General features: G+C 28.5%; 13 protein-coding genes, 3 long non-coding RNA genes and 1 other non-coding gene across 25 annotated transcripts; 8 read left to right on the top strand and 9 right to left on the bottom strand.

The window, feature by feature from the left end:
* Positions 1-1,821: 1,821 nt before the first annotated feature.
* On the bottom strand, positions 1,822-15,785 carry LOC113794348 (uncharacterized). The gene is made up of 5 exons (XM_075821360.1): positions 14,326-15,785; positions 10,671-11,003; positions 4,200-4,626; positions 3,396-4,127; positions 1,822-3,290 (listed from the first exon to the last, which is right to left on the bottom strand). The coding sequence occupies exons 1-5, from the start codon at positions 15,610-15,612 to the stop codon at positions 2,389-2,391; spliced, it is 3,681 nt and encodes a 1,226-aa protein (XP_075677475.1). The 5' UTR covers positions 15,613-15,785; the 3' UTR covers positions 1,822-2,388.
* Positions 15,786-33,369: 17,584 nt separating this feature from the next.
* Positions 33,370-33,475, top strand: TRNAR-CCU (transfer RNA arginine (anticodon CCU)). Its single transcript has 2 exons — positions 33,370-33,406; positions 33,440-33,475. It is a non-coding gene; the product is annotated as a tRNA-Arg (tRNA).
* Positions 33,476-33,637: 162 nt separating this feature from the next.
* On the bottom strand, positions 33,638-40,561 carry rdgB (retinal degeneration B). Of its 2 annotated transcripts, none has more exons than XM_027344462.2 (10): positions 40,068-40,561; positions 38,228-38,369; positions 37,828-38,161; positions 37,501-37,743; positions 36,981-37,433; positions 35,700-36,908; positions 35,464-35,634; positions 35,261-35,404; positions 34,209-35,206; positions 33,638-34,132 (listed from the first exon to the last, which is right to left on the bottom strand). In XM_027344462.2, the coding sequence occupies exons 2-10, from the start codon at positions 38,303-38,305 to the stop codon at positions 33,845-33,847; spliced, it is 3,918 nt and encodes a 1,305-aa protein (XP_027200263.2). In that variant the 5' UTR covers positions 38,306-38,369; positions 40,068-40,561; the 3' UTR covers positions 33,638-33,844. The 2 variants fall into 2 exon arrangements, with proteins under 2 accessions (XP_027200263.2, XP_075677517.1); XM_075821402.1 differs by lacking the exon at positions 40,068-40,561 and adding an exon at positions 38,370-38,487 and having other exon boundaries at positions 38,228-38,307.
* A 3,057-nt stretch (positions 40,562-43,618) lies between these two features.
* On the top strand, positions 43,619-55,849 carry ec (ubiquitin specific peptidase echinus). 2 transcript variants are annotated; one of them, XM_075821412.1, is made up of 7 exons: positions 43,619-44,498; positions 50,462-50,554; positions 50,797-50,931; positions 51,347-51,463; positions 51,725-51,997; positions 52,145-52,297; positions 52,381-55,849. In XM_075821412.1, exons 1-7 carry the CDS (start codon positions 44,172-44,174, stop codon positions 55,711-55,713), a joined length of 4,431 nt encoding a protein of 1,476 aa, XP_075677527.1. In that variant the 5' UTR covers positions 43,619-44,171; the 3' UTR covers positions 55,714-55,849. The 2 variants fall into 2 exon arrangements, with proteins under 2 accessions (XP_075677527.1, XP_075677528.1); XM_075821413.1 differs by lacking the exon at positions 43,619-44,498 and adding an exon at positions 49,312-49,330 and having other exon boundaries at positions 52,381-55,848.
* A 211-nt stretch (positions 55,850-56,060) lies between these two features.
* Positions 56,061-56,543, top strand: LOC142645378 (uncharacterized). Its single transcript, XR_012846524.1, has 2 exons — positions 56,061-56,205; positions 56,283-56,543. It is a non-coding gene; the product is annotated as an uncharacterized LOC142645378 (long non-coding RNA).
* A 374-nt stretch (positions 56,544-56,917) lies between these two features.
* LOC142645379 (uncharacterized) lies at positions 56,918-57,665 on the bottom strand. The gene is made up of 2 exons (XR_012846525.1): positions 57,397-57,665; positions 56,918-57,337 (listed from the first exon to the last, which is right to left on the bottom strand). It is a non-coding gene; the product is annotated as an uncharacterized LOC142645379 (long non-coding RNA).
* Positions 57,666-58,980: 1,315 nt separating this feature from the next.
* On the top strand, positions 58,981-63,246 carry LOC113794405 (uncharacterized). Its single transcript, XM_075821461.1, has 5 exons — positions 58,981-59,304; positions 59,583-60,143; positions 60,215-60,404; positions 60,479-61,831; positions 61,892-63,246. The coding sequence occupies exons 2-5, from the start codon at positions 59,863-59,865 to the stop codon at positions 62,279-62,281; spliced, it is 2,214 nt and encodes a 737-aa protein (XP_075677576.1). The 5' UTR covers positions 58,981-59,304; positions 59,583-59,862; the 3' UTR covers positions 62,282-63,246.
* A 2,298-nt stretch (positions 63,247-65,544) lies between these two features.
* Pten (phosphatase and tensin-like protein) lies at positions 65,545-77,806 on the bottom strand. Of its 3 annotated transcripts, none has more exons than XM_075821462.1 (6): positions 77,097-77,806; positions 68,835-69,132; positions 67,427-68,729; positions 67,291-67,375; positions 66,909-67,233; positions 65,545-66,840 (listed from the first exon to the last, which is right to left on the bottom strand). In XM_075821462.1, the coding sequence occupies exons 2-6, from the start codon at positions 68,938-68,940 to the stop codon at positions 66,821-66,823; spliced, it is 1,839 nt and encodes a 612-aa protein (XP_075677577.1). In that variant the 5' UTR covers positions 68,941-69,132; positions 77,097-77,806; the 3' UTR covers positions 65,545-66,820. The 3 variants fall into 3 exon arrangements, with proteins under 3 accessions (XP_075677577.1, XP_075677578.1, XP_075677579.1); XM_075821463.1 differs by lacking the exon at positions 77,097-77,806 and adding an exon at positions 71,086-71,239; XM_075821464.1 differs by lacking the exon at positions 77,097-77,806 and adding an exon at positions 69,390-69,406.
* Positions 77,807-77,920: 114 nt separating this feature from the next.
* Positions 77,921-81,337, top strand: Rtel1 (Regulator of telomere elongation helicase 1). Its single transcript, XM_027344504.2, has 4 exons — positions 77,921-78,109; positions 78,171-79,441; positions 79,504-81,074; positions 81,134-81,337. Exons 1-4 carry the CDS (start codon positions 78,011-78,013, stop codon positions 81,196-81,198), a joined length of 3,006 nt encoding a protein of 1,001 aa, XP_027200305.2. The 5' UTR covers positions 77,921-78,010; the 3' UTR covers positions 81,199-81,337.
* Positions 81,338-90,584: 9,247 nt separating this feature from the next.
* On the bottom strand, positions 90,585-94,880 carry LOC113794349 (uncharacterized). 2 transcript variants are annotated; one of them, XM_075821432.1, is made up of 7 exons: positions 94,863-94,880; positions 93,444-94,181; positions 92,776-93,110; positions 91,840-92,004; positions 91,636-91,746; positions 91,161-91,575; positions 90,585-91,084 (listed from the first exon to the last, which is right to left on the bottom strand). In XM_075821432.1, the coding sequence occupies exons 3-7, from the start codon at positions 93,107-93,109 to the stop codon at positions 90,610-90,612; spliced, it is 1,500 nt and encodes a 499-aa protein (XP_075677547.1). In that variant the 5' UTR covers position 93,110; positions 93,444-94,181; positions 94,863-94,880; the 3' UTR covers positions 90,585-90,609. The 2 variants fall into 2 exon arrangements, with proteins under 2 accessions (XP_075677547.1, XP_027200269.2); XM_027344468.2 differs by lacking the exon at positions 94,863-94,880 and having other exon boundaries at positions 91,161-91,746; positions 93,444-94,193.
* A 1,053-nt stretch (positions 94,881-95,933) lies between these two features.
* On the top strand, positions 95,934-97,493 carry LOC142645344 (uncharacterized). The gene is made up of 2 exons (XR_012846510.1): positions 95,934-97,205; positions 97,281-97,493. It is a non-coding gene; the product is annotated as an uncharacterized LOC142645344 (long non-coding RNA).
* Positions 97,494-98,473: 980 nt separating this feature from the next.
* LOC113794350 (uncharacterized) lies at positions 98,474-100,055 on the bottom strand. The gene has a single exon (XM_075821361.1). It carries the CDS (start codon positions 100,003-100,005, stop codon positions 98,572-98,574), a length of 1,434 nt encoding a protein of 477 aa, XP_075677476.1. The 5' UTR covers positions 100,006-100,055; the 3' UTR covers positions 98,474-98,571.
* On the bottom strand, positions 100,053-101,665 carry LOC113794351 (uncharacterized). 3 transcript variants are annotated; one of them, XM_075821362.1, is made up of 3 exons: positions 101,529-101,665; positions 101,318-101,441; positions 100,053-101,252 (listed from the first exon to the last, which is right to left on the bottom strand). In XM_075821362.1, the coding sequence occupies exons 1-3, from the start codon at positions 101,642-101,644 to the stop codon at positions 100,188-100,190; spliced, it is 1,305 nt and encodes a 434-aa protein (XP_075677477.1). In that variant the 5' UTR covers positions 101,645-101,665; the 3' UTR covers positions 100,053-100,187. The 3 variants fall into 3 exon arrangements, with proteins under 3 accessions (XP_075677477.1, XP_075677478.1, XP_027200271.2); XM_075821363.1 differs by having other exon boundaries at positions 101,318-101,463; positions 101,529-101,655; XM_027344470.2 differs by having other exon boundaries at positions 101,318-101,468; positions 101,529-101,630.
* A 21-nt stretch (positions 101,666-101,686) lies between these two features.
* Positions 101,687-103,145, bottom strand: Mettl14 (methyltransferase like 14). The gene is made up of 3 exons (XM_027344524.2): positions 103,003-103,145; positions 102,707-102,928; positions 101,687-102,653 (listed from the first exon to the last, which is right to left on the bottom strand). The coding sequence occupies exons 1-3, from the start codon at positions 103,069-103,071 to the stop codon at positions 101,694-101,696; spliced, it is 1,251 nt and encodes a 416-aa protein (XP_027200325.2). The 5' UTR covers positions 103,072-103,145; the 3' UTR covers positions 101,687-101,693.
* A 156-nt stretch (positions 103,146-103,301) lies between these two features.
* LOC113794403 (G patch domain-containing protein 4) lies at positions 103,302-104,165 on the top strand. The gene has a single exon (XM_027344526.2). It carries the CDS (start codon positions 103,302-103,304, stop codon positions 103,965-103,967), a length of 666 nt encoding a protein of 221 aa, XP_027200327.2. The 3' UTR covers positions 103,968-104,165.
* A 2,078-nt stretch (positions 104,166-106,243) lies between these two features.
* LOC113794401 (RFX-like transcription factor daf-19) lies at positions 106,244-114,058 on the top strand. 2 transcript variants are annotated; one of them, XM_075821467.1, is made up of 13 exons: positions 106,244-107,315; positions 109,581-110,422; positions 110,536-110,851; positions 110,947-111,187; positions 111,265-111,336; positions 111,405-111,441; positions 111,527-111,673; positions 111,748-112,485; positions 112,598-112,767; positions 112,874-112,939; positions 113,003-113,130; positions 113,204-113,357; positions 113,420-114,058. In XM_075821467.1, exons 2-13 carry the CDS (start codon positions 109,582-109,584, stop codon positions 113,606-113,608), a joined length of 3,099 nt encoding a protein of 1,032 aa, XP_075677582.1. In that variant the 5' UTR covers positions 106,244-107,315; position 109,581; the 3' UTR covers positions 113,609-114,058. The 2 variants fall into 2 exon arrangements, with proteins under 2 accessions (XP_075677582.1, XP_027200324.2); XM_027344523.2 differs by lacking the exon at positions 106,244-107,315 and having other exon boundaries at positions 109,608-110,422.
* Positions 114,059-114,284: 226 nt separating this feature from the next.
* On the bottom strand, positions 114,285-121,567 carry tna (Zinc finger MIZ domain-containing protein tonalli). The gene is made up of 10 exons (XM_027344522.2): positions 120,576-121,567; positions 118,827-119,097; positions 118,223-118,768; positions 117,228-118,137; positions 116,811-117,157; positions 116,463-116,723; positions 116,171-116,372; positions 115,937-116,068; positions 115,100-115,842; positions 114,285-115,042 (listed from the first exon to the last, which is right to left on the bottom strand). The coding sequence occupies exons 1-10, from the start codon at positions 121,532-121,534 to the stop codon at positions 114,878-114,880; spliced, it is 4,536 nt and encodes a 1,511-aa protein (XP_027200323.2). The 5' UTR covers positions 121,535-121,567; the 3' UTR covers positions 114,285-114,877.
* Between the last annotated feature and the right edge of the window lie 19,106 nt (positions 121,568-140,673).

Raw genomic sequence — 140,673 nt, 5'->3', positions numbered from 1 at the left:
ATTCCAAACATGGATTTCAATTTGGAACAGCCAAAAACAAAAACAAAAAATAATGTATGTAACATTTCAAAACAAAAAAAAATTTTGAGCATAAATCAATGGTATCCAAACTTTTTTGCTTATACCGTCCAATTTGGGATTAGGGTTTTTTTTCCTGTCTCCCCCCCGTTTCGAAACTTGTCATTTTTCTCACCTCATCACGAATACATATCGATCAATCGATCGATCGATTGATCGTTCGATGTGATGTCAATGAATTCTGAAAAATTTATATTCTTCTTCTTCAAATGTCCACAACAGTGAAATTGAATTAAAAGAAAAATGAAATCTTCTTTCTCAAATTTTCGTATTTTTAATCTTAGCTACAGCAAAAAAGCAGTTACAGTTATCATCATCATCATCTTGAATGTTGATTCACGGTATAGTAATTGATGTTATTTATTTTATCAAGAAAATTCAACAATCAGCAACAACAAAATCCGTATCTCATCAAGTGAGCAACAACAACAACAACAACAAAACAAGAATATTGATGATGATTGAACGATTTTTTCTTTTTTCTTTGATGTTTTTCATCTTATTATCCTAATACTGATTCAATAATCATGATATTACAACGATATTAATATACCAGAAAACAAAAACAAAAACATTGTTGCAAACAACCAAAAACAAAACAAAACATCAACGATGATGATGATGACATTCATCAATCCTGTATATTACATCATGCAGAATACAATCATCCAGGATGATGATGATGATAATATCGTATTGTATTATGGTTAATTTCAAGAAAAAATTTAGTTTTCGATTTCGTCTTTTTATTCATTCAATTTTCTTGACATCATGATGATGATGATAATGATGATAATGATGATGATTATATTTTGATCAATCAATTCGTGATTCTCATCTATCACTATCATCATCATCATCATTAATCGATAATAGTTTAAATTTGTCTTTTTTGTTTCAATTTCCTGAAAATAATATTGTTGTTGTTGTTGTTGTTGGTTGGTCGATTGTTGTTTCAATCGATAGATTTGAATATTTGATTCTTGATACATTTGAATATTTTGCCAAGGTTTGTTTTTTGTTTTTTTCTTGGTTTGTAATATTAACTCAAATGATATTCATTATTCGAGGCACACGCATTTTAATTATATTTTTTTTCGGAGAGAAAATCGGAAATTTATATAGAGCATTGTTGTTTTGTAAAAAACAATTATGATATGAAAATAATGAGATATAAAAGAAAATATTACTGGCTAAAACGTGAAAACTAAATTACTTGATTAACATTCATAATGATAATGATGATAATGATGATCCAGAAAAGAAGTTTTTTCTTGAAGTGACGACAATCCGGTTTTTTCTGTTCTGTTTTGTTTTGATTTGAATACAAAAAAAATGATTGTTTTGTTTACAGTTTAAAATTGACAATTCTCGATATCGATATATTGATTGTACCAAAAAGAAAAATACGATAAGATAAGATAAGATGAAAGTTTTCAAATCTGATTTTTCTTCAATTTTCCACAATAAATTTTCTTTTCAAATTTATTTACCCGAAAAATTATGTCATCATCATTATCGTCAAATGATAAGCGAATAGAGACATCAGATATCATTTGATTCAAATCAGAAATTTCAAGATTTGTTTCTGATTTGTTTCGACAAACAAATAATCAATGCGTGGTATCCCTTTTTTTCGAAACAAAGAACAACAGAAAACAAAAACTGATAACAAACAAATTAAAAAGCTGGTTTGACGCAATTTATTATTTTGAACCAAATTTTCAAAAACGAATAATTAAATTGGATTGACAGATTAAACAATTTTTATTTCAAAATACAGAAAAAAAGATGAGATATTTGAAAGGAAAAAAGATTTTTTTAAAAACAAAATTACAATTGATCAATTTATTAATTTGATCCATTTGATTGATGATAAGATGATAACGTGAATTGATGATTTCGGTGGGTAAGGATAGCCGTCTGAGTATACATTTTGAGATGTTTTAAATCATTTTTCTTGTTGATCTTTTTTTTGTCAGTAATAATTGAATTTGAAGAAAATAATAATTAATAAAAAATAAAATCAATTTCAATAATGGAAATTATAATGAAATAAATAAATTTACAAATTAATTTGTTCAAATAAAAAACAAACGATTCAGAAAAGAAAGAGAAAAAAAATTGAGCAACAAAATTCTATTTTCAATTGAATTAATATGTTGGTTTTTCTTTCGTTATTTTTTTTGGCACAATAAAAACATAATAATAAAAATAATATCCTAGTAAAAAGTAAATTGTCTGACGAAAAAAAAAATTTATCATTATTATTACCGAAAAAGAAAATGGATGAAATGTTTTACATAAATTTTACAGAGCTGCTGTTGTTGATGAAAGTGATGATGTTGTTGTTGAATAATCATTATTTGGATTATTATTACTATTACTAGCCAATAATCCATAGAAATCCAAATCAGGATCACATAAGGCCGTTGTTGATGTAACCAATTTAGCTGTCATTAATGGACTTGTTGTTGTCATATTATCGAAATTAACATTACCATTAGGACCGCCAATCATACCATTACGTATCGTAACCGATGATGAAGATATATGATTCATACCATTTGTTTGATTCCACCAATCAAATTCATTGCGATTATTATTATTATTTGGAAACATAAATGTCGATACTGGTGGTAAAAGATTACTACCCGATGTTGATGATGAATTTGGTGATGGTGAACCACCGTATGATTGTCCACCAAGCGGTGTTAAACGATGTGGTGAATGAGCCGATACTGGTGATCGTAATGCTGCCGTTGATGTGACCAATAATTTACCGGTCGTCGATAAACTTGTTGTATCATATAATATCGAATCTTGATAAGGTGATGAAGATGAATCTAATGATGAATAATATGGTGATGGATGTTGCGATATTGTTTGTGTTGATGATATTGGATCCATTGTTAAATCGATCATATTATTTGTACGACCACAAGCTATGCTAGGGGTTTGATGTTGATTCGGATGAAGATGATGATGTTGTTGATGATCAACATCCATATTGGTTGATGAAGCTATCACAACTTGTTCAACACCTGTTGATGTTATTAAAGTTTCATTTTTCTTATTATTAGTGTTCATCACAGATTGATTCGTGTTGACAAAAAATGGAGAATTCGATTGATTAGTAGAAGTCGGCGTTTGTGATTGTCTTGAATTTATTTGCATTCCATATTGAGTATTATTATATGAATTGGTAATATCTAATGATAAATTGTAAAAATAAAGAAAAATTGTTTTCATCAAATTTTGTCATTGAAAGTTATCGATTTCTAATAAAAAAAAACAGAATAGTTTAATAAACAAACCTGTAGATGTATTCATAGATGTTGTCGAATTTGATAGGTGATGATTCATAGTTGTGGTCGTATTCACTAAAAAATGATCGCCACCATTATTATTATTATTCGTTGATGTTGTTGATGTTATTGTGGATGATGCATGGTCAGTGGATGTTGTCGCTTCATTTGATGAAGTAGGATAAGAAGGTACAGGTGTTGTTGTATTTGATTTAAGCAAAGTGGCCAAATCAGAATGAACCGATGGATTTGTTTTTCCATATGAATTTCCGACCATTCCATTCATCATCGAATGAGTCGATGATGGTGAAGGATATTCGATTATGTTTGTTCCGGATGGAGAAGCATTCGGTTGTTGTTGGTTCGATGTAGGTGGATAATTGCCTTGATTATTTCCATTCATTTGGTTCGAAGAATTATAAGGCATTGAGGTATTTACCGGTGAAGATTTATCAGTAAGTGTAGCAGAAGGAGGAGGAGGAGCATTACCAGAACCATAATATGGATTATTATATGCATTAGAATTGTCAACGGAATGCGTAACATTTGATTCGATTGGTGATGATGTTGCAGCAGCTGCTGGTGATTGCATTGAATAAACCGGTGTTTTCCGTCCAGAAGTAGATGGTTTCGGTGATTTAGCTGGTGGATTTCCGGTTTGTTGCTGACTATTTGGTTGAGCAATCCAATGTGATTCGATTGTAGGTGTTGTATTCGGTGGAGGATATGGACTTGGATGATCTGAATTTCAGAAAAAAATGATAATTTTTTGTTTTTTTCTTTGGTTTGATCTAAAAGTTATTCAAAACTTACTTGAAAATTGTGGCTGTTGTCCAGGCAATTGTGTTGGTGTTGATGGCTGTGGTTGTTGTTGTCCAATATTTTGATCTTTTTGACTTTGACGATTTTGTATCAATGTTTTCAGACGATTATTCATCAATTTATGACGATTTGAATTTTCACCAACAGGTGTTTGTGATTGTGGATGATGATAATTATCATTTGTACCATTCATAATTGATTGTGGAGGTGTTATTGATGCTGATGATTGATTGTTTGCAATTATTGGATTTCCATTTGATAATGGTGATTGTAATGGGGGTGGTTGTTGTTGATGATGACCATAATTATTTGTTTCATATTGAACACTTGGATATTGTTGTTGTGATAGATTGCCATTATTTTGGTTATTTGAAAATTGTTGTTCGGATCCAACATATCCGGATGCATTGGTTTTTGTCTAATATTAATTAATTTAATAAAAAAAATAAATAAAACAAACATTCATTAGTTACAAAAGATTATCATTTTAAAATTTAAATTCAAAAAAAGGTAAAAATTATTTGTTTTCAACCAAATGACCTTCTCTATAGCATTTAAACATTATGTAATTCGTTACACAACATGAGCAATAAAAAAATTTTTTGTTTAAAAGAAAAAATAAACGTGAGAAAATGAAAAGGCCAGATTAGATTGATTTACAAACAAAACAAAACAACAAAAAACCGAAATGAATGATGGTTAATGGGGGTGATGATGATCGTGTTTTACCTAACCATAGTTATCATCTTGGATTGAATAAGAAAAGTACAGTGACATTGGGGGAAATGAAATGAGATATGGGAAAGGCCCAAATATTTTCAAGAGATGTCAAAAGATTGAAATGGTTGATTAGATTTTTCTACTTCTTGTTTTGGTAAACCAAAAAAATAAAGAAAGAAAATTGACCGAAACAGTTTTCATTATTAAATTTGTTCTACGCGGTAGATACGCGTACTTCATACAATGCATTTTATGAATTTTTTTTCTCGTAAACGAAGTAGCTGCTTTCAACAAATCCTCTAGTTTTCTTCTTTATTACCACCATCAATTTCCATCCCCTTCTCAATTGAACAACGAAAAGAAAAATCAAAAAATTTTCTATAAACCATGAGACGACCGGTAAACAATGGAAATCCAGAAAAAAAAGATCACCGAAAAAAGAAAAGAAACGAAAATGTCAACGAAAAACGCCAAGGACAACTGAAAAAAAAATAAATTCAAATTTCTCTTGTTAAATAGAGAGAAAGAAAAAAAAATGTAAATTTTCTTCGTCGATATTCATTCATCTAAAAACCTAGTACGAAGAAGAAAAAAAAAGATAAATTGATTTGCTGCCTGTCAACCAAAAAGGAATATAAATAAAATGAATAGAAGATAAAAAAAAGGGGACCAGGTGAACTAACAATCAACAATCAATAACGAGCAACAACAACAACAACAAGGACAACGTTTGAAGCTAGATTCAAATCTATTAGCTATAAACATAGAGAAAAAAACGGAACAATAGCCTGATGAAACACAAACCATCATTCATTCAAAGATTCAAGCAACAACAACAAAAAAAATGAAATGAAACGAACCGAACATACGGTTGAACAAAAGGACCCGAGAAAATAAAATGCCAAACATTGACGATATAAATATGAATTGAAATCGAATGGAATGAAATGAAATGAAGAGAAAATACATACACATAAAAACACAATGGAATTATACACACAATAGAATTATGGCTAATATTATTATGGCCTTTTTTTCCCCTTATACGAACGAAAGTTTTCATCCACCATCATCATACATAACACCAAGCATAGAGCTTTAAAAATTTTATTGAAAAAATAAATTATTATACAATGAATCAAATGGTTATATCATTTTGAAAAAAATAACGAATACTTGTTGTTGTCATTTTACAGTTTCATAATGAATATTTCTTTCTTCTTGTTTTTTGAAACGAAAAAAAAAATTTTGATTCAATAAATTTACTCCTCCTCCTACCATCAATCGATGCTTTCGAAAACTTAAATCAAATCAACGTATCAATACGAAAACGATTTTCGGATGTCTTTCTCTCGCTCTGTCTATTTTGTCGGTCAAGTATCACTTGTCTGAACACACTCTTGTTTTGAATGATTCAAGAACCAAAAAGAAAAAAAATGTACCATAACAGATCCACTTGAAAATACTATATACCAAAAAAAAGACAGACACTAATTACAAACGATGGTATCATTAAGTCATCAACATTACAACCAAATCCAAAAAAAAATTATGTCATCGAAAACAAGTGAACGAAAAAAAAAACATTTTTATTACAAACATATGATATTCAACAACAACAACAACAGCAAATTAGATCAACATGAAAACATTTCATCACAATCTGTGCTGATCATTCGAAAAAAAAGAAGAAAAACTACCGATAACCATATGTTCAAATATTGAAACAATTTTCTGGTTGATTTTGTTCAAATTATTATTCGAATTTAATTTTGAAAATAAAAACCTAATCGAAATTGAAATATACATGAGATAAAAACGAAATGATAAATAAAAAAAATTTCATAAATTGATCGTGGAATTATTAATATTTCCAAAGAAAAAGTTGGAAATTTTACTTTTTTTTCGCATTAAAAAACAAAATATTTTCAAAGTTTAGAAGCGGTGGTGGTGGAGAAAAGAGATGAAAAAAAATCCAATTTTTTTATCAAAAAAAATTTAAATTGCAAGAATTTACTATCATTCTTCCCTCTAGCTTTTGCACCAAATGTTTTTTTCTAGCTTATCATATGTATGTCATTATCATTAGAAATACAGAGAAAATCTGTTACATACAACCCAAAAAAAATATCATATGATGAAAAAAATAAAGCAAGTAGAGAATGAAAAAAAACATATAATCTCCGTACATGTGTAATGTTTTGTAGTAAAAACATCACCTACACACACACACACACACTTCAGAATAATGACAAAAACAACAAGAATAAAATAAAGAATATGCAAATGAATATTCTTTTTTCTCGCTTCTTTATCCATTATTTATGTACCTGGAAAATAAAATGCAATTTTGGATTAGGTTAGCTAACCAACAACAACAAAAATAACATCAGGAAAACAACAGAATATTTTTCATTATTCACAAGTGGATTGAAATTTTTTTTTTTGAAATTTGTTTTTTAAATTAAAAATTCCTTTCCCCACAACAACAAATCGAATCGATATAGATTTCGTTTTTTTTTGCCGAATAATAAGTTTCATTATCCACATTTGGTTGAATTAGATTCGTTAATGTTTTTTTTTGTTCTCTTGTTATTTTTGTTCCATAGTCATAATAATCATCATCATCATCATCAGAATGATCATGATAATGAACACATGATTGGAAAAGCTTTGTTATAATAACATTACAGTAAAATCTTTTTTTTCCAAAATAGAATGTAAAAATATACAAAAACGATAGAAAAAATTCACAAATGGTAGCAACAAAACAACAACAGCAGCAGCGAAAAAAAACAGCGACAAGTCAAATGATTTATGATCCAAAATAACAACAACAACAACAATTTTTTCCATTCAATGTTTTCTGGTAGGTGGTGGCTTTTTTGGTTTCAATTTCATGATGGTTTCGTTTATTCGTAAAATATTTTCATTTTCAGAAAACAAAAAGTAGGAGTGTGTGTGTTTATAGGGTACGAATATTTTTTTTTCATACAACAAAAAAAAAAATATTCATCATCATAACATAAGCAAGCAAGCAAAAAAAAAAATCCAACTAACTAATAATAAATTGAACCAAACTCTAAACAACAAAAGAATTTTTTTTTTTTGAACAGAATATTATGAACGAGTCCACTATTTATACACCATATACATACATACATCATCATCATCGATATATCTATGGTATATGATGATGCAGAAATGGTTATTCGAGGTAAGAATCATTACCATTTTTCATCATTATTATTATCAACAACAGAAAAAAATAACAATAGACATGAGATTTTTTTTATTTTGAAATTTTTTATTTTTCATCTATAATCATGATTACTATCTACCACTAGCCGATCCGGCCAACGAACTATTTTGTTTGTTTTTTTTTTGGTTACCACTACGATTGGGATTGTTGAAAATTTTTTTTTCTGAATAAAAAAAACTGAAATTTGGATTTTTTTTTTTTTTTGGCCAAACGAACAACAATACCGATACACACAAAATGTAATTTGGATTTTTGTTGTTGTTTTTTCAAAAAAAATATTGAAACCACACATATCATCATAAAGCTGGTTAAAAAATGAATAGAATATTTTTGTTTTCTCATTTATTCTGGAACAAACAAAGATGTAGTGAAAAGTAAAATTTTCATTATGATTATTATCTTGTTTGATTTCAATGTTTAAATATCATTCTCTACCTACATCATATATACAGATTAGATTTAGATTTAGATTTAGATAAAAGATAAGATTTTCTTTTCGATTCTGTTTATCCATTATCATTAGCCATCGGTTTCAACTTTTTCGAGCAAACAAACAAAAACGTTCTTTTTTTCTTCATTTAAAATTTGATTTGATTTGTTTTTTTTTTGCTAAATCAAAATGAGAATCATTAGAATGATGACCTTGATGTTGTCCCCTTTGTCATTATTATCATAATGATAATGATGATGTTTGTATCGATGCATAGTGGTAGAATTTTGATTTCAACATTTAAATTTATGATATTTTTTTTCATTGGTTTTTGGGTAGAAGCATAGTTGAAAAATAACAGACCAAACCAAACCAAACCAGAAAAAAAAATACCGAAAGAGGACGAAGTGCAAAGTGCAAAGTAAAATTTTATTTACAAACAAAAATTTACCCATACATTATTCGAATGGACTCGTCCTTAAAAAATCATCATCATCATCATCATCATTATTATTATTACCCAAACTGATCAGATCTGATCTGATCTGATCGTTATAATAATAAAAATATATTCATCGTAAAAGTGAATGTGAATAACCCGAATAAATAAATAAATAAATAAACACTTATTTTATACAAAAACAATCAGATATTATCATTAATTCTTCTTTTTTCCAAGAATTACAAATATCGATACAATATCGATTCATTTCATGAGAAAAATTTCCTAATTAAAATCATTGATATTTCAATGTCCAATATGTGAATTTAACAATTTCAAAAGAAAAAGAAACGGTTCCAGAAAACCAAAAAAACTTGCATACATAAAAAATGTGTATAAAACAGGAAATTAGTTTGGAACACAAACACACACACAAACATAAATCTATAACAACAACAACAACAGCAGTAAAAAAAATGAAATACCGTTAACAATTTTTTTTGTTTCAAAATAAATAAATGTTTCTTTGTTTCTATATGTTTTGTCAATTTTTCATGCCGTCAAATGATGAAATAAAAATCATTCATTTATTATACAACACACAATCTGTCTATATTGCATTATTCAACGAATAAAATTTTCATATTAAAAAAAAAAATTCGGTAATAGAATGAAACAAAAAAACGATTGGTTCCAAATGTTGATGAGTTAGACAAAAAAAAAAAAAAAAAAAAAGAAGAGAGAAATGGAAACCATCTGCCATCATCAAAATTAAATGTAAAAATAAAAAGAAAATAAAAATGTTTAAAAGAAATAAAATAAAATAAACATTTTTAATTGTAAATCAATCGATCGATCTATTGATTGATTGATTCGATTAATCAATTTATTACATTATATACAGAATTAATTATAGACAAAAAACAAAATTAATTAAATACTGTTTTATGAAGGTTAAATATTTTTCCTTTCTGATCAATTGATTGGCTTGAATTGATTTGATTTGTCAATCAATTTTTTCTACTATTCATTTTTTCATTTACTCATCATTTTTCAAACATTCTTCCTAGTGATCCAGTGATCTACATTGAATACATTTTTTGATTTCATTTTTTATTCTTCTTCATGATTCTCCCGACTTAAACTTTAATAATAACAACATCATTATGAAGATGATCATCATCACATCCACACACATACAAACAGACAGACAAACATCTTTTTTTCTTCGAACAACAACAACAACAACATTCGATTTGATACACTTGTTTTCTTGTTTTATTCATCTTCACACTACCCTTATCAGTATGTGAAAATCATTCTGTATTATTTTGCATCCATGTTGTTGTTGTTGTTTGCAATTACAAATGTAAAAAGCAACAACAACAACAAAAACGTTACTCTTCGTTCACAAATGACCATTCAAATATTTCTGGTGAATGAAGATGTTACACAATATTAGCCAGGCAAGATTGCAGACGAAGTAAAAAAAACAAACAAACAAACAACGTGTGGTAACCATGTGGGATTCTTTTCATCACACAAAATTAACCAGTATCATTTGGGATTTTTTTTAAATCAATTTTTGAATTAAGGAAAAAAACTTACCCTTTTTATTGATGTTCGTGGTGAAACACTACCTGTAGTTGTTGATGTCGTTGTTGTTGTTGTTGTTATTGTTGTTGATACGGCTGTAGATGCAATTGATGATTGAGATGATTTTGGTGATGAATTTTTTGCCGTTATTGTTGCTGTTGATTGATTTGTTGGTAAATTTGGTAAATTATTTGCTGCTGCTGCTGCTGTTGATGATGTTGTTGATGACGTTGATGATGATGACGAAGATGATGAAGATGATGATGATAATAATGTTATTGATCCATTATTTGATTCTTTATTATTATTATTCTGATTATTCTGATTTTGTTTCGATTTTCCACCCTATATACATCGTTCAGATAAAAATAAAAAAAAACAAAATTAATTAGCATGATTTTTTTCTTGAGAAAATTCAATGATTTCCAAATATCCACCCACCACCATCACCATCATCAAATATTTTATTCATTTACGATAGAAATCAGTGAAAAGAAAAAGAAACAAACCAAATTCCAATGAATCATTTGGAATTCTACGGCAGAAAAAATTCATTGAAATTTTTTTCGGAATAAAATTTTTTTCAAACAAAACAAAAATTCCAAATAACAAACATAGACATACAAACAAACACATATGGAACCAGATTTTCAATTCTATTTTTCTTTTTTCATTTGGCAATGTTATTTTCTGGTTGAATGGTTGTTGTTGTTGATTATCATCAAATGATGAATAAGCAAAAGAAAGAAATCGATTTAATGTTTTTTTTTTTGGTTCATTATTCGGGAAACAGCGAAACGAAACCAAAAAAATCCACTATTTTAACATCTGTGTTCGTTTAAAATATGAAAATAGGATTTTTTTTAAAATAATATTTGCATTTCATATCATCCAATAAAGAATTTCTTATTATCATTACTAATAATATTTTCCAATTGGTTTATGATGATGATGATGCATCTTTATGTGTTTCATATTACATCATCATCATCATTATTATCATCATCATCATAATCATTGGTTGTTTAGTTTTACCTTTTATTTTTTTCAAGGTCGTCAATGTGCAACAACAACAACAACAACATCATGTGCAACAACATCATCAATATGAATTACTTATAAGAGGGTAAATGACCCTAATCATTAACTATAGCTAAATACAAAAACATCCATAAACAGCAGTCTGGTATATTCACCTGAATGCTCTGTTGTAGTTGTAGTTTTGGTTTTCTTTTCTATTGAAACAACAGACGGAAAAAAAGGAGAAAAGAAAAAAGTATAACCAGAATCTTGATTGGAAGTAGAAACATTTTACATTCATTTTTTCATTATTATTGGACAATTTTTTAGGTTTTCAATACAAAAACTTGATCTTCAACTTGATCAGTTGATGGTGGTGTTGTTATAATAAGACATCGACATTTTCGTTTTAAATAATTTCTACCTGATTATCATCATCATCATCAGACTAAAAGGCTAGACATAACAAAATGAATGAATGAATGAATGAAAATTGTCAATGTCGTTGGCCAAAATGAATTTACCATTCGTTCATCGACACCAGGTAAAAGTAAGAAATTTAATGAACCAACTTGAATTGATTTATAAATGATGATGATGATCATCATCATCATCATCATCAAGATGAAAAGTAAATAATAAAAAATTACTTTTTACCTGATGATGAGATTTACATTTGAATATTGTTAGTGTAATAAAGACGAAGATTAGAATTTCGAAACAATGTTGCAAACATTTTATTTCATCTCAATTTTTTTTATTTCTCAAGAGAAAAAAAAATCTAAGAATTTTAAATAAAGTGAAATAACAACAACAAACAACCATAAACGACTATGATTTGATTTCAAATTTTTAATCAAAATAAGATTCATTTGAATAAAATCAATGTTCAATGAGAAAAGATACACTGATTTTCAAATTATCAATCTGTTGCAAAGATGATAATGGATCGTTTAATGTTTTAATAAAAACATTGAAACAATTCCATAGAAATTTCATTTGGGAATTATTGTATCCAGACGTGATACATGAAAATAATTGATACAAAAATAATTTCCGGAATTGAAATTTTCTTTGGTCATCATCATCATTTGTTTGTAAATATTTTTCAATCAAAGCCAACATATACTGGGCGTTTGTGTAAATCGTAATAAAAACTCTAAATATTTGAATGTTTTGCTTCGAAAAAACAAAAAATTTGTGAAATTCAAATGAATTTTTTTTTGCCATAAACAATGGCAAGTGCAAATTTTATATATGACGTTGATGATATATTCACAACATTTTCAAACACACATATTGTGTGTTTGTGACCTTGCCTTAGGGCAGTAAAAACAGAAAATAAATAAATAAATTTTCTGTTTTAAAATACAAAAAATAAATAAATAAAAAACGTGCCAAATACTTTATAGAAAAAAAAATACTGACAAAAATGGCAAAATTAAATTAGTGTAAAAAACGAAACGAAATTTCCAAAATGTAATAATTTTTTTTCAAAAGTCAAAACTGTGACGGGATCAAACAAGACAGGATCATCAAAAAAAATAGAATTCAGAAAATCAAATATGATTAATGAATTGAGAATCAAAATTAATTTAAATTTTTTTCATAGGGATGCTATAACAATTACAACAAATGAAAGAATTTTTTTGAAAAAATTATAAATTTTCCAATCAAAAAAAACATGACATAAAAATGTTTAGCAGTAAAAACAAAACAAAAAAATTCTTCATTTCACATTTTTTTTCATTCGAATGAAAAAAGAAGGAAAAAAATTCTCTGTTTTCGAAGCCAAATGAACAAACAAAAAAAAACTAACGAAAAAACATTCGACACAGAGAAACAAACAAAGTTTGACATTCAATAAAGTTTATTTATTTATTTTCATTATTATTCCTGATTCCTAATGAGCATCATAATGATTATTATCATTCTCTCTGATAGTTTGCATGATGATTATGTTTTTGTTGATGATGATGATGATGATGAGATCTCACGAATTATTTAGACAAAATAAAACATGAAAAAAATATAGCAAAAGAAACAAACAAACAAACATAAAATAGAATGAAAAATCATTAGGAATTATAATCTGGAAACAAAATGTGTAGGTTTTTTTCTGAACAACAGCAAAATACGATGAACCTATTATAAAATTTGAATTTTCAATTATCAGTAAAAAAATAATGATGATAGAAATGAAAAATATATAAAAAAAAATCAAACGAATCTAATGATTTTCTTTTCTTTCTTTTTTATATTTCATTTCACATTAAAATTTTCATCTAATGATTGAATATTTTTTACGAAAAAAAAACAAAACAAAGCAAAATGAAAATGGAAATGCTTTTTGCTTGTTGTTGTTGTTGTACATGGGCGTCATTTTCTATTTTTATAAATATTCTTATTTTCTCATTTTGTTTGGATTCTTTCCAAACACATCATCATCATCATTTGTGTTATTTGATGAAAAAACGAGAAGAAAAAAAATTCTTTATCGATGACAAAAAAAAAAAAATGGAATTTCAATGTGACGAAAGACAGTGACAAAAATCATTAATATCACACACACATACACACACACTTAAAAACACAACTGATCTATAATTCTGTTGAATGGAATTTTTCTTTTCTTTTTTTTACTAACCTTTTCTTTTTTCGTTTTTAATTGATCACATTTACGCATCTTACATATTTGATGTGATCGTACACTTTTACATGGACCACATTCACCACAATTATCTTTGCGAAGACAACCGGGACAGCTACCACAACGTTTACGTTTTTTCTTTGATGATTTATCCGCATCTGTTATTGATTGTTGTTGCGTTGGACTACAACCTCCTACGGATGTTTTTTTATTCGATATTGTTGAACCATTTGCAATATCCCATGATGATTGTTGATCCGATCTCATTATACCGGTGGCTGTTGTAACAGCCTGTTGAGCAATTGGCATTTGACTATGAGCAATTTGTTGAGGATTGCCATTATAATGTTGAAGATGCGGCGGTGGTGGAGGGGGTGGTGCTTGTTGTTGTTGTCGAGATCCCGAAGGCACTTGATGTGGTGATGGTGAATGATGAGGATGATGTGATAATTGTTGATGATGAGGATGAGAATGAAATGCACTACCATCAACTATTGTTGGATCACCACTTGTACCGGTCGTTGTTGGAACCAATGATGGTTCATTCATACGCATTTTTTTGGCCATTTCATATGATGGTGATGATGGTTGATGATGACCAAAATGATGATTGGACAATTGTGATGAAGAAGGTGAATGGGGAGAATGAGGAGGGGGAGGTCCAGTCATATAAGGTGGTGGTGGTAAAGAATTCATCTGTGATGATGGTGGTGGATACATAGGTGATGTTCCTGGATATACATGATGTCCATAAGGTGGTTGCATTGGTTGCATCATTCCGGGTGTACGACGATCATTGGGTTGATTGTTTGGTGATGATATTGGTAACGGTGATTTTGTATCTTGAGCATTCGATGTACGGCTTTGATCATGCATCAAAACAGAAGATGGTGTTTGTTGATGTTGTGGATCATGTTGATGAGATGATGTAATCGATTGTGGTGGTGGCTGACCATAACCAACAGCATAATAATGTGTCGTTGTTCCATAATCATTTGGATGTGATAATGGTGGAGGTGGCTGTGATGGATAAGGTTGATGTTGTGATTGTGGAATTTTCATCATACCACGACCATCACCACCATAATAATTATTAGAACCTTGCGGTGGTGGATAATTCATAGCACCTGATTGATTTGATGGTGGTAATGTATGATGTACAGAATGTAATGGATATGATGATGATGATGAATTTAATGTTGTTGATGGCGTTGAAGATGATGGAATTCTATGTAAATCATAATGTTCAAGATTTGGTGGCGGTATTGGATGTGGTACAGCCATTGATTAATTTCCATAAAACAAACAAACAAAATTGAATTTGTTTAATTATAACTAAAATATAATTAATTCATTGATTGATTGATTTATAATTTAATTTTGTTTGATTATTTTTTTTTCATATTTAATTCAATTCATTCAATGATTAAATACGAATTCATTATTGAAAAAAATGGATTTAGTGAATTCAATGAATGATGACATTAAACATCATCTGTAATAATTGAATGATTAAATCGAATAAACGATGCTGTGTTCAATACACACTATAATAATAAAATACTAATCAATAGATAAATGTAGGCGTCGAAAGAAAAGAAGAAAAAAAGCGTAGGATGATAAATGTTGAAATTCGATTTTGATGATAATCAATGATGATGATGATGATGATGAATGAATGGTAAATATTTTTTGAGATTAAGATTAACAAATAAATGTAGTTAATCAGTTTGGCGATTCTTCTTTCATTCTAATTTTTTTTTCCTGGAAAATAAAATGAAATATTCGACAACAACAAAAAATTTAGCGACAAACTAACAAAAAGTTGATTGATGTTAGCCAATGAAAATTGATTCCAAATATTTTATGAAAACAGTGGCGGCTGTCCACTGAAAGATGAATTTCAAAAACAAAAAAAAACAAAACGGAAAAAAAGATGAAGCGGGAATTTTGAAACACAGAACAGAAAAAAAGAACTGATTCATTCGAATTCGAATGTGAAAACCACAGAATACAAATTACGGTAAGATTTCTTCATTTTTTGTTTGTTTGTTTTGTTTTGTTTTCAAACTGTTAATCAAAAAAAATGGCCATTAAATAATTTCACAGAAACAATTTACAAAAATTCTTTTAGTTTCAATTGCATTCTTCTTTTTTTCTTGAATTGCATGTTGTTGTGTTGATGTTATAACATTAGCGCCATAATATTTGAATCAAACAAACAACAACAAAAAAGAAAAGAACTATAAAATCAAAATTGAACAACAACAACAACAAAAAAAAAGAAAAAATTTGATGAGGGTGATGATGATAATGTCAATGTCGATGAATTTGAATCAAATCGAATCAAAACCGATCAAAATCTGAATGAAAAGAAGCAAAAAAAAAACAAGAACAACAAAAAAAGAAGTAAAAAGAAAAAATGTTTCATAAATGTAGTGGTATTTTTTTCAAAAAAAATAAAAAATAAAAACACAACTTTTGCCGCTGTGTTTTTGGTTTGATTTGTTGTTATTTTTTTTCATCATCATCATCATCATTTTCGAATGTTTGTAAACGAACGGCAAATTCTAAAAAAAAATTGAATGGTAGCATTAATCAATGTTGGTTGGGTTGAATCTTATTCAACAATGGTAGTGGTATGTATTTTCAGTTAGAAGCAGAATAAATTTCAAATGGGGAGGAGGAAGAATGAAATATAATTCATTAACGATGATGACGTCAACTTACAAACAAACAAACAGAGAGTGAGAGAGAGAAAAGAGTGCGCAAAAAAAATTTATCTTTTTTTTTTTATTTAGCTAAAAAAAAGGATAGGAAGAGAGAGAGAAAGAGAGAAACCAAACCTTCTTTTTTTTGTTCAAAATGTTAAATTTGAATAGAATTTTGTTTTGTTTTTTATGTTTTTGGGTTTTGAAAAGCTCCACCCACCTGGAATAGTGGTATGTAATAATGTTATGAACAAACAAAAAAAAAAAAAATGAACCGCGCGGCAATGTCATCAACAATGATGACGACCTCAACTTTAAAATTAAAAAAAAAAAAACTAACGAACGAAAAAAAGAATGAAAAAAAATGGCTTCAGCGGCGGGAGACTGTACGCGTATACCCGATACAAATTTTGCTGAAATATTTTTTTTCTTTCTTTCGGGTAATAAAAACAACAAAGAATTGAATTTTTTTTTGTTGATTGAAAAAAAAATTCTAAAGAATTGCTGCGCATATGTATGTTGTATAATGATGGGTGGGTGGGTGGATGGATAGATGGATGGTTCATGCGTTCAATCATAAATGATTATGATCATCATCATCATGACGAAGATATTTTTTGCTTCAACATTACACAAACACAAACAAACAAACAAATTCTATTTCCAAAAATGATATATTGATAAACTATGGCCATGCCAGAAAGAAAAAATGATTCTATTGTTCTCCATATTTATTTATTTTTTTTTAATATTTTGATTATTTTTTTCATTTCATTCATTCTTTCTTTTCTTTGGGGTTTCATCAATATTCTTTTTCATTTCATTTTTTTTTGCTTTCAAATATCCATTAATATTGTTGGCTGGCTGGCTGGCTGGCTGGCTGGATGGCAGCCTGGTTTTTTTTTGTTGTTGTTCGCTTTCGAATCGAAATCATGATCAATAATGATCGATGATCTATAATGAATTATCGAAAAACGAAGTAAAGAAAATTGAAGTAAAAAAAACAACATTGCAAAATGAAAAAAAATAGAACCAAAAGCATGATTTCTTTGATGATGGTTATAATAAATGATGATGATTTTTTTTTTTAAATTGTAGTAGTGGTTATCAAGAAAGATTGTTGTGTTTTTTTCTTCTTCTTCTTTGGTTCATTATCTAGGCCCACTAGGTCGTGTCACAAAGAATTGGTTTTTTTTTTTTGGTTAGGTTTTTCTCTGGCCAAAAGAAACCCAAACAAACAAACAAACAAAGACGATGATGAAAATGAACAAACAAACAATGAAAACCAGCAACCAGAAAAAAAACATGGCCGAAAATAGTTGACATACGTGTGTTGTACACAGGTCAATTCAATATCAGTGTGTGTTTTTTCAGGTCACTAGGACAAAAGGTCAGGTCAGATTTTTCAATTTACTTTTTTTTCTAATTTTATTTCTAGGTTCTTGGTTCTATTGTTCGACACAAAAAAATACCCATCCATCCATCCACTTTTGAAAACAAAAATCCATGGGAAAAAAAATTATTTGGATTATTCAATTTTTTTTGTCTTGAAAAATTAAAACAAAAAATTCTGTGCAAAGCGAAAGGAAACGAAAGAAAAAATTCCACACTCAGCTGATTTGTTTAAAGGAAATCAGCTGAGTGCGGAAAATCAAAGCGAAATCATCACCCTCATTTGATACCCATCATCACATGCTTTCATCTTTATTTTATTCTTTTCAATTGAAAAAAAGAAAGTTTCAATCAATTTCATTCACAGACACACACAAAGGATAACAACGGCGACGAAAAGCAGGAAAAGAAAATGAACCAGACATTTTTGTACACCATGCATCAATGTGGGAAGAAGAAAATGACGTCGAAGAATTTTTATTATTTTTGTGAATGAAAATTCCCTCTCTCTCTCTCTCTCTCTCTCTCTCTCTCTCTCTCTCTCTCTCTCTCTCTCTCTCTCTCTTCACACACAATTTCAATGATCCTATAGGATTGTCATGTTTGTGTGTGTATCGTATACAACCATGATGATGATGAGGCACCTGAAAATCTAAAGGGAAAAAAACTATGAATGAAAAACCAAAAAACTAAAAAGGATTGTTTGTTGGTGGTGATGATAATAATGAAGAATGAGTGAGTGAAATTGAAAGACACGCGACCAATTTGATTCTGATCTTTTTCTCTCTCTCTCCCTCTCTTGTGATATTTCACCGACTTTCATTTTTGTTAGTTGCCAAACCGATGTAACTGATGATATAGGTAATAATGGTGATGATCATTCCCGACACCCTAAAACACAATCATCATCATCATCAATGATCATGATTATCACCCAATCAACTATGATGATTGACTTATCAAACCAACCCAAACATTGAATGACTGACAAGATTGACTGACTGACTGACTTACTTTACTTACTGATTGGCTACCGAAATAACAACAACAACAATCATGAATGGTGAATGGTGATGATGACGGCCGACGTGTGTCAAAAAAAAAAATTTTCGGTCGGTCGGTCGGTAGGTCGGTGGTGGTTTTTATTCTCCCTCTCTTCGAAGATCTTTTGCCTTTTTTTCCCCATGTAAAACATTTGTATGTAGACAACACAACATTCGAATAACAACCAAAAAAAATAAACGTGGGTTAGATTTTTGTTGCGGGTGGTATGTTGCCGAAGGAGAAATGATTATGATTACGATGATGATGATGATTGAAAGATCAATGATGGTGATGATGAGGAAAAGACCTAAAAACCGAATGACCTTTTTTTTCCTCCTGGTTTTGACCCAGGAAGTAAATTATATTCTTTCTTTTTTTGGTTTCACTTTGTGTCAATGTCATGGCCAATTGATTTTGTTTTGTTTCAAATTTTTTGCTTTCACTTATTTTCCAAGTTCAAGTACCTCATCATCATCATCGTTCGTTGAACTGATTCGAAAAAATTTCCACCTCCACCATCTCTTTGAGATTCCGAATTTTGGTTTCATTTTTTCTTCTTTCAACACAATAATGAAGATTGCGGAATCCCCCTTAAAACGAATGAGAAAGGAAAAAAATCATGTTCAAACATAGAAATAGATATGAGGGAAAAGATATGTGTTGGATCAACGAATCAAAAAATCCCGATCCTGGATCCTGAAGTTTTTCATTTGAAACACTTTTTTCCCTTCATCATTTTATTTTCTCATAGAATTCAGGGAATTTATTTTCTTCTTCTTCTTTTTCTTCAAAGCCTATTTATAGAAATTTGTGAAAGTATTTTGTTACGTCGAAAATCAAGTAGAAAAGGAAAGACGCCGACAATGAAGAAGGGCAGCCATTCATTCATAAAAATTGGATAGTCTCTCTTTCTTTTACTATTTCAACACAAGTCTATCATCGTGAAGACTCCCTGGTCGGTTATTTAGTTGGTAGATCGGTTGTTTGTATTGTTATTTCGGTCCCGGATTCTGATTTTCACCACACATTCAATGTCACTGTGTTACCAGTCTCTCTCTCTCTATGTTTGACCATTGAGAGGAAAAAAAAATATCCGGGATCAAACATACAGTGAAAGAAAACATAAAACAACAACAACAAAAAACAGACAGCTGACCGGTTATTGTGAAATTTGATTTACCCGATTGAAGAAAAAGATACAAACACAACATTGTACAAACCTCCACCGTACACATCGGTATTTCAATGATGATAATGTCTTTGGAGAATAAACACATCACGTATATATCGCGTGTATAAAAAATTTGCCATTGGGTATTTCGTGCAAAGTTTCATTTTTTCCTAATATTTTTTCAATTAGATTTATAATTGAATTTTTGTTTACTCATTCTATTCATGTTTTAAACGATTTTTTTTACTGGATCCTCATCAAATCAAATTGGGAATGAAGGGAGAAACTTCAACACTTGACAAGAAGAAGTGATAGGAAGGAATTTATTCATTCACTTGAATCTCAACCAAGCGTTGAAGATGATCGACATTCACTAACTTTCTACATACACACACACATTTCAACATTTTCTGATGTCGTCATCATCGACGGTAATGTAATGATGATGTAGTAAACCCAGACACTACATATAACACACTATTAACCAAGATTTCTTGATTCCCTCTTCCTCATTCTATTTTTTTTTCTCATTTCCACGGAAATACAGGCTTTTATTATCTCAGTATGTGTGTGAATTGGGCCGTAGTTTTTGTCTGTCAGTCGGTTACTTGGTCGGTTGGTTGGTTGGTTGGTTTTGTAAAAGTTGGATCACGTGGGAGACACAAATCGGGACAGTCAATATCACGGTCGTCGTCAATTGCCATTCAAAGGCGTCATGTATGAATGTTCGGCCGAAAAGACGAACCAAAAAAAGAAAAGAAAAGAAACTTTAAGTACCAAGGAACAAAAGAAAGAAAGAAAGAAAAAAAAGATCCGGGAATAAAAAAAAAGTAGAACATCAACGCATTCAGAACAATATCTTCACTTACACACTCGGAATATATAAAAATAACCGTACTTTAACCCCGAAAAAAAGATTCTTTTTTTCATTCAATGTTTCAATGAACCCGATTCTTGGATGGATTCACATTGAATGTGAAGAATTTTTTTTCCATTCAAAATGTATTGAAAAGAATGAAAAGATTCACGGCCAAGGTCTTTGGAAAAAAAACATTGTTTTTTTGATGCTAAAATTCTCCAAGTTAAATTAATTAATTGAAATTTTTTCAATCAAGAATATTCTATGAATCAAGTGAAAAACCGAATGATGATTGACCAAACATTCATTTTATGATCACATTTCTGAAATAAAATAAAATAATTTTGGAATTCCATTAAATTATTGTTTCATAAAAACTTTCGAAATGAAAAAAATTTGTTTCAAACTAAAATCGATCAAACAAAAAAAATCATTCATTCATTCAGAATTTGAAAATAAAATGACAATCATCATTATGATGGGGCCAACAAAACAAAAATCAATAAATCGAATATGAAATGTTCACTCTCTCACTCGCTATTTCATTTCATTGAATTCTGTTCATTTTTTATTCTTTGTAATATCATAGGATCATTATATGCACACACACACACACACACCAACACACCCACCTAAATTTATATTTTCAATATGAATGATTATAATGATGGTGAAAAAATTTGAACAGCAAAAATATTGATGATTGAGTTTGATGACTTTTGTTTGATCATCATCATCATCATCATCATCGTTCCGACAACAAATGAATAGGCCGAAATTTTTCGGCATACAAAATAGAATAACAACAGCATGCCATTTGAAATGAGGATCGAATCGAAAAAAAAATCGAAATCAAAATCAAATTGAACGAATATTCCTATTCTTTCTGTGTTTTTTTTCATCAATTTCAAATATTTTTTTTTATTCTTCATTTTATTTTATTGATTTTTATGTTCGGTTATTTTATTTTTTTTCTCCAATTTGATTTCGATTTTTTTTTCTTCATTTTTTTGGTTCGATATTTATTTATTTATTGTATATCGTTGGTAAGCTTGGCAATGTTTGAAACATTTTATACGAGAGAAAATAGAGAGAGAAAATTCTGATGCAATTCCAAATGGAACATTCTAGATTCTAGAATCTAGAATAATGGTAGCTGTTTGTATACACACACACACAATGAATGGATGGAAAAACTTTTCCATCCATTTTACATTTAGTTTAGGTTTTTTTCCTTACAATTTTAATCATCATCATCATCGATTTTTTCTTCTTTCTTCTTACTTTACTGTTTGAATTCGTTGTATAATTCTCTGATTCATTATTATTTCAAGAATATTCTGCTATATAATTTGTGAAAAAAAATGTTGCTATTTCTTTCTTAATCGATGTTTGTTTTTTTTTCTCAGATAAATAATGGCGATTTTTGGAAATAATGAAAAAAAAAATCAATCAATGATAATGATAACCGAAAGGCATATAATAATAATAATGAACAAACAAATAGCCAATAAATTCATCAATTTCATTTCAATTTTTTTGATTCTTGATTACAAAATATGGAAAAAAACCCGATGACAATAATTCCTATGGAAAAATGAAATGGAAAGAAAATCAATTTAAACAACAAAAATTGATTGAATATTGATTTTAGCCATTGCGACCATCAAGATCAACATTAGTTTCATATGTTGTTCATATGTTGATTCGTGAGATCCCAAATACCAAAAAAGAAGACAAAATAAACTTTTCAATAATATTTTTTGACATTTATATAGAGCTTTTTTTCACCCAAAACCAGAAAAATGTTTGATCCAAAAATGAACGATTCATTCAATTTTGCAGGAATCAATTTTCTGTCCATTATTATTATTAACGAATTTGTTTGATTTTTCCATTTTTTTTGGGGGGCCGATAAATGAATGAATAGTATGTGTAATTGGTCGATTGAATTATCTTTTTGAATTTATTATTTTTTGTTGTTGTTGTTTGTCTTACCAATGTGTTTTTATCAAGAATTTTTTTTGGAAATGAAAATGATTTTGCTTTCATCAAATCATGTAATATCTCATTATTATTATTTTTGTTGTTATTGTTGTTATTATCATCATTAACAAACAAACAATAATGCGGAGAAACATATTTGTGTGGATGTTTTGAATAAAAAAAGAAAAAGAAAAATAACCAAATCAAATGATGAACAGTAACGGAAATTATCAAGAATAAAAACAACAACAAAAACAAAATGTTAATGATGAATCTAATTTGTGTTTTTTTGTGTGTGTGGGTGATAATGACGAATTCTTGAATTCCGTTTGCCATTCCTGAATGGAAATTTGGTCTTTAATGATCATTATTATTAAAGAGTTCAAAATGATTTTTTTTTTTTTTTTGCTTGTAAATTGAATATTTTGTTTGTATTTAAACCAATTTGATTTGCAAAAAAAAACACACACAGCAGCAGACAAAACAACTACATCTGTCGGTTTGTGTTGTTATTGGTTTTATTTTCACTGTATAAAAAAAAATTAAAAATTTTATTGGTTTCCATAGAATTACAAGTGCAAACAAACAAACAGAAATAAAAACTTTTATAAAAAAAAAAATTAAGAAGAAAATTCATAAAATTGATCTTATGACTTTTTAAATTATTAAATTTTATTATAGCCAAAAAAAACTTCAGAAACTTCGATAAGTTTTGTAAACAAACAAAAAAAAAAATGTATTTCATTTTTTTACCAATGAAATTTGATTCGAATTCAAAAGAGAATGACTCAAAAGTTATGAATCTATGTTTGGAGAAATGAGATATAGTGGAGCAAAACTTGAACCAGAAAAAAATAATGAAAGGGAAAAAACCACTGAAAAAATGAATTGGAATCATTATTATTTTTTTTTTTGTCAGATTAAAGAGGAAAGGCAACGGAAATTAACGGGATATTATTTTTGTGGGTAAAGCAAAAACCAAACATTTATAATATTTGACATGCATTTTTTCGTGAATAATTTCTTTCAAAAAAACAATCATGCGCAAATAATAATCCAACATTGATATTTGAAATATGGCTGTTTTTTCATTTCGGGATTTCCAAAAATTTGGTTGATTCCAAATATTGAAATCCTATGCATCAATATCACATATCCAAAACAACATTCAAACAATAACAACAAAATTCATGGCTCAAAATTAAATAAATTACCAAATCGAATGACAAATATAATCGACCAAATCAAATCGATTCGAGCTGTAACGAGAAAAACAAAACAAAACAAAACGTTACATTTTCGATTTTTTAATCATTTATTTGTAATTCGTTTTCATTATAATGATAGTGAAAGGAAAAAAAAGCTGGAAAAAAACACAATTAAAATGAACAAACAAAATAATGATAATCAAGAATTTTTGTTATCCATAGAATTTAATGATCAAAAATGATTTGTGATTGTTATTTTTTCATTTATAAATTATAATTTTTTTTTCTTCTTTTTCTTCTTCTCATTCTTTGTTGAATATAATTAATGATGAAAAAAATTCGAAACAAACAAGATTATTCCGGGGTTTTATTTTATTTTTGTTTTTGTTTTCACATTTTAATCAATTTAATTTTCAATGAATTTTCTTTCGTCTTTAATTTGTTTGTGTATTATTAATGAACCAAAAGAAAAAGAGAATCATTTTCTATTTGGGAAAATCTATGGAAACAACAACAACAACAACAATGAATGAATGATTCATTAAAATAATGAAAATTCACGCAAACTTGATCCAAAAAACGAAAAACATAAATTTCTTTTTCCATTCATGATTAAAATAAATGAACGAATAATAGATTTTATCTCGATATATGAATTTTTTCGCTATATATATTCTGCTATAAAAAAACTACAACAACAAGAATATTTTTGCAAAAATGAAATATTCAAAAAAAAAAAAAACATAAACAAACAAACTTGCGCATAATTTTTTGAATCCAAGATGTTTTTGATAGGAGCGCCATATAGAATAGCCAAAAAAAGATTTATTGAATTATTATCGAAAGGAGAAAAAAAAACATTTATGATTTTTTTTTTTGCATCATTCATTACCTTATGGCTCTGTTTTGTTGTTGTTGTTCGATGTTTGATGTTTTTTTTTCTCCATGATCCTGGACTATTCCAAAAAAAAAGATTTATCTTTTTCCCGTCCGGTTTTGTTTGTTTTTCCCTCTCTCTTCTCTTTCACTCTTACTCAGTGTTTGATAATTCGAATCAAAATTTATTATCATCATCATCATCATCATCATAACGTAAATGAGAAACATGCTTAAACAACTTTGTGTTCCTGGAACGAACATATGTAACATTGGAACATTATAATGACGAAAATTTTTTGAATTAATTTCATTTTTTTTTATTCTATGCATATATAGCAAACAAAAAAAATGAAATATTTATAAAAGAAACCAACAACAACAACAACAACAACATAAAATGTTTAATTTATTCTTACATAGAATATTCTTCAATCAAAATTTTTCTAATTTAATTGGATTTTCGTTTTCTTTTTCTCTTTCTCTCTCTCTCTCTCTCTCTCATTATTATTCGTTGTTGAAAAAAAAATCTTGAATGAATGAAAATCTTGTATCATTATTATCATAAATTTTGAATGTTTGTTCTTAAGATTTTTATTCATTTTGTTTTTTTTTCTTCAAAAAAAATTTTGAAATTTCAACTTGAAAATCTATAACAAAAATCAATAAATGCTAGAAATATTGAATAAGTAGAGAAGTAGAAGTATTGGTAGTGTGAAAAGATAGATATATTTAATAGTAGTGAACTATGGTCTGTATATATAGTAGTAACAACAGTTACATTAATTAATTAACATTAATATAATATACAATGATTGTTGATCGAGCAATCCTCAACACTCCCCTTGTCGATATACAATCATTTACCACTAAAATACGACCTTGATATAAATGACCAAGTAACAATGGTAAAAGACCACCAGGCAATCCATTAGAAATATGGTTGTACATAACGAACCATCGATATACAATTGCCGCAATCTGATCACGATTTAGATTTGGAACTTGCTTCTTAGTTGTCGTTGTTCCAGCAAACGTCCTAGGAAGAGTGAACCACAAAACTTGTTCAAGCTCCCCTATTTGCGTAGACACTTCTTGTCTGTCATCACACTTGTCGTTTTCAATTTCACTGAATGATCCAACAAACGATTCATCACACGAAGTTGACGGTACCACAATATCATCAGAAACGTCAGGCAAGCTTTCACCAGAAATAGCTGCAACAACTTGTTCAACGCTATTCTCTGCTATGCCGTTCTGTACAGGTACTTCGACTGATCTGAATTTGTTCACAATTCCTTTATCACAGTCACTTCGATAACATCGCTTTTCTTTCTTCATCCAATTGTAAAGACATTTCTTTTCCACACGATTATGTCGCTCTTCTTGTCTCTCCACCAAATTTTTAGAGATAGATAACATCGACACTGAACATTTAGCTTTCGGCATTCTGGCACGAACCAAATACATATTCTCATGGCTACTTGAACGATCTGCATAGATCACTGGTTTTCCGCTCTGATAAACAACAGTGCAGTCGTAATCACCCTTAAAATGAATATCTCCACGTTTTGTCAACTGACCAAGTGATATCAAATTCATCGGTGAGCTTTCGACAAACCACGAGTTGGATAAACTAACTGTTTTCCACTCAAAGCCATTATGAATTTCAAGTTCAACTGTGCCAATCCGAGACGCCTTAACTAAGCCACTACGCGTTATAATGTCATTAACTTTGCAAGAATGGAGTTCCACGAAGTACTTCCGATCATAGAAAATATGTCCACTTGCACCACCATCAGCAAATACTTCACAGTATTCATCAGCTGTCCATGATGATCCCAGCAAATCAGACAAACAAGGCAAACCTGCCATTTCAGATGATACAGACTTTACGTCACCGACTTCATCATCAACTCCAAGATTCTTTGCAATAACATTATTACGTTTCAATACTTCTAACTGCCATAACGTGTCAAGGCCCATAACCTATTGAATAAGTAGAGTGCAGTAGAAGTATTGGTAGTGTGAAAAGATAGATATATTTAATAGTAGTGAACTATGGTCTGTATATATAGTAGTAACAACAGTTACATTAATTAATTAACATTAATATAATATACAATGATTGTTGATCGAGCAATCCTCAACAAGAAAAAAATGGTTCGTTTGTTTTTTGTTTTGTTATCCAAACAAACTATAATTATTATGATAATGATATTGAAACAAACGAAAAATAAATATTTCATTTCAACTATTCCCTATAACAATAACATTGTAAAAATTCTTTCGATAACATTTGTTTTTTTTTTTGCTAAAATTGAATTAATAATGATGATAGCAGCTTATATTCTTTTTATTATTACAAAAGTAGTGGTAAAAAAAGCTAAACTATAAGTGATTCTATAGATTTTTTTATTAAATAAAAAAAAAAATTCGAATGAATCGAAAAAAAAGATGAAATTGCTTGAATGGATTCAATTTTCATTTTTATTTTCATTTTTTTTCGTCAATCAACTATGTCATTAAATTTTCAGAAATTTTTTTCTTGATAAAGGCATCAATTTTATTTCATTTTTTTTTTGTTGAAAATAAAAAAAAATGAAATCAAACTGCCGATGAATCGATATAATGATGATGATGATGATGATGGAAAAGCAAATTAATAACGATAATGTATTTTATAGATTTTTCTCTCTTCGATTTACTTGAATAAGGCCAATAATTTATTATTATTCTTCATCATTGGAATCAGAATCTTGTGTGTGTGTGTGTGTGTTTGTGCGTTTGAAAGAATTTCTTTTCAAAAAAAAAATGTACTCATTGAATTCACTTTAGTTTCCTATATGGTTTATTTATTCTGAATCCAATGATTTTGTTGTTGATTTTTTTTTCATTTTTCCTTTTTTTCTCTATATACTCATTATTATTAAAGTTAAATATTGTATGTGTATGTTATGATGATGATTATAAGCTTAATCAAACATTTGAAATCAAAATTTGGTTGCAAAAAATGGTTGTGTGTTTTTTTTCTTCTTCTTCTTCATCGTTGTTGTTGTTGTTGAGCATGTTCCATTCACTTTGATCATAATCAATGTTTGAAACAAAAACGAAAAAAAATGGCCATCAATAATCGATACGCCAACAAAGAATGGTGCCCTATGAAAAGAATGATGATGAAAATAATATCTAATGGAATAAATATTGGTTTTTTTTTCTGGAAAATTATAAATCGAACAACAACAACAAACGAAAAAAATGAAAGTAAAAGAAAGCGAAAAAATGAAATCAAATCAAATGAAACTTTTACATTGAATCATCATATTGATGGTTTCAAAATTGTTTATAATGTACACATATAGAGAAAAAGAGAATAGGAGATTTGGGCCATAGATGATTTCATTATATGTGACACATGTGTGGCACATACACACACACACACCCACTCACCAAACAAACCATCATCAGTCATTCGAGATTCTTTTACAGAATTTTCTAATAATAATTTTATTGTTGTTGTTGTTGTCGTTGTTAAAGTTTCATTTATAAAAACAATCCAATCTATAGATGACAACAGATTATGATGATGATGATAATGATAATTAAAAATTTTTATTTTTCCATTTATTTTATGTTTTTATGTTGTTATGATAATAATGATGATCATAATTAAGCTTAATGGATAAAATTCATGCATTTTTATGTTATTATTATCATTATCATTATTAGATTATAATGATTATTATGATTATGATTATTATTATGATTATAAAACAATACGATAATGAATTTATTTTCGATTTACAAAAAAAAATCAATAGAAAAATGTAATCAGGTTTTTTTTTGTATTTAGTGAAAATAATTGAAAAATAAATTGAAGAATGAATTGGATTAATCGATTCTCGTACAATGTTAATGATGATGGTGATTTGGAATGTTTGAAACTCAAATTTCAATCGTTTTTTTTCTATTGTTTCACTCTCTGTTTGTACTACAATTTTTTCGTCTCCTGGTCGATAATTTGTGTAAAAATCTATAAAAAATGATATCACAGGGATCCAATATTTCGATTTTTTTTTCATTCGAATCAAACAATTCATTTGGATGATGGCATTTCATGTGTGTGTGTGTTTGTATAGAGAGTGCAATAGGACTATTAATTGCCTATATCATTTGACTGTCTTCATCATCATCATCATTGAATTGGGTCACAAGATCCCAATTTGATCGTTATTGATAACAACCAAAAAAAAAAAAAAAGAGAAAAATTGATCAAATTTGGTTTTGATCCCCAAATCAAATTGAATTGGAAGAAAAAATTCCTTGAAAAAAAAGTCCAAATATAAACCAAATGATTTATACAATGTAAATTCTTTCAAATGTTTTAGTTGAATCCATCCATTTTTTTGATACAATGATAACAAATAAGCGAAAGAAAGAAAACAAAATCCAAAAATCTCTCTGTGTTTGTGTGTGTGTGTGGAAAGCGAACAAAAAAGATTTTTACAGAGAAAAAAATTTGAAATAATTTTTTATTTTGAAAATCAACCGAAACAAAACAAAAAAAAACGCTTATCATTATCAAATTCAGTGATAAATGTTATGAAACAAAATAATAATGATGATAATGGTTTTTCAGTGGAATGAAAAAAAATAAATTTTTTTCATTTCTAAAACTGCCATTATAGTTTTTTTTTTTTTGTTGGTTGTTGTTGTTGGAACGTTCCAAAATGTAATTTTTTTCCATTTGTTTTATTTCTGTGATTTTTTCTTTCATCGTTTGTTTATCATCATTCTCGTTTGATGATGATGATTTGATGTAGGCAATTTGGATCGGAAATTTTGAAACATCAACCAATTTAATTCGTAAAAGAAATTTCGAGAACAACAACAACAGCAAAAAAACAATTTAAATTAATGTTTGACCATTTTGTTTTTCACATTGTTTGTATACATTTTTTTTATTAGAATTCTATATCTGAAACAAAACAAAAAAAGATATTAATGCAATTGGATTTGATTAGAAAAGTGGAAAGATAGGAATTTTCCAGAATCCAACAACAATAACGATAACGAAGATAAAAAAATTGTTTTAAAACATTAATAACAAAGTAATTTTCTTGTTATTGCTTTGGTTGTTTTGTTTTGTTTGTTCAAAATCATTGATGATAATCATCATTATCATCAATTGATTTGTCTATCGTTCCATTTTAGGATAAATGGTTCTGTGTGTTTATTGTCTGTGTGTGTGGTTCATCAATTTACACCTCGAATTTGAAGTTTTTTTTGCCAGTTTAAATTATAAATGATGTTCACATTTACACCATTATTATCTGTCCAAATGCCATATGTATTAAAGTAATTTTTTTTTGTTTCTCTCGATTTGAAAAAGAAAAGAAAAGAAACGTAAATGAAAATAATAATCACATGATTTTAATTAGAAATTTTTTAAATTCAAAGTTTTTTCTAACTGTTGTTGTTGTTGCTGAAATGTTAATGGAAGCTGTTATCTTTTGCCATTATAAAGATTTATACATTTTTTTTCAAGATTATCTTTTAACGAAAATGAAATTTGGTCCATGATTTATATGCATAGTAAAATCTTTTTTTTTGTTTTGTTTCCATTAATGATTATCAATTGAATGATGATAATAATAATAAAAATATATTCAAAATGAACAAAAAATGAATTATGGAATTGAAAATTTTTCATTCGAATAAATGCAATAAAATGGTTCTTGTTTTCGTTTTTTTTCTTGGAAAAATTCTTGAAAACATTAAAAAAAATAAGCAAAAGTTGGAAATATTTTTTCCAAAAGTTTTTTTCTTCTTTGTTAACAATAAAAAAAAACATTGCCTGTCACATTGAATCATTTATTTTCTAGCCATCCCCCTCTCACCAAAAAAAAACTGTAACATTAAAGAATCATATTCCATTATTATAGTGAAATAATAAAAGATTCATATTCAAATCGATAATAATTTGCAATAATTATGATGCATGAATTGATGGCAATGAACAACAACAACAACAACACAACAATCATGGAATTAAATGATATTAACAAAAAATGAAAAAAGAAATATAAAACCTTCATTCATTCATTCATTCATTCATTCAATGATGATGATGATGTTCATTTTCAATTTCAATAGTGAATTGAAATTGAAAATAATGATTATTATTATTATGGAAACGAATAATGATAATGATTCTTCTTATTATTGTAGTGGCAGTGGTAGAATAATATGAACATCAATAACAATGTTTCCAAAAATTGAAAATTGAATATAAAAAAAACAAAATTTTTTTCGCTAACAAACAAATGAATACGAACGACAACGAAAAAAAAATTCATATTCGCTTAATTTGAAATCATCAAAAATAATTAATAATGATACATATAACGAATGTTTCATTTTTTTTTGCTGTTGGAAACATTTACTTGCTAGAAGAAAAAAAAATATCAAATGTGAAATGGAATGGAAAGAATCAGAGAAAGAGAAGAGAGAAATGAAAAAATTTCAAAAAAATATTCTATACATTTATATTTATCGTTGTTGGTAATCATAATAATAAATGGTCATGTCTGAATTTTTCAATTTTTTTTTATATTCATTTTTTCATTTTTTTGGTCGTTTGCTCTATCCAGTCGTCCAGATCGTCATCATCACACTCCCCCCACTATAAAATGAATGTAAAATAAATAAATAAAATACAAAATGACAATACGTCATTTGGTTTATTTTTTGCGTCGTTTGAGAAAAAAAATGATGATGATGATGATCGCTCAACGAATAAATCGAATCTATAGTCAAAAAGAATCTCAATATTCATCAAGCTGATCAAATATTGAAAAAAAATTCGTTTGAATATTATTATGATTTGTATGGGGAGAAGAAGGAAGCATCATCATATTCAAATGCAGCATAAACATTATGAAATTCTTTATATATGATGATGTTGATGATAATAAAAAAACGACCACTATCACATGAACGGAATTTCTGGAAAAACAAAAAAAATGGAATTTATGAGCCTGTCATTTGTTTTCCATGTTGTTATTGTTTTTGTTTTTTCATTTATTTATATTTTTTTATTGTCGTTGTTGTTGTAGAATATTGTTGTCAAACATCAAAACCAAAAAACAAAAAAAAAAAACAATGTGAATAATTTTTTGTTAATGATCTATATTTTCATCCAACAAATTATGATGATAATGATTGATTGAATGAATTCTTTTCAAAAAATTTTTTCTTTAAGCTTATGTAAAAATTTGACAAATTCTGTTTATCTATTTTGATTTTCATTGCTTGATTGGATGTTGTTGTTGTTTAATATATTGAATCGAAATAGTTGCTTGATCAGCAAATTCTTTTTTGTTTGTTGAAAAATTGTTAAGCCATTATAATAATGATAATCATCATTATTATTGTCGCTAAACAACAACAGCAAAAAGAAAAGAAATCATTTTCAAACAAAGAATTCTAATTAACTTGATCCATGCTCAATAATTTTTTAATGGTTCAGCATTTATTCCATAAAATTGTTTTCTATTGAATCAATCATTGAAATAATTGTCCGAAAATGATAATAAAAAAGAATTGTAGCCTGGCAAATATAGTTATCCAAAATGAAATATTCATTTAAAATGAAAACCAGAATGCATTTACCAAGTGTTGAGTTTTGATGGTCCAATTGGGTAAAACCAACCATTGGAATCCTTGTGTACCATCGAAATTCTTAATTGTACGGAAAAAAAATTCTGTACATCCCTAGTTTGTAGGTGTGGCGCCTCTGTGGCCTAATGGATAAGGCATCGGTCTCCTAAAAATTTTCCTGTTTAATTGTGGTGGAGTTGCTAACCGGGGATTGCGGGTTCGAGTCCCGCCAGAGGCCTGCTATCCTTCGAATAGGTTTTTTTATAATTTCATACATTCATTCAGCTTGATTTTATTGATAAAAATTGCAAATGTTGTGCCATCTATAGTTTGAGAATCAAAACACAAAAAAAATATGATTTTTACTAATTTTTTTTTTATTTAATTTTTTTTCGGAACATAATTATTTGTTTAAATATATCACAGGTGTAGGAGTACGAACAAATTCTGGGCTTTTTTTTGGTCAACAAAAACAATAAATATCAAATTAAAGAGATTATAGGAATTCATGGATCCTAAGAATATATCAAAAAACAAAAAATAAAACAAAAAAAAACAGATTTAAAATAAAATGTTGGTTTGATCAATAAATGGCATGAATTAATTATTATGAAGAAGTGGTCGTAACATTGGAATTGTTTTGATCATCATTGGCAATTGAAACCGAAGCAACAACAACGGACTTGGTTGAAGATGAATTATTATTATTATTGATTGAGGTCGTAATTGGATATGAAATGGTACGTTTTACAGATTTGTCATGATGACGACTACGTAGCCCGGTGAATGCACCTTTGGGTAATGTTACTCTTGAATTAACTTGCTGACAATTTGAACGTCCCAATAAATTTGTTCGAAGTTGTTCTAAATGGACGGCATAACCATCGCTAATGATCTATATTTGAAGATCAAACAAAATTAAATTTCAATAAATGTTCACAAATCAAAAAGAGAAAAAACCGCAAACTTACATTAGCCATAGACATTTGTTTTTTCCAAACTTTTCCAACGATATAGATCTGTTCGGGTTTCAAATCTGATGATTGATATACTGAAATATCTTTGCTGGATCCATAAGCTGCACGAATGATTACCTCCATTTTTTGGCTTAAAGTTTTAAGATATTCGGTTTTATGTTTCAATGGTTCGGTTGAAAATCCATCGACAAAAAATATTAGACCATGGGGAAAATTATGTTGATATAGCCATGAAACTACTCGTTGCTGTTGAATATCCGGACGGCCAGTTATATAAACAATAAGATAGCCAAGTTCTTGCCAAAACCGTACAACATCGATTGCACCGGCACGTACTTTTGGATCTTTAGCACTAACCGATAAGGATGCTGTCAATGAACCATCAATACTAAAAACAACAGCTTCAGTTTTTGGTGGCACAACAGCCATAAATAGATCTAAAAATGTATGATCACCCCGAACAACCATTTTAAAATGATACAATCCTGTTGGCAGAGCTTTTTCCTTCGGAATCGTATAATGAACGCGGCCAGTTTTGTCCGTAAGTCCAGTGTCGAGATAATTCCACTGACCAGTTTTCGGACAAAGCATATGGATGTCAACTTTTTCACCAGTAAGAGCGACAAAATCCAACGGACCATACATGAATCGACCTGAGATTACCTGTTCAAGACCTTCTTTAACAATAACATCATTGGCTCGATGATTAGCATTAACATTTTTCAATTTGACTGAGGTTCTTTTACGTTGCCATTTCTCTCTTGATTGTTTCGGTTTGAAAACAATTTCTTTCGATATATCCGGAGCAATATAATTCAAACTAAACAAATCCAATTTATTGATCTGACGAAGAATGAATGAAATAACATCACTTGATTCCCAATAACTTGAATGAAATAGATGTGGTAAGGAATGTGTTGGAAAATTATTCAATCCTTCAGGACTGTATAGTGCGTAATCGATACGTTTTGTTCCCCACCAACGATTTGTAACTTAAATGAAATAAAATAAATCAAAAGTTTTAAAAAGTTTTAATCAAAACATACTTGAAGTTATACTGGGTAGATTAAGATTATCCATTGGTGCATTACTAGTCAAACTAATTTCGCTGATGCGTCTAACTAAATCTTTGTTCGAAATCGGTAAGTTTTCATTGGAAAACAGATAGGAAAATGTTTGCAGATATTCCACTGTTTCGAATGAAAAAAATAATCAAAATCAGATAACTGAACAATTTATGAAAATTTACATAGATGAATAGGTTGTCCATCACCAAGCGGAAATTTCTGATAACGTGCAACATTGATAGCAGGAATGTATGAGAATCGTGCACTCAACAATGGTTCCAAACGTAAAGCCGATGGATCATTCAAATGAAACAGATTGTAAAGATTTCCACACGCAGGTTTCATTAACGAAACTTGATGATCAAAAACAAAAATATTAAAATAATTCACTTTTAGATTTTGTATTAGTATCACTTACAACTTTTGTCATCCAAACTTAATAATTTACGATAGGTAAGTACAACACCAATCATCGAACCAAACATGAAAAAATCTTCAACTTCGAAATCAAATTTAATTGTAGCTAAATCGGACGAACCGGAACTTCGCCGTCGAACTACTGAATTAATATACAAACGATTTGTCGATCTATTTGTAGATGTAGTGGATGATGTAGAATCACCACCAGGATGTGAAAATGATTTAGAATATAATTGCTTTTGAATATTTTTGCCATTATTTTGATTTATAACACTCATTGGTAATGTACGTGATTTAGCCAAAGGTGAATTCATTTGGTTTGTTTGATCATTTTCATCCAATGATGAATTTTGTAAATCATTTATTGAAATCATTGGATTTGAAAGATTAGAACCAATTTTATTGCTCAATTCATCTTTGACAGTATTATCATTAATTAATTGACTTTCATAGATACTATTTTGTGAACCGGTACATAGAGCATCGAATCCTAAAATCGAGCCAATTGAATCACCTATTAGACATACTTTGCCATTAAATCCTTTACCATCATCGGATTTTAAAAAATTCTGATAAGTTTTATTACATTCATTAATGGTTTGAATAATATTTTCATGGTAATCAAATGATGATACGGCAAACAGTGGTAATGCTGAGATCGGTATAGAATTGAATGTATGCGAAACTGAATCTGTATTTGGACTAGATTGTACTGAATATGGTGACAAACTAAGCATGACCAATAGACTTTCATGACAGATGGGCGGACAAGCAACATAACGTATTGCAATTCGACCACTAAGATGTGAATAATGTTTTTCAATAATTGATTCCATCGTCGTTTTAAATGTATTGATATCATGAGATTTTGACAAATTCACATCTAAACTATTCATATCGAGAACATTGCCGCCATGTAAAATTATAATAAATGTGCTTATCGGACATGTAGGCTGATGCGTGGGTGAATATTGTGGTGAATCTAATACCGAACCTTCAGGTTCGCGTACAACTTTTTGCTGTAGATCTGATTGAAATTGTTGTTTAAATTTTGTGGAAAAAATATCATCACTTTCATCTTCAATAATTTTGCTGGTATAAATTTTGTCATTGATATCTTCAGCATCATAAAATTCATCATCACTTGATTCGGAATTTCTGGCCAATGTTTCGATTCGCCATGTTTCAATAATATCTAAACGTTCACCTACGATTAAAACAATATGATTTTTTAAAAAAGTCATCAAAATATATTCACATTAATTCTTTTATTAATTACTTGGAGAATGTAAGCTAGACTGGAATGATTTCCGTCGTTTCAGTTGATCACTGCCCACATCAAGATCACTATCACGACGAGTGTTTGAACCCATCAAATATTGTGAGATTGAATTCTTTCTAGCCACTGATGATGACGATGATGATGATGATGATTTTTTGGGCGTTTCAAAATGCAAAACATTATCGTAATTATTTTCATTATCCTTATCGATCACATTCAGATTGATGACTTTGTTTGAATGAGAATCACCTGTAGCTATATTTTCTTTATTTTCATCATTTATTTGTTGTTCTTGTTGATCTTGCTGTTCAGATTGTTCGGCCATACGTTTCTTTAGATACTCTTGTGTTTCCAATTCTAAACGACGTATATCATCCATCGTTAGATCGACCCATTCATCTTGCCAAACCCAGGCCTGTTGATGTGCTTTTAGCATTGTCTTGCGTAATGCTATTAGATAAAATTTGATTATTATGATTGGAAAAATCAAATAAGAATGTATTTGTTTTAGAATTACCGCTTTCATGAATGAAACGTTCGATTTTATTTTGCATTCCCCAATATTTAAATTCTACACGGCATAGTTTATAAGCACACATAATCGGTTTGATTGGTTTACCATCATTCCAATATTCTCGTATCCAATTTTCCGATAATGGACCACGTTTAGTTTTTGTTGATATGTAATAACGAGGATCATCATTTTGATCATTACAATCACTGGCAGGAACTAATTGCTCTTCAACAATGTCAATATAATCTATTGAATAGTTGTTTTGGCAAAATAAATAGTGAAAAGGCAATTAAATTTGATAAATTTGAAAAAAAAATTTAATCAAATTACCAATTTGTCGATTCAATTCTGATTTGGGTAAATTGAACACATTTGTTTGGTGGCCACAATCATCAAAATATTTGGTCTCAATTTCGATTGAAAATTTTTCAATAAATGGACAAGTATAACGTGTTTTGGTATATGGATATGCATTCCAGGCTTTTTCTTCAACAGTTAATGCCGATTTTGGTAATAATGCTTTCAACCATGATGGTAAATGATGTCCAACATGATAGATTTTATAGGTATATTGACCAGAACCACCAGGACCATCCGTATAAGGTTCATTTTGAATGATTTCAACACCACTACCAGTTCCTTGACTTTCTTCACGACTTTTTTTCTATGATAAAATCATTTTAATCATTGAAGAAAAAAAAATTTAACAACAAAAAACAAAATTACTTACAGCAATCATATACAATTGTGCAATTTTATATTCTTCAACCGTTAATGGCATCGGTATACGATATTCTTTGATCAACATGACTGATTAAATAAAAAATTCTTTCTTTGTTTAATGTGTTTTAAAGATGTTGCTGATGAAATACCTTAGCATAACAAATTATCAGTAAAAAAGATGGAAAAAAATTCAAAGATTTATGATTAATAATAATGGAATGATAAATAGAGATTTAATGGACAATAACAACAACAACAACGACGAAACTAAAAAAATTTTAAGCATTTATCATTTAAGAATTTTCAACAAAAAAAAATGAAATTTCCATAAAAACTCACACACACAGAAAAAAAATAAATCTCTACATTTCTTTAAAAAAACATTATGATATAGATTAGATAAATGAACATGAAAATCATATAAAAACGGTGTGTGTCTGTTTATGGACAAAAAAAATATATCGTCGGTTATGACACAAAGATAGTAAAGCAATAACAATGTCATTATCATTATAGCGACGGCGACAAATTGATAATGGATCATGGCACTGAAAAACAACATTCACATCACAACCGTGGTAACATTGTCAAGAAATTTTTTTTTATAAATAAAATAGCAAATGATCAAATCAAAACCATAGAAAAAAAAATCAACAATAAGGAAAGAAAAATAAAATGTCATAATTCCAGATGATTATTAATGATAAAAGATGGATGCAAAGAGGGTTTCTAGAAAAAAAAGGATGTAAAATGCAATAATGATTTATGTGGAAATTCATTAACAAGAAAAAAAAATGAAAGAATTAACATTTTATGTCAATCATAATCAGCCAATAAATGTGGTTTTAATGGCATTTTTTCTCATGGAAAGGAAAGAAAGAATATCCATAAAAGGATAAAATGATTGTTACATCCAAATTGATTAAAATCATCATTGACATTTTTAAAAATGACATTTGATTGATCTGAGAACAAAATACTGATATGATCTATATTTGAAAAAAATCATGAATACACATGAAATTGATTCAGATCAACAACAACGAAAAAAATTAAATGACAAACTTTGCTTTTTATTGATGCAAAGGGAAAATTGATGATGAACATCGTTAATAATAAATACCTTCGTTGTCAAAAAAAAGGTAAAGAATCCAAAATGTCAACTTAAAAAAAAAAAATCTAGTCAAATAAGGAAAGTTTTTTATTTCAAATTGTCAAAAGTTATTCTATATAGTAAAACTGGACCTGAGAAATTTTTTTTTGTTCTGGGATTCGTTTTTTTCCTGGGATGTGAAAAAAATAGGTTTTTTTTCTTCATCCTAAAATGATTACCATAGCAAAATTCTTGTGACAGTAAAAAAAAAAATAGAAAGAAATTCATGCGCGCTATTTTGAATGAATTTTGTCGACCTGTGTGTTTAACTGATCATGATCATCATCATGATGGAATATGACCACACTGTATACATCTACATCGGTGGCAAACAGCAAAAATCGAATCGAATCGAATCTTTAGAACCAAATAGAATTTTTTTGTTGCTGTTGTTGTAATCAATTTAAGAATTTTTTTTTATCCATATTAAGCCCTGTCTTTTTTTCGAATAAGAATCTAAGAAAACAGTAGCAGCAACATTATGAGTGGCAAGCTAAAATTTTTTTTAAAAAAATGCATCTGAAGAGTCCAGAATTGAAAAAAAGGATGCTCGAAGAATCAAAATATTAAAGGTTAATTCTTGCTTAATTTACTACATGCACTTATAATTGAATAACAACAAACAAACAAACATTTTCGGCAAATTAGATTATCGAAATGTTTGGTACAAAAAAAAAAAATAAATAAATCTTACCCTTATTATTTTTGTTTTCAACGGTCGATGACCGTTAAAGGTGTATGGAATTTTGATAAAGTATCGATTCTTATTATCACTTCTTGAATGATATCAATTCATTTTTTAAACAATAATACAAACAAGGAATGACATGACCGAATTTTGTTTTCCACGATGAAAATCATAACGAATTTATTGATGACAGTAGAAAACAAAAATATTATTAATGCAATTCATCATCTACATTATGAAAATTTTGTTCATTAATATTATCCGTCATCATCTTTCTCGGTAATGATGTTGTTGATGATGATGATTAGATCAGAATGAAAAGAGTAATTTATAATTTACAAAAATGACAGTAAAAGTAGTGAGAAAAACAACATTATATATTCGTATATAAAATGAATGATTACAAAATGATTGAATAACATTCATAATCTCATACTACATTAATATCCACAACAAAATGAAACGAAACGAAAAAACAACAACAACAACAAACTCAACAAACAATGAATGATATATATTCTTCAAAACAAACATTGATCACAAACAGCCAAAAAAAACATGATGAAAAATGTGAATCACAGAATGCAAAAAAAAACAAACGGTAGTTCTATAGTTTTTCATTTTTTTTGGTTGGTAGAAGCTGATGTAGATTCATGGCTTCTGAATTCTTTTTTTACTCTATATTCATTCTTTATTTCAGAATATTTTGTGTATTGTTTTGATTTTTGAGATGCGCGTTTCACTTTTGTTGTTGTTGTTGTTGTTATTATATCATGGTTGTTAGCTAACAAAAAGGGGATATATACTCCACATGTATATCAAATGTATGCACACAAGTATACACACACACATACCAAACATATATGTAAAAGAAGTTTTTCTATAATTTTAAGTTCCACTACTACCTTGTATGTTTGTGTATATACGGTATGTATGTTTTAAAAGAATATTGTGAAGCCGGAAAAAACGAATTCAGTTATATTGGCGGTTAAATTATTGAAAAGAATTTCTTTTTCTTTTCTTTTTTTTGAAATTCTAGATTTGAAACAGATTTTCAAAACTTAATGAAAAAAAGAGAAATGGAATTTAAAGTTTTGAAATTTCCCTAACAATCCAATAATAATGGAATGTAATGGATTTTTGTTGTTATGGAATTTACTGATTTTATTCCTAAGAAAAATGACAATTTCATTGGATTTTCTTTCACATCCAATTCCTTCTCACACACATCAAAAGGATTCTATTATTTCATTGCAAAATTTTTGGTTTTTGTTTCCTTAGAATTTATTAAATGGCCATTGTTTTTGGCCATGTGTCAATTTGATTGATCGATCAATCATCAATGTCTTTTCGGGCGATCCATTGATCATCATCATAATCATTTGTTTCAAACCAGTTTTTGTTATTGATATTATTATGGATGAGAAATGAAATGAAATGAAAAATCAAACAGAAAAAAATATCCTAACGCCCAAATCCATTTTATTATCATGTTGCTTGTTGTTTTTTTTAAATAAAGGTGCATATTCGATCGATCCAATTATCATCGATGATTGAAAAAAAAAGGAAGGAAATTGAATTTTATTTTTTATTTGCATATTTTTTTTATTTGAAAAAACCACACCTAACCATTGATATTTGAAAATAGCCAATTCAGCAAATTGGTTGATCATGAATATTTTTTTTGCGAAAGATTATAAAAATAGCAAAAAATAGCAACGGATTTTTATTTTGAGATTGATATCATTTAGGGGAAATTGACAATGATGACAGGTGACAGATAGGACCAAAGTTTATTTTTCAACAATGGAAAATTTAATCCAATGTTCCTAGCACGTGCTTTTGATATTTAACATTATTAATGGCAATGTTGAATAATATCGCCATATGACCAATTCCGATTCGTTCACGTGTATCCATATCACGAACATCTAATCAATTTTTTCTTTTTTTTCACTATACACATTTGTTTTGCTTTGGGTTATAATATCAATGTCATCCAATGAATAAATGACTAATGATGAAAATAGTTTTCATTTTTTTAAAAGAATTTGATCTTTTCGAAAAGACAGAAGAGGATGTTTATGGTGAACATCATTGATTTTACCTAATAATTATTTTTTTTCGCCAGTTGACTAGATCACTCAGATTTTCTCAGGTTGTCATCATCGTTTGTTGTTTAATAAACACCCAATAGTAATTTGCCAATAATCAATAGGTAACTATAACTTTACCATGAAATATCAAGGTTATCACCAAGCTGTACCAGTCAATTTTCTTTTCATTTTTCTTCTTTATTCAATGATAATTTGTGTGATTCAAGCAAAAACAAATGGAGAGAGAAAATACCAATTTTGGTTTGAAAAATATTCTCTCAATTCAATCTGGACATTAAATGGCATTATATGAAGAAGATTTGACATCAAAAAAAAAGAAGATTTCTATGTTGATGAAGCACGCGACTGACCTAAACCTGAAATCCAGTTCAGGTTAAAAACATTTCTCTCTCTCTCTTTTCTTTCCTTATTTTTTGGTCATCTTTTTTTTTGCCTGGAAAAAAATCATCATTATTCAGTTTGGCTAGAAACAAAAAACCGAAAAAAAATCGGCTTATTGACTGGCCTCTCTCTCTCTCTATATATATGCCATGACACGCGACATTCAGTCATTGACGATGATATTTGATTCTTTGACCTTATCTTTTTCTCTTACCTTCGACATTAATGCATTAATGGTAACATTGACATGTGTTTTGTGTGTGTCACAATGAATCTTGAATTTGGCTTCGAAAAAAAAACATCATCTTTGAAAATTCGAATCTTGCATGCATCTGCATGGACCTTTTTTTTTGCTTTGCCTAACTTTATCAGTTTGATTTGGTACGAAACCAGAAAAAACCGATCAAGAAAAAAATCATTTTCTCCCCCCTCCATGATCTTCTCAAAGATGTGTGATACAAGGGGCAAAGCTTCGAAGTTAAAGATTAGTTAAAGTCCTCTCTCCTCAAGTCTTTATCTTTGTTTTGTTCACACTCCCTCCTCGTGCTGCGATGAAGTTGCCATTGCTTAGCAATTTTTGGTCAAAGAAAAACAAAAATCACAGCGATCTCAAGTTTCACGTTGCTAAGAAAAGCAGTCATGGAAGATAAAAAATTGGCCCATCTCATAACAAGTTTTGATTCTCGTTAGTTAGTTAGTTACCTGTACCTTTTTTTATCATTTTTTTTGCTGTACACCTTGCTACCACAACCACACTAACCACCATTATTATCAATGGTAACCTTTTGCCTTTGTTGCGCTTGTTGTTTTGTTTCCCACCATATTTGCAATCAACAATTCGGTCGTCGCAGCAATACGATGATGATGATGATGATGGTGGACACAACTTGCTGAACAAGGTTTTACCTGTCTCTCTTTCTCTTTTTTTGATTGTCCTGTTCATTTTTTTTTGCTGGGCGAAATCCTCCCGCTTCTATATATTCATTTGGCTTTTGGCTTAACATTTTCAAAAAAAATTGGCCATCGACTTTTTGATTCAAGTTTTCTCCATCATCAACATCATAATAATTTTTTTCAAATGAATACAGTGTTCTCTGTGTACACTTGTCGATGCGAATTTTATTTTTCTACATTTAAAAAAATGATGTTTTGAAAATAAAATAAACGAAATACATGCAAACAAACGGAATGATACTTTTAAATTGTTTTGTTTTGTGGATTGTGTTTCACTTTTTATTTCGGCTATTGTAATCCATTATTCAGTGAATTGTGAATCTAAAACATTGATCTTTTAAACATCTTTTAAAGAATTGCTTTTTTTAAAAAAAATGACATTTATGAATTGTAAATATCATTTTTGTGCATGAATGATTTTTGGTTTCGGCGCCATTATCATCATCATCATCATCATCATCGGCTTGTTTACAACGATAATTATCCAGTTATAATCATCATCATTTTGTGAATGTTTTATGTTTATTCGTGTGTGTGTGTGTAATATCGGAAAATGAAATGATTATCATCCAAAGAAAAAATTTGGCGCCATAATTGATTTGTTTTTTGTTTGTCGTCATATTTTCCGGATTCACTTCTTGTTTTACCAAAAACAAATATGGAAACCATACATCCAGCAATGATATATGATCCTGGTCCGTTAGATAATAATGATAATTTATCGAAAAATTTTTATAATAATCATCATCATCATCATCAACAACAACAACAACAACATCATCCGGAATTGGAACATTTAGCCAAAACAATGCCAAAACCAACAATAATCAACAACAACAACAACAACGATGAATCAAATTCAACAAAATCACCATCGAATAATAGTACAAATATTCGATCACAATCACGAATGTCAATTTCACATGATAAAGGATTGCTTAATATGCCTGGACAGAATAATTGTTTTCTTAACAGTGCTGTACAGGTAATTTTGAATAATCATTAATTTTATCAACACAAACCTTGAATATTTATTTATTTTTTGGGAAAAAATTTTTCCTTGTTTCAAAAAATGATTGATCGATTTTGGGAATTTTTTCACTATGTTTGTCTTTTTTGAATATTTTCACAAATAATGAATAATGTTTCGTTGACTATTCAATTGGGACAAATCAATGTTTTTGTTTTTTCCAATTTCACCATCTATCCAATTTATTAATGGATGTCAGTGATAATGATATGGCCAAAACAATTAAATTGATCCATTTTTGCTTTTCGATCCACTTTATTTTTTTCTTTCCCATTTGAATTCATTATAATTAAACTGAAACTTGGTGAACGCACCTCGATTTTTTTCTGTTTTCTTTATCACTATTTGCATTCGTTTTTATTCATTTATATTTTTCAATGTTTCATTATGAAATTTGACTTTGATAATTTCTTTAGAATTCATAATGAACGTTTTTTAATTATTATCATCATCCAGTTTTCCATTAAAGAAGTTATCTTTTCATGTCTTGTCACTATAGTGTGCTATATCGCAAAGTTTTCGTTTCATTTCGTTTGATTGTCATAATCTTGGCTAATTATTTCTTTGTTTTTCGTTTGAATATTTTTTTTTATAGCTATTTACATAACAAATTTTTACATATTCATTCGTTTGTTCGTTCGTTTATAAGTTGTCATTTTAATCCTGAAGAAAATTGGATCAAAACGTTTCTGTTGTTGAGGGATTTATTATGAAAACAAAAACATAGGAACGACGAATTAATTAAGATAGAAACATTGTTACATGATACAAACATAACATCATCATGGACAAAATTCATTTGTTTTTGGTGTATTGACATGAAACAATTATTTTTTGTTTGCCAGTGAAACACGCACATTAATTGAAACTTTCTTCATTTAATTTCATTTTTTTTTCAATTTCATTTCATTTATGAATCCAAACACACGAACATAGTAATTTTCTATGAAACAAATAATAATAATAATCGATCCATTACATTTCTTTCTATGAATATTTTTACTTACATTTTTGATAAGGAAATTGATGAAAAATATGATTATGTAATGTCTGGCCAAAAATGAAAAAACACTTTGGCCATATCAAATTGATAAAAAAAAATGATTGAATAACTCGATTGATGCATTGGTTTGATTTTTTTTTCTCTGTTTCTGGTCAGTTTTAATTTAATTTTCGAAAAGATTTTTTCCCGTTGATTTTATTCAACAGCAAATTTATTTCATTCAATAATCAATCGAATAAACCATTTACCCGATCAAATCGTGTTCATCATCATCATCATCCTTTCTTTTTTTAAATTAATTAAAACTTTTCTCTGCTGATCATCACGGGTTTTTTTGTTTTGAATTTCTTATTTGCCCGAAACTAAATGATCGTGTTCGAACAGAAAAACACGATTTTTTTTGTTTACGACGACGAAATCAAAATATCGATAGAATCGATCGGCAACACAATACGATTATTACATTTTCATTTCATTTAAAAGTTTTGTTGTTGTTGTTATAAATACTTTTTTTCACTCTAATCATTTTACAATCATCATCATCATCATTTTGAAAATTGATGATAAAAATCACATAATAACCGTATTCACTCAGTCATTTATTCATAGAAAAATTGTCTATTTACCACAATCATGATGATAACAATCATTATCATCATCATCAACCAAATAAGATGTTCATCAACGTATTTGGTCAAAATCATTTTTCTCTTTATAATGTGTTCCATATAATAATAATAATAATGAATGAATGAATGAATGAAAAAAAGTTGATAAAAAGAGGAAAAAAAACAAAAAAATTATGAGCTAAAAATATCTATTTTAACCTAAAACTATATATTTTTTTTCTTCCACAAAGTGACCGGGAGGTTTAAAGCTTGAAGCTTGAGATCGATGTTGATGAGATTAACAATAACGATTCAATGGTCAAAAAAAAAAAGTCTCGCCTGTATCTATAAAGGTGTGCATCGTTTCTTATTATTGCTTACTGGATCGTCATCATCAATGGTGATCATCAAGATAATCATCATTGTATCCTGATGATGATGATGATTATGATGATGATGAACATTCGAATAATTCAACCATATTTTTTCACTGATAAGTTTAATTCATTTCAACTAAAAATGATCTATATCTTATTCAAAGATTAGTTTCGATGATGATAATAATATCATCATCATCATAAGCAGCTAGAGAAAAAAAAATAGATGCGGCAAAACAAAACCTAGAAAATTAAATAACCTCGAAAAAAATATAAAGAAAAAAAAATTTTAACATGATGATGATGATGATATAATCAAAAAACTGATAAAAAAAAGAACAATAATGATTTGATTTTTTTGTTTTGTTCAAAGTTTAATCAACAAAATCGATTATTCACTTTTTTGATGATAATCATGATTGTGAACAGGAAACAACAACAACAACAACAAGAACAATATCTACGAAACAAACAAACTGACAATCAGTCAATCAATCAATAGATCAATCAATTATTCGATCAATCAATCGATAAATCAAGCTAATAACATTGAAGAAAAAGAATGTTGCGTTCTATAATCCTCATCTTATATAATTGGACATCGTGTTCATTGATAAGAATGGATAGTTTTTTTGTTGAATAAAATGAAGAATCAAATCAACCTATAGTATATTGAACACTCAGATAACGAGGGTCAACAACAAAACCTATCTTCTGTTCATAGTTCATTTTAATCAATGTTGTTGTTTTTTCCTCCCAAAAAAAAACTAAACATTAATTTGTGTTAACTGATAGAATTGATCAATGATTTAACATTGATTAAAGGTAATATTGATTTTCTGTTGTTAATGTTGTTGTTGTTGTTAATTCAAATAACGATTCGATCAATTAACTTTTTTTTTGATTCATTTTTTACTTCGTTGATCTAGTTTGAACATGAACTATGTACTTGTTATCTTCTATTACTATACATTGCATACATTTTGTATCCGTGTTCATCATCGAACTTCGTAGTCGTCGTGGTCGTTCTAATCATCATTGAAGAAATTTTTTTTCGCTCGTTATTATTTTCATTGTCGAATGTATATCAGAAACGTTCGATTTTGAAATATATTTCACATCGTTCAATGTTGCCGCCACCACCACCAATGTTTAATCTATTGTTGCTTAAATAATATCTATTGTCTTAGGTCAAAAGACCGTGTCGTTTTTCATCCTATTCATAATCATCATCATCTTGATTCGATTTGATTGTTCGTAACGAAATGAAATGAAATGATAAAGAAAAAGAACAAAATATAGATAGATAGAACAGAGCATCAGCGTTGTTGAAATCATCTCATTTTGTTTCATACAAGATCCTCATCATTATTAGATTACATCGATTCATTCATTCATTCAATATGAAATACATGCCTTTTTTTATACCAGGGTTTTTCTTTCTTTCGATGTTAACAATAATAATAATAATGAGAATTATCTTGACATTCAAATCTTTTTCTTTTTGATGTTGTTGTTTTTTTTTTTTTGATCAAAAACAAAAAATATTCTGATCAGAATGATTACGATTATGAATGATTGCGAATGAATGAATGAATAAATGTTCAAGTTTGTTGATCTTTTTACTTTTCAAAAAAAATAATAATTTGATTCTATGGTTGATCTATATATTTATTAATGTTCAAGTATGGAATTTTTTCATTTTCGTTTTGTCTTTTTTGAATGAAGATTTTGCAATCACTTGTTGTTGTTCTAGTTTTTGATTGATCTGATCACACCAACGATTATTTAATCAGAGAAGAAAGAAAAAAAAGTTGTTGTTGATAATCATTCTTGAATGAATTCTCTCACTCTCTTCTCCCTCATTCATCATCAATTTTCGGTTAAGAACAAAAGAAGAGCCAAAAATCAAATAACTTGTTGTTGCTCCCACACACACACAAGGTAATCGCTATTTGATTTTAAATCAAATCAAGGTGTCAAAATGAAAAATTATCAACATCATCATCGATAAATATTTTTTTCATTTATCATTTGATAAGAATTTCATTATTTTGATCATCAAACAACAACAAAAAATTTAATCAAGCAATCTGTGTGTGTGTATTAAGCAATTTTCATTATAGGGGTTTCACACTAGCAGCAATGTGAATGAAATATTTCAAATGCAATATTTCACTACATTTCAGCCTTATGGACTGAAATATTGCATTTGAAATATTTCATTCACATTGCTGCTAGTGTGAAACCCCTATTATGATAATTCAATAATTATCTGTTATCATCACCTTTTTTTTTGGATTATTATTAATGATGAAAAAAAAATAAAACAGATCAAATTATATTACATAAACAAACATTTGTTAATCATGAAATTTAGATCGTTAAAAGATTAATTACCTTTTCTTTTCTTTTTTTGCATAAACAAATATTGAATCAGAAAAAGAAGAAGAGAAATTCATTTGTTTTAATGAAATCATTGATGATGATGATGATGATAAAAATCTTTTGATTTTTTTTTTTTGAATTAAATCAAAATCGAATGTTCATGTTGGTACGTCATTTATGCATGAGTGTGTTTGTTTATTTTCTGGAAGTTGTACATTCGAAATTGTTTACTTTTGATTGATTGATTGATTGATTGATTTTTCTTATTTGAAAATTGATTCTTTTAAAATGTTTTTTTTTCTTCTTCTTCATTATTCAAATGATTTTTCCAGTTCAAGATCCTTATTTTTTTAATGATAATTGTCATCATTGATTCATCTGTTCATCTGTTCAAAACAATAATGTTTTCAAGTATTTTTTTCCTTTAACTAAATCTTTCTTTCTTTTATTTTCTCTTGTCAATTACAATTGTTCTTCATTTCAATATAATAGTTGTATTGCATAAGTATTTTGATCTGTTTTGTTTGTTCGACGTGTTTATTGTTATTATATCATTATTATCGTTTATCTATCATTTCCATTTTGTTTTATTTTCTTTTAAAATGTTTTCATGTTTATGTTTGTGATGTGTGTGTGTGTTTTGTATTGTTTGTTCCATACAAATTTCATTCACGAGAATGATTCATTCATTTCATTTTAGTATATTTCACAATTGTTGTTTGAAAAGTATTTAATAAATTTTGTTTTTCACCTAAATGAAATGAAATGACATAATGAATGAATGAATGAATGAAAAGACTATTCTTTTCATTCGAATAAATGATGATGATAAATAGCTGTTCTAGTATAATTTATCTGTTGAAAGAATAGATAGTTTTTTTTGCTTAAAGATGCTTACATGCATGCAGCATCTGTATTCAAGCTGTCAAGATTTTTCTAAGGCATCTGAACTTACACACTCACATGTAGAGAGAAAGAGAAGACGATCAGGAACATTATAAATTCTCTTTATCATGAAAATGAATGGCAATTTTTTTCGTTCGTTTGTTTGTTTGCAACAAGTTTAACCCATCTCAAGATGCTCTTTTCGGACAACTTGTCTGACCACTTTAAGATCTCTCTGTATGTTCGGTTGTCATTTAAAAATTGAAGAAGATTTTGAATTTATTTGTGCCGCGATTTTTGTTTCACGATTTTTGTTTCTTCTTCTTCAAAATGCTGATGGTTTTATTTATTATTCTATTTGATAATAATAATTAGTTTGTAAGATTTAGATTAAATCTAATTGTTATGATGATTAAAGAAGAAGAAGCTTATACCATAATTTATCCTTAATGATAATCATCATTTCATTTGAATTTAAGAGATTTAAATTAAAATTCAGCAAAATCAAAAGAAAAAAATAAGCAATTATTTTTTTTCTACCGGAATAAATGGATAATGAATAGGAAAAAAAACCAGATTACATAATTTTTGTATGACTCATTTGAATACATTTTTGAATTGACTTTTCTTTTCCTTTTTCCATCTCTCGTCTAATAGGTTCTATGGCATCTGGATATATTTCGTCGAAGTTTTCGTGAATTACAAGGACATGCCTGTATGGGTGATTCATGTATTTTTTGTGCTTTAAAGGTATGTTACTTTGCATTTCATTTCTTGACCCTCCTCGTTTTCTGTATAGTTTGGTCCCAAATAATGATTTTGATAATGACACACCTGTTGATCATCGTCATAATCATTATCATTATTCAATCGTTTGTTTGTTTTTGACATAATTTATTGGCCACCCACATGAATTTTCCATTTCATTCGTTATGTTTAATTTACATTTTTTTTCTTCTTCTTCCTTATGTAAACCATAAAAAAAATTCTAGGAACTATTCAATCAATTTCAAAGTAGCACAGAATCAGCATTACCACCCGATTCATTACGTTTTGCATTAGCACAAGCATTCAGTGATCAACGTCGATTTCGACTTGGATATATGGATGATGCTGCCGAATGTTTTGTAAGTGTTGATTTATCATTTTATATTATACTAATATATGGGAACGTCTACAAACCGTCTATCTTGTATGAATGGGGAATGATAACATTATCAATTCATTATTGTTCATTATCATTAACTTTTTTTTACACTAGCCTAGTTGTACATATATAATTTACATAAGTTATCTTTGAATACAAAAGGGTTTGAGGATGATTGCTCAACCATAACACCAATGTTTTTTTTTGTTCGATTGAAATGAAAAAAAAATGTTTTCTTATCTATTATGATGATGACTAATAATAATGTCCATTTTATTCTCATTTCTTTCAATCTATGAATCTATATTCTATTGCTTCCTTCCTACGATGCAACAACAACAACAACAACAACAACAATGATTGTCATAATAAAAATAATCACATAACAACAATAGGAAAACATCTTATTTCGTATACATTATCATATAACCAATGAAGAACTTGATTCAAAATCTCAATGTTCATCACATTGTATACCTCATGAAAAATTTTCCATGAATCTATTCGAACAGGTATGTATAATTCTGAAAAAAAAGGATTTTTGATTAAGTGTTTTTTCTGTGTGTTTGTGTGTGTGAACATTATAATAATAACCTTTATTTTTATTTTTTCCTTGTTCCATTTCATTTTTTTATATATTAATTTTTCATTATATAATGATTATCCTGTACAATGTCATTTGACCGTTACCAATGATTTGACTATTGTTGTATGATCATCATTATTATCATCATCATCATGATTATTATTGTTGGAAACTGAAAATATTTTAGATCATTTGCTATTCATGTGGTGCCACCTCCGATCCATTCATATTTTCACAGATGGTTCATTATATTTCTACCTCAGCATTATGTACGGCTGCTACTTCCTCAACATCAACATCACTGTCAACATCAACATTGACATCGACATCAATACACAATGGAGTTGTCAATGTCGATAATAATAATATTAGTCATAACAATGCTGTTGATGATAAAATCATGAATTTCGGACAATTGATTAAAATGGCCAATTCAATGGGCGATATTCGTAATTGTCCGGTATGTAGTACATTTTTTTTTTTTTTTTTTTTGATATACGATTTGAATTGATGCCAATAATACCTGTCATACATTGACAATCATTGTAATCATTGAAAATCATTTCAATTGGAAATTCATTCAATACTTTTTTTCTCTTTACACCAGAAAATGTGTGGCGCAAGAATGAACATTGAAAAACGATTACTCAATAGACCTGATATAATAAGCATTGGTCTTGTATGGGATACTGATCATCCATCATTGACATTCATTCGAAATGTCTATCAATTGATTGGAACGAATATTCGTCTGAATGAAGTAATTTTGTTCGATACAAAAAAAAAATAATAATAAATCAAAATTTTAATGACTTATTTTTTATTATTTTTTTTCAAATTTAGTTATTTAATTTGAAAGAAACCAATTCGTTTCATCATCAACAACAACTTGATGATAATCAACAATTAAATTTAGTTGGTTTGGTTACCTATTATGGCAAACATTATAGTACATATATATTCAATACAAAACTTTCACAATGGATCTATTTTGATGATGCAACGGTACGGGTGGTTGGATCACAATGGCAACAAGTTGTTGAAAAATGTATCAAAGGCCATTTTCAACCATTATTATTATTATATTCAAATCCAAATGCAAAAATTATCAACACAAAAAATGCTTTAAAAGAAATCATACCGATGACGGTCATTAAAAAACCTGTTGTCGATGAAATTGAACCATCATTGTCAGTAAATTCTTCTAGTAATATAGTCAATCCACTTCCACCCACCACTATTACAACTAGAAAATCACCAATACCACCGCCTATACCTCCTCATAATCTTTTGTCATCATACGTGAAGCCAAAATCCACCGAAACAACAACAAACATTAATAATTCAAAATTAGATGCGATTAGTCATCATAGTAATCATCATCAACAAAAACAACATCCAGCATTATATCGACATAATGTTGCACATTATAATTCGGATGTGCCTGATTCACCATCGGCTACCTCGACAACTTCATATTTCAGTGATGTAGGTGCTGATTCAACCGATGGTTATATATCAAGAAAAACTGTTGAAAACATAATCAAAATTCAACAAAGATCAACAAAAACTTCACAAAATTTATTAAAATTAGATAATCATTCATCAACAATGCTCAATAATGGTGTATATGATGATCGAAAATATAATCGAAATAGTTCAAGTAGTATTGAATCATTTGATCTAGTTGTTCGCAGTTCTAAAATATCTTCTTCTACTTTGTCAACAACATCAATGATGATGAATCAAATCAATAGCTGTTCATTGCAACGACGAGATTCCGGAAACAGTGATCGTGCATCAAGTGTTTCGTCAAATGATACATCATATCATTCTAATCAACGTCAACAATTGATGACAAAAAATTCTAATCGAAATACTTCAACAGCTAAAAATGCTTCTGATCAAGGTTATGATTCATTTTCATTGTCCAGTTCTGATAGTTATCCATCAACTATTTCGCCATCAAAATTGAATAGCCGTTTAAAACAGATTCCTGAAGATGATAGCCAACTGATTGACATGGTTAATAATCTGTCGACAATAGATGAATGCGATAAACTTTGTTCGGAAGCGGACATACTTTTACTACGATCACATGAAAAAGAACGTGAAGGAGATTTACGTGCGGCGGCTGCATTAAGTGATTCAGCTGCTGCAAAAGCAAGATTAGCTATGGACATACCGTATAGTAATCATCAAACGTTAATATCCGCCAAAATGAAACATAGCATGTGTGTAATGCGATCGGCAAGCTTACATAAAAGAGTTGTTGAGCTTGAAACTGAAGAAAAACGATTATTGAAAGCTGCCGCATTGGAAGCGGCGTCACATCATAGTCGACAATCAAGCCGAGATAGTAGCTATGGACGACATAGTCGTCAATCTAGTCGTGATAATAAAGATCCAACTAAAGTGATCACAACTTATAAACAAGATGCATCCATTGATAATCGAATAAACGCAGTCAAATCTAAATCTGATAGCAAAAATCATTGGCCATCCTTAGAAATTTATGCTACATTACCAAAAAAATCTAAAAGTAAATCGAATACGAAAAATTCAATATCGGTCGAAAATGTTACAAACAAATTAAAAGATAATGCAACAAAATCGATGATAGCAAGTCGTGATCATCAATTGATTTATGAAAATTTACAAATGATTAAACCGCAAACAAAATCAAACAAAACATCATCAAAATCTAAAGTATCTTTGATATCGGATTCAGAATTTAGTGATTATCATAGCGAATGGGAAGCCATTCATAAGAAAAGACCGAAAACCAAAATAAATGATCCGATCAGTAATACGGGTTGGCAAAGTTGTCGAGAAAATACTGATAGCGATGCTGGATATGCCGAATTCGCTTCATCACATGTTTTTTCAAAGTTATCTTTGAATAGTAAAAAAATTAGCCCAAAAAGTCAATGTAAAGTCAAACGGAAATTAATGTTTGGTAATTTCTTAAAATCAAAAAATCAAAGTCTTCCGGATCTTCGTGAAGACATTCAACAATCAAACAAAAATGAAACACATGAAGGAAATAAATGTAAAGATGATGACAGTATTCATCGATCATCGGCTGTTGCACAGATCAATGCTAAAGGATTTCATCAATTACATCGATCATCTGTTGCTGAACAAGGTTTCAGATCAAAACCATTGTTAATCAAGGTTAAACCACCGGCTGTTATAAATGGTTCGAATAAACCATTACCTCCGCTTTCGTGTACGCCATCACCTTCAACATTAAGCACTGAACAAATAAAACATCAGCATAATGAATCATCAAAAAATGAACAGATTGCACTGATAGCGACAACAGCGAATACGATTACAACACAAATGAAATCTGATTGCGTTAGACGAGAGAAACCATTGCCACCGAAACGTAATCTATTTCTTGAAGAATTAAATCGTAAACGAAGTGAAATATTGAAATGTGAAAAACAAATAAATAGTGTTGACAATAATGATCATAACAATGAAAAAATTTATTGCAATATTCAGCCTAAACCAAATCAGTCACTAAGCAACAACGGACAACTGATACAAGACAAAAAAGAATTGAAATCAGCTACCGTTTCAGGTCCAACACCGGTGCCAGTGATTAGTAGAAAACCTAGCATGTTTGAAATTACAAATTTCATTTCGAAAAATTCTCCACCACTATCATCTCATCAAAATATTGACCATAATCAGAACATTACTAAATCAACATCATCATCATCAACAAAAGTTCATATGCCAATACCAGTTAATCCACGATCAAATAGACTTCAAAGGCCACCCGATTATGAAACAACAATAAAACGATTAAATCAAAAACAATCAAATCCAATCTATTCAAATCTACCACCACCATCACCAACAATATCAATGATTATGAATTTGGAACAACGTACCAATTTCAATGATCAAGTCATATCATCATCTATCACTGCAAATCATCATCAGCAACAAGTTAATCAAACACAAACATATCATACTTCATCAAACGATAAAAAAATACCGATGCAACGGAATACTAAAAAATCTGTAAAATTTTCCGATCAAATTGAATTGGTTGCCTGTGCTGATGATGTGATTGAACATGATGAACCATTACCGAATCTATTATTGGAAAAAGTTCTAGGCAAAACACAAAATATTGTCTATACATTACAGAAATAATTTATTTACAGTTATTGTGTGTTTTTTTTAATAATTTCAATTGAATCAACTATTTTTTTCATGATGAAAGCCTTATTTTCTTTGATGATCTCAATGACTTTTTTTTCCACTATCCACTTAAATTATTTAATATTATTATGAAATAAATGAAAATGTTCCTAAAAGGAATTGCTTTACAGAAAAAAAATTGATCAATTTTTGTGTTGGAATCAAATTCCAAATAAGGCAACATTGATACATTGATGTTTGGCCTAAAAAATTTCTTATAAAAATTTGGGAAAAATAAAAAGAATGAAATCAAACGAGATTATCGGTTACTAATGGATATTGTTAATCTTTTTAAAATTTCGTAATCATTTCCGTTCATTTTTTTTATTAAAAACAACAATCATCATCATTGGTTTATGTGGTTAATAATAATCTACAAAGTCAAGGTGTCGAGAAAAAAAAATTGATAAAATTATCTGTACCTATTTTTTATATCTTTCATAGGTAAAAACTTTTCATTAAAATTGCAATTGATAATTATCATTTCAAAAAAAAAACTTTTGCACGTCTTTTATGTACAGAAATTATGGCAAAGCGGTGTGTATTTCGTTCGAATCGAGCATGCTCAAAACAAAAATACAACAACATGGACATGCACATTTAATCAACAAACAAACATAAAAACGATTGAGCATCTTTTCATCATCCTCATCCTCTTTTTTTTCTCATTTACAAAATCCGAAAAAAAGAAAACAATTTCTGGCTACAATCATAAACATAATTATCAAATGAATAAAAATTAATTGATAAATGAAATGTAAATAAATGATTTTTTCCAATTACGTTTTTATATTGTGGCCACTACATAAAATGTACGTATACGTACGCACACCACACACACACACACACACATGTATCGCTCACTTACAAAAATATATACTCGTTCGATTTTTATATTCTTGGCTCATGTTCCATAATAATACTCCTCCTCGTCATCCTCCTCATTTTTTTTTTTTAATAACCATACACTCAGAAAAATCGACCCCCTTTTTTGGGGCAAAAATTAAGCTCCGCCTTTTTTGGCCGACGTTTACTTTTTTGAGCGCATGTTCGCATTTATTCCCGTAAACTTTCTTTATTCTTGAAATTGTAAATTTCTTGAATATTTTCTTTCCATAACCATAAACCATATTCAATAAAAATAATAACAAACTAATGAGAATAAGAAAAAAGATGTTTATTTATTGTTATAAAAAAATAAATTTTTCGTTATGGATTAAGTGCAAACAATCAAGTATTTTGAATTTATCAATTTTGATTAAAAAAAGATTTTAGGTAGATTTTTCCATATATTCGTATGTAGATCTTTCATAGCTAATGTTTGATTGTTGCACTCAATGTATTTAATTCTGATTCTTGTTAATTTAAAATTCACGATATTTAATTCAGTCCGTAAAATCATATATTTACAATAGATCATCCAATAGATGTTCGAGGTTTCACATTCTCTCATTTCACAAGTTCTTCTTCGTCTTACATGGGCGAATCTGGGTAGATAATAATAATAGTACTGGAGACATTTCGCCAATGGCACTTGTGTCATAATGACAGATTCAAGAAAATAAGATAATACAATCTAAAATCAAAATTACAAAAAGAATCGGTAAGAAAAATTAAGACTTAGGAAAATTGAACTTTCCTGGACAAATGCATCTTGGAAAATTTCGAAACCAATTCAGAAGTTGATTTGCTCATCAATTTGCTCGACTTGTGACCGTTATATGGCGAAACTTTGATTCAAATTTTGTCCTTATGTAATGATAAACATTCTTGTTTAATTCGTAATGATAAAGTAAAAAAAGATGTTTATTTCGGATTCTCGATTCGAGATTGAAATTTTTCGGCAATATCGAAACATTTTCGAACTCGAAGTTAATGTTTCGTTTTTTTGCAATGTTCGATTTTCTTTTCGGAAGATTACAGTCGTTCTTCGCATAACACGGTATTTGTACAACAGTGGAACGAATTAACCGTGTTCCAAGAGAAACGACTGTATGGAACTAAGTCAACCGCCACGTGCATTTGTGTCTTTCGTCACATTAATTTTTTCGTCGTCATTTCACAACGAAGTTCGGCTATTCGACTAAGTTTTTAATGGAAATAATTAACGAATTTGGTGATTCAAAGTTGATTTATTGTTGCAAAAATGGAACGAATTTTGATCCGGATATCTTAAAGACAACCGAGATACTCAATGATTGAAACATTCTGAATGTAATGTAATGAAAAAAACATTGAACATCATTGTGCTAAATGTTCCTAAATGAATGCCTGTTCATGAAACAGTTTGTTTCAAATTTTTCAAACAAAACCTAAAATTGTCACCGAATCAAGAATCAAATTTAAGTGGCGTCTTTTTCGATTGGTGAACCACAGAATGTATTTGAAATTTCTGAATTTTTCAAGTCATAATCGATCATTATTCTAAGGATATTGTTATGGAATTCAAAGTCGTGTGTCATTGTTAACAAGATATATGGGTTCACCAACAGAACTTCAAGTGAAATTGTGGAAACGTTTATGGAAATATTTAAATGGACCAAATTCAATAATTTTGAATTACTCATTTAGATTAAGACCTTACTATCATAACATAATGAAATTCACAATGGACTTAACGCTTTTGCGAACTGGAAAAAAACGAAAAGAATTGAATTCAAATTTATTTATTTATTGTTTTTGCTTAAACCAATTTCTTATTTTTTGTTTTAATAAAACAATTTATTTTTCTTTTATTTCAATTACTGATGAATTACTGGTGAATTTTTGAATTGATATTTTAAAAGAAATTTGCTAACAACAAAAAAATACTCATAGAAAAAGTTTCCGGGAACAAGTTGAAAACCAAGTTGAAAATTGGAGCGAAATTCAAATTCATTAAAATAATGCCGTTCAAATAATAGGTTACTGTGCATAGAAAGTTAGGAGAAATTTTTTCTTATTTAGGCTCCGCCTTTTTTGGCCGATGTTTACTTTTCCCCTAACTTATACTGTACATCGGACAGACGTACAATTTTTCTGAGTGTACACTCATACACTCATCATCATCATCATCATTAATGAGTGTATGTTGAATACGTTTGTCGCTTTCGCCAAAAAAAAAAAAGCCAGCGGAAAAAAACAACACTTTTAAGCATTGAATCAAATGAATGGTGCGGCATTTTTTTCTGGTTCAATTTTTTGTTTTTTTTTTTTTTTGGTTGTAATTTTAGGTTTCTTCTGTTGTCGCCTTCGTCGTTGTTTGTTGTTGTTTTCTTGTCGTTGTTGATCTTTTTTTTTTTAATTTTTCGTCGTCGTCGTCGTATCTCTTTCTCAATTTGCAACAACAGTAAATTTTATTTTCTTTTTCTTTTTTTTTGTTTGTTTGTTTCGCTTCATTATCATCATCATAATATTTAATTCGTTTTTTTTGAGCGTGTGTGTGTGTGTGTTGTTTGATTTCTGGTTTCTTCGTTTTCAAATAAACAAAAAAATCTTTTTTTTTTACTTGTTTTTTTTTTTTGTTTTGTTACTTTTGGTCAATTCGATCTTTACTTGTTTTAGGTAACCATTTTTTTTATTTTTTATTTTCCTGTTTTCAATGATCAATCAATTTTTTTTTGTTTGATGTCCATGCCGTTTTTTTTTCTCCTCCACTGTTCGTGTCTAAATGCTTTTTTTTGTTTTGTTTTGTTTTCTCCTTTTATAATCAGATTTCATTTTTTTTGCATTGTCTGTTTCTGATCATTTCATTTTATCAATGTTTATTATAATGTTATATTAACTAAAAAATTTTTACAAAAATCTAACATTTTTTTATTATAATTATATCTTATTTATAGGAAATCATTTTCTTTCATTCAATCTTCTTTTTTTTTGATATCTCAACATAAAAAATTTGCTTTATCATTATCATCGTCATCAACATACATAATCATCATTGTCCAATTCCTTTTTTTTCGTTTTTCTATTATATGTGAAAAGAAAAATTCTCAAAATTGAAAACAAGATCTTTCATTATCATTCTCCACTTTTTTTGTTCAATATTCAAAAAATAAACAAACAGAATTTAGAAGAAAAAACAAACAATTAAATATTTCTAAATTTATAAAAATAAAAATAATGGTCAGCGAAATGGAATCGGCTGTTGGCAAAAATTCGACCACCACCGTCAATCAATCGGTCAATAATAATAATAATAATAACAATAATAATAATAATGTAACAGCAGTCACAGCAACTTATAATGCTGAACATGTTGCCAATAATAATAATAATAATAATATTAATGATAATAATAATAATGCCGATATTCAAGAACAATATTCGGCACAATCAGTTGCAATTGAATTTGTTCGCCAATATTATACGATGATGAATCGAGCACCACAACATCTTTTTCGGTTTGTACTTCTTTTTTTTAATATTTGTTTTTCCAATCATTTATCCATTATTAATTTAATTTTCTAATTAGATTCTATAGCGATGATTCAACATTCATTCATGGTACGTTGGATAAGCCTGGTGAAAATCGTGGTGAATTATATTATCATGGACATAAACAGATCAATAACAAGTTAATGTCATTGAATTTTTCGAACTGTCATACCAAAGTTCGACAAGTAGATAGTATGAGAACTCTTGGTAATGGTATCGTTATTCAGGTAAGCGATTGTATATTTCAATAATTTGGAAAAGATTCAGTTTTGTTATTAATATTTCATTTTAAATTAATTAGATTGTGGGCGATTTATCGAACAATCGTCAACCATCACGTCGTTTTCATCAGACAATTGTTTTGGCACCAGAATCGCCAAACAAATACTATGTACGAAATGATATATTTCGTTATCAAGATGATATCGCTGATGATATGAGTGGTGATCATCAAAATAATATACAAATGTTGGAAAATGGCGATTCATCATCATTGATGTCTGATATCAATGTTGTTGGTCGTGAAATGAATAAAACATCGGAAATTTCTAAAAATGAGCCCGGCGTCATCGATTTGTCTCAGGATGAAAATGTTCAAACTGCTAAACAGCAACAATTGGTTAACAATTCCAATGCTAATAATAATGGTGAACTGATCGATATTTGTAAAATGATGACGCCGGGCGATCAACCTAAATCCGCTTCTGTTCAGCCTACTGATAAAGCTATAATGGGTTCACAATCACGATCGCCAACTACGCCACCACAACCTGAAAGTAATGAACCAATTCTCAAATCAAATTCAGAAAAGAATGCTGCTGCTGCTATAGGAACGGAAAATTTTGAAAATAATGATAAGGATCTTGTAAAATCCGAATCCAAAACCGAACCGCAAGAACAAAATGAAAATTTGGATGAAATACCTAAAACTACTGTTTTTTCTTCGGCATCAATCGAACCAAAGACTTATGCCGGTATTTTGGGTCGTGGTTCAAATCAACAACCATCAATGGCTGCTGCTGTTCCTGTTCCTGTATCGGTTGCCCAAACTTCAGTGTCTAAAAATCTAAACGAAGGTTTGGCTAATGTTGGTAATGTTTCTAGCAATTTGCCACCGTCTTCATCATTGTCTACTGGTGAAAATCCAAGTGGTATCGTTGCCAATGTAGCCGGCATGGGAACTGTCACTAGTGGTTCAGTTGTTGTACCGAAACCACCATTCGCTGTTAATACTTCTTCGGCTCAACATCAACAATTTAATGCGCCATTATTGAATCAACAACGTGAACGTGATCATCGTTTCCCTAAGAAATCTTATAATCGTCGAAACGATTCAAGAGAAAGTGGAAAAAACAATGATTCCGATTCAGCCGATGGTGGTGATCATTTTGGTGGTTCTTCTATGCTCAATAGCAGCAGTAATATAACAAGCAACATTAATGTGAAAAAATATCCTGATGAAAATCAATTGTTCATTGGAAATTTATTGCCCGATTCTAGCGAAGAAATCGTACACACTATTTTTGGTAAATATGGAAAAATTGTCGACGTTCGAATCAATCGACAAAAGTTACCAAGTTCAGGTAAAGGTCGAAATTATGGTTTCATAACATTCGAAGATCCTCAAGTTGTCGATAAAATTATTGCCCAAAAGGTTTGTGCTTTTTTTAATAATAAAATCTTTTATCAATTCATGATCGTTTTCTTTATCTAGCCTATTTTTCATGAAAACCATCGATATAATGTTGAAAAGAAGCAAGGCAAAAGCGGGGCCAGCACTGGCAATAGCAATTATGATCGTAATCGTGAAAGAAACACTTCTTCAAATGTACGCAATTCTAATATTCAAACAAACCCGATGCAAAGTGGAAGTGGTACTGGACCAAGAGGTGGTCATATGTCAATGAATCCCGGAAATGCTGGCGGTGGACAAATGAATCAAATTGGTGGTCCGCGTAATCGTAGCGGTCAAAATTTCTCTCATCCTAATGCTAATTCTGGGGGTGGGAATCAAGTGAACAGAAGTGGAACTGGTGGACAAGGGCAATTTTCGAATCGGCAAATGTTTAATCATCCACCACCTCAACAACAACAAAATCGATGAGCCATTCGAGTGTTTTCGTTTCCGTATCTGACTATGATGATAATTTTTTTAAAACAAAAAATCTTTCAAGTTTTGTTCATTTACATTCAGAATATACACATTTACTTGAAGTAACATTCGACCCGCCGCTCACAAGTCAAGAATTTTTTTTTAATTAATCAGAAACAACTCAACTTTTTCGTTCTTAACTGTTCTCGTCTATTTTTCATCAATGATTGTGTGAAATGCAACGAATATGATGATTTTTAACTTTTCACTTCTGGTAAATGTCTAATGATCATGAATGATGATGATTTGAATTTTTTTCCTTTTGTTCAATATTGATTGTGGATGTCAAGTATTTATTAATATTATTTTTTACAAACAAAATCAACAACCTGACACACACACAACACGAAATGCCCAACACAATTTATAAATTATAATAATTCTATATTTTTCTTGATCATCTACGATTTTTTTTAATCTCAACAATTCTCATTATCATAAAATGATCATCATTGCCATTATCTGATTCTCATAAGTCATCAACCAGTTCAGAACAGGCGTCCAAAATTTTCTTATGATCATCATTATATCATCGTTTCAAAACGATTATCACCTCATAAATAATAATAGTCAAATAATTGAACCCATTCTTTTTGGTGCCTAATAAACATCACATTACATACAAACATACAAACAATACACACATAAAAAAATACAGCCTAAAAGTTTGAACAAAAAAAAAAGAAGAATAATACAATCAAAAATCAAATTGAAAATATCATTTATAAATATGAATAGACACAAATACACACACGTTCCCACACCACAGAAATGAATATCGTCACAACAAATATCGTTTTCAATCAATATAATCCCCTTCAATTCCTTACTAAGCTACTTTCAATCTTTACAAGTCGTTTTCGTTGCCATTTGTTGATTTAAAATGTTTTCTTTCAAGAATTACTTTTTTTTCATTTTTTTTTCTTGTTTATCTTATGATTAATTTTCTGAAATTATAATGTTCACTACCTATATATATAAAATACATGCAATACATCCACCCACACCCAGACACACATCTAATTTACCTGAAAAAAAATCCGAGAAAAACGGAAATTTTTTTTTTTTGATTGAAGATGAAAGGAAAAAAAAATATTTGTAATTATTATTATTTTTTTAAATTATACAATTCAAAATTTAATCAAAAAAAAAAAATTTATAAACCTAATTTGAAATTGAGCTACATAATTCTGCTAATTAAATGTAAAAAATTCAAATGAATCTTTTTTTTCGAACGAATTGATCATCATTATCCATCTTACTCATCATTATAATCATCACCAACAAGAACAACAGCAACAACATTCAGAATTAAGCAATCAGAATAAAATAGGTTAGAATTATCAATTGCCTAATTTTTTTACCATCTCCCATTTTTATCAAATAAATCATCATATGACAGACATTGATGAAATCGTGATTTTTTTTCAATATCTACACCCATTACAATCACAATAATTTACCTTATTTTGTGTGTTTGTTTGTTTGTTGTTCTCATCCCATCCACAATTTATCATTTCAATATTTTCCCTTTTAAATACTGTTCCTGTCAAACATTTATCTCATATTTTCACATACACAAAAATACACAAAGGTAACCCATTTTTCTATATATATTTCGTTATTTATCTGATCATAATCTCTTTTTTTTTCTATTCAATCAGTGTAACCAACAGCAGCAGCAACCGTTTTTTTTTTCTAATGATGATTTACAAACAAATAATTTCACTTATAATGACCACAGTGAATGGATAAAGCCCCAAGATGCCGTATGTAGCAGATTCCATATCAGTTTAAAGTTGTTTGTTGTTATTGTTAAACCATACAATTATTGTTGTAATTATTATTTCTCGGGAAAATTGTATAATCATCAAATCAGATGATTTTTCGATAAAATATTGTATTGAATGGAATGTTAAAATATACATCAATGGCGATCATTTAACAAAATTGAAAAAACTTCAAAAAACTTTTCTAACTTCATTTATAGGGGGAAAAAAATACAACTCCAATGAAGCTCATCCATCATATTTTTTTAATGTTTGGTTTTGCTTAATTTTGGAACTTTATTCTGTATTTGAAATCTGAAAGTAAATTCCCATACACACATACATACAAATACATAACATGAAAAACGTTTTTCTCATTACATCTTTTACTGATTTTAATTATGTGATACAACACCAGCAACGATTTTATCTTCTCATCATCATCGCTATCAATATACATTGATCATCATTTCACTTCAAATTATTATTTTTTCATTTGATTGCTCTCACTTTTTTTTTCAGAAAAAAACCTGCACACATAATAATTTTAAAAAAACGGAAATGACATCAACGCACGGATATTCTCCATTGGTCAAATCGAATATTTGAAAAGCAAAAAAAACGATGACAACGAAAAATTTTAGCAATATTATTTTTTTTGTATAAATTTTTTTCTGAAAATTAAAAACAAATTTTTATGCTAAATCCAATATTGAATGTTATTTCATCAACAGGCCAAATGGAATGGATTATTTCTATAACGAGAAAATGATAGAAAAAAATAATAATTTCCGAATAATTATATTTTGAATCACATGATTTTAATTTAAATTTTTTTTGATACATTTTTTCGATACATTTATAGGATTGTTTAGTTATTTTTTCGTTACTAAAAAAAAATTCATTAATTCAATAATTGATCTTTAAAAAAAATTTTACATTAAAGAAAACAAGCAATTAAATTGATTTGAAGATGAAAATGATGATGATGATTTGAAAAAAAAACATCTTTTTTTTTCTTCATGTCGGTTTTCTGTGTGGTAATTATTCAATTGGGTCTAATTGTTTAAAAAACATATTTTTGTTGAAAAAAAAATATTTTCTTCTCCTCCATCCATCAATAATTGATAATTAATTAATAAATTCGAATAATAATGACTAATAAAATTAATTAATAATGAGATTAAAAAAAAGATAAGAGAATTAAATTGACAATAACACAAAATCCAAAAAAATAGTTGAAAGTGTTTTATGTGTATATGGTACGTATGTATACATTAATGTGGGAGTGTATGTGTGGGTGGTATGGATGCAGTATTCAAGGAAAAAGTGGCATTGAAAAATTTGGGCGGGAATAATGAAAACAAGGGATGGAAAGAGATAAAAAAAATCAAATGAATTAATGGATGGCGATTATGTGTAAAAGGAATTTGGGTTGATTAGTGATCACTTTTCAATCATAATTTTTTATTATTATTATCAATACAAGAATCAGGTATGATTATTTGTAACGTGTGTATGGTGGTATGTGTTGGTATCATATATAGATTTATTGAATCGATGAAAGAAAAAGAAATGCAAAACATTTTTGTCCAGTTTTTTTTTGTAGTTGAATGTGTTGATAAGATTTTAATTAATTTAAATGATTTAAACATCTAATGATATTCTGCGTTTATGATGTGTGTATGAAAATAAAAATTATTGAAATGATGAAAAAATAAGTTAAATGAAGAATTTTTTACTATGTGTTTGTGGGAGGTGTTGGTGTGATAGTCAAAAGAATAATACAATTTTTTTTGTTCCGTATTTGTGAACGAACAAATAAACAAACAAACCGACAGACAGGCGAAAAATGAATAAAATCTCTTGCTTCAAAAATCACAATTATACGATCATCATCATCATCATCATCACAATATAATGTTTTTCACCAAAGTAAGATTCATTGATTTGTGTGTGTGTATATTTATGGGAAGAGTGTGTGGTTGTATTTTAATTAAATTATTGGTAAAAAAAATCTGATAATTTTTTTCTCTATCAAAAATTAATCAACAATCATAATAATTAACGAAAAATCAAACAAAAGAAACAAAAAAAGATTTTGTTGTGCAACAAGGTCGATCATTTGTTTCTCATTCTCGGACAATCATTTTTTTGCTTCGACATTTCATGATTTTTTTTTTGGCTAAGATTCGATGATGATAAAGATGCATTAGATTCAATATCATTTCCGAGATTTTCTCACCATTTTTTTCTGATGTGAATGAGTTTATAATAATAACACAATATAATGATGTCGCGATCACATTCATCACACATACATTTTAAATCCATTGGGAATTTTTCTTTGAAAAAAAAAATCTTGAAACCACCTGTTAATGATGTCGAAGCATATTATGATTGATTTGATGAGTATGAAAAACGCAATATGAAAAATTAAAATGCGTTCGGTGTTTATGTTTCACAATATAACATTCTAAAAAAATTGATCGTAATACTTATGTGACATGATAATAAAAAGAAAAGAAAATGATGATGACACGATGATTGAATCAATCGACTAATTTGAATAATAATTACATATTTCTATCACTTATATCATTTAAATCATTCAAAATTGAATGATTTATTTGACAATGATAGAGAAGGAAGAAATGAGATTTTAATGAGGTGAGATTTTTTGAAATCAACTTTTGAATATCCATCATCAATATCAAGCTTGTCAAAGATAGGTTATTTCACCTAAATTGATTCAATAAGAAAAAAACAATCAACTTTAATCAGATATGAATAATGTATTAAATGTTTACCTTTTTTATTTTCTAAACTATTGTTATTCGTCTCAAATTCCGATGATGATGATGATTGATTTGCTTGTACCACTTGATGTTTATGATTATGATTATGATTATTCGGTTCGAAGGATGTCTGTTTCATCGTCAATGTTGAATGATTACTACTACCATTATTTAATTCCTGATCGGATGGATCATCATCATCTTCAGAGGTAATATTTTCACTTTCACTGTAACCATATGGATTGCAATTTGAATCATTACAAATATATTGATCATTCGTTGATATAATTGTAGTATCAACACCATCGAATGAATCTTGATTAAATTTTAATACAACCTGATAAATACAATTAAAATATTAAATACGAAATTGAATGCAAGCCAAAGATTTTACCTTGAAATCGGCAGGAAAAATTTTGTTAGATTTATCTTTATATGCTTGGTCGAGGTTTTCTTTCGGTAATACTAAATAAAGACTCCTAAATAAAATAGTTAAAACAAATATCATAAAAATTTTGATTGTATCATACTTTTCCTGATTAAATGTTTGCATCAAATCCGGATTGCTCATCTTTTTACCATTAAAATTCACATGATTACAAGTATTATTACACAACGATTGTGTTGATGAACTATTCGAAGACGATGTTGATGATGATTTAAAGGATGATACTGATGTGTTTGGTAGTTGTTGCGATGTAAACAAGGGATTATTATAACTTGAAATATGATTGCTACAAAAATCTTGGACATTGTTGGTTGAATCAAAAATTTCGAATGATGATTGAAATAAAATTGAATTTGCACAATCACAGGGATCAAAACTGCTTTCATTCTTGATCGAATCAAAAAATGATAAGTCAATCACAGATTGATGATCATTTGAATTTTTCCTCATGAACAATGATTTTCCGCGATTGCATTCATTGTCGATTTCTCCTGAACTGAGAGGAGTAGAAATAGGAATGGATATCCGTTCTCCATTTGGACAATGGGGACATGGTTCGGTTATGATCGTATACGTATCGGTATCGTAACCACAGCCAACAAAAAATGTGTTGAAACAAAATTGAAACAATTTCTTTTTCATTTTTTTGATATAAAATTCTAGCTTAACATCACCATGAATAATCAACGGTTGTGGTAGATTAAATAACAGAAATTTTTGGCCTTTCTTTACTTCTATTTCAAATGACTCGATTTTTTGCTTTGGTATTTGATAAATTTCACAGATCAACGTATAGGCACCACCATTATTTACCGGTATTGAAGTTAAAATCAAAGATGAAAGCCTAAACTGGCTGGGCCGATATTCGAGATTGTGCTTGACTAGGTATTCAAAATAATGAACATAACGTTTTTGTGAAGGTATTGTCACTCCTTTAAGATCACGCGTTCGTTGTCGGCCATAATATTCGAGGGCCGCATCAGCATTATCAATGCTTACAAATTTTCCTTGTTCATCAATACATTTTCCGGTATAAACAAGATATGCACAGATCATTAAACCGGTACGTCCTTTTCCTGCTTTACAATGTATGGCAGCAACATTATTTGGATCGGAATTCAACCATTTATGCAGGCTTTCACAAAATTCTTTCAACATACAAAATGGCGGTGGATTATGATCCTGAAATGAATATTGTTCCACAACCATTCCTTTAAATTTTGATATATCATAACGACGTTTTGTTTCAGAACAAAGATTGTATATTTTATAATGATTTTTATGTTTTTCTTCAAAAAATTTGACCACCTCATTAATATTGTTACGATATATTCGTTCTAATGTTTCGGCTGGAAATCCCATAGCAATTATATTCCTCGAAATATCTTTATATAATTTAAATTAAATAAGAAACATAAAATAGAGAAATGAATAAAAACAAAATAATAAAGATATAGTTCTAAGAAGTCTATATAGTTTTATATACATACAGGAAAGATCCAGATCGTAACCATCTTCTTTATAACGGAGTTTGTTTTTCGAAACAATCTCCTTGAGACCAAGGGACATTTTGAAATCATGAAAATATTCAACCATTTGGATGAATTTTTTTCTTATTCCGTATATTATATTCGTTTTTGTTCCAAATTCAAAGCTAAACGACGGATGATGATTATTGGTTGATAGTTTGGTGGATAATTTTCAAGCTATATCAACAACATTAGAAAATTCGTATGGAATAGGAAGAAAATTAAAGCAAATGGCAAATTGATGTAGTTTGTAGCGAATCTAGAGCACAAAAAAAAGAAGAAAAAGAAAATTTCAACAAAACATTCAATTAAAAATTTATTTTCGAAATAAAAAAATAAAATTAATTTTAATTTCATTAAATTACTGCTTTTTTTGAAAGTTTAATGACCAATTAAGTTAAACATTTTAGACAAAATAAAATCGTCTAGATCTTTAGTTAGATAGTTTAGTTTATTATTATGATTATTTTTCAATTAGGATTGAAATTAGATATTGAATGAATAAAAATCAATTACAATCGTGATAGCCATCAGTAAGATTGTTTATGCAAAGATATGATTGAAATTTTCAATTTATTCACGAATGCAAATCAAAATATGAATAACAGTTGAAAATAATGATTTGATCGATCGATCAATTGATCAATCAATAACAACAACAACGACAAAATATTATCATTTGAAAAGATGAAAATAAATTATTATTCAACAAAAAAAAAAGAACGGATTTTGCATTATTTTCTTTCTTTCTTGATCACTTGTTGTTGTTTTATTCGCAATTGATGACGAATTATGAAACCATAAAAAAAATGAAAACGACAAACGGAAACGGCAATCATGATGGTCATTTTTTTTTGTTGTTTCGTCGGTCGATCATCGTATTAATTTCCCTGTATCCATTGAATATGATAACAAACAATCGAAAAAAAAATATTTGAACTGAAATTGTCACCACAATATATATCATCAAAATCATGTGAACTAACCACTACCATCTTCAAAACATTTACACACACACACACACATCAACGATTTATTTTCAACATCGGAAAAACCTCATCATCATCATCGATGGTTGAATTGTTCAAATTGATAATATATTGACAAATTGACAATCAAAAAAATCAACAATTAAAGAAACAAATTTGAATCAGAAAAATTTTTTTCTTGTTGTTGAATTAATTCAACATTATTCGGCTTAATAGAAGAACATTGAAAAAAAAGATCAACAATATTATCATCTCTAACAGGACAGCCCATGCACACCGACACACACACAGAGACACTTGTCATCAACAAACATTTGGCATATTGCCCATATTATGGCAATGATATATGATGATGTTTATATAATGGTGTACGTGAAATTTTCATTTTTTTCACGTAGATATTCACGGGAAATCCATCTGCTAATGAAAAAAGAAGAAAAATTATCATTCAAAAATTTTCTTTTTACACTATTTATGTTTCGTTCTGTTCTCATATATGAAATTATCAAATCAATACCAAACAATTCAGATAGATATTAATATTTATAGAATTATATAACACACAAGGTGAAAATCTATACAAATAAATAAAAATAAAATTCAAATTTCATTAAAACATTTAATGTGAACGGAAATGGTATTGACGTAAAAGAAAATCAATAAAAAGATCAAAAAAAAATAATCCGGATCATGTGTATGTAGAATCGGATTGGCAAAAATTATTGCTATCAATGAAATTGTTGTTGTTATTGTTGTTGGCATAATTATAATTTACTAAACCTAGCAATTTCAAGCAAAACAAATCAACCATCATTAATTTTAATAAAACAAAAATCATTCATACATTCATTCATGTCATTAACCATCATTGATTATTGATTATTATTGTACATTTCTGGTGTTGGCAAAGAATTATTCACTATTTATTCAATAATATGACAAATAATGATTATGACAGATTCAAAAAATAAAAATAAGAACCAATAAAGAGTTGACAATGGAAAAAAAATTTGAAATATTAAATTCCTCATCAAATAAGCTACCAGATTAACAAATGAACATTTAATAATAATAATTTGAAATGTAAACAAAAAAAAACACACAAATTCACTGACAAATTGATGTATTTTAAATAATAATAATACAAACATGGTGAAAATGATTGAAATAATTTTGAAATGTTTAAATCAAAATTATGGAAAAACAATTTAAAACTAACTTACACATTGAACATGTGAAGAAAATTGAATTTTTTATTTTCTATAAAGAATCATTGAATCACGATGAATTATTTTTTTTTACCAAAACAAATAACAAAAACAAACAAAATACAAACTCAAAAAAAAACGAATCAAACAGAAAAAAATGATCAACGAATCGATCACATAGGAAAACAATATAATGAAATTTAAATTTTTCAAAAAAATCGTTGACAATGATTATGTTGAATAACGATAATAATAATAATAATAATAATAATGGTGATGATGATGATGATGTTGATAATGATCATCCATAATTTCTACTATAGATTATCATTATTATTCACATCATTATTATCTTAGTTTGTTTCATTTTAAAATTCCTAAATTTTAAAAAAATTTTAAACATAATTTTAAAAGAAAAAAACAACTAATGTAATCACAAAATTTCACATGATTAGAAAATGGAATGAAATAATAATAATAATAATAATAATAAAATGACGACAAGTAAAACAAACTAAAAAAAAAAATAAATAAAATTCCAGTTATGCTTGAATATATTGATATAATATGTCTATGTAATAAAACACACACATTGGTGGATATTAAAAATATATTCAATTGGATTTATGTGTTATGATGAGGATTTTCTTTTCTACTTCTTCTTGTCGTTGGTGGAGGTGGTTGTTATTGTTGTTGTCGTCTTTATCATAACCGACAATTGATGATGATGATGGTGTTTGGTGATGATGATGATGAACACGACGACAACCAACCAACCAACAACAATAACAATAATAATAAAATGATGCTTTGGAGCGGCGCCGTAAATATCACTGTGTGTATATATCACAAGAATATATTATATAGAAACATAACAAACTAAACACATACACATATAATCCTCATCATCTTTATATTTTTTGCATCTCAATCTTCAAAATATACAACAATTGAAGAGACAAAAGAGTGGTATGAATGTAAATGTAAATGTGTGTGAATGAATAGTGGATCCTAGCTTTTGAGATTCAAGTCACAGCTAGTTTATTCTCGATTATTATATATGAATCCTCTATATATCTTTTCTCTCTTTTTTTTCAATCGTTCTTTCTCTTCATTTATATATCTATGTTTCCAAGTCTTATTGTTGTTGATGTTGTGTGTAGGATGCTAGTAACGGAGTGGTTAAATATCATATATAAAAGTGATAACATTGATGGCTGCCGAAACATGTTCGTTGTGGTGGTGGTTGATAATAATAATAATAATGTGATTGGATTCAATCAAATTGAAAAAAAATGATTACTTAAGAAAAATGAAATATTCGTAAAACGGCAACATTAAAAGATTGGAAAACACCTAGAAAATAAGTTCTCATTTAAAAAAAATGCTGTAGGTGGAATTTGAAAGATAAAACCAAAAAAAAAGAAAGATTTTATAATAAAATTTTTATTTCGATTCCGGATATATTCGACCCACAATGATATTATATTTGGCTGTACAGATATTAGGCAATTAGACAGAAACAAAATGAATTCGATTTTAGACATTATTGATCTATATTTTCTTTAAGATCTAACTGTATTTCCATTTAAAGGTTTTTCTTTGATTATTTCTTTGTCTCTTTCGCTCCATTTAGGTTTTATTCAAAAAAAACATTTCCTGGTTTCGAAATTCAAAATTTTCTATTCTATTTTTTTCATCATAAAGAATCTAGCAATAAGAACCAATGAAAAAAACGAATGAATGAACCTAATATTTATTCACTAGTTCAAACTGGATTTAAGGATTCACAATCATCACGAACACACATATATTCTCCAAAATATTCACATAAAGAGACAAACACCACTACTATAGTATTTTTTTTGAAAAATTGAATTTAATCGTGAAAAAAATTAATAAAATTTAAGATAACAAAACAAATCCAAAATGATAAATACAAATAAAACCTTTTATCATCAGTTATCATCAAAAGAAAAATTATCCGGGAATTCATTCAAATCTATTATAATCATTTCCCAGAATTTCATTTATAAATAAAGATATTTTTTTTTCTTTTAACTTCTTGGATAACAAACTCGCGCCAACCCTTTCTTCAATATTTACTCTAATATACAAGCAAAAAAAACTCATATTGGTTGGAACAATCCTCATAGATCATTGAGAACAAAAAAAAATTGTATCCAATCAATTTCCATGCTACTACAACTTGGATACCTTGCTATATTTTCATCACATACAAATATGGGATTGTATCATTATTTATTCAAATCTGCTCATACTGATTTTACACTGTAAATTTTTTAGATAAAAGAAGAAGCAAAGCAATATTACAAGAGAGTGATTTTACAATTACATTAACAAACACATCACCATTATCAACCGACAATGATGATGATCATCAACTGGATCAAACTAGTGAACACCAGAACATACATGCTATGGTTTTGACTGGTTTTTTCTTTCTTTTCTCTCTCTCATTCTTTTCAATACATTGGTTCACTCCGGTTAGATAAACATAGTGGTGATGATGATGATGTTCTTAAATTTTCATGCATGATTTTTGGTTAAATGTAGAGAATGTATTGGAATCAATTGTTTTGTATGCAATGGCATGGCATATACACATTTAATGCCATGTGGATTGCATAACCAAAAAAAAACAACAACAACAACAACGATGTCGAACGACAATAATATATCGCAAAGATAATAAAATGATGCGCATGTGATGTATATAATTACATTAACAATAACAATCAACTATGAATTTTGATATGTGCGAATGTGGATGGATCATCGGAGAGAGTGAGAATTGAAAAGAAATATAATCTTTTTATTCCTTTTTTATTTGTCAAATTTCATCTTCATTATCAATATTTTTTTTATATAAATCAACCAATTCAATTATAATCATAATCATTATGTTATAGGATTCAATTTTTTTATTTCAGCCCAAAAATCCAACACCTGTGAATAAATCAACAAGTTTGACATATTTTAAATGACAAAAAAAGTAAAAATTTAGTGATGGAAAATATAATTTTTTTTTTTGCATTTTGGCGCGCGCGACATTGGACAACAAATTAACAACCGGATATATCCTGTGAATAATTTATCAAATACCACATGTTTTCTTTTTTTTCATTATCATATCATATGAAAAAAGTTTTAAATATAAAATTATTACAACATATAATGTGAGATGATAATTTATTATGGACAATAAATCATCAAAAAAAATAATAATTTGTAATTTTTTAAAAACAAAATACTTTCTATAAAAGAAAGAAAGAAAGAAAACCCTCATTTTCAAAAGGCAATCCTGAATTTTTGACAACAAATTTTTTTTTCGGTTCATCTCCCTCTTTTTTTTTGAACCATCAAACAATAATGCAATATTACAAGTTTGATAACACTTAAAATCAAACCATTTTTCGTAGACATAGTGTCAGCATTTTTGTTTTAAAACCAACCAACAAAAAAAAATTATCATCATTAGAAAAAAAACATGGAAGCTTATTTTGTAAATTGATAAATATAACCGGAAGGTTATGATCATTATTATGATCAAGGAAATCAAGTTTACATGCATGTATCTGGTATTATAATAGCACAGTGAAAAAATTCAGAAAAAATTACAATCAATTGAATCCAACCTTGATTTAATTGGATCCAATGTTCAAATATGCTAAATATATTTATCTAATTAACAAATAGATGAATATAAGAGAAAAAAAACATACAACAGTTATCATTTTTTTTCCTAATTCAATGATTTTATGATAAATCATCATCATCATCGATTTCATATTGATATTAATTCTGATAATCTTTTTTTTGTTTTTATTCCAACTAATATATTGATGATACCTAAATCTTTTTTTTTATATTTAAAATATTATCATAATGTATGTTCGGAAAATGCAATAAATAAAAATGATAATAAAGTATGGATGGATAAAACACACACACTACTTCAACAATATTCAAGTGTAGATGGATGATTTTTTTTTGTTTTGTTTGATGATAATAATAATCATCATAAATGATGATATTTATTATGGATCATCATCATCATAATTGAATAGTCGTATAAGAGAAAGAAGAAAAGAATAGAAAAAAAATTATGATTGTAAAAAAAAAAAGAAAGAAAGAAAGGGGGAATAGAGATATTGCACAATCGAATCAATCAAATCAAATCAAATAGATTAATCAATCAATGAATATCAATAATTATCAATGATAATGATATCAACCTAAATTATTGTATATATCATTATGATGGCGTATTTTTTTCAAAATTTCTTCAAACATCAAAAAAAAAAAAACGATGAAATCATATCCAAATGTGAAATGAATTTTCATTATTAATCACTTGATGATGGATATAGGATACAGTCGTGTATGATGATGATGATGATCTGAATTCATTTTATACAATCATTATTCACAAATATAAAAAAAAAGATAAACAAGTCACATTGATAGATTATATGCATACACGAAATGAGACATTCAATGAAATGAAAACAGAACCAGAAAAAATAAATTATCCTCGATAAGAAACAAAAAAGAAAAGAAAAAAAAAGAAAATTGGGTCGATATCATCATCATCATCATAATCATCATCAAATAATTAATTATTTTAAATTGAATTATTTAAAAAAAATGATTTCACATCATTATCATTATCATAGTGACTAATCACTATCAATGAAATTGAATAAAAATTATTATTTTTTTCAAAATCGAATGCTGAATTTCGTTTTTGAATCCACAAAAAAAACTGTGGAATAGAAAAAAAACCGTTAACAACCTTGATTTCTTACGAAATTCTAAGTCTTATCCAAATCGATCAATGTCAATCAACCGGGCAACCAAAGTAAATTTTTGAATTCACCAAAAACAACCTAAGCAACCAGAAAAAAAAGTAAATGTCATGGAAATAAACATTGAATTTATCATTGTTTGTTGATTTAAAAGAAAATTGTCGATGTCAAAAAGACAACAAATAAATTATTTTTTCTCTGATATAATCAAGGTTGTTACTATAGATGAGAGGGTGATTTTGTTGATCTTAAATCGTTATGATCATTTGCGGTACATTTACCCGACATGTTAGATTAATGATATTTTAAAGAAAATTTTTTTCTTTTGTTCCTTTTCTTTTCTTTTTTTTTTTTTGATCATAAAATATTATCAATGTTTGTAAATGGCTTACACAATTTTATCGATCCTATCAGTTAAGAAAGAAAAAAAAATCGACATTATCGAACGTTTATTGGATGATGAAGAAAAAATGATCGAATGAAAATTTCAAGCAATATATATGCAAATATACAAGGAAAATAAATTATTAAATTCTTGGAATGATAATATTCATTAGTCTATCTATTGTATGATAATTATCAAACAAAGTAAATAAATAAATAAATGAAAAATCACTCAGACCACTTAGCCTTGAATTTAGTGAAAATAAATCAATATATTCTTGATTATGCACGGACATTCAAAAAAAATATGAATTCTCTTTAAAATCATGGATCTTTTTTTCCGAAAAAATTCTTGCGACACACAGACGCAAACTTGCACAATTTCATAATTATCTTGAATAGAAAAATAAAATCGTTGACTCAAGGATGATTACCCGGAAAAATAACAATCTATTTAATTGGTTTTTTTTTCTTTCTGTATTCCCGTCTTTTTTTCATTTCGATACCAAATTTTTGAAACAAGAAAAAAAAAGACTTAAAATAATCGAATCTAACATGATGATGAGAAATGATCGATAGAGAGAGAGAGAGAGAGAGAGAGAGAAAGTTAACAAGAATTCATTTGGCATATATGAATTTTATTAATATTTGCGTGCTTCATTATTTTTTTCAAATTATAAATGACGAAATACAAGAGAATTATCATCATCAAATAAAGATAAGGAAACAAAATTGGTTACATCACCAAAAAAAAAAAAAAATCTAGCTAAATGAAAGTTATTTGTTGATGGTAAAAATAAATGTACAAACCTGAAATTGATGATAATTATGTTCCATTGGATTCAATCAAAGATAATAATCTATTCTTTTGAGGCTGGTTGTTTGAGGTTCAAACCGGTGATCACCACTTTTATTGTTAAAAAAAATTCAAAAATCAATTTTGCCATTCGCTATGTACGCGTATGATTAATTTGCAATGAAATTCAGCCAATTCAATGGCCAAAAATGATTTACAAGAACAAAATGATCAAAGTCATGGTACATTTTATTTCGCGTGTATGTATGTGTAAAATTTACACTGTAAATCAATCGATGATGATGATAAAATTATTTTTAAAAGAACCAAAAAAAAAAAAAAATCAAAACATTATCAAATTTTCAAAGTTGAATGAATCGAATAAACAATGAATGAATGAATGAATGATCGTAGAATTGGATAAAATTTGAGCATTCAGATGATCGATTTATTTGTTGTTAAATTTAATGGAATTTCTTCATTTTTTTTGTAAATGTCTTCATGTCATGTTTCATTAATATTCGAAAAATTTTAATTGGCTCATCATATTTGGTGAGAAAATATTCTCATTAAAACAAAAACAAAAAATGCTAATGGATGAATGAAAAATGTCACAAAAGTTCAACAAATTAACATTGTTATGATTATAACAACAACAATAGGGAAAAAAACAAAACAAAACAAAACAGAAAAAAAAACAGAAAAGAAAATAAACAACAAAGCAACATGATCCATGAAGTGTTTCAGGATAATGTGTGTTTGTGTTTGTGTTCGATTTTCAATGTTGATTATAGCGTCATCTATTTGGGTAGTTTCAACAATGTGTAAATAGTTTTCACAAAACAGCCGACGTTGTTTTTTTTTTTAATTTTGGCGCAAATTGAGTCGTCAATGAAGTGAAATTTTTCATTTTTCAATAATTTCAAAAATGGATATAGACATCGGTGGTATTACGGTAATTTTTCCGTTCAAACCTTATGATATACAGGTTGATTATATGAATGCGGTTATTAAAGCATTAAATGAAGTAAGTCTGTTTGATTTGTAACATACATTTTAATGATTTGAATCTTATTTAAATTTTGTAGCGGCAAAATGCATTACTCGAAAGTCCTACTGGTACAGGTAAAACATTATCATTACTTTGTTCTACACTTGCCTGGCTTGAAAGTCGAAAATTCCTGGAATTAGATTCAAAACGAATCGAAGAAATTACACCTAAAAATATTGTCTTTCCCGAAGATTTGATCATCTCTGATAAGGATCAAACTAGCCAAAAAGAAAAGAAAAAGAATGGGAAAAAAGGCTGGAAACAAGAAAATCGATTGCGAATCATTTATAGTTCTCGTACACATTCGCAATTAAATCAGGCTTCCAATGAACTGAAAAATTCTTATTATAATTTTTGTCCCAGTGTTACAATCGGTTCTCGTGATCAATTATGTATTAATCCTGATGTGATGAATCTTGAGCATATCACAGCTAAAAATCAGACTTGTCGTCATAAGGTTAAAAATAATCTTTGTTCTTATCATCATAATTATGAACGTAAAGTTTCTGATCTAAGTTTTTGTGGTTCAAAAATCTATGATATTGAAGATTTAATTGCATTTGGTAATGAACATAAAGCATGTCCATATTATATGTCTAAAGCGTTAACCGATTATAATACTTCATTAACATTTATGCCTTATAATTATATACTCGATCCATCCATTCGTAAAACATTAAAATTAAATCTCGAAAATACTATTATCATCTTTGATGAAGGTCATAATATTGAACGTGTTTGTGAAGATAGTATGTCTACTGAATTAAAATCTGAAACATTGGTATTGTTTTTACGAGCATTTGATCTTGTATTACAATCATTAAAAGAATTGAAAGATGGTAAATATGATGATCTTAATAGTAAAGAATTATCCGATCTGGATATGCACGATGTTGCCAAAGTTAAATTGATTATATGTAATTTGGAAGAAGAATTGGACCGTTTAGTTAAGAAACAAGATAAAGGTTCACATGATACTCATGAAATTTTTAATATTTTACATCGAGTTAATCTAAATCATGAACATATTGAATTGGTCACCTCAATTTGTGAAAAGATAAATACGGTTGTAATGAGTGCCACAACAGCCTATTTATCCAATCAAACGATTGCTGCTTTATCATCGGTCTGTTCATTTCTCGAAATTGTCCAACCATTCACATTGGTTAAAGAAGGTGAAACATTGTCATCGAAAAAATTAGATTTCATTAAAAATTATAAATTATATACTGAAATTGATAAGGAAAGTCACTACCAGAAAACATGGTTGAATACTTCTGTTCCAAATGGATGGACCGTTTATCTATGGTGAATGCCTTCTTGTTTATTAATTTCTTCCGAAAATCTGACCGTTTTTTTTCATTTTGTAGGTGCATGAGTCCAAGTGTTGCGATTCAATCATTAAAACGTGCCGGAATATATAATTTGATCATAACCAGCGGTACATTGTCACCACTTGAATCATTTGAATTGGAAATGGGCATTCCATTTAAAGTTAAATTACAGAATTCTCATGTAATATCTGATAATCAATTATCAATACAATTGATTGCTAAAGATCCGAATGGTCATGAACTTCGTGGTTCATACGATAGACGTGATGATTTAAAATATTATTCCGGTCTTGGTTATACAATTCTAGCGATTGCTAAAAAAGTTCCAAAAGGAATGTTTATTTTTTTCTCATCATATTCATTGATAAATCGATGTATTGAAGAATGGAAATCACGAAAACTTTGGACATCGATTTCTTCAGTGAAAAAAATTTTCGTCGAACCAAAAAACAAACGAGAATTTAATCCAATGATTGAATCATTTAAATATGCTTGCGATCAAACACCAGAAGGTGCTATTTTTATGGGTGTTGCACGTGGTAAACTTTCGGAAGGCATGGATTTAAGTGATAATTATTGTCGTGCCGTTATGATAATAAGCTTACCTTATCCAGCTAGATTTGATCCTAAAGTTGTACTTAAAGAAAAATATCTGAATGAAAACAAATGCCGATTAACTGGTTCACAATGGTACATTCTTCAGATGAAACGTGCATTAAATCAATCAGTTGGCAGAGTCATTCGCCATAAAAATGATTATGGTTTGATCATTTTATGTGATAGTCGTTTTCAAGCATTATATGATGGATTCTCGCGATGGATACTTCCATTCTTTAATCGTCAAAATGCTTGTTTAAGTTTTTCGCAACAAATTCAACAGATTGATCAATTTTTCTCACGATCATCAGCTGTATGCGATGTTATAGAATACAAAAATGAAAAACCTGTACGATTACCTCAACCAAAACGCGAACTAAAAGTCAAACAATCAAATCAAAATGATGATAATGATAATGATAATGAAATTCAAAATGTGTTCAGTAATATGGTTTCTGATTATACCAAAATCAAAGATAAATTGCCAACCAAGTCAAAAATGGTCATCAACAAAAATAATGATACAAAATTGAGTATTTTCGATTCATTTGATGAAGAAAAAATCATATCAAAACGTAAAAAGAATTCATTTGCCGATGAATGTAATAAAAAAAGTCGATCTAGTTCGGAAGAGAATGATCCACCCGATGAAAAAGAAACGGATGATCATCAATCAATTAAACAAAAAAGATTGACTAATGATCGTTCATCAAAGTATTTTACTAAGCCTTTTACATCACCAGTTAAAGAACAAGTCAAACCAAAAGATGTTTTTGATTTAGGTTGTACAGAAATCATTGAAATAAAGGAAACTATTTTGAAAAATGAACAAAGTATTCAAGCATTTGAAATGATTTTAAATCATATAATGTATCAGCCGGGTAAATGTCGACAATTATGTGAAACATTAAGAGTATATGGAAAGAAACGGAATTCAATTTATTTAGCAATGCGATTGAATTTTATTCTGGAAAATATTCGTGGTGATAAACGAAATATTATGTTAAAAGGTATGTAAATTTTTTTCTATATCTGTTTAATTAATCAAAAAAATTTTTTTTCCCATTAGATTTATCCAACTTGATTCCAGAAGCTGAACGTAAACTTTTTCTTCGGACATGCAAAGTCGAATAACTTATTTGTAATTTCAATATTATTTGTTTGTATTAAAAAAAAATATTTTTCAATAAACCATTGTGTTCTGTAAAACAAAAATGAATAAATAAAAACCGAATGTGATTCATATGAAAATAAAAATTAACTTGATTATGAATTGTCGATTGAAAACAAGAAAAATAAAAACACTGTTTTTTCCCCATATGTAATCATCATTATCTTAATCATCACAATTTTCAATCGAATTTGTTATTTCCTTTTCCTTTGTTTTTTTCTTCTTCTGTTTGTAAACTTTTTCCTAAATGAATTCGTTTTCCTGTTTGTCGTTGTTAATGTTGTTGTTATTATTTAGTAAATTTCGAATGAAATGATTGATTTAGAAATTGTTAACAGAATAACAACAAATTTCTTCTATATTTTTTTGACCAATGGTCATCATACAATAGAATTATTAGAAATTTGAATTGTTCAGTTTTGACCAGTGCAGAAAAAAACACAGAATAGTAACCATGCTTCGGTCCATTACCATCAACTATATATTTGATGTTATTAACATCATTATTATTTATGTTCCCGAATGGACACTACCAAACAAAAAAAACCGTTATTGACCGGATGTTGTTGATTAATTGAATGGAAAGTGAACAGGAAAAAATTTGTTTGTTTTGTTTTTTTTCGTTCATTCATATATATTAAACAACAAATAAAATGAAATGAAAATTGTATTTTGTCCAAAAAATGTTTACACAAGTACATTTATGAATGGTATTGAAATAAACTATTCGGATATCATTTTTATCTACAATATTGTTTTTTTTTTTGTATATAATGAAATTCTTTGCTAGGTTTGATTAAATGATTTATGGTATTATTGAGTATATGAAGTAAGCAGAAAAAAATTGATTGAAAATTCAATTGATTTTCTGCATTCTGCATTCTGAGTTTTCTATCTTTTTATCAGAATTTTACATTATTTGGTTGTTGTTGTTATTGTAATTGAATAATTAACCTTTTTTTCATTTTGGCCTATAGAATTTTCATCAATCTGATTGACTCAATCATAAAATAAGATTTTCAATTTATTTTCAACCGAAAACAAGAATGGCAATTTTTCTTCTTTTTTCGGGGTTAAATAATGATCATCATCCATATTTTTTTGTGACTAATAAAAAAATATGGCCAAAAAAAAAAAAATAATGTCTCTGGAGATGTAAAGTGAAAGTAAATTTAACATAATAGAAAAAATGAATGAATGAATGAATGAATGAAAATGCAAGTGTTGCGTGAAATTATTATTATTATGAAAACTATTAGAATACTGAATTTGTTTTCCTCATCGAAATAAGGATTATCGTTTGTTGTTGTTGTTTTTTCCATATGGAATCAGGAAAAATAAACCACAAATTTTCATTCAATTCCATTCATCATCATCATCATCATCATGTTAGGTGTTGCGGTAAATACACGGGTAGGGCGAAAAAATTATTTTGACTTTTTTTTTCAAAAATTATTATTATTATAACGATGAAAAATAACGTGATTCAAAAAAAAAAAATTTATTATTATTTTGTGCGAAAATTGCTTTTTCTCTCTCTCTCTCTTAAACTCTCAATTTTACAATCACCAATGGTAATACTTCAAATGATGATCTAGTTTTTTTTTAAAGTTTTGATGATGATGATGATGATGAAAATCAACGAACAGTAACGAGAAAAGGGATCAACATGAATTTACTTTAGTTTGTTTTTTTGGTTGGATCGATTTAAAATGCCATTAATTATCATTAGATTTTTCCATTTATTTTTGTTCAAAAAAAAACAAAAATATTCAATTCCGTAGATGCGATGATGTGATCTTTGTAAAATTAATATCATCATTTTCAAATAACAATAACAATAATAATGTTGCCATTATTATCGAAGCAGAAAGGACAAAATTTATCCTATAGATTTCAATTTTTGTTTTTCAATTTAATACTAATAAATATGAGTTAGGCGGTAAATATTTTTCTACTGATTCTAAAGAAATTTTCCTTTTTTTTATTGTGATGTGATGTAATTTTGGTTATTTGTTTTGTACGATGATGGTGTGGGGCGGTTGAATCATTTAAATTGAATGACAAAACAGCAATAACAAAAGAAGGAAAGAGAGAATGTGTGTATGGAAAAAATTGTCATCAAATGCTCAGCCCAAAATTGTTTTGGATAAAAAAAAACCTATAAACCTTGGTTAATGGTGAAATGGATGATTCTTTTCCTTTTCATCGTAATTTGTTGATTACACACACATTTATTTTATTGGCCAGAAATTTTAAAAAACAACATTATCCTACAACAAAATTAATTGTTTAAAAAAAAGGTAAAAACAATTTATTTCAAAACACAAATCAAACCTTATCGATATTTATATTCCTTTGATATTATCCAACTTGTTTCATTTTCAAATGAAAGATGTGAATGGCGGTTTTTCATTTCTGTTTTTGCAACTATAATAAAAAATTTCAAAGAATTTAATTTATTTACCACCATCATATTTGATTTTTTCATTTGGAATTTGTTTCCATTATACACATTATCAATTTGTTTCGGAATTGACTTTGCATAACCAGAAGAATAAAAAAAATCGATAACAAAACTATTTCAAATTTCAACAACAACATTAAAGATTCAAATGATCAATACAATGAAAACAGACTGGAACGTGTGACAAATAAAATTTTATTTTCTATCACTTCATTTTGAGAAATTAGCATAACACTATTATTGCACTACGACTATGAAAATGAAAAAGAACCAGAGAGTGGGAGAGAGAGAGAGAGAGAATAAAAGAGTGAATGAAAAAGACAGTAAAACATACGACAATTTCCGTCATCATGTCAAAAATGCATCTCGAGAATCTTTTTCGTGTGACAAAAGAAAAGAAAGAGAAAAAAAATTCTTGTTTTGTTTTTTGACAGCTTTAAACAAAACTTGCAAGAAAAAATACGCACATTAACAAATTCGACAATCAATGTTTGACATTTTTTACATTGAAATAATCATTTGTCGATGGTGTGTGTGGGTGTGATTGTATTGTTATATCACAATAACATCAACACCATACTCTTATCTTTTTTTTTGTTCTTGTTTTGAATAAGTCGTGTGCAATGGTCAAACAAAAGAATAAAAAAAATCAACAACAACAATGACAATTGAAATCATCATCATCATCATCATTATTGACATTATCAAGATCAATGTTTTTTTGGATTATTCTCTCTCTCACTCTCCTCTAATTCACTCTTATTCATTGAATGATTGTTATTGTTTTGTATTTCCGAATCATTATGTTGTTTTTTGTTTGATGTTGTTTGATTGTTCTCGCTTGTTTCAGATGATGACTGTCGAGTGTGTGTGTGTGTCTGGTACATGTGTATATGGATCTCCCGGATGGCTACCAAAACAGAAATTTCCAATTCCTTTGTGTCAATCGACTTTTACCTAATGAATGTATATTTGTCTCTCCCCCTTCAACCAAAAAAAAAGGATGTGATGACTTTATCCAAAGCCGAAAAACATTTGCATTTAGCTTTTAATTTTTTTTTTTTTTTTTTAGTTTCTTCCAATCAAATTGACACATCTGATACATCATTATTGATATTTGATGAGATTATGGGCAAACAAGATGAAAACGTTGAACAAAAATCGGCAATTGAATCGAATATTATTAGTAGAAACAACAACAAATTCAATAGAAAAAAAAGAAAGAAAGATAAATATAACCAGATAATCATATAATTGAATAGAAATTATTCTTGTATTCAATTTCAACAACAAAAAAATGAAATTTTCTCTTCAATGTGTGTGTGTGTGTTTGAATGAATTGGGTAAAAAGCAAACGAAATAATTCATTTCAAATTATCAATATTATTTATGTGGCACACAACATCAAACGATACGTGTGTTAATTCTATGTACAGGAACAACAACAACAAAATAAATCAATTAACATCATTCATTCATTCATTCAAATACAAGAAATGATGATGAATCTAACCGACCAGACGAGACCTTAACATTTTTATTCACAGAATCAAATTTATATTTATATTAGCTTATTGATGATGATGATAGAAATAATAATAATAATAATAATAATAATATGATTAACAATTAATATAATTTATTATTTTACTATGAAAATTTTTATTTTCTGCTTAGACTTTTATTTAATTTCACATCATCATCATCATCAAATGTACGTATGTCAAGTTAAAGAATCACGTTCAAGATCAAATTTCCATCATCATTCACATTCACATCTCTTATTCTTCAGTTTGACTAATGTAACAAAAATTGATTAATTTAAGAATATGATTGACTGGATTTTTTTTCAGTTTCATGGCCCATGGTATAACTGCCAACTGAATGAATTTTCTTTTCCTCTCTTTCTCTCTTTTCACTATTTAGAATTTTGGAGACACATCTGGATTCGAAAATTTTATTACGTTTTTTTTTGCTGTTGTTTCTTTTGATTTGATTTGTCCTGCATGACATGATGATGATGATGATGAAAATGTGACAATTAATTTTCGTACATCAACCGAAATGCCCGGAAGGTAATTTTTCAATTTTTATTTTTCATCATCATCAAAATTCTTCAATTCAATTTACTTCTGCAATCAAGATTTTCTTTCTTTTTAATTACAAATGAACAACAATAACTAAAAAAAATTTTACAAAAAAAAATTATTAATTATATTAACGCGTTCGCTACCAGCGACGCATATATGCGTCGTTTATTTGCTGTAGTTCTATGTGTTTTTCGAAATCTCCGGTAGCGAACGCGTTAATTTGAAATTAACAAAAATGTAATTATTATTACACTAGAATTATTCACTATAGTTCTGACAGCAAAAATTCATTCATTCATTCATTCATAAACTAACAAAAACTAATAAAACAAATCTATCATATGCATAATTAGATTTTGATAATACATGCATACCGTCTGTATGAATGTAGTCCTACCGTCCAATATTTAATCAAATTTTTTTCCTTTCGTTTTCCTTTGCCATACATTGGTGTTTGATATACAGCCGTCTGTATGTAGGTTTGTTTGATGGATAAAGTATATCCTGAACCAACTGTTTTCTGTTTTTATTTGTATTCTGCTTTTTCTACTATTCGGAACACACTGTGAATTCAATTGGATAGGATGCTAATAGAATGTGAAACAAAACAAAAAAAAAAACAAAATGGGCAAAAGAATCGCAGTATATCTTGTATTTTGTTCTTGTCTTGTTTTGTTTTTTGTTAGTCGAAACAATTTAATTATTAATGACATTTCAACTTGATCATTTAAATTTAATTTTCTTTTCCCTTTTTTTTCCGTTGATTTCTTCAATTTTCCATTTTTTTTTGTTGTTTTTTAATTCGGTTGTGCATATATATAACACTTTGAACGGACACAAAAAATATCTACATAGAATATTTTCAATATTGACATTTCTATCAAATTCAATATGAATGAATGATCGATGATGAAAATTGTTTGAAATGATGATGATGATGATAATGTTTTTCTCATTAATTATACATTACCATTGCCGCCATTTGTAAATTATTAGATTATTCAATGTTGACGATGATGATGATGATATTTTCAATATTACATTAAATTTTTCTGGTCTTGGTTATCAAACAAAAATGATGGAAAAAAGAAGAAGAAGAATCGTTTCTCTCTCTCTCCAGACATTCGATACATATAATAAATTCTATATTTTATTCATATCAATTCGACAATTTCAACAACAAAATTGATCAGAAATGGAAAAAAATTTTCAATAAAAAAAATGAATAATATAATCATCAAAAGTTGATTTCAACGATAACTATGTTGAAGAAAAAAAAGCATCTTTTCAAATCAACAATATTGCCCGAGTAAAAAAAGGAAAAATTCTTGTTTTTCATTCTGATTGTTTATCATTTTTTTTTGTTTGTTGAAAATGTTTTTGAATTGAACTTAAATTATCGTGTTGTTGTTGTTGTTGTTGTTCAACAATGATTCAACAAGAATCATTAGAACAATGCTCAAGGCAATGTCGATTGTCGATGTTTCTTTGTTTTGATCGTTATCGATTTCAAACAACAAAAAAAAAAATCTTGAATTGGGATAACAACATTTACGGATAAAAATAGAAAAAATCTTTCGAGAATGAAAATTATTCTTCGAAAATAAAAAAGTTAATGAACAAAAATAAATTTGCAAAAATGTAAATTAGATTTGTTTTCAATTAACATTGTTGACGCCGTCACCATCATCATCATTATTCTCACACATGCATGCACCATATGCAATTTAACCTTGGCCACCATCATGTATATCAGAATCTTTTTACGATCACACATCAGTAAAAAAAAACAAACACAATAGATCAAGCTTTCTATTTTGTTTTTTCGTAATTCAAATTCCCTATATTCTCTCTATCTCGCACACACACCAAACACAATCATTTGCTTATTAATTTAACAAATGAAGAAATTTATTTTATTTTATTTTCCAATTCCATATAATTATATTTTCGTAGATTGTGAATAAAAAAGTCATATTGAATGAATGAATGTGAGAATCATTAGATATTCATTAGATTCTATAGATTTAATTTGAACGAAATAGACTAAAACACATGCACACACTCACTTATACTGTTTGTAGACATACAAACAACAACAAGAATAAAAGTTCAAATCTATTCGATCGTATGAATAAATAAAATTGATAATTTTTTTTTCCTTTTCTTATTATCATTATTATTATTGATTGTTTGGTTGCCGATGTTTGAAAATAGTAAACTTCATTAATGATAATAATAATATTATTATCTTTTATTTTGTTTTCTTTCATTATCATTTTTATTTATATAGAATTTCATTCTGAATCATTTGAGTTTTGTTGTTGTGTTGATGTTTATGGTGTATGCAATCCATTCTCCATCATCATTATAAATCAATTTTCATAGAATCAATTATGATATTAATGTCCAAAACAACAACAACAACAAAAAACATTCATCTGATTAATATAATGATCAAAGAATATAAAGAATTGATTTGAATATTTTATATTTTGAGAAAAAAAAAATAATAATTTTGTTTAGTGAATGGTAGTTAATCTATTAACCTAGTTATAGTATGAAATGAAATGATGATGCATTGCATCCAAAAAAAAAAAAAATAGTCAAATTATTTAATTTTGTTTTTGCCTGAAAAATAAATAGAATTCCCAGTTTGATTGCACATTTTTCTCTTTTTGTTTTGCTTTTAATTCAATGTGAATCAAGCTTTTTTTTTGTTGTTGAATGAAACGAGAGAAAGAAAACATTTCTCGTTTTTTTGTTTTTGTTATTCTTGTAATTAACATCAACTGGAATCTTGGGAGAGAGAGAGAGAGAGAAAACGATAATGACATTAAGGTTCCAAAATACAGAATAATAATAATAATAATAGTGTGCGTACGTTCATTGTTGAATAAAGTAATTTTATTAACAAATAAACATAATAATAATATAAACTAAGAGAGAGAGAGAGCGAAGAGAGATAAAAATGAGTTTATTATCATTAAATAATTTGTTCACATTGGGATTCATCTAAAGTCAAGTCAAGTCAAATAATAATAATAATCACAAATTCATTCTACTTTCTTCACGAATAACGAAAAAGAGATTCTTATAATTTTGGTTTAGTTTTTCTTTTGTGTTCTTTTGATTTTCGGATCATTCAAACATCATACATTGAATCGAAAATTTTTTGGTTTGAATATAGTGTTAATTATGAAACAATCATCATCATCATCATTCGATGTTGACGATGAATAGGTCCAGTCGATGATGATGATGATGATGATGATACAATGAAAATCGAATGTTAATCACTCACTAGGGACATGAACCTATTCTCATTGACTCAATATCAAACTAAACGAAATTCAAATATAGAGAAAAGTATTCAGAAGAATCGATGCACAATGATCCATAAAAAAAACTCAAACACAAAATACGGTGGATTTTTTTTTGTCATCAGCAAGAGAGTGAGAGAGAAAACACTAACTAAACAATAATATTTGCAAAATGATAATAATGAAAGAAAGAAAAGAAAAAAATCCCGAATGAAATCGACCGCATTGATTCAACAAAACACCATCGACATAAAAGTCAAAATGAAATCATCGATGGTGATGTGATTTCAATTTCATTTCACACTATTTTTCTTTTTTGGAATTAGATTTCTCTTTTGTGATTATCATCATCATCATTATTATTGTTATTGTTGTTAGGTGAAATTCTTTGAATAAGTTTCATTCAAATGTATTTCATTATTCTTTCCCATTGTGAACTTCATTTCACTGAATGTAAGTGAAAACCAAAAGATTGACACGGGCCTAGAGGGCAATTCAAAATAATAATGATGATAATTTTGACAAAAATTGGTACATAGAAAAAAAATTTGGTTGAACTAAAAAGGAAAAACAAAACAAAACAAAATTGAAATAAAAAAGCATAATAGTAATAAGGTAATGTTTGAATTCAATTGGATCCATTTTTTTGGTTTGTTTGTTTGGTCGAGAATATTATTCTACAATGACTAATGAATCAACGATAACAAGCAAATTTTACCAAACATAATATGTTTTTTTTTCTGTCTCTCTCTCATATGGTTTTAGGCACAAATTCGTTAACGATATCTCTATGTTTCAATTATAACTTTATTTATTCATTCGTTATGAATTACATAAGATTTATTGATGATAATGATGATTTTTTTTTCACCACCAGCAACAACAACAACAACAAACATCAAAAAAATCAAAACAAAGCAATAATGACATATTATCAACACAATTTTATTCAATCATTAAAATTAATTACCATTGTTATTTATAGAAATATATTTCATTTTTATCATTCTCTCTCTCTCTCTCTCTCTCTCTCTCTCTCTCTCTCTCTCTCTCTCTCTCTCTCTCTCTCTCTCTCTCTCTCTCTCTCTCTCTCTCTCTCTCTCTCTCTCTCTCTCTCTCTCTCTCTCTTTTATATTCCAAATGGTGGACAAAATAGTTATCATCATCACAATGATAATTATTCTTTTTTCTTTATTTGTTTGTATGTTTAAATCTATCAAAATCATCATTAATATTTTTTATATTATAATGATGTTTTTTGATGGTCAAACATCATTATAATGGTCAAATTAAATGGGAAATTAATTGTTTCCAAGAACCAAAAAAAAGTTATTTATAAGATTTTATCATTTAAATATAAAAACAGTTAGAGGAATAAAACAACGTTTTTGTTTTTATTCAATTTCTATTTGGAATATTTTTTTTAAAATTAATATTTTTAATAAATACTAAAAATCTATAAAGTCATTTTTAAAGTTTTTTTTAAAATTATTATTATTTTGGATTTGAATTTGTTGTTTCAGTTGTAATATTGGTTATAGGTGGTGGTGATTTATCAGCATTATTATCACCATTTTGGCATAATAATGTCCGTCTATAAAGTTGTTGTTGTTGTTGTTGTTGTTGATCTAAAGATGATCGCAGAATATCATTATTGATTGTTGGTTTAATTGATGATGTAGAAAATGGTAAAAATGGATGATTATTATGATTATTATTATGATGATGACTATTTGGTGAAAATTGTGAAATTGATGGTGAATTAGATTGATTGTTTGAAGTATGTGAAGATGAAATTGATGATGCTGTTGTTGTTGATGATGATGATGTTGTTGGTGCTGTTGCTGCTGCCATAAATAAAGGTGGAATTGTTGCCGAAAATCGTGTACAACCAGAATTATGTCCAGTTACAGCTGCCATAGCTGCTGCATTTAACATATTGTCAAAATTTGATTGGCTAAATCCCGTTCTAATTATCAATAAGAAATAAAATATAAGCTGCGAAATGAAAAAAAAACATTGAAAGATTAACAAACAATGCTTACTTATCATTTCCAGTGTTATTAAATGCACTGGCAAACAGCGAATTTTGTATTGAATTGAATGTTGGAACTGAAAAATGAGGAGACATTGAAATTTCACGAAAAAATGGACTACGATCAAATAATGAATGAACACCGCCTTGATAAAAAGGATGTTTAATCGATGAAATAAATGATGATTGACCAAAATCATTAACACTATTAGTTCGATTATTATTTGCAATCAATGAACTTATTGGAAAATTTGATTGTTTATGTTTGATTATTGATAAATCATTAGTTGGTGTATGATTTTCATCATCCGATTTAATTTTGTTTCGTATTAATGAATGATCATCCGCGGTCAATAAACGATCTGTATTTTTTAGATCATTCGTATCAGGACTTGTACTAGGTGTCGAACTCATTTCAGCTGATGCTACATCAATATTAATAGTTGGTGATTGTGATCCTATATCCAATAAATGATCATCATTACCATTTGTTTCACGTTCTTTACGAAGACGTTCAGATTTACGCCATTTTGCTCTTCGATTTTGAAACCAAACTTGTACTCTTGCTTCAGTTAGATTAATTTTCATTGCTAAATCTATGTTTACCAACAAAATTAAAAAAAAATGAATTACAATTCAATCAAAAGTTTAATGAATGATAAGATATTCAAATGAAACGAATCGTATACCTTCTCGAGTAAACACATCAGGATAATGTGTTTGGGCAAATGCTTTTTCCAATTCTTCCAATTGTTGTACGCTAAATGTTGTACGATTTCTACGTTGTTTTCGACGAATAAATGCTTCATCCGATCCATCAACATTTGAACCATACATCGAACTGAATGATGAATCTGCAGAAAAAAAATTTTAAGCAAAAATTATTTTCTTTTCACTATTTTTCGGGGGGTCTAGAATTTCGATTTGAAAAAAATTCAACATCATCATCAAAAATGATGACAATGTTAACAATCGATAAATAAATAAATAAAAAAGCTGTTGATGAATGGTGATAACAATGGTGAGGGTTTTTTTTCAATTAAATTAAATTAAAATTTTTTCCACTTTCGTTTTTCTCCCCCCTTTCATGAATCCAAGATGTACAATACCCCAAGTAGATCAAATTTCCAAACCATTTTAATGGAAGATGCAATCATTTTTTTTTTTTTTTGTTGTTGCTGACATCAATTGAAACAAAATTTTGTTTTAAGCTCCTTAATTTTGTTTGTTGTTTGTTGTGAAAAAACAGTTGATTTCGTTGATTTGACAAATTTTTTTGATAAAGAAAAAAAATTGTTGTGTAAAATTGTAACCCGATATGTATTCTTAATCATCATCAATAAAACATCCATTTTTTTCTGGATTTTTGCTGTTGATTACAATGAAATTCATTTAAGTTTTTTTTTCATTTGAAAAAAATAATTTTCTTTTTTTTTCTTTCTAATAGCATTAAAGGTTTGAAAATTTCTATTCATCAGATTTTTTTTGTGACAAAATTCAATTATTATCGTCATCATTTTATTTCTTTGAAATTTAAAATAAAATTTACTTAATAATAATAATAAATTTTATTAAACACACGCTGCCCGAAGGCATTTGTGCGATAATAAATAAAATTTACTTACATTGCGATGCACCAGCAGCCGAATAAAGTGTTGATAATGTTGAAAGGCTTGTATTTGACATTGCGGCAGCGGCTGCAGCGGCTGCTGCTGCTGCTGTTGCTGCTGAAATAGATGCGGTCGGTGATGAATTTTGTTGTTGTTGTTGATGATGATTATGTTGTTGTTGAGCGTTTGAATTGGATTGATGATGATGATGATTCTGATGTTGTTGATGAGAATGAGAATGATGATTAGAGTGTGTCGATCCAGTTGTTACAGAAGCAGCAGCAGCAGAAGCAGTTTCTGTTGAACCAATCGTTGTAGCAAGTGTCGGTGGACAATGATAACAAAACATTCTAATGGATCAGACAATGACAGATTACATTTCCGTAGTTGAAATTATCAACAAAACAAAAAACTTTTCAAACAAATATTTCTAATTTCTACATTAAACAAATGTATTTCCTATGACCGGAAACTTATTGAATTGAAAATTGTTTATTTGAACAAAAAACAAACAAACAAACCAAAAAGGGTTTTTTTGGGAAAAAAAATTGAATCAATCAAATCTATTAATGGAATTTCAATTTTAATGATTAAATTCTGTATGTCAAAGAAATTCAAACAAAAAGAATGCCAAAAAAAAAGACAAAATCAAAACCAAAAATAAGATAAAATAATTTACATACCTATTTGTAACGATGAAAAAAAAAATTATAACAACAACAGAAAAAAAATCAATAATTATTGCACAAATTAACTTTTTGTTTTTTGTAATTGTAATTAACTTTGTTCGTATTATGACAAACAAACAGAAATATATTAAAAAACGATTCACAAACAATTTCAATTCAGTGATGTTTCAAAAAAAAAAAAAGAAGAAGAAGAAATATTTTCATCCAAAAACCAATCATTTTATACGTTTCAATAATAAAATCACAATGATAATTTCTATCTGATAATAGTTCATTGTCATCAACAACAGAAAATTGTTTTTCTTCTTCTTTTTCTTCTTCTTTTTCATTCTTTATATTACTTCATAATAATAACTTTATTGATGTTGTCTGAACTGATGTTGAATGAAATGAAGAATTTTTCCTTTTTCTTTTCTTTTCATTGTTTTGATTCGGCCTAAAAGTGAACGATCGCCCAAATAAAACTTTGATGTTTTTTTAGCCACAATAGAACGCGATATAGAAAATATAGCGGTAATCATCATTTTTTATATATAAAACGGGTGGAGCGTATTTCATTCATTCATTCATTCATTGATTTGTCTATGGCCAATGTTGAATACTGGCGAAATGTTGAATACTGGCGAAATTGGGTTGGTATTAATATCCATTGGGTATACTACTTGATGTGCTTGTTTTTGATGTGTATATTGATGTTGGTGGTGGTGTATTACCAAACGAGAAAAATAAAACCTAATCGAGAAAAAAAAATCAAATAAAGGCGGAGGCAAATAATGAAATTTGCAAAAGTTAAAGATGAAATGAAAACAAAACTATACCGGTACGAAATCAAATCCGCAAAAAAAATTGATGTGAAAAACCAAAATTCAAAGTTTACTTTTTTGTGTTCGATGAAGAAAATAAAAGTGACATTTTTTTCCGCAATGATAGAAATCAATGACATTTTGTTTCTTGCTTGTCACCTTCCATTGGAATTTACATAAAAAAAGAAATCATCTGCTACATTTATCAATGTGAACAAATATAGATGATTTTTTTTTTGAATTTTGAAACCAAAATTCAAATCTCCTCCCCCTTAACCGAAAAAAATTGACAATCAAACAATGTGTGATCAAACAATATCTACAATTCTACGATGCTATGAACAGATGATATAATAGAAAACAGTAGCTCGAGAAACAAAAATATTCATCAAATGATCTAATTATTCATTACTCTAAGGCTTAATTTGACAAGTTATAAATTGAATTTACGATCTACGGTTTTTTCTTGTTTTGTTTTTGGGTTCTGGTTTTGTTTTTTTTTCATTCTCTCTCTCCTTTGAAAAACAGGAGAAAAAAGATGGAATAAATAAATGAATGTTTAGCTCGGTATACCGTACATACAGACAAATATTATATAGTGTGAATTCACCATAAGGACAAAAACCAATTTTGCCCACTTTTTGTTGAATAAAAGTATGTGTATTTGGTGAAAGTTCAGAACCACCAACCGATTGTAGATTTCGATGAACAGAAAAACAAAAGTCGAAATAAATGAATTGAATTTTGGAACTATTTTTTTTTGGAACTATATTTCTGTTTGTCTCTCTATACGTTGATAGAAATTATCATTGTTAAGACAATCATGTGTCATGAAACAGGAATTAAATAAATAAATGAATGAATGAACAATGAAAAAAAAGAAAATTGAATCAACAAAAATATTCTTTCGGTTGTGTCACATAAAGAGAAAAAGTGAATGAATGAAATAATCATCAGTTAGATGTGATTCAATAAATTTAGTTTTTACCAAAAATAAAATTTAAAAATTTGATTACAGATTGATCGAAAGAAAGAAAGTAGTAGTATTTTTTGTGTGTGTGTAATGAAGTTATGCAGTTACTTTTTTGTTGTTGTTGATTATTTTTCATTGGTTCGATTCATGAATTAGATTAGTTTTGAATGAATTTCTTTTTTCTTTTTGCTCCATTCAGAATCGAATGAATAATAATAATGTTGAGAGGCAGAATTCTCTTCTTTTGACCATTCTCTATTTAGCCATTTATTATTAACCTAAGAGATTTCGTCACCAGGCCAAAACAAAAAAAATAGTTATATCGTTTATACGTTTACAATGTATTTTGACAATCTGCTATCAAAAATAAGCTTAATTTGGATCGATTTTTTTTTGTTCGTTCTGTTCTGTTCTGTTCAGATTATTTGATGACGTTTTGATGATTTTTATTCCTGGCAATGGAATTCCATTGAGAATTTCTATGTTCACAGAAAAAAAAGTAAGGTTAGTACTAACCCGAATAGGTTAGTATTTTGGGTTATTACTAACCCAAAATGATTAGTACTAACCCATTCAGGTTAAAGATATCCCATAATGGTTAGTACTAACCATTATTCTAACCTATTCGGGTTAGTAATAGCCCAAAATACTAACCTATTAGGGTTATTACCATCTCAAGATACTAACCTTTTCGGGTTAGTACTCTTCAATTTAGGTTAGCAAAAGGTTAGTACGAACCCGAAAAGGTTAGTATCTTGAAATGGTACTAACCCGAAAAGGTTAGTATCTTGGGCTATTACTAACCCGAATAGGTTAGAATAATGGTTAGTACTATCCCGAATAGGTTAGAATAAATTGCAATGATTAATTTAGTCATTAAAACAATATTTTAATTGTTAATTTTCATTTTCATTATCAAGCAATGATAATAGATTAGTTCAGATGATCCAATCACTATTTGATGAGAAATGGGAGTGTGCTAACATCATAGAAAACATCGCTAAGTCCTAAAAAAGCTTAGAAAAAAGTGAGGTAATTGATGAAACCAATAAAATCGCTTTTCTGATGAGACATGTCGATGAATATTTTCCTGAGATATTTTGTATTTTTGTCGGAAATCTGTTAGAATTGAAAAATTTTCGCTGAAATAATTCTCAGTTTTTTGAAACAATATGATCAATTTGCTTATTTAAAATTTTCAAGTTTTTATTTTTATTTTGCTTGAATTGAATTGGCTGTGTGATGCAAGAACAAATATTGATTGATACATTGGAAAATCTCTATAAGATAAATGTGACTTTTATAAGCACTTGCAGAATTCTTCTTCATTTTATGGTAAATTTTCCGTTCTCATTGTTTTTTAATTGATTTGGCGCCTTTTCTTTCTTTGAACAAGTTTTGAATATTCGAATTCACATCATTCAATTTCGAACTTTTCTTAATGTGAGTTGTTTTTTTAGTCGATGTTATAATTTTTCCTATTTTAAACATTGACTTCGATTGAAAATACATGGCCTCAAATAAAATTATTGGCTGGATCGATGTATTTTAATTGTTGACACGGTGACTACAATTGATAGTCAAAACAACTGATTCGACTGATTATCATGTTCTAGATCAGTGATTCTCAACCAGTGTGCCGCGGCACTTTAGTGTGCCGCGAAATTCTGAAAATGCAACTGTTATATATTCAAAAATTCTAAAATTGTGCCGCGACAACAAAAAGGTTGAGAATCACTGTTCTAGATTGATTTGTTGGTTTCATTGTTCATCGGCATCTGATTCAAGAATAGTTTGGCAATGTTCAACAATAGGCTAGGTTAGATTAGGATCAGGGTTAGGGAACATGGTCTGAGCTATTTCCTATTGAATTTGATGCCGACTGAAATTTTGTAACCAACAAAACGATCGACAAATATGATTAAATCAGTCAAATATTCGCATTTGAAATGCACACTTGACATTGATTGATAATGAATGGTATGTAATTGAATGAAATGAACAAACTGACGACTTATATTTTTTCCATCATGTATTCACTAACATGTCGAAAAGTCATTCGCTGGAGCGAGATATGGATCATAAACATTGGTCTCAATCGCATATTGGACATTGATGAACTGTCTTAGGATTATCATTGGAATTCGGACATTCACTTGTGAATAGCGATGAATAGCACGAAAAGACGAGTACAATTGGAAGATAAAATATAAACTAATTTTATTTTTAATTCAATTGATTATTTTAATAAAATCAATTTAATTTTAATTAATATGGGATTTAATTAATTGGAGGAGGGTGAAAAGAGGAAATAATTAATTGGAGGAGGATGAAAAGGAGGAAAAATTGGGCGAGACTATCGATTGTAGATTCGATAGATCGATTAAACAATCGTTGCAACGAAAATTGCCAGGAATCATACAGGGTTAGTATTAACCCGAATAGGTTATGGAATCCTCTGGTTAGTACTAACCCATTTGGGTTATTAAAGGTTATTTTTGATTCCCAACCCAAATGGGTTAGTACTAACCCGTCTACTTTTTTTTCTGTGTTTGAATGTTGGCTGATTTACAGGTTCTCTAATTTTTTCCTATTCGAATGAATGAAATTCGATTCGAGAACTTAATTCAAGAAAATGGTATCAACAACGAAAAAATAAACGAACGAACGAACGATCATCATAGACATTACCAACACCACCACCACAGTCATGCCAAATTGATTTAACTTGATTGGATTGATAATTTATTTTTCGGTCGTTTTTTTTATTTCTTTTTTTATCATTTATCATTATATTGAATCAAATGAATGTGATACCAGTTATTGTTTCAAGAATAACGTATTTTATCAATTAAAAATTTTTTTTCAAAAAAAAACCGATCCAAGGAATCTCTTATCAATGCCATTATCAATGCAAATGATTCAGTCTTCGAATAAGAAAATTGTCAGAAAGTTTCTTATTTAGAAAAAAATGATCAAATGATTGTGTGAATGGTTTTCCCAAATGGATAGTGTCAAAAGAAAATGTCAAAACATTAATTGTGATAAATTGGATTCAATGATTTTTTTTCCTGGTTATCGATATTAATCAAAGGAATAAAAAATAACTGACTGACTGACTATACTGATTGTCAACAAATAATGATCGATAAATAATGATTTCTAATCGAATTAAGAGATCATTTCTTTATTTTCTGTTTTTGTTTTCTTTTTTTTTGCAATCAATAAATATATACGCAAAATGGAAATTAATTTTTTTTCTTCCTTTTTTTAATTTTCATTTACTCATCAATCAATTTTGGAAAAAAAAAATTTAAAATTCATTTTTGCTGTTTGAAATTTTATGCTACACAAACCTATTACTTTCAGCGGCGGTAGACGGAAATACAGACGGACATGATATTGCAGAAGGTTCTATTGTAGAAAGTTTCTGAATATTTGATCTAGGATTGATTGATTCAGATACTGTACTTGATCCACCAGCATAATCCGATCTTGATAATTTTGATATTATTGATGGTGGTATTTCGGAAAATAATTTACTTTTATCTTTTCTCAATGATCCTATTGTTGTTTTAGATTGTTTTCCTAAATCTTTTTGACTTGTTTCATTCGTTTTTGGATTCAATGAAATTTTTTTACTTTTTTCATTAATTTTTTTGCTTTTTTCATCAATTTTTTGAATCAATTGAATCTTTTGACTTTTTTCATCAATTTTTTGAATCAATGCAATCTTTTGACTTGTTTCTTTCATTTGATTCTTTTCATTCATCGTTTTGATTGGCTGTATTTTTTCTTCTACCTTTTTGGATGGTGGTTGTGATTTTCGAATATAACGTCTTCGACGAATTTTGACAAAAAGTAAAATACATAGTATTATTAGCAACAATAAAATAAGTAATAATATAATCCAAATAATTTTGCTATATGACTTGGAGACAATATCACCTTTACAATAAATAAATGATCGATATTGTTGCTTTTCAAATTTGAATGATTTTTTTTTATCCAAAAATGCCGCTTTCTCAAATGAATAGACAAAATCTTTTCCAAGTAAATAGAAATAATTATCAATAGTAAAACCTCCTGTAATATTCCAATCGACCGATTTGTTTTCACACCAATATGTACCAAAATATATTTCATTATTCAAATTTAAACACAAACTTGACCAATCATACATTAGATTAACCTTTTTTGCAAATTCTATTCTACCATCGCTAATTAAATCTTTGTTAAACTGTAAGCCCCTTGAATGATTTGTTACATTTTGATAACGAAACACATAATTGTAATATACTTCATCTGTTCCTAATGATCTTTCATTTGCGACATTTGTTTTAACAAACCAGGTTAAAGTTGTTGTTTCAGTTGTTGCAAGATTATAACCAATTCCATAATCCGTTAACGGTATAAAACATAACCATTCACCATCATCACCGGTGAATATTCGTATATCGATAATATGATTTTTCATTTCTTGAAATGAAGTATTATGCCATAGATTAGGATATTTTTTTGAAATCGGTATTGGTAGATCAGTGAAATATAATTTATTTTTATTTGAATTGAATGCAGTTTTATTCATTTCAAATACATAAAAATCACGAGTTACCAATATGATTTTCGTTTTGGTCAAACCAACATTGAATATATTAAACGCTCCAATATTATTACGCATTGATTTACAAATATTATCATCATCATTTGCTAAAACAATATTAATATTAATAGCCAACATCATTGCCATTATAAATAGATTTGAACCGTTTAAAAACATTATTTACAAAAATACACCAATTAATTAATTTGAAGCTGAATTACTGATTTCTAAATAAATTTTTGGCTTTTTATTTCAATTTTAAACAATTAAAAAAAAATCTTTTTTTTTACTAATTAAATTTTCTAAATTTACAATGAGTTTATTGGTAATTGAAAAATTAATCAAATTTTATTTTCAATTTATTTACTTTCTTCTTCACTCATATTTTCTAAATCTGAATTGTTTGAATCTTGTGATGATTGAAATAAATTATTCTTGTAATTCAATCGACTTGATATTATTTTTATTTTTGATTTTTGTTGTTTTGTTAATGATGATTTAGTTTTTTTCAATAATTTCTTTCGAATATATTTTCTAACAATTATTCTTGTTAAAATGAGTAGTAAATATGTACATAATAAAATTATTGATATTATGAATAGAATAATATTGATTTGATAAATTAAATGAAATGAATTTTGTTTTTGATGATATTCACAGGAAAAAAATGATTCATGTGATTTTCTTATTAATTTTATACGATTATTGTGTTGATCATAAATTGTATCGTTGAATATAAGAACATCGATATTTGTAATAATATAAAATAATTTATTTCGAACAAATCCGGTGATCACATTCCAATCAACAGCATAACGACCTTCAGTATCTCCACATGATACACCAGGTTGAAAATAAATATCACTATCAGGTGTGTTTAAAAATTTACAAACAGAATAAAATGTTGAGTTTTTGAAATCCTTAACAGGTTCATAGTTTTTTTTAATATGTATACGATGGAATCCAAAACCTGTTCCAAGCACAGATCGTCTTCCAATATATTGAAAATTATTATGATCAGTTGCAATGAATATTTCTTGTAATTCATACATTGAATCGGGATATAACCATCCTTTATCTTTTTTATGTGATTGAATATTATAAATAAATGGAGAAATTGTCAAGTCTTTTTGAAATTTCAATGGAAAGCATAACCATTCGTCTCTGTTTTCATCAATAAAATAATTAATTTTCATTATATTTTGTGTATGGCCTGATGGTCGATTATAATACCAAACAAATGGATATGCACTAAACAATGGCATTGGTATATGATCTAATTTCAATTTATGTACTTTTTGATCCAATGAATCGAATGATAAAACAAATACATAAAAATCTTCAGTAAATATTAGAACACGCATAGATGTTGCAACAAATAAAGTAGGCTTAACTTTTAATTGTTGCAATTGTTTACATTTTTCCTTAAATAAAACAAAAAATTAGCTTAAATTGTAAAAAAAGAATAAATATTATCTACACAACTTACATATGGATTTGATCCAATCATATCCAAGGATGATGTAAAACTATTCGATTTGATCACGAGCAAAATGATAATTGCCAATTTCAATTTTAATAATTGTAACATGACTTTTTTAAAAAAAAACTTCCTAACAAACGGATAAAATGATTCTAATCTTAATAAACGTTATTTATTGAACCTTTTTTTTTGTAAAGAGAAGTGTGATAATACATACCAAAAAAAATAATAACAAACAATGAATTTTAAATGAAAAAATCTGCTTAAATAATTATTTAGTTTTGAATTAATTACATTATAAAAATGCAAAATATGTCGACTTATTATTGTCATTTATGGTAGCATTTTTATTATTATTTTGCTTAGTTCGAAAAACGAATAATTAATTTCGTTGAATTTTTCTTGGCACCGAATAATGTGAATTTGATCGTATGGATCCACCAGAATTTTTATTCAATTTAGGTGGCGGTGATTTTGGTCGTAATATTTCAATTCGTTCTGTACATCCAGTTAGATGACCATTTGGACCGTTAAAATAACTTTGATAAGTTTCCGCATTAAAATTACTGTTTGTTAATGCTGGTCCAATAGAAAGCCATCCAGGACGAATAATATCATCACGACCAAATAAATTTAAACGACGTCTACCTAAACAAAAATGTTCAATAATATGATAAATTTCATCTGGTTTTTTTAAACTTCCATATTCAAATTCTTCGGTAATTATAAGATCAATGTCAACATTGGCATGAATAAAATCGCCATCTGTACTTCGTCGTACGGTTCCTTTGATTCCCATTAAACAATGTTCTTTGGTACGCTGAAATAGAGCTTTTGGTTCTAGATTCTTAGTATGTTTCTTTTTCTGGTCGATATTCGTTTTGATCCAACAAATATCTTCACAACGACGAAAGCCCCATTTACGAAGACAAACACGGCCAAGATCTAGGCCATCAGATGAACCGCACCATAAAAATATAAATGATCGCGATGCGGCAATATCTTCAATTTTAAGTTTACTAACATCATCCCATGACCAAAAATCAACATTAGTCACACCATTTGTTCGTTTATACTCTTCTAATGGAGGATCGATAAGAATAACATCAAATTTTGTTTGTAATTCATTGAGATCAAACTTGCGTAGATCACATTTTAAATACATAGGCGGAGTGGCCGTTTTTTGAATAAGTTCATCCTTCAAACGAATCAATTCTTTTAGTTTTGGATATTCTTCGAATCGATCGTTAAGTCCAACATCGCGAATAAAATTCTGAGGCCGCTGACCAGTGTCAACAAAATGTTGACAATAATCATTATGAGGATTGGCAGATTGAGTACCCTAAAAAAAGTCAATTTTAAATATGAATTTTTTTGTTTGTTTTTCATAGTTACTTTTAAAAAGGTACTAGAATCTGTATAGGTGGTTTCTTCATCAATCACATTACCAAGTAAATCAGGGCATAAATCCTTATTATTAGATTTATGATGGACTTTAGCTTTAGAATTTTCAAGATGTTTTCGAATCGATGAACATTCTTTACTCATTCGCAGTGCTTTACGTTCATTTTCGAAACCAAGAATTCTGGATAAATCATCAACATTCTCGAGGCCAAACTATGGATGTATTAGAAAAAGGGAAAAAAGTTATAAATTTAAGAAACATTCAAAAATCAAGACATTGTCACTACCTGTTGGGCTAAAAGTTTTCGTCGAATTTTGGACTTTGCCTTGATTTTATCCAATATCGAAGATGCCATTATTATCAAAAATTCACTGATTTTCAATTATTTGGCGGCATTTTTTATTTTTAAACAAAGAGGTAGAGATAAAAACAAAAAATAAATAAATAAAAACTTCAATGCAAAAATGGTATTGTATGCATATAAACAAAGAACCTGACAGCGATTCGCTGGGATATTTCGACAGCTCAAGTTCATGATTGTGGAAATTGATTTTTACACGTGTATTTTTTTTTTGTAAAGAATATATGGTGATCCAATTGTTTGTGTCTATTTTGTTTCATGCAAAATTCTTCAAGATCAAAATGGATTTTGCAAAACGACAGATGAAAAATATGGGATGGAGCGAAGGTAAAGGATTAGGTGCTGAAGAAAATGGTATTGTAAAACCAATTGTTCCCAATATTCAAATGGACACTCGTGGTCTCGGATTCAGCATAGCCGATTCTTTACAGATTAAAAACCAATGGTGGGCAGAAGCATATAATGTTGCCAGTAAAGGTTTAAAACCTGAATATAAAATCACATCAGTTGGAGTGATTGTTAAAACAAAATCCTGCTCAAAAAATGACGATAATATTGAAGAAAATCCAGAAGAAGATAAAGTTTACAATCAACATTTCGTAAGCGCTGGAACGATAACGAACAAAACCGACGATGATATTGAACAAATCAATGATAAAAGTTGTTCCAAGAAAAAAAGAAAAAAGAAACTCAAGAAAGAAATTGACGACGAAAAATCCGAAGAAATAAAAAATGAAAATAAACTTAAAAAATCATTAGATTTTAATGTGATATTTGCTAAAAATAAAAATATAACCTGTCATAAAGCTGCACGTTTGGGTATTAAAATGTCTGGAAAAATGAAACGATTACAAGAACAAGAAGCGAAATTTTCATTTTCTAAAAAATAATGAATCAATTTTTTTTCTGATAAATATTCTAATCGATCTCAATGATACACCGCAAACAATTGTCATGTTCAATAAGAGATGGCGTTATATGTTCTAGGATTTTATTTAATTTGTTGGATGAAAAAAAAATTAATTTTTTCCTTCCGTTATTTTTTAAATTAATTATTTAAATAATAAAATTAAATGATTGAAGCCGAATGGATCAATTTTTTAAAAATCTGTTTGAATTAATGTCAAACAATGCGATCGATTTTTCTGTTTCTTAGGAAACGTAAGCTGTATCCGTAGTGCACGTTGTAATATTAAAAATAAAAAAAAACATTCAAACAAGTTTTGTTTGATTTTACCGTTACATCAAATAGGGTACTTACGTATTAGAAGCAAGGCCATTCAAGTTAGCATAGAAGTGTTGCTCGCACAACACTTCTTTGCTAACTTGCTACTTATATAAAGAAAGAATAGGGCAGATGAACATTCTTTGGTTTTTAATTAATCAAACTTAATCTAGGCAGGTTAGTTTAGGTTAGGACAGTTAGGTTTTCCGGGTAGGAAAACCTAACTGCTGATAAAAATATTTGATTTAAAAAAAATATATAATGCATTTAAGTTGTTTTAGAACTTTCGCCTTGCGTCTAATACGTAAGTACCTCAAATAGTTAATCAGTGTGTGTGTGTGTGTGTGTTGTCCTGATTTTACTAATAAAGCAAAACACATAAACATTTATAATTTGCATCCAATATAAATTGACACGATCATCATCTATCATAGAATGTGTATGAACGAATATGTTCATCATATTTTGAATTTTGTTTTAATGATCTGTTGCTTAGTCATGATGATTAATTAGTGATGAAATCCATAAAATTCATCATTTTAATAACTACTAATTTGAATATTTGTTTTAAAAATCTTTTTAAAAGAATCTTTTCAGCATGAAATGATTTCATTCTAAGAATGGATCGAATGCGATAGAAAATGAATGGATCAATTTGAAAACTATCAATACGGATAAATATTGTGATTAATAAAAAATGAAAATGAAAAGTAAAATATCACCATGGTTACCTATTGAATTCAAAATACAAACAACTTTTTTTTTGTGGTCCTGAAAAGTGATTGGAATATTCTTCTTCTTCTTTTCTGTTATTACATTCATACAACAAAAAAAGAAGAAGAAGAAGAATCAATTTGGTACATTCTGGATCATCATTGGTTTCCATTATTATAATCGTTGTCATTGTTACCAGGTTGTTATTTATATTTTAGTCATCGTTGTCATAGTTATTTTGTTTGTCTTTGTTTTTTTGTTTGTTTGTCTTTGTTTCCTTAACTCAATCGGTGGTATCCATGGGTTTGTGACAAATAAAGTTCATAGATAACTACCATAGATACCCAATATACCTTGGTTACAGAATCCACTATACAACATATGTTGATTATGATTATTATTATTAGTTTCTTTTGGTAATATTTTTATAACAACAACAACAATAGCAGTAACAATAATGATAACATCGATCACCAAGGTGATCACCAATCATCAAGAAAGCTTTATTTTCATACTTCAAAAATTTAAATCCGAAATTTTTTTTTCTTTCTAAGTAGTAAAAATCTTGACTATTTTTTTTCTCCATCATTGCAATCGGATTTTTCTGATTATGATTATGATGTTGATCAGAAAAAAAAATCCAACAACAATTTTTTTTCCATTTCTTTGATCGAGGTTACCATGGTATCATAATGATCAACAAACATTCTACGGGTGTGTTATCGTTTGTGTATGTTTGTTGAGTTTATATGCGAAACAATTATCAACAATTCTAACGGCCTACGTGGCAAACGTAACAGGCATATAAAAAAATATCTTTGAATTCTATGATCGATATTTTTTTCCAACATAATCCACATATATGTTGTTCAAACTTCTTCTTTTTTTTCGCATATTAAATTGAATCCAAAGTTAGTTTTTAAAAAAATTTTGAATTGTCACTTATGAATCAAATGAATTTGAATCAAAAGTAATCGAATAAGCATAGAGAGTATGTTAAACAATACCACGACAAACAAAAAGAAGGCGGGATAAAATCGTTGATATATAACCAGAAAACTGGTGGTAACATTTGATTGTGGTTCCCATATTTTTTTTTCAATGGTGTTGGATTCACCGTTTATTTTTTTTTCTATTTCTGGTTGTCATACAATATCAATGAATACTGAATTCTACTTGATGATACAAAAAAAAAAATTCATTGAGAAATTAAAATAAAAATAAAAGTAAAAACCAGGAGGTCCTTGTTCCAAGTCTCGAATATTAGTGAAAATGTTTCTATAATTTGGTTTCAAACAAAAAGTCACCAAATAAAAAAAACCTCCAACTATCATCATTACCACCACCACCACTACGTCGACAACGACCACCATTTTTATCGGTAATCATACAACCATGATCATTATTTTATCACAATCGTCATCAATCTATTAGATTGTTGTTGGCAATAGGTTCTTTTTTTTATAATAATAATAATTTCGATAAAGTTAGGTTAGTTGATAAAATATCATTGAATTGCTCATTTCCATCTTTACTATCGTATTGAAAAAGTTGATTATTGTAACCCTGTGTACTAGAAACTAGTTTGTGTGTGTGTGTGTGAGTGTGGTGTTTGCAATAATCTACGGACAACTATGGAACAGAATTTTCTGTTATAATTATGATCCAAGGTAACCGGGACCAAGACGACCAGAACAAAATCAAATGAAAACAACAACAACAACAACAGCGACCATAATAATGCTGATGATGAACATCTCGATACATCTTGTTCTCTAAGACAACGGCCAATAAGAGAAAAAGAAGAAGAAGAAAATATCAAAAACCTAAAATCGATCCCTGGACAACCAGAAAAAAAACCTAGCAATATAATATCTATTCATAGGTGTTTAGAACCTCCTACAAAAATTACTACTCTATATTTTCGATACCAACCAACCAAACGACCGAGTGACTGACTGACTGACTGACTTTTTTTTTTGGTTGTTAAAGAATGAAAGATTCTCACTATTGACAACGTCAATAATAACAACAACAACAACAAAATCAAAACATCAAAGACCACGAGGAACCGGTGAATTGGAAGAAAGTGAGAGAAAGCAAAAAAAAAATTCCATCAACAGAATTCATGTTCACCATGTGATTATTTGTTTATGTCTGTGTTTGTTGTGTTAATTTGATTTTTGCTGATTGAATCTTCATAATCTTATTTACTTTTTGATTGATATGATATGATTTTTGTGAAATGAAAATTTTATCAAAAAACAATTTAAAATATTGAATATCAAATTGTTGCTTGGTAAGTTTATTGAAATTTCGCGCCAATTTTTTTTTTTATTGAAAGTAAAAAATTAAGTCATTCCTTTCATTCATTCCGTAAATGACCGATCAACACGCAATCATCCTCAACATCATCATCGACATCAACATTGATGACAATGACATTTTCTCACTATTTACTTCCTTCTGTGAAATGAAAATGGTACACGCGAATATACGCTTTTCAAATTTTTTCAATTTTTGTTGTCGTTGCCGTCGTTGACCATCAGGTTTTATCATTAAAATAGAAGTCTTTTTTTTCAACGCCTCGATGATTTTGGCACGCGCACGTGTATCATCCGTCATCCGTCATCATTGATAATTATAAACTAGAAAATTTGATTGTTTTGACTAGATGGGCCGTATGTGTTTACTTGTGTATGTTTGAAATGTCACCAAACCGAAAAAACAAAACAAAAAAATTTTCATCAATTTCGGCAAAAAAAACTGTTGAAACTTATTTTTTTTCAGGAACTTAATCTTTTATCTATCTATATGTATGCGCAGATGTTTTCATGAATTTCAGCATCTGCATTGGACATAAGTAACACAGAATTTGTTGAATTCCAAGTTTTTTTTTGTTTTATTAAATGGTAGCTAACCATCCATCCATTCATTCATTCATTTATTTTATGCATCTGGCCAATGGCATTAAATTTTCAACTGTTGTTTTTTCGTTTTGTTTTCGGTAAAATGAAAATTTTCAATAATAAAATTATATTTTTTTTCTCTCTATATTAAATCATCAAAAAATTTTACCGCTTTTGACGACTGTAAAAAAAATGATTAGGTTAATAATGTGTGTATGTCACCGGTGATAATTGATTCGGCAAACGTTTCGGTCAACAACAACGAAAAATAAAAAACGTTGGCTAATTTATACAACTTTAGATGATTATTACCGCCATAAATTGACTGAATCATGCTGGTTTAGTCAATTCGATTTACATAAATAAACGAATGAACAGGTTTTTTTTCAAAAAAAAGGCAAAATATTCATCAATAAAAAATGCCAATTAGACTTAAACAGTTTTTCGATTGATTGATATATATTCTGTTTCATTGAAGAAAGTGTTTCATTCAAAGTTCATAACGTCATTCATACGTTTGTAACAACGAGAAAACAAAAATCGGCTGTATCCTAAAGGAAGTTATACTGGTGTCCATAGTGTCGATGATGATGATGATTTCGATGATTTTGATGTCGGTTGACCTAACCCGATTTGTTGATAATAAAAAAAAGAAGAAAAATTTCCCCTATATCTCTCTCTTGATTACAATCAACCAATTTATTTGATTTTCTTATCTCTCACTCTCTCTCTCTCTCTTTCTTTCACTACTCTAAAGCTAATGTTATTTTTCAAACAATTTTCATCCATATACACTCGTGTTCCAAAGATTCAATTATTTGTCAATAGTGTGAAATTCATATTTGAGTTCAGGTTCTAATTCAACATGGGTTTACTATTGGATTTTTTTGTTTGTTTGTTTGCCAAATATGTTTGTCTAAGATTGTCGATTTGAATGATAATGTTATAAAAATATAAGGAAAATATAGCCAGATCAAAATGTTTATTAAAGATAAGGATCAACAACAACAACAACAACAACAACAAGAAAAAAAACATCAAACTTATCAATAAAGTAAAAATAATGATTTACTAATACAATAAACAAAACAAGAAAAAAAATATCTAGTATCAATTAGGTAAGGTTTTTTTTCATCGCTGGCTTTTTTCATCACTAGAAAACATACACACAGACAAAATAAGAAAAAATTTCATTGAATTTTTCAAGATGTTAAATTTTTTTAAATGAATCCCATTAGATTATACGAGAAGAAACAAAAAAAAATTGATCCATATGTCGAGATTTTTTTTCCCCGTTCTCCATTTGATCATCATCATTTTATCAGCAATTTTAACAACAATCGATCAATTTATGGTCTATATTTCTTTTTTTTATTATTGAACACAATCATGACAAATTATTGGATTAACTCTATCTCCACAATGTGCAATTGTGATGATTAATATAAAATACCAAATGGTTTTTTTTGTGTGTGTTGGTTACCTTAATCAAATAACATAAACAGTTATTTATTTATGTTTGATATTTATAATCCATATCAAAATATATTTTGACATTTATTATTTAGTATTTTTAACGTTATCATATCGTTTAATTCCTAACTTGTTTGTTATCATATTGATATTGACTCCATTATCCATTACTCCTTTTATAGAATGCAACAACAATCAAACTTGGAAATAATAATAATAATAATCATCATCATTACAATTCAGTCAAAACAACAAAGATCAACAATAATAATAATAATAAATGATTATGATTACTTTACATTGATTGCAATTATTGTGAATGCCACGATCAATATTTTTTATAATTTTAATCATCATCAAATATCAACATTGAAACAACAACAACAACAACAATATAACCACAAAAATCAACCGCCAACATTATCACCGGTATTGTTGTCGTTAGTGATGGTGATGATGATGATGTTGATGATGGATAAACATTTAAATCAAAATACGGATAGAACGAATCAAAATAAAAACAATTTACCGCCACATACTTCACAACAACAACAAATACATCAACAATTGCAGCAACCTAGATTATCATCAAATAATAATATAAAGAATTCATCATCAATTGCTTTTGTACCATTAACATTATCATCATCCAGTGATAGTGTTATTCCTGAACCGATTCATTATTCATCGACTAGTCAATCACAACAATCGTATCAACAACAACAACAACAACAACAACAACATCATCATCATCATTTAAATCAACATCAACAACAACAATCTACATCATTGGTGACCACAACAGCAGCCGAAGCTATTATAACGGTTGTCGCTCCATCTTCATCATCATCATCATCATCAACATCAATATCATCATCGTCATCATCATCATCAATAGCTGTAGTAGATGCCACGTTGCCATCGATACTACCTCCATCATCATCATCATCATCTTCAACGCCAATATTATCAACATCATTATCATCATCATCGTTGACCCAGCAACAACACCCACAATCTACAGGTTGTTATTTGATTATTATTATTATTATTATTAATTCATGATAAGCATATTCAAATTAGGAATTTTTAATTTAATTAATTAATATTCTCTTTATTTATTTATTTTAACAATAGAAATGATCTCAACACAACCGGTTGTGACATTAGTATCAACTGTTAATGTCAGTGTCGAGCAACAATCACAATCACAATATATAACGGTTTCATCATCTGATCAACAACAACAACAACAACAACAAGATCAACATAATGTAACACCACAACAACCGCCAACACCTCAACAACAACCATCACAATCACAAACAAATCAATTAGAATCTGATGTTACGGCTAATAATGCAGCTGTTGTTGCTGTAGCTGAACAACATACACCGCATACATCATATGAAGATTATAATTATCCAAATGGTGCCAATTCGGCTGGACCAATGTAAGAATCGTTTTTTTTAATATTTATTTTTACGAATCCAAATTCAAAACTCAAATTTACATTTCAACATTGTTTTTTTTTTTGTTGTTATCCAGGGCTACATATTATGTTACCGATTCATATACACATAGTGCATATTATACAACCAGTTTGCCCGATGGTTATGTTGTAATGGATCCAACAGTTGCGTCAACAGCAACAGCCGCTACAGCCAATGATCATCCTATGAATCAAACGCATCATCAACCGACACCAGTACAGCCAACACAATTACAACAACAACCATCACAAACAATATCGAACAATGGCCTTATATCTCATCGTGATACAATACAGGTAAATTATTTATTTATTCATTTTTTTTATTACAAAATCATCAATAATAATAATTGTTATAAATCATTTATCAACAGATTTTAACTGATGAAGTCGATTATAATAAATCATATCAACAGCCTGCACGAATTTCTGTTCAACCACAAACTGTAAGTCATAATTTTGTTGTTGTTTGAGATTAAAAAAAAATATATCATTCATTCATAAATATATATAGGTTAACTGGTTACTGGAAAACTATGAAACAGCCGATGGTAATTGATCATCGATATCTTTATTGAATCATTCATTCAAACAAATTTTTTTTATTATTTTTTTTTATTGATTGATTTAAAACAGGAGTTTCACTTCCGCGATCAACGCTCTATTCACATTATCAACAACATTGTCAAGTGAATAATATGGAACCGGTGAATGCAGCATCATTTGGTAAATTAATACGTTCAGTATTTGTTGGTCTTCGTACTAGACGTTTGGGCACAAGAGGTATTTTTTCCATTACATTTAATAAGAATATCATTTAACATAAATTTAAAAAAAAAATAAACAACAACAAATAGGCAATTCAAAATATCATTATTATGGTATTCGTGTAAAAGCTAATTCACCATTAAATGATAATAATAATGGTTCAGTGGAAAACAATACGATGCCACCGGTGAAACGATCCAAATTAAATCATATTTCATCCAATAATAATAGCAACAATACCACCAACAATAATAATAATGTCATCAATAATAATAATCCAAAAGCCAACAACAACAACAATATTAATAACAATAATAACAATGTGAATGCTATAAATGATTTACAACATATGGCCACAACAAAAGAATCACTTCAATCATATTTAGGTGATTCAAGACAATTATTGGATACTGTTTGGCCACAGCAAGATAATCAACAGCAACAACAACAACAGGATGAATCACAAAAAAGATCAAATATGTTTTACAAAAGTTATCGTATTCATTTTGATAAAATTATAAATGCCTTATCCGAATTGAGCTTCCAAGAAGTGGAAAATATATGGCTATCATTTTGGCAGCCACCAAACACATCTATCGATAATGATGTTGAACATCAATTAAGTTTACAATCATTACGTGAATTAACCAAAACTGATATGTCCAATTGGATAGCTCAAACCGATTACACAATGTATAATTCAATTTTAACAACATTATTATTACCAAATCTATTGAAACCAATACCACAAATATTAACGCAACAGATTAGAAATTTTGCCAAATGTATTAATAAATGGATGTTGAATGCCTTACAAGGTTATTCTGGTTCGTATCCATATTATTTGAGTTTATCGATCTTTGAACGTTTATATTTTCTCTTTTTTTTTCTTGTTTTGATTGAACAATAATCGATTGATAATGTTAAATAATCATTTAGATGAATTCATACGAATGAAAACAGCGGCAGTTAGTTCACTCAGTCATATGCTTAGACGTTATACATCATTGAATCATTTATCGACAGCAGCATGTGCAGTGTTGAAAAATCAACAACAAGTTTCACAAATGATTAACGATCTAAATAAAGTAGATTTTAAAAATGTACAGGTAAATAAATATTCACCCACATTATTATTTTGATTTTGATTAATTAAATATTAATGATAATCTCTCTATGCTTTAATCAAAACAAACAAACAAACAAACAAACAAGGAACAAGCATCCTGGGTATGCCAATGTGATGAAGAGATTGTACATCAAATTGAATCAAGCTTTAAGGTAAATTTGAATGTTGCTTAAAAAAGAATTTCCTATAAATTTTAATAAACAAATCATTCGTAGGGTTTTCTATCCGATCAATGTCCATACGATCGATGGGCTTATTGGTGTGAAGAAGTGTTAAACATGAGTCTATCAAATCACAATATAAGTACAGCCAAACAATTTTTTTTCAAATGGGAATTCTACAGGTAACTATTTATTATTACAATATTTTTATTTCATTCACATTTAAAAAACTAAAAATTTAAATAATTCAAATAGTTCACTTGTAATGCGTGATTTAACATTACGATCGGCTCAATCATTTGGATCATTTCATCTAATACGATTATTATTTGATGAATATATATTCTATCTGGTTGAACAACGAATAGCCAAAGCTACACAAACAACACCATTAAAGATGCTTGGTGAGGTATGTTGAAAATCATTTATTTTTTTTAGATTTCGATAACTAATTGATTAATTTCTAAATAGCTTGCATCGAATTCAAGAAATATTTCGACTACAACGTCTTCCGGTATATCAACAACACGTATCAATAATACTAATTTGTGCAAACAGACAACTCAATATAATGATAATATGGTTGGACAACAACAACAACAACAGCCACCGCAATCACAGCAGCCACAACAACAACAACAACCAGTGATTCCGCAATAACATTCCAATCATGAAGACTTCCTCCTCATATTATACGACCTAGTCAGAATTATTTTCATTCCTGTTGCCGTTGTTGTTGTTGTTGTTGAATTGTATTTGATTGGAATTTAATCCATATATTTAGCATATTCGAAATGAAAAGATTCTTTCAACAAAAATCATATTTTATATTTGTGTGTGTGTGTGTTTTATGCCATCAAAAAAAAATTTTTCCCCCGTTGTTGTTATTAGTTTTTGTCATTTTTGTATGATTAATCATTTTTTTTTGAAAAATATTTTTTTCCCGCTTACATTTTTAATGGGAAAAAAAGAAAAACAAACAAACAAATGATAACCGATTCATAGCACAAAAGTATTATGAATTATATATTTTTCTTCTTTCTTTTCTGGTCAAAGTATTAATATTTAAACTTTATATATAAAAAAATTGAATAAATTCATTTTGTTTTATTTTTTGTTTTTGGTTTGCTTTGATAATATCAAATCAGAATTTATTTTCTTTGCTTTTGAATTGAACGATAAACGTTTTTTCCAATCAGTTTTTGACTTTACTTTGATTCCAAACAAAGTTTTTTTTTTAAAAAAAAAATTCAATATTTTGTTCATCAAAGTTATAATTGAATTCAGGAAAAAACAAAGAGAGAGAGAGAGAAAAAAAAACATCGATGAGAACAGATCAGATAAGAAAATCATTTTGATGAAAGAACATAATATAATGAATATGAATGAAAGAAAAAAAAATGTTTGTTTTTGTTTTTTTTATATACAAAAGAATAAAATGTGACAATCTTGTTTCACGTTTGTTTTGTGTGTCTGTGTGTGTGTATTCTGTTTCTGGTCAAAGATAATTCGAGAACATTTGAACATTAATTAAGATTCGTGCGCATAATGATAATTATTGATGATGATGATGATGATGATGATGATGATGATAACGTTTATTCGATCAAAACGAAAAATAATCCGGAAAAAAAATTGTTAAATTATATTTCTTGTTACTGTACATGATGATGAATGAATGAATGAATGAATAATAAATTAACAATTGAGAATTGAATGAAAGAAAGAAAGAGATAAAGAAGAAGAAAAAACAATAACAAAGTTTTACAATAATTTGTTATTTCAATGATTATTGAAATTTATCATCATCATTTAAAATAATTATCAACAAAGAAAAAAAAATATTTTTTTGATAAAAATCGTAGAAGACAGCGTCATTTAAATAATAATAATAATACAATTGGTCACTGGCTATTGTTTGTTTAATTATCAATTGTCAAATAATGAGAGTATTTCGTCAGCAACAACACTATCATCGACCGATGTTAATGATCCATTTAGATCAACACTTGATGAATTACCCGTTCCTAGGCCTGAATCTGGTGGCTCTAGATAGGATAATAATTCCATATCGACTATGTTATCCGGAAGAAGCTATCGAAAAAAAAATTTCAATTATTATTATTTATGTTTTCTATATTAATCACTTACATTAAGTGTTTCTTGTCCTTGACCTTCGCCATCAATAACAGCAGCTGGATCAAAATGGAGATCATTCAAAGCAGAACCGGGATTACTATTACTGTTTCCATTTTTACTACTACCATTTTGGCTATTTGTTGATGATAATGATTGTTCACTACCTTGTGGAGTTCTAGGTGCTGATGTTTGATTCATTGAACTACCGGGCGTATGAGGTGTGTGCGGTGTATGTGGTGTGTGTGGTGTATTTGGTCCACCATGATTATTATTACCAACAGCTGCTGATGATGATGGTGTTGCAGGTGTATGTGGGCCATGGCTACCGGGATTCATAATCGAACCACCACTATTATTACTGGAAACTGATGCAACCGATGATGATGAAGTTGATGGAGGTGTATTCAATGAACTTAAATTATTATTAATATTGTTTGCATTATTACTATTTGGTCGGGTAGGTATTCCATTATTGATCGTATTATCGGAAGTGGTTGTTGATGATCCTAAAGATCCGAATACTGGTGGACCCATATTTTGTTCTACATGACTAATAGATTTTTCTATCGCTGTCAATGGATTGATAGTAGACATTGCCATATCATTAGATACATCATGCATCAATGGTGCAAATTCAGATGCAGATGATTGAAATTCAAAGCTCGACATTGATGATGATTGTGTAAATGATGAGTTATTGCCGTTATTCAATTGAACACTATTATTGTTGTTAACATTGGATCCATTCAAAATAGCTACATTCAAATGACAAAATATCACGATTTAGGTAAATATAGTAATTTGTTAAGTGATGTTTAAAAAGATTATTAAATAAAATTCAATACATACATTGCATGTCAGGTGTGGGCATCGATGATTGGTATGACGATAGACCTTGACCAAGTTCCCAAGAACTTGATGTTGGCAATTGCATACTATTCGGCGAATTAGCCTTGAATCGTTTTGAAGTATTGTAGTTTCCTAATGAACGAATAAAGATTGCAACATATTAGCAACAATTTTCCAATTTTATGGATAGAAAAAAATGTCTTTTTCACAAATGATCATTATCATTAGTCTTACCTGAATCATATTTATTGATTGGTTTCCAATAAGCATTCGAATCGATAGTCACTTCTTCAACATCTAAACCGGTCGATGTCAATATACCCCAAATATATTGATCAACTTCAAGACCTTCGAGAAAAGCCGGTTTATTACAAATCGGACATTTCCAGGTACTTTTGTCGGCATTCATTTGAAGAAAAGATTCAAGATCAAAACACTAAAATGATAATAAATTGTAAAAGAATAATGATAGTAAGCGGTTAGATTAATAAAATCGATTTCTTTCACATAAATAATCTCAACAAACCTGGATATGTTTACAATCTGGACCTCGTGATGGTAATAAGATCTTTTTGAATGTGACCGGACATTTAAGTGGAACTTTAATGGCAGTCGGTTCAATACTATCTTCATATTGTTGTGATGGCGTCAATGATCCATTGTTGGAAAAATTTCGTTTGATTTTTGTCACGCAATGATCGGCTGGAAGCAAACGTTTTCGTAGTAAACCTTGTAACACAGAACGTAATGTTGGCCGATGTACCAATTGTAAACTGAAAAGATGTGACTGATAATATGAATATATGAAATATTAGTATTCGGCATTGTAATTGAATGAATTTTTTTTTGAAATAAAATAATTAAAGATACATACACAACAGCAAGCGGTCACAGTAATTTGAATCATATTACGTCCAGATTGGCAAATATCTTTTAGATATAATGGCTTATGGAACGTTTTCGTATCGCTACGTTCGATCACTAATGGTGTGGCATTGACCGACACCTGAACCGATGCTGGCCAATTAGTATTCATATGTTGATCTTGATGATGAAAACATTTCAATTGCAATTCTAGATCATGACGCCACATTAATGTTTCATAAACATTTGGTTTTAAATGGAATACATGATTACTGACAGCAAGATTATGTTCCAAACGGAATGGTGGTAAAATAATACCATCATGTACCGGAAATGTTAATCGAATTTCGTCATCATCTATCATGATCAAACAAAATTCAGAAGATGTTAGAGAGAAAAACACAACACAAACAATTCCAAAACTTACGTTGATTTGAAGAAAGTCTTGGCTTAACATCATTGATCGTTAAATTTGATGATTTATTATCAATACCATTTGGTGACAGATATGGTGGAATGTTTGATGCCGGTGTCAATGGTGGTGTAGGATTTCCCGGAATCGGTGAATGTTGATACGAATTGATATTGTTACCAATGGCACCACCATTACATTGTTGACTCTGATTGTTTGGGCCACCACCGGAACCAGACATTGACCAATGTTGTTGTTGTTGTTGTTGTGAATAAGAACTATTATGATGTTGTTGGCCATAAGGTTGGCTACCAACACCTCCCGTTCCATAGCTACCAGAATTATTGATATCATATTGATGAGGATGATGATGAATATTTGAGATCGTATTGTTTGATGTATTGCCAGTCATTTGATTATTAGTTTGATGAAGTGAATGATGAGTTTGATGCATTTGTGCTTGCTGTGGATGCGTAAGATGTTGTTGATGATGAGAATGATGATGTGAATGATTGGAATGATTTTGGGCCATTTGTTGTGATTGTTGAAGATGGGCGGATGCCGCTGTAGCTGAAGTAGCCGATGTTGCAGCCACCGTTGGTGTTGTCGATGATGATGGTGAATAATATTGATTGCTTGACATGAATTGACCTTGTTGATTACGCATCTGTTGTTGATGATGATGATGATGTTGTTGTTGTTGTTGATGTTGAGTAGATTTGGCCGTAGCTGTTGCTGTAACTGCATTCGGCGATTGTCCATGATGATGATGATGATGATGATAACCATTATTGTTGCCATTATTCATTGTTGCAACAGGCATCATCGAATTATTGAACATTTGTTGTTGCTGCGATTGTGTTTGTTGCTGTGATGGCATTGATGATGTTTTCGGGTTGTACGACATGTTCTGATTAACAGGATACTATATAATGCGGAAGTGAAATTTCAAAAAAAAACAACAAGGTAAAAATTGATCAAATTTATTGAAAACAAAAATCAAACATTACCTGTGAGTTATTGAAATGAGGTTGATTTTGTTGTGATTGCATACCATAATTATTATTATGATAAACATTATTTTGATTCATCATTGAATATGGTTGTGACATTGCAGTTGATGATGAGGAAGAAGAAGATCGTTTTGGCGTCTGTGAAGTAGAATAATGTTGTTGTGTTGGATTGACCGATGTTGAGTAAGGGGCTTGATTCGATGATGGAGCAACATTACGCATTGTCGATGCACGACCACCGCTATAATTATTTGATTTCATTGCTGTTGTTGGTGTCATCATTGTCGGATCTTGATGTGCTGTAGCAGACATCATCATTCCGTTTCCATGATGTGGACCACCATTATGATGAGAATGATGATGACCAGACATTGTTGGACCACATGTTTGATGTCCGGCTGTCATAGCCATTGTAGATGATGATTGCGAGGTACATTGATTATTATTATTATTAAGAGATCCATTTAGACAATTTGTTGATTGCATTCGTTGTTGTTGTGTTGTTTGATACGATTGTTGATTTGGATAAGAATTATTCATATGCTATTGAATGAATAAATAAATGTAATTTTGTAAAATTCAAAAAAATATTGCAACTAACCTGATACATTGTTGTTGAATCATGTCTAACGGATGAACCATCCATATGATGATGATGTGATTGCATCAACATTGAATTATTATTATTATTATTATTATTGGCACTATGATAATCTCCAACAACACCTAAAACACCATTATTCATTGGAGGTGTTTGTCCATTATTCGAATTATAACGAATATTGTATGGTTCTTGTTGTTGTTGTTGTTGAAGATTTTGTTGTTGTTGCTGCAGTTGTTGTTGTTGTTGTGATTGATTTTTTCGTTTTCGTCTTTGTTTTTAATTGAATTTATTAATAAAAATAAAAAAATGAATGAAAAAAAAACAGTTAGAAATGAATTAACAAAAGAAGAAAATCAATGTGTTTGTATTTGGAAAATTATCAAGGTAATTTGTTGTCAAAACAAACAAATGAAAACGAGAGATGTGACATTCGAATTGAAGAAAAAAAAATTCATTTTTCTGTTTCTTTTTTACTTTTTCAAATGTTTGATTATCGTTGTCAATGATTATCAAACATAACCATCATCATCATATGTTTGCTATATTATATTCTACATTTCTTTTATCAATTTGTCCATGATGATATAATTATCATCTTCGCACACACAAACACACAATACTGATTCGGCCATGAATTTTTTTTTTTTTTTTTTTGCTTTTTTGAACTAACAAATCTTTGTTTGTTTGTTCTCTTTTCATTTGTTTTTCAAAATTTAAGTTTTTTTTTTGTTTGAAAAAAATTTTCTTCATTTCATTTTCCAAACGTTATTTTTTTCTAATAGATCAGGATTCAGTCTTTTTTACGAAATTAATCAGGCAAACTAAATCGACCACATTGTTATTCGATTATCTAGTTGTGTTTTATTTACATTCAATTTTTTTTCTGGCATTTTTGAAATGTTTATTTCGAAATGTTATTATTCAGTTTAACAGAAATTGATCACACACAGTAGTAGAACAAGAAAATTGTTCATTACATTCCATAAAAAAAATGAATGAATGATGATGATGATGATGAAAAAGGTAATCGAAAAAAAACATATATACCATATGATAATGGAATGTTTGAAACAAGTGTGATCCAGGAGAGAATGAATGAATGACAGCCAATTAAAATGGGAAAAAAAATAAAGAAAGATTTCTTTCTTATTTGACTTTAAACTACGAGAGAAAAAAATGAATGGCTATAAAGAGTTGAATACAAAAAAGAGAGTGAAAGCATCCAACAACAACAAAATGAACAAGAGTTTGGCAAACAAATTTGACCATTATATATTGAATGATTAGTATTTGACCGATCATGAAACCGATGATATTTCACAATATTTCACACATATCAAAAATTTTTTTTTGGAAAGAATCAGTGATTTAAAAGTAATCAAAAAATGTAACATATTTTGTGTTTGTTTGTTCGACAATTATATGATTTGATGTAATGTGTTGATAGAAGAATGTCATCAAAGATGAAGTTAATGATGTTACATGATGATGTTACAAATAATCAATGATCAAATGGTGGAAAACAAAAATTCATATCTTAAACATGGTAACAGGAAAAGAAGTTTAAATTATCTTCTTCAATCAATCAATCAATCAATCAATGATTATCATCAACAAAAACAAGAACAACAGAAACAAAAACAAAAAAAGACAGGAAATGGTATCATTTCTTGTTGTTCTTTTGTTTTCTCATAAATATGTCATATGATTTTTCGTTTGTTTGTTTGTTTGAAATTGAAAACTTACCCAGAAACAGTTTGTTTAGTCGTTGTTGTTGTTGTTGTTGCTGATGCTATTGGTGTGGGTGTTGATGGTATTGTAGGCGTTGATTGTTGTAATTGTGATTGTACCGGTAGTGACGATTGTTGTTGTTGTTGTTGTGCATACATTTTGGACATTTGATGTGAATGATGATGATGATGATAATTTGGATGTTGTTGTTGTTGTTGTTGTAATTGATGATGATTACCATTATTTGATGATAATCCACACATTGTTGATGTTGTTGTTGTTGGATCACTATAATTATTATTATTCATTGAATAATTATTGTTCATCATTAAACCATTATTATTATTATTATTATTATTATTGCCAACACTATTATAACCGGAATTTATCATGGCACCATTGTGTTGATTCGTAATCGATGATGATGATGATAATAATTTTTGTTGTTGTTGTTGTTGTGGCCAATGCCCATTATTATTATTTGCGGTTACACCACCACCATATGGAATTCCATTTGTTGAATGTGGAATTACTGTTGTTGTGTTTGAAACTGGATTATTACCGAGACCATTACTACCACCACCACCACCACCCATCATTGATGGTAATGAACCACCAATCATTTGTGATTGTGATGACGATGATGATGATTGTTGTTGTTGTTGAATAGTACCGGTAATTTGTCCGGTATTTGTTTGCATCGAACCAGCATGTTGAAGTTGAAATTGCCAACCCACTACCGACATTTCTGTATTATTATTATTATTATTATTATTATTTAGATTATTTTTATCGATTTCAATCGATTTATTTAAAATTTTATTGTTTATAATTTTTTGTCCACTTTTTTGTCGTCTTCGTTGTTGTTTTTGACGTTTATTTTTTAATAAAAATCCATTATTCAGATTATTATTAAATTGATGATGATCATAATGATCAGAAATATTTGTCGATAATGTATTTAACACAAGCATCAGGTTATTCTTTCATTTGTTTTATATGAAAAATGATGATGATGATGATGAAAAGTGAAAAAAAAATGGTGATGATAATTTGAAGACTAGATTTTTTTTTGCAAATAAAAATAACAACAGGCCACAGATTTGTTGAAAGAATTTTCAATCAATCAAAAAAACATGATGATTCGTTGAATAAATTATAGATCGGATATGAAATTATTGAATTATTTATCAATTGGTCGAATTTCGAATCAAAAATCAAATCAAAAAACAATGAAAAAATTCAAAATAAAATTCGCGCGAAATTCTTTTAAAGGTCGTCGTCGTCGTTGTCACTATTTTGATTCAATCATTCAAAATGAATTAAACACGCACACAGAGAATATTGGAAAAAATTTACTTTTTTTAAATCAATCCCCCCCCAAAAAAAAAAAATGATCAATAAATTAGTTAAGAGAGAGAAAAAAATATTCAATCAAACAAAACGAATCGACCACCAAAAAAATAATAGACCAACTAAAAAATTCACGAATCTTTCAATCTAATAACGACGATGATGTTGACAGTAGCGATTTGATCGCACAAATGTGAATGAAAAAAGAGTCAGCAATAAGTTTTTACTGTGTTTTGCAACAAAACAACAAAAAAAAAGTGTGTATGGTGTTTTGTTCAGAGACTGACTGTTTTTTTTTGTTCAGTGTGTGTGTGTGTGAATCCTTGTGTGTGAATATTGAATGAAAATTGCTAATGTTGTTGTTGTTGTTGTTTTCGTTGTTGTTGTTGTTGTTGTTGTATCCAAACATACACACACACACACAGATAGACATAGACATGGACCACAGACAGCAACTGTGTATTTTTATGAAGCCAAAAACCAATCACATTGGATACATACATAGGCCAATATACAATACATTTTTTTTTCTTCTTCTTTTGACTACACACACTATTCCAATCACATAAATGAGGATGCTAGCAGTTTCTATTTTTTTCATTTTTTCATTCATTCATTCAGAGGATATCCATTCATTTGTTTGTTTGTTTGGTTAGTGCTCCGTTTTTTTTTTTTTTTTTGATTATTTGTTTCAACAGACGACATTGATCCAATAGAGTCATTTTTTTCTCCTTTTACATATTCTTTAACCACTACTACGATAAATAGTAAACTACTACTACTACTATTATCCAAATTGGTGTTGTCCCTAAAATGTCTTCTGTTCATCAAAATATTTTAGCAAGGATTTTTTGTTCAGTGAATATATACGATGATGAACCGAATAAAAAAAATTTCGAAATGCGAATGAATGAATGAATGAAAGAAAGAAAGAACTAAACATTTCGACAATTGTCGATGAAATTCTTTTTTCCCCCATCAAAAAAAAACAACATTTTTCCTCCCTAATTTACCATTACCATTATTATCATCATCCAAAATACTATCTTGTTTTATATACGCGCGTAAAGTTATTGCTGAAACAGAAGTTTATTTTTTTTTCAAAATAAACGATGATGATGATGATGATGATAGTCGACGAAGAAGAAGAAGAAGCGGCAAACTTTGCTGTATTTTTGCTGTATGGATCACAATTTGACTGATATCTTTCTCTCTTTAGAATTCTGTAGCATTAATATGTCTCTCTTTTTTCTTTCATAAGCTATATTTTTTTTTTTGGCTTGTTTTTCATCGTTTAGCCTTTGTCGATTTTGGTTTTGGTTTTTGTTTGGTTTTTTTTTTTGGTTTCCCCTTTTTTTTTTCTTTAAAGGTTTTTTTGTTTTGTTTTGTTTGGTGGTTCACACAATTGAATTGTATATTTTTTTGTGAGAAGATTGAATGGATTTTGGTGTGGATAGCTCAATGGATGTGTGTGTGTGTTATGGTATCCCCTTTTAATGTGGCTTCTGCTGCTGGTTGATATTTTCTTTTTTTTTCATCTTTTCTCATATTGCTATCTTGGCTTTTTTTTATTTCGCACTGAATTTTCTCTTTATACATTTGAATCAATGAATGAATGAATGTGTGTGTGTGTGTGTGGCCAGGGTATTTTCTTTTATTTCATCATCATCATCAAATAATTCGTTTTGTTGTTCACTCCTGTTATCCTGTCTTGTCTTTAATAAAATATTTTTTTTTCTCAACAACAACAACAACAGAAAAAAGTTCGAGCACTTTTGGTTTGGTTTATACTCTCTTCCTGTTTTTTATTTTATTTTATTTAGTCGTTTTGCAGTTAGTTGATATTTGAATTCGTTATTCTTTTTCGTTTTGTTGGAAAAACAATAACAAAATTCTTTATAAAAGGTGTATGCGCTCGTGTATCTCACATAAGATTCTTTTCTACCACTTTTTTGTCTTAAGAATATTCTTTTTTCTTTAGTTAAAATTAATAAATTGACATTATAATTTAGTCATGTTTTGTATTGTTGTTTAAATAAGTAATTGTAGTATTTTTTTTTGGTTACATTTTATTAAATTGTCATAGTTGTTTTTGTTTTGTTTTTTTGTTAAAAACAGAATAATTTTACAAGAATATTCTTACTATTACTATTACTACTACTACTATTTTTACTACTATTATTACGTTGATCAATAAATTATGGTAGGTGTGCGTGTGTTCATGTGTTATATAATATTATTCATACACACCCACCTCTGGTTTTATATAAAAAAACACCCCATATCTATCAATGAATCCAATCTAGTTTTCTATAGTATGGATCCAATTACATAACAACACATATATAACCGAACATATTTTTTTTCTATGTTTAAAAGGCGGGATTCTCATATTATTATTTTTTTCTTTTTTCTTCACGGTGGTAATGTGTAACCAAAAAAAAAGCCTATGGTCTAGTACCAGACTACCACCCCCACTATATCACCACCGTAACACCTAAATAATCATCAACATCATCATCATATATATTTTGACAGCAGCTAGGTTGCGCTGTGATTCTGTTTCAATTCTGTTCCTTGTTTTTTTCCTTTTCTTTTTGCTAATGTCAAATGTACATTCCATTCATTGAATATTTTATTATCATTTTTTTTTGGGGGGGGAAATTCAATTGTGAATATCATTTGAAAAAGAAGATGAAAGAAAAAATTCATTTTGATTGTAAATTCTGCTTGAAATTCCAAATAACAAAAATAACACCCAAATAACACCCACCAACCCACCTACATATTGATTTAAAAAGAAACTCAAACAGAATTTTATTCTATGGTCATTTAATGATCATTTTGTTTTTCATTTGATCCGTATGGTGTTGATCAACGACAATCAACCGATGATGATCATCAAACAAACAAACAAATAGCAACAACAGAAACAATAATAAAAACAAAATCATTATAAACTTTCACAATATAATATGGCTCCTATAGCTCTCTATTATACTCTATATGTTGTTGTATTTTTTTTCTTGAAGAATATGACAGCTGTCCATTGCCATTTAACCCAGTTTGAGGATCATTCACAGTAAGTAAAGCTGGCAGCAAACCGGATCAAAATGAAACAAAAAAAAAATAATAATGCAATGGAGATTCAACAAACAACGCAGACACACAAAACAAAATAAAGCAAAACATTGAAGAAGAAGATGATGATGGAAAAAAAGAGTGATAGGATACAAAGTGAATGAATCCAATGAATGAATGAATGAATTGAATGAATTGAGACGAAGAAAAAGATGGCAAAATTCGAGTTTTGTCCATGTCAATTTTATATGTTGTTCTATAGTCAGTGTGTGTGTGTGTCTGTGTGTAGGATGACGCCAAAGCCAAAAAGGAACTATTTGGATGATAATAGTGGTAATGGTGGCGGTGGCGGTGGTGATGATGGCTGATTTACTTTACTTTACCCACATAATCATATTGTATGGAGGTTTTTTTTCATCATTTTTTCAAATGAAACAAAAAAAAGAAATGCCAGGCTTTTCTCTCTTGCATTCTTTCTCTATTTCATTCTCCTTTTTTTCATTATTATTGTCGTCATCATCAACATGATGATGACTCTCGGGTCGCCTTTATCATCATTTGTCTTCGGTCTTTTTTTTTGTTGTTGTCTAATATTTTTGGCCATCCATCCAATATCCACATCTTTTCTCTTTCTCTATCTATCTATCAATATTTCGACACTGTTTTTCTTTTTCTTTTTTTTTGCTAGTTTAATAATCAACTTTTTTTTTGTTAATGTTAGGTTCAATTTAGTTCAATTCAGTTCATTTTTTTTTCTTCTGTTTATTTGTTTATTTATGTTGATAAAAATATTCATAAAAAAGCAAGAGAACAAGAGAGAGAGAAAAAGAGTTATAGTTAGTTAGTTAGTTGATTTCAAAATTTCTTGTCCGGCTAATTTACATATTTTAAAAAGATGATCTATTTTGAATGGATAGGAATGGATACCTTTGTTGTTGTTGATGATGATGATGATGATGATGGAACAATTCAATAAACTAAATGATTGTTTTATGAAACAGAAAAAGGAAATCAATCAATAAAAATTCAATTAATTCAATTGATCTAATCAAATTGAATTTGAATTGGAAAGAGATTTTGTTTTTATATGGATAAGAATATCAATTTTTTTCTGTTGTTATTGTTGATTGGTTGGTTGGTTGATACCATTATGTTAACCCCCCATTGTATATATTCATCAGCCGGTCAACGTTCCATGTATCAGGCAATAATAATCCCCAAAACACTATTAAACCACTAAAAACTAAAAAAATATAAACACGTGCATCATGTATAAATCTATTTATCCATATGATATTTATACAGAATATACAATATGTATGATTAGTAAGAGTGGGTAAAGTCATTTCACTAGTTTTCACAGTAAACGAAAATTCATCTGGTTCTTTTTTTTTGTTGGTACATCCCTATACCAAAATTATTATTATTATTATTATTATTATTATTATTTTATCGTTGTTATCGATGGCTATTTACAATGCATCTGTCATTTGTGAAAATTGGTTTTTATTTTTTTTTCTATTTCACCATAAATATAGAAAAAAACCTTATTCTTTCACTCTCTTTCTATCATTTTCATCATGATATTTTGGATCAACCAAAAATTTTTATTTGTCTGTCACGAATATTATATGTATATTGAGATCATCCATGTATACAACCAATCTCTTGCTCTTTCACCTTTTTTCCTCCCCCCGCTTCATAACATATCAATTGGTAGGAAAAAAAAACATTGAAAATTATTGACCCTAAACATGGGCCAACCATCATCGTCATCATCATATACAAATATATAAAATAATGATATGAAAATCCAAATGGTCCATTGTTGTTGTTGTTGTTGTTGTTGTTGGATCGTTTGAATTTGGCCAAAATAGTTTTAGCTATTTAGTCTATGTTGGTAGGTTGTTTGTTTGTTTGTTTGTTCATTCATTCAGTCATTCTTTTTTTGGTTTGTTCGTAACAGAACCAGAAAGAAAAACGGTCAAACAAACAAACAACAACAACAACCAACAAATAATAACTACAGATTCGAAAATGATCAGTCTCTTCAGTAAAATGAATAATTTTTTTTCGGTTTCAAATTTTGACCAAAAAAAAAAAAAAAATTTCATTGCTGAATTGATTTTAACTACTGAATATATAGTGGTAGTGGTGGTGGTTTGTTTGTTGTCAATGATTAACCAAATTGGCTATAGACAAATTCAAAAATCTGAATCGAATCAACCAGAGGCCACAAAAAATAACGACGACAACAACAAAGGTCTAAGGTCAACAACAAATCTTAAAGACATTTCTTTGGCCTGTGTTGCCCTTCTTCTTGCTCAAGACCCTGGTCGTAATAATATTACGGTAAAAGCGGTCAAAAGAAAAAAAAACAAAACATAAACGCGAGAAAACCAAAGAAAAAGGTCATAAAGCTGTCACTCATTTGTTATTGTGGGGAGTCTTGTTTCTACTTCCCCTTCGGAGAGAAGGAGAAAGCAAGAAAAAAAATCGGTAGTGAAAACAATTTCAGGTAAAGAAAAAAACTTCCCCTAAGTTCACTTCTCTAAGTTGTTTCTAAATACCTTACTAATTTCTTCACACACACACACAAGTTAAATATAGAAAAAAAAATTTAAATTCAATTTTTGTTTCTCACTAAAAATAATGCGCTTGCGCAAGTTTCTACAAGTTTCAAAAAATTCCAAAATAATTGTCACACCATTTTTTATAAATAAATAAAACACAGACAAATAATAACCAATTGATATTTGGTATTTTGATTTTCCTGATATTTTTTCAATTGGTGAAAGTGATGATGATGATGATGATGATGATGGTGGTTAATGTCCCATGTTCTCAATCAATATGTGTGTGGGACAAACGATTTTTTTTTTTGTTGAAAATAATAATAATAATAATAAATAGATCGGTCGAGTTCAATGGAAACAAAAAAAAACATTTGAATTCAATTTGAAACGAGGGGTAAAATATCTGTAAACCAAACCTAGGACCTTATCTCTCTAATATTTATATATTCATATTCATATTGAAAACAAAATGATTCACTATTTTTTTTCCTTCTTCCTTCTATTCCCCTCTTCGTTCCATCATCACTACCACCGCCACCAAATTTTTTACATAAATGAAACATACAGAGGGGAAAAAAATAAAATCTACCGACAGGCACTAGTATCACCCTAAATGTAAGTTTTATTTGTAGTTCATTCATTCATTCATTCATCGAATCATCATTTCCCGCTCTCACTTACTTACTTTTCATATATTTGTCCTCATCCTCCTCTACATCATCATCATCATTGTCGGTGACTGATCCAAATCATCAATCGTGTGAATTAACAACAAAAAAAAAAAAAAAACATTATACAAACATACATAGCGAAAAAAAACCCTAGAAAAAATCTTTCTCTCCATCTATCTATCTATCTATCTAAATACCATGGCCATATGGGAAACAATAATTTTACCCTCATCATCATCACTATGTTCTATGTCTATGTCTATAGTCTGTGACAATCAATTGAAGAGAAAGATTGCTGTCAACCTAAAAATTGGCCTCTGTGTTTTTTTCTTCTTGCTGGTCGCGTGTGACCAGAAATAGAGAGAGTGAATGGGGGGATGAATGAAGAATGGGAAAGCAAGAAAGAATGAAAATATTTTCCTGTTGGCACACAAAACAAAAAAGTGTAGATTCGTAGATTTATAATCAAAAACTTTTCATCATCATCATCATCATCATCAAAGATTATGATCATCGACATCAGATTCTAGAATCTAGTTGATGCAAAAAAACAGAATTATGATGATGATGATGGCCAGAAAATCAATCAATAGTTTATTTCAAAATATACCAACAATATATTTGTATGGATCAAATTTGGTTGGATCCAAAAACAAAAATATTATTATTATTATTATTTGTAACCATGATTCATTCATTCAAACAAACCAAATATACACCGATGATGATGATTATCCATAATGGTGATCCATTCAAATGAATTGTGTTTGTTGTTCCATACAGTCAAATTTGATCTTTTTTTTCACTTTTTCTCTCTCTCCTTTTATATTCTAGGAATTATTGTCACTCTATTGTTGTTATTATTCAAGTTATAAAAAGTTTTTACTAACCAGGATGATCCAAATTGATTCTGGTTTCCAGGGTTTCCAGAATAGAATTAGAAAAATTTTTTTTTCACATTCGGTCACACTATGTAAATGTGTGTGTGTGTTTGTCGGTCGTTGATGGTAATGGTGGTGGTGGGTAGCTTTAGCTCTTGATTTTCGAGATTTTTTTCCCTATACCACCGTTATCAATTTGAATTCATTCATATTCAATTCAATCATTTAGTTAGTTAGTTCCGTACAATAATATGATGATGATCAAAATCAATTTAGTCAATTGTGATCAACATTTATGTTTTTTTTTGTTGTTTGGAATAGTCTAATCACTGCACCGACACACACACAATATTCATAACATTCAGAATTTGTTTCAAACAAATAAAAAAAACTGTTCTGGAACACACACGCAGGCAAATACATAGAAAAAATGGAAAAAAAGGGTTGATTCATTCATTTATTCAATGTTTTTTTTGGATAACATTATTATAATATTATGTCAACATAATTGATACTTATAATAATAATAATCATAATCAATAATTACAATCTAATAATTGGAAGAAAAAAATTACAATATAACCGAAACGGAAACATCTTTTTCATTCATAAATTCATTGAAATAAATGTCAACACATATTTGAATGACTAATTTTTTCGTTGTTGTTTGTTTGTTTGTTTGTTTTTTCCCCTCCTCTTTTTTTATCCAGAAAAAAAAAATCAAACGACTAAGAATTTAACTAACTTTTACATAATAATTTTGTAATGAAAAACCACACACACACATTAATAAACATCGGTAGTTATCAAAGTTATATCCGAAATATATCAAGCATCCAAAACATATAATACCCAAATACCATAGTATATCCCTATGTCCTTTTTTAATTTTTAGCCCATATTATAAAACGATAGAGAGAAAAAGTCACCTTGTCACATCGACATAATAACAATAAAAAAAAACCAAACATCACCACACCTATCCGGATAATTTTCTCCCCACACACACAGACACACACACATCTTTTTCTTTGACTTTGGTTCGTCTTTTTCTTCTTCTTCTTCTTCGTCGTTGTTTTTTTTATATTACGAAATCGACATCCTGTCAATGAATATAAATACACACACACACACACACAAACAGAAAAAAAATCATAGTTTCCGTTATTTAATAAATAAATTTTGTCCTTGTTTCTCTTCCACTCTCTTTGTCTCTCTCTCTCTCCCATCATCATCATTATTATTATTATGATCCTACCTGATCTAATTCATTATTATGTGATAATATTAGTTGATGATTTTGTTGTTGTTGTTGTTGTTCGGTTTGTACCATAGTCTACTCTTCATCCGATGACCTAATCGTTTTTTCATTCATTCATTCATTTTGAATTTTTACAACGAACATTTTCAATATCAAATCAATATGGTGTTACCTATGGTGTTTTTTTTTCTCAATTACAACAATTCATATATCGGTAATCTGAACAAATAGTCAAACTAAACAACGGATAGAAATATAAACCAATTTCAAATGTTTTTTTTTTTTTGGTTTGGTTTGGTTTGGTTTGATTTGGTGTGAAAATATCAAAAATTAAATCTCAATATGGATCACTAGTAGTAGTGGAAGTCTGGTTTGAGATAGTAATAGGCGGTTAATTTGTTGTTGTTGTTGTTTCATTTTCTCGCCTATTTTTTCATCCATTCATCCATTGACGTTACGACCAAACAAATAAATTTCCATTTTTTTTATTGGTTTTAACACTTTAGAAATAATTTATTAACACCCATTCAATCATCCAAATTTTCAAATTTTTATAATAAAAAATTCATAACAAAATTTTATATTTGGTTTTGGATTCGAATGAAATCAATCGATTATAATCCGATCCATTACTAATTAATTAATCATATTTTCACCAAAACCATATGTTTTTTTTTGTTTCCATTATGTTCATTTATTCATCGATAAAATTATGAATTTCGTGATTGTGGTTATCAATTTTCCATGAAATTGAATAAATATTTCGTTTGTTTTACCCAACTCTTTCAATCATAATCATCATCTAAAATACTAAGATTCTGAATTGAAATAATTGACTGGTTTAACAAACAATCCTTTGAAATCTAAATTAGATTAACTAAACTAAAATTATATCTTTATCAATGAAACAAATAACAATAGCAACAGATGTTGAACTTGAAACTTTTTTTTCGAAGGAATTTTTTTTCTTTTTGCATTCATTGTCGTTGTTTAATCATTAGATTAGTTTTGTGAAACAGAACAGAACAGAAAAAAAGTTAATTATATGATCAAAAGATTATCCCTACTCTACTGACCATACTGAATACAGAAACGAAAATAATTTGACCAAAAATAAAATAATCTAAAAAACAAACATCATTTGTTTTACAGAATGAAATGGATGAAATGAAATAGATGGTCAACCCAACAACAATTGATTCGGTCAAAATGAACACGAATGTTATTCGAATCAAAAAAAAAATCGGCTGATCATCATTAGTTGTTCTTGTTGTAGTAGCAGTTGTGACTGGAGAGTAGTGATATTTTGATTTTTACAAAAAAAAAACCGGAACCATCTTCATCCATACAGTGGGAGAGCAGGAGAGAGAGAGAAAAACCGGAACATAATTCTAATAAAATTATAATGATTATTAAATAAACACCCACTTTTTTTTTGTTTTAAAAACAATATTTTTTAAAAACAATCATTTTCGGGATAACAATGTAGATTTATTGTATCACAAGTAAATGAAAAAAATTTCCGGTTGTTGTCAATGTTTTTTGTCAATGTTTTTGATTGAAACTTTTTTGTTTTGAAAAATTTTAATTTTTCAAAAAAAAAATTATCATTATGTTTTTCCTTTTGGAAAACAAGCCTGAATTTTTCTGTTGCACTGCTTCCATTTTTAAATGACAAGGTAAAAAAAACCTGTAAAACATTTTTTTATTGAAGAAAGAAAAGAAAAGAAACAAAACAATTTAATCGCCAATAATGAATGAATGATAAGAACATGTCAATCCAGTTTTTTTTGTGTTTGGTTTTCATTGCTAAACTCCATTTGTATAGGAATTTTTTCCACAAAAAAACAAACTGATGAATCTTCTCATCATCTTTGTCTCCACAACAACAACAACAAAGGTAGAAAAAATATCCTATGACCATCTTTATTTTGCTCCCTTTATTATTCGTCTGTTTATTTGTATATGATAATCATCATCATTAACATTTTTAAAGTAAAAAATTTGTTGTTGTTGTTGGTCTGGATTCCAAAATAAAACAAAAATCACCATAGTCTATTATTGATATTTAAAAAATGATGCTAGCTGATGATGATGATGTTGTGGTGGTGGTGGTTAGATCAAATCATCACTACCTTTAGCTATCATCATCATCATCCTTACCATTTATTGGTGGTTATAATATCATCTCAATGTTGCATCAAACACAATGATGGTTCACATAATGTTGATGATCTTTTTGTTGTTGTTGTTGTTAAATAAAGAAAAATAATCTTAATGATTCAAATTTACACACAAACACACACACACGTTCGCCAACCTGGATGTGATTCTTTTTCTCTCTTTCTCACTAATATTTTGAATTTTTTGTTGTTCTTTAAATATCATCATCATCATCATTATTGGCTATTTCTATATATAAAACTTGTAGTGGTCATTTGAAATTATTAGCAAGATAGGCCATTGAAAAGGAAGAGAGAGAGAGATAGATAGATGAGGATAGGAAAAAAAATCAGTTGCAAGTTGTCCTCAAACGATGTATGGTTATTTGGTAATGGTTGGTTGGTTAGTTAGTCGAAGTCATCTGTGGATGAAATGCTTTAAAAAAAAGCTAGATGAAAATATGAATGGATGAATGGCTATCTTGAAAGCCATTCAACCGTGATCCATGAATTCTCGAGAAATAAAATTTTATAAAATAAAATGTCAAGAGAGAAAAAAAAAGGCAAAGAATTTTCTTCATCAGGCTAGTATACGTCTTTCCGTTTATTTTATTCTTATTGATAATACCTGTTGAATCAAATTCACAATCCAAAAGAAAAAATTGATAAGTATTTTGTTGCTTTTTCGGCGTATACATTTGATAGCTGATTAAAATAATTCTAAATCGACAATTCATCATTCGATACGATTAGAAAATTGACAAACGCGTGCCATAAGATTTCCCTACTTTTTTTATTTTTAATTTGGTTTCTTATCTTTTGTATCACCACCACCAATCATAAATCTTAATATTACCTACCAATTTACACTATAGCAAAAAAAAAAATAGTTGATCTAATCTAAGACTTGTTTTACAACAACAACAACAAAAAAAAAGACGAAACGAATAAAAAGAACAAAAATTCACTGATAATGACGATGATAATGATGATGATGATGATTGGTGGTGGTGATAGTTGTAAATGTAGAAACTAGAAGAGAAAAAAGCACGTGTCACTTCTTTTTTCGTTGAGAAATTGAATGAAATAGATTTGTAAATGATTCGATGATCATGTTTTTTGTTTTTCTCCCAAAAAAAAAAAAAAAAAACACATTCGACCTTTTGTCTTTCACCTTTGATGATCATGATTATGATGATGATCCTGGACGCGCTAAAACACATACAAACAATTTCCAAAAAAAAGAAAGCTTTAAACTTTTCAATTTAAATTCATTCGAAAAATACCTTTGAATCCACTATGCAATTATCATTTTGACCAAAACCTTCGGTCAAAATTCTTAACATTTTTCTGCCTCTTTTTCCATCATCAAGATCAAATCTAATAGAAGGATTTCATTAATTGGCTAAATTGATACTAATCATCATCATTCGAGGGGGTTAAAATGAACAAATGAAAAATACATAAACAAATTTTTTTTCTTTCTCTAAAATATATCCGATAAGTACTTAGGAAGTCAAGTGGACTATCGATTATTATCATCATCATCATTGTTGTTGTTGTTGTTGTTGTCGAAGATGATGATGCTCATGGATTAAGGAATTACACTTCAAATAACGAATGAAGAGATCATTGAGCTTTATCATCATCATCATCATAATCATCGAGATTTGAATCAGCTCAAATCATACTTTATTATTGTTTTTTTTCTTGTTCTTCTTCTTCTTGTTCAACCAATTTCAACAGAAGTAAAGATCAATTGAATCACCCGAACACACAGAAAGATAGGAAACTAAAGGATAAACAATGTTTACGATGAAAATGAAAACAACAACAACAACAGGAAGAAACAAATCATCAGATTCAATATGCGAAATGAAAATCACAAAAAAAAAAATTTGTGTGTGTGAATAAATGTGAATTTTTTTTTCTGTTGTTGTTGTTTTGTCCATGTTCACACCTACACACACTTGCATTATATTTTTTTTCGGGAAAAAAATCTGTTTCAAAACAAAAAAAAAAAAACAAAAAATTCGTTTCAATTTTCGTTGTTTTCATCGTTTGCTAGATTTATTTATCATGATTATAGCAACAACAATAACAAGTCAATGATGATGATTTCAGGAACAAAAATCTAACCTGTCCATCATTTGATCATTATAATAATAATGATGATAACATTGCCGCGGTTTGAAAAACATACACAAATTTGTGGCCCAAAATTTATTTTATTTTCAAAAAAAAAAAAAAAAAAAAAAAAAAAAAAATAGTCAAATAACAGGATTCAACGTGAAAATCCTCATCATAATCATCGTTGGTGTGGATTGTTTTATCGAAAAATTATTTTTTTTTTCATTTTGTTTTTTTCGTTTTGTTTCTTCCCCCCATTTGATGAAATAAAATTGACAAAAAAAAATCATTGCTTGAAAAAAAATGAACGCATAACGCCCGTCAAAATGAACGCACCCTGTTTTTTCCCCCATTTTTTTCAACAACAAACAAAAAAAAACCTGATGATTTCCGATTTCATAAGAATTTAAGCGCTTGTTCATCATCAATTAATCAATTTGAATAGCAAAACAAAACAACAAAAAATTCTTTAAATTGTCATCAGATTGTTGCTGTTGTTATCGGGTAGATTTTAAAATGACAACAACAACAACAACAACTAAAAAATCAAGTCAAACAAGCTTGAAGAAATGATAATAATAATAATAAAGAAAAAACAAACAAAACAAAACAAAACAGACAAAAAAATCAAGTTGAACACCTTGAATGATTATCATCATCATCATCATTAACCATCACCACCATCATCTTTTTCCCCTAATAAATTTTCGGATCAATGACAAATAACAATGAGATAAAATCCATGTTTGTCCATCTTTTTTTTGTCGCCATCCATAACCTTGTACGACCTTATATGTGTGTGACAGAATTCTTTCTTTTTCATAGATATAAATTAGTTAATAAATAAATAAATAAAATTTTCGGTTGAAAAGAAGAAGCAAAGAACGTCAACAACAAACATTATGATCAAATGCCGAATTGAAACCAGAAAAACTACTCTATTCCATAATACTTAACTAATGAATGAATGAATGAATTGGTTAGATGGATGAATGAATGAATGGAATGGAATCTGGTTTCTCTGGTTTTTTATTTTCATTTATTTAATTTTTGATGTTGTTATTTTGTTATGGGTTTTTTTTCATCTTCATTGCTTCACCAGGTGAGGGTGTTTGTTTGTTTGTTTGTTTTCTATACTGATTTGTATTTATTTTATCCTAAAATGAAATTCATATAGTTCATTAATATTTATTTGAATATCATTGTTGTCGTTTATCGTTTATCGTTTGTTGTCATCAGATTGACAATAGATAAAAAAATTTATTTAAGAATGTTAACGCCTTTCACCTTCAACCTATCATCGAAAAGAATCAAATTTTTATTCATAAAATAGTTTTTTGTTGTTGTTGATTTAACTCCTTAAAATATGTATCTAGAGTTAATTTATTCAGTGTAGACAGAATCAGGTTTGTTTTTTGTTTTTTGGTGAGGGGAGATTCACTTTAGAAATATATCTATCCATGAAGATGATGATAAAATGATTAATAATTTAGCCTGATCACAATGACAATTCTTTAATATAAACAACAATACTATAGTAATAACCACGAAACAACGATGATGACAAAAAACAATCTTTATTATATAATGATGATGATGTGTAAGCTGTGTAAGTGATGACCGTGTCGATGTCACCCAATCGTTTATCTCTTGCTTATATTAGTTGCTTAATTTGTGTTTTGGTTTCTCTTCATATTTTTTTTTCTCACCAAAAACAAAAAAAAAAAAGAAAAAAAAGAGTGGTGGACAGAAGAGAAAATAAAGATTTGTCTCATTAAAATGATGATGTCTGTCTCTCTCTCATTCAGACAGAGGTCTTGATGATGAAGATAATAATTAATTATAATTACCTGATTATATTTGTCGACCATGTAAATCCAATGATCACACTTTTATATATCCTTTTCTTTTCATTCATCAATCCATTTTTGAAAATGATCATGAAATTGACAAATTATTACTTCATACTGCTAACCTGTAGATCTGTCGAATCAGTCTTAATATTTTCATTCATTCAATCAATCAATCAATCAATTAGCTAATTGATTAATTGAAATTTTTTACAAAAATCATATTGATTAACAAAATTTTTTAAAAAATGAGGTAAAAAAACTTTTAATTACGTCATTATCATTCTGAAAAAATTCAATCATTTTATTATAATTGTAATGATAACCAGATTCGTCTGGTTTCTTTTTTTTTTGTTTTTTGTTTTTTTTCATTTTCAATCACCAATATATACCTTTAGCTACCTGTTTTTGTTTTCTTTTGTTGTTGTTGTTGTTTGTTACTTACACCCCAAAATGAACAACCAGAATAATCATATCTGTTGTTGCTGTTGATTTTATCTGGTTTTTTGCATATACGTACATTATCATCATTGCCATAACCACGATCATCATCATCATTATTACCATCATCAACGTCATAACTACCACAACAACAACAACAACGACTACCACCGGTAATGAAATTGAGGATAAACATACAACAATTTTGCCATTTGTACATATATATAGAATATCGTTTTGGACAATTTTGTGGTGTCGAATTAATCGCCAGTGAAAAAAAAGCAATAGCTAAAATAAAGTAAAAAGAAAAAAAACATTATTATAATTTACGATTGAGAATTTTTTTTTGAAAACTCAAAAAAACTTGAAATCTGTGAAACGAAACGAAAAGAAAATTTTTATTTTCCCCGACACCAACATCAACAACAACAACAGGTATATTAGGATACAACAGAAATTTATTTATTTTTTCTGTTGTTGTTGTTGTTGTTGTTGCTATACTGAAAATTCAATGAATCAAAGACAACAATTGCAATCATCATCATCATCATCATCATTATCATTAACCTGTCCTGACGGTTCATATGATTTTTTTTTTTTTTTTTTTTTTTGGTTGTTGTTTTACTATTCGGATGATGATAAAGATGATGATGATGATGGTAATAATAAAATAGTGACTATATTGGTGATAGACAAAAAAGGTGATTCACACTGAAAGTTGTAGCCTTTTTTTTCGCTATTTTTTAATTTCATCATTTGTCGACCAGGATAGACAACGACAACAAAAAATTTAAAACAAAGTTCGTTAAAATGTTGATGGCCATACGACAATTGATGATGGCGGATTTCAAAAATTTTTTTTTCAAAAAATATAAAAAAATCATTGACAAGATTGACTTGTTTTCTTTTTTTTACGGAAAAAAAGTATCCAAAAAATGCTTTCGGTGAATTAGTGTTGTTTGGAATGTAAAATTTTCATGTTCCAGTTGATTTAATTTTGTTGTTGTTTTTTTGAAAATTTTAATTTTTTGTTTTTTGTTACAATTTTCTTATCAAAATCAATTGTTTTTTGTTTCTGTTGAATGTTGCCAATGTGGTGATCCAATAGGAAAAAATGGGCATATTTTAATGATGTTTCTGTGTAGTTTTTTTTTTCACTTGGGCGACATAAATCCATTGTGAAAGTTTTTTTTTTGTTGCTGTTTGGAGAAACGAACTTTGTAATTGTAAAGAGAATGTGATAAAGTTCGAGTGCGCGCGTATATATATGTGAGAGGATATATCTGAGGATTCAAATCTGGAAAACAGAAACATATTTTTATTCGAATTGAGTCGGCGCAAAATTTGTCGTTCACGTTCGTTTTCGAACATACGTTATTTTTGAATGATAAAAATTTAAATTTTTTTCATTATTTTTGGCGCGTAACAAGAAAAAAAATTCTTTAATTTTCAAAAAAATCTTATTTTTTTGTTTTGCAGAAATTAAATAAAATTCTCAATGTATTTCTGAAACATTTTTGCACCTGAATTCATGATAATGTTTTACGTTTGTTGTTTGGAAAAAAATTCATTCGTTGTACGTCAAGGAAAAAGAAACAATATTTAAACAAAAGAAATTTTCAGAGATGAATGTGTGTGTATAGATGTGAATTTGACTTTGGATTGCATTATCATTTTACCACATTCATTCATTCATTCAATCGTCATCATCATAGCATCGTATCTAATCATAACATTCAATAAATGAATATATATTGATAAAGATGAATAAAAACTTGTTGCGTGTGTTTAGTGTCGAATGACAGCAACAAAAAAAATGTAGAAAAACTATGCCAATTATCATCATAATCATCATCAGCATCAGTGCCTCTATGTTATATCAAACTGTATGTGTGTGTGGTATATATCTACGTACACATGGTTATATGTCACAAGACAATTGAATCCTTCAGTATCGAATGATTTTTTTTCTTCTTCTTCTTCAAAATTCTTCAAATTTCATCATCATTTTTTTACTCTATCAATTTATTTATTATTGGTTGTTGTTTTTTCTGTTGCATCCTTTCGTTCCATGTTGTCGCCATTATCAATATTTTACATTTACATTTCTCTCTCTCACTCTCTATTTCTCCAATAAAACCGCATCTATTGTGAATACATAAATGTTGTTGCAATCAATTGAGGACATATATCTAACAATATTTATTTCTAATATATAAACGATGTATTATAGATGATTTTTGTTTTGTTTCTATAACGAAAATGAATTTATGTTATATGTTTGTTGTTTGAGTGAGAAACGAAATACATACAACACTGGGAATAAAATTGAAATTTTAACAACTTTATTCGGCGTCATTTACGTATGTACATTTAGTGAGAAAAAAAAATGTGTGAGAGAGAGAGAAAGATATTCAAAAAGAGAAAAGGAAATCCAATAATAACAATGTGGTAACAGCATAGAAAAATACTATGGAATTTTAAACTGTACAATAACAAAAAAAAGGGGATGAAGAAAAATTTACATCAATCGTTTTGATGATCAGTTTTTTTTTCTTGATGAAAAATTGTTATATCGAAGGGTTTTTATGTTTGAATTTTGTTGCCTGTTGATTGAACAGAATGAAATTCAATAGAAAAAAGAGAAAAAAAAACAGCCAAAATCAATGAAAATATTAATTCCAAAGAAACAAGGAAAAAAATTACAAATAAACATGGCTAGTTTTTCTGTTTTTCTGTTTTGTTTTGTTTAATTAAGAAATTTCCATATTCAAAATAATAAAATGAACAAGGACACAATCGATATCTGTCAATCGAGTACAATTGTACAATTTTAAATTGGGATGGGTATTTTTCACGTTTGTTGTTGTTGTTGTTGACAAATCGAATCTAATGTCACGTGATTCATAATGACAACAATATTTACATATCAAAACACGAAAAAGAATTCTTTTTTTCTGGATAATTTTCTCACAATAATCATCAACAGTTTACATATATGAACAATGCACTTGAAATGCAAAACAAATTTTTTTGTTTATTGTTTGAATTTTTAAAATCAAATTTTTAAAAATTCAAAAAATTCATTCTATCCCCTTTTTCTTTTGGCTACAGAATTATAAAATGAATTGTGTTTATATGGAATAATACTTTTGACAATTCAATTTATTATTTATATGATTTGCCAAGAAAAATAACAACAACAACATCAAAACTTTTTCATTTAATATTGCCAACAAAGCATTTCAATTTTTTTTCCACTGAAAAAAAAACAATGAAATTCGCGATTCTTTCATTCTTTGACTTTTTTTCATTTTTCAAAAAAATTCATGATACAATTCTGTTTTGTACAAACAACAGTAAACGGTGTAAAAAATTCCAATCCATATTTAACAATGGAAAAACAAGTTTTTATTTATTTATTTCCCCTGTTTTTTTTAAATTTCAAAATAAAGACATGGAGTTTATTGAAATTTTCTTAATAGTATCACATATTCAATCATCCTTAATATTTCATTAATAGTTCATAATGTCGTCATACCTCGAAAAATAACAACAATTTTTTTCGATGCTTATTCTGGTTGAAATGAATGAAAAAGGAATTTCTTTGCATTTTCATTTCCACTTTTACAAAGTTGTTGCACATATATTCAGCACTGTAGAAGAGAAAAACAACAAAAAAATTGGTAAATTATTATTATGGATAC

The sequence above is a fragment of the Dermatophagoides pteronyssinus genome, unplaced genomic scaffold (assembly GCF_027571235.1).
Source record: "Dermatophagoides pteronyssinus isolate colony J.1.1.1.1 unplaced genomic scaffold, Derpt_VIB-CSIC_2022.12 sq0010, whole genome shotgun sequence".
NCBI classification, from domain to species: domain Eukaryota; kingdom Metazoa; phylum Arthropoda; class Arachnida; order Sarcoptiformes; family Pyroglyphidae; genus Dermatophagoides; species Dermatophagoides pteronyssinus.
The sequence above is the reverse complement of the archived record's forward strand: the minus strand, read 5'-3'. Positions and strand labels throughout refer to the sequence as shown.

Excerpts from the sequence above, each read along its gene's own strand:
- Mettl14 (XM_027344524.2), bottom strand. The coding sequence starts at position 103,071 with ATGGCATCTTCGATATTGGATAAAATCAAGGCAAAGTCCAAAATTCGA. Across the intron at positions 102,929-103,002 it reads GAAAACTTTTAGCCCAACAG|TTTGGCCTCGAGAATGTTGA; the intron begins GTAGTGACAATG and ends ATACATCCATAG. Across the intron at positions 102,654-102,706 it reads ATTCTAGTACCTTTTTAAAA|GGTACTCAATCTGCCAATCC; the intron begins GTAACTATGAAA and ends GACTTTTTTTAG.
- LOC113794351 (XM_075821362.1), bottom strand. The coding sequence starts at position 101,644 with ATGACAATAATAAGTCGACATATTTTGCATTTTTATAATGTAATTAAT. Across the intron at positions 101,442-101,528 it reads GTTTGTTATTATTTTTTTTG|GAAGTTTTTTTTTAAAAAAG; the intron begins GTATGTATTATC and ends TCCGTTTGTTAG. Across the intron at positions 101,253-101,317 it reads TGATTGGATCAAATCCATAT|GAAAAATGTAAACAATTGCA; the intron begins GTAAGTTGTGTA and ends GTTTTATTTAAG.
- LOC113794401 (XM_075821467.1), top strand. The coding sequence starts at position 109,582 with ATGCAACAACAATCAAACTTGGAAATAATAATAATAATAATCATCATC. Across the intron at positions 111,188-111,264 it reads CTCATCGTGATACAATACAG|ATTTTAACTGATGAAGTCGA; the intron begins GTAAATTATTTA and ends ATTTATCAACAG. Across the intron at positions 112,768-112,873 it reads TAGATTTTAAAAATGTACAG|GAACAAGCATCCTGGGTATG; the intron begins GTAAATAAATAT and ends CAAACAAACAAG.
- LOC113794405 (XM_075821461.1), top strand. The coding sequence starts at position 59,863 with ATGGTCAGCGAAATGGAATCGGCTGTTGGCAAAAATTCGACCACCACC. Across the intron at positions 60,144-60,214 it reads GCACCACAACATCTTTTTCG|ATTCTATAGCGATGATTCAA; the intron begins GTTTGTACTTCT and ends TTTTCTAATTAG. Across the intron at positions 60,405-60,478 it reads GTAATGGTATCGTTATTCAG|ATTGTGGGCGATTTATCGAA; the intron begins GTAAGCGATTGT and ends TAAATTAATTAG.
- Pten (XM_075821462.1), bottom strand. The coding sequence starts at position 68,940 with ATGGTTGAATATTTTCATGATTTCAAAATGTCCCTTGGTCTCAAGGAG. Across the intron at positions 67,376-67,426 it reads CAAACATTTAATCAGGAAAA|GAGTCTTTATTTAGTATTAC; the intron begins GTATGATACAAT and ends TATTTTATTTAG. Across the intron at positions 66,841-66,908 it reads TAGTTTAGAAAATAAAAAAG|GTGAAATAACCTATCTTTGA; the intron begins GTAAACATTTAA and ends GAATCAATTTAG.
- Rtel1 (XM_027344504.2), top strand. The coding sequence starts at position 78,011 with ATGGATATAGACATCGGTGGTATTACGGTAATTTTTCCGTTCAAACCT. Across the intron at positions 78,110-78,170 it reads TTATTAAAGCATTAAATGAA|CGGCAAAATGCATTACTCGA; the intron begins GTAAGTCTGTTT and ends TAAATTTTGTAG. Across the intron at positions 79,442-79,503 it reads GGATGGACCGTTTATCTATG|GTGCATGAGTCCAAGTGTTG; the intron begins GTGAATGCCTTC and ends TTCATTTTGTAG.
- LOC113794348 (XM_075821360.1), bottom strand. The coding sequence starts at position 15,612 with ATGGCTGTACCACATCCAATACCGCCACCAAATCTTGAACATTATGAT. Across the intron at positions 11,004-14,325 it reads TAAAAACGAAAAAAGAAAAG|GGTGGAAAATCGAAACAAAA; the intron begins GTTAGTAAAAAA and ends CGATGTATATAG. Across the intron at positions 4,627-10,670 it reads CACGAACATCAATAAAAAGG|ACAAAAACCAATGCATCCGG; the intron begins GTAAGTTTTTTT and ends AATTAATATTAG.
- rdgB (XM_027344462.2), bottom strand. The coding sequence starts at position 38,305 with ATGTTGATCAAAGAATATCGTATACCGATGCCATTAACGGTTGAAGAA. Across the intron at positions 35,635-35,699 it reads AAGTTTGGATGACAAAAGTT|TTTCGTTAATGAAACCTGCG; the intron begins GTAAGTGATACT and ends TTGATCATCAAG. Across the intron at positions 35,405-35,463 it reads TGGACAACCTATTCATCTAT|TGGAATATCTGCAAACATTT; the intron begins GTAAATTTTCAT and ends CATTCGAAACAG.
- LOC113794349 (XM_027344468.2), bottom strand. The coding sequence starts at position 93,109 with ATGTTTTGTTATCATTGTCCACCGACACTTGCTACAACGATTGGTTCA. Across the intron at positions 92,005-92,775 it reads GGCTGCTGGTGCATCGCAAT|ATTCATCATTCAGTTCGATG; the intron begins GTAAGTAAATTT and ends TTTTTTCTGCAG. Across the intron at positions 91,747-91,839 it reads TGATGTGTTTACTCGAGAAG|ATTTAGCAATGAAAATTAAT; the intron begins GTATACGATTCG and ends TGGTAAACATAG.
- LOC113794403 (XM_027344526.2), top strand. The coding sequence starts at position 103,302 with ATGGTGATCCAATTGTTTGTGTCTATTTTGTTTCATGCAAAATTCTTC.
- LOC113794350 (XM_075821361.1), bottom strand. The coding sequence starts at position 100,005 with ATGTTTTTAAACGGTTCAAATCTATTTATAATGGCAATGATGTTGGCT.
- ec (XM_075821412.1), top strand. The coding sequence starts at position 44,172 with ATGGAAACCATACATCCAGCAATGATATATGATCCTGGTCCGTTAGAT. Across the intron at positions 44,499-50,461 it reads TTCTTAACAGTGCTGTACAG|GTTCTATGGCATCTGGATAT; the intron begins GTAATTTTGAAT and ends CTCGTCTAATAG. Across the intron at positions 52,298-52,380 it reads CGAATATTCGTCTGAATGAA|TTATTTAATTTGAAAGAAAC; the intron begins GTAATTTTGTTC and ends TTTCAAATTTAG.
- tna (XM_027344522.2), bottom strand. The coding sequence starts at position 121,534 with ATGCTTGTGTTAAATACATTATCGACAAATATTTCTGATCATTATGAT. Across the intron at positions 116,069-116,170 it reads AATCAATAAATATGATTCAG|GAAACTACAATACTTCAAAA; the intron begins GTAAGACTAATG and ends TTCGTTCATTAG. Across the intron at positions 115,043-115,099 it reads AAGGACAAGAAACACTTAAT|CTTCTTCCGGATAACATAGT; the intron begins GTAAGTGATTAA and ends TTTTTTCGATAG.